This window comes from Zosterops lateralis, assembly GCF_965231275.1.
Source record: "Zosterops lateralis genome assembly, chromosome: 9".
Lineage (NCBI taxonomy): Eukaryota > Metazoa > Chordata > Aves > Passeriformes > Zosteropidae > Zosterops > Zosterops lateralis.
This window is the reverse complement of record NC_139769.1, coordinates 31,174,141-31,318,319: the sequence shown is the minus strand read 5'-3', so window position 1 is coordinate 31,318,319 and position 144,179 is coordinate 31,174,141. Positions and strand designations below refer to the sequence as shown.

The window sequence follows — 144,179 nt, the reverse complement described above, 5'->3', positions numbered from 1 at the left end:
ATTGGCTGTTGGTCTTTACGCTTGTCTGTCTCAGCTCTGTAAACAAGATAAGGAGTGGTGACCGAACCCTGCTGACTACGTGGGCAAGCCGAGCGACAACCTGGCTGCTCCCTCTGCAGCCTAGCCAAGAAAAGGGCCAGAGCAACAGTGCACAGTGTGTGAAAGGATCTGTGGGGAGCTGAGGATGTTTATCCAGCCATAAAGAGAACAGGGGTGTGTGTGTGTGTGTGTGACTCCACAGAAAACCCAGCATCCTGTTTATCAAAGGAAGTCTCTTGGTTTTTCATGGAACCAGCCATCCTTGCATTTGCGTCTTTGGACAAGAGAAATAAGGAGCAAAAGTAAAAACAGCTGCAGTATCAGACTTTCTTCCTGAAAGCTGCTTTGCATGACACGTAGTTGAAAGGCTGGGCTCAGATAGGGAGATGTAATCGTGGAGTCAGGGCCAGGGTGGGAGCTCTGCTTTATCTCTGAACAATAGAATAGTTTCCATCTGCTTGGTTGGAGCAGAAACTTTCTCTATTTCTGACAATACTTGGCATAGTGTTGACACTAACACTACAATTTTCCTTTTTTTTTTTTTTTTTTGACCTTTGGATAACTTAGTTTATGGGCAAAAATTTACTACCTGCATGCTTTGTATTTAATGGGATTGGCATTCTGCCACAAACTGGCTTTTCTGCTGCATTTTCTTTAGGAGGAGGAAGCTGCAAGACAATAGCTGTATGTAGATGGCTTCATTCATTTCTAGTGAAGCCTTGCTGAGTGGCACCGAAGGCTGCTGTCCTGGACACTGGATATGGAGGCCGCAGAGTTCTCTCTTCATATCACTGGTTTCCAGATCCATAATTCAGATGGAAACCTTTGTCACTTTTAGGCCGGTGAAAGTCATCTCAGGATCTCGAGAGTCACAGAGCATTTTTTTCCATCTTGTGTATAATGCCAAACAATAAATATTCCAAAAAGCCCTACCAGGGCTGTAGCAACAGCAACGCAGAGGCTGTGATGCACACATAGAGTTTTGCAAATGGTTTTATTCATGGGCTCCAGGTGGAATAAAGCCACATTGCTTCTTGCTCAAGGGGACTTGTAGTGAAGATTTCTTAAAGAAGAAGTGTGTTTGGGCAGTGGCTTTGCAAAAGAAATTTGCAGGATGAAGTTGGTTTAGCCATGGAGCACTTACCAAAAAAAAAAAAAAATTCTTTAAGGGAAAATCCTCCAAAACGAAAATTTCATAATTTTGCTAGTTTTAGGCATATAGCTACTATTTCTTATGAGAACCCTGGTAGCTTTTTTTTGCCAATTTAATGGCAATGGTAAAGTATCTTGAGAGACCTTACCTACACACTTTTATATATGCTGCAAAGCTGTTTGAACAAAATGCAACCCCTAACATCTTTGAATTGCCTTCTTCTAGAAATACAAGTCAATGCCTTTTTATAATAACATACTGACAAGGATAATTTATGTATTCTACAGTATAGAAAATACTGCAGGCAGTGCTATTTTTAGCCATGTAACCTTTAATCATGTTTAACTATATCATAGGAAATTGGATTTCAACAGGTGGATAACTTAATATAACAAGGCAGATGAATTACAGATGTGGACAATGTCTGTCCAGATCTCTGTTTTTTCCTGGCTCTAAATTATTCATCTGGGATGGCCAGAAGCCAGCTATGGGGATTATTGATAAAAGTGAGTTAAGAATAGATTAGAACATTTCCCTAGTGCAGTATAATATTTCTCTGTTGACTGCGTTATTTTCCATCATCCATTAAGCACTGCAAGCCAGACTTTTTAAACCCAATTTTAAATTATACATGTTCTATACACGTAATATTATTATAAATTGAGTTCCTTGTTTGTATGGCAAGGGGTGTTCTTTTAAAAGACATAATGTTATAAACAAAACACAAATATTTCAGCTTTTCGCTTAGGCATGGATTTTCTGGAGGAAAAGACCTTTTTTTTCCAAAGTCTTGCCAGCTGTCAGAGTTGGGTGGCTGAAATGTGCCATACCCTTTCATTTTAGTTGGTGGTGCCAATGCCATTCTCCTATGACTGTCAAAGTATTAGCCCAGCTGTGAGTTTGTGAATTTTTTCTTGTTCTCTGTCACTTTTTTCACTATTGCTCTTTATTTTTAATAAATCTAGATTACTGAGAAAATTGCAATCTTTGTCCTGTACCAAAAGATGAAGAGATGGAGGTACATATGGGGAATTAGTTTGAAACAAGACAGTGGAAAAAGCATAATTTCTTCTAAAACACAAAATAAATGAGGTTTACTCTGCAGCTGCGCAACACAGCTCTAATAACTATGAAAAGTAAATGAAGACTGTACAGTGGTGTAAGAAATGTGAAATGACTCTGTCTCCATGAAGGTCATAATGGCATTTTCCTGTATTAACCTAGTGCTTTGCTATGTTTGAAATTCATTTGAGGCTAAAAGAGAAAAAAAAATGAAGAAAAAGAAAAAAAGTTTCACTAGTCAGGAAACAAAAAGGTATGCAAATAGAGTCCAAAATCTTGAGGTTTATTTTGGAATTGAAGTATTTTAGTCTTCAGTCACATTTCTCACTTATGTTGTGGTGAATAGCTGTAAGGAAGGAGTGGTAAAAATAGTAGCATTCAATAATTGTGGCGTTCTGAGAAATGTGGAGAAAGCACAGCAGGCAATAGCTAGGTGACCACTAAAGATTGAGCTCTAAACTCCAAGCTTGCCTTTTTGTGTCATCAGTGTAAATTTTTTCAGTCTTTTTCCCCGATGTGTAAAGATCATTTTCTCATCTATATTGACAGAATTATTTTATTTATTTCCATGAATGCTTTTCTGAGTCTCAAGATGAAAGTTTCTTGTGTTCTACATTTCCATGTGGCTTTTAACTGTAAAACAAACTACAGTTCACCAACTTTGCTGATAATTTTAGAGAAATATTGTCTTAAACTTTCATAGCATCCTTCTGGCTCCTGATCTTTCTCCAGCTCTAGATTTCTGAACTATTGCACGTGTTGGATAAATTGATCGTGTAAGAGTTTGACTTTAGATGAGTGGATGCTGAAGTACAGGTTGCATATATGAAGGTGATTTATTAAAAAACTATGGACATTGATCTAATACCAATATCCAACTATGACGGACAAAGACTCTCTAACAGTTTAAAGTTAGAAAGTGTATGTTTATTACAATGCCGGGCAGCGTGCAGGATAGCTCCCAGAAACACACGCGCAATTTACAGATCATCACAGGGTCTTTTATGTACAGGAGTATTGAATCCACAAACTACAAATGCATATCCATAACTCTGGTACCTCCCATTCCCCGCTTCGTATGGTAATTAGCCCAAAAAGCCACCAAGCATGCGTAGTTTGTTCTTTAAAATGGGTCGGTGGTCTTTTTTATAGGGTGGGGTCCCAAAATGATGAAGTAAGATGGGTCTTCCTCCCTTGACTTTTTAACCTTTAGTGTTCGTGACAGCTAAATCCTGTTTTTTCCAGGACTGTTTGATTTATGATTGTATTGTATTCATGGGGTCTATTGATTATTCAGGATGCAAAAGCCTAGTTTGACAGCTTCTCTGATTTATCAGTTCCTTCCAAGATTTATCAGTTCCTTCAGTCTGGCTTCTGTTAGCAAAAGGGAAGTCCTAGCTACATTATCTCAGCACTATCTATTTTGACTACAGTCTTTAATTCTTCTAAATCAGTGCCTCAAAGGTACTGTTTTTAAAATGTCCAACCACTTTATTTTTATTGCTTCTGGCTTTGCACTTGTGTGTAACTGGGATAACTGGAAACACTGATGAGTGGTGGTGCCTCTCACTGAAATGTCATTGCCATTGCAGTAATTGTTTAAATAATAATGACTCCAAGAGAAGGAGGTTTGGTAAGAACAGCAAATGGGGTCTCAGTGGGAAATGGAAACTGGATGACAAACTGATCAAACATGCACAATGTTTGTAAAGACCATGCAATAAATTATCAATATATACAATAAATAGAAATTATTATTTCATTTGCTGATGTGCTAGCTTATGATACAGAATCATATCACTTGTACCTGTGAAGTTTTTAAGATCAGAGGTTTTAAAGATTTTAAGTTGTTATTCCACTTGTTGGAGTGTGCATTTTGGGTTTTCTAAAATGTTTGTAATTTTTGGTATTAAGTTTCTGTAAGTGTTTATCCACCCCCACCCCGTTTCCCTTAATGGCTGTAATCAAGCCACATAATAGGCCCGAGCCATCCCTATTGTATGTCTCTGATAGCTTGGCCTAGGCCATTGTATGTTATCTGTGGACACTCCCTGGTACTTGATGGCTCTGCAAGCTAGGTGGCTCTGCCAGGTCTCGGGTATCACACCCCCTTTTTCCCTTACATGTCAAAGTCCAGCCTCCCTGTACCTAAACCCCTCCCCTTTATTTCCATCTGTAACGCCCATGTTGATAAGGGCAAGCAAGAACTCTGGCAGCCACTCACGCTTTGACCACCTGGGCCTTCACCCTGAATAAACACCCTCCAAAACAACACCAAGTGTGAGTCCGCTCCATTCTTCCACGCAAGGTCACGTCTCTGTCTGAAATCTGGACCCAAAGGATTAACTCGTTTGTATGGTGTCTGAAGAGCAAAGCTAGCTGGACAGCCAAGCTCAGAAGGACCATACCACTAAGTCTGACTATTTCTTATATTCCCTTGTTATTCTTCATCTTCCTACCAGGGTATAACTTGATGGCCAGGATGAAATTTTTCAGGTGTTCAGCGTTCTTTACAGTCTGGCCATTGCAGCAGCTTGTTTTGCTGCCTTTTCTTCATCCCTGCTCTACCTCTTCTTTCCTATGCTCTTTCCTTTGCTTGCTCTTGGCTGGGCAGTCCAGCCCCATCCTTGAAAAAGTTCTGAGCTGTAACTGAGCTAATTTATCTTTCTAATAAAATATAAAATATAGTAAAATGATTTTTCTGGGCCATTTTCTGTCCATCCTTTCAATGAGTTAAAATGGAAGGGCCTGATGAGTGCTGGAGCCCAGCTGGGCAAGCCGGCTGAGAGCAGGAGGAAGGCTGGAAAATGATGGTCTGTGCAGAGGAATTCATCAGTTCTGTCATGAGAGCCAAGTCCTCCTGGCATTGTGGCTGTTTGCATTTGTTGTGCTGAGCAATATGTTCAGTGCAGGTAGTTCGGGGAGGCAGGAGGCCTAGGAGGCCTTGAATTGCTGATCCGTTGGATAAAAAAAAGCCTGGGGACCTGTGACACACCCAGGTGAGGGACACCTGGGGACACAAGGAGCCGATGGCCCCAGACTTAGCCTCATATGGATTTTGAGGATATAAAAGCTCAGGGTCTCATTTGCTCAGAGCCCCTTCTCAGAGACCTCAGCTTAAGCAGTTGATTTCTCACTTATATATTATGCCAAAATTAAACTACTTCAAGGATCAGGATGTCTGAAATGCTGCTATGAGGAGCCTGGGGTAAAGCCAGTGAGGAAACCTGGTGTGGCTGTGTGAGTGTGGGGAGTGTATCTGGGAAGGGACTTCTGTCCCAGCTCAGGTGGTGCAGGTGTGACTTCCAGAGTGGCTCCTGGATGATGAGACAGGGAAGTTTCCTTAACAGGAACTTGTCTAAAACACACCAATTGGGTGAAAATGTAGGGTTCCAAGGATCCATGCCAGGATGAATCAGCCAGAGCCAGGAGCAAGCCCTGTGGGGCACAGTGGAAAGCACTTGCCTGGTTAACCTTGGCACTTTTGTCTCCTTGGCACTGTTGTTTCCTTTCCCCCTGTATGAAAAGTGTTCTCTTCCTGGACTTTGCATTGTGTTTCCCTGAAAAGTTTCAGTCTATCTGTGGAAATTATGCAAATGTCACTGTGCACAGGTAAAAAATCTGACAATGGCACAAAAAGTACAGGATTGAAATAGGTTTTGCTAAGAAAAAAAAAAAAAGGTCTATGTAGCAATGAGAGACCTAATTTCCCTGTTATGTATTTGAATTATTAGGACATAATTCTCTTTATCAGTCTGCCAAAATCTCTTTTAAAAAATGAACTATGCATTTTAAAAGGAAATGTATGTACAAATTTAGTGACGACGAAGTAAAAAAAAACCCTGGTATGTAAAAGCAAATTCATTTGCTGCCCTAGATCTTTAACAAATGAAGGAGTTTGGTTCATGTTGAAAAACAAGCTGACCTTCTAGCAGGGGTCAGGCATGAAGCTTTTTGCCAAAGGTGAATGGTTTGAAAAACTGAGCGTGTGTGAAAAGGGAAACAGTGGAAACTATTCCATGTTTGGAGTGTATCTGGGCTCTGGAAAGCAGCTCTGTAAAAATGTCAGCCTCTGACTGAGTGGGTCCATTTTCTATGCGTGGCAGCAGCCTGAGCCTATTGCCCAGTTCGCATCCTGTATGCAGGTTGTGTGTGCACCACGGTTGATATATTGGTGCTGGGGCTTTGATTGCTTGGTGCTCACAGCCAACAGTGCATGCAGCAGATGCTATCCAAGCCTGGCCATAAGTGGAAGTCCTGCTTTACATACTTTTCACTGTAAATCTCTTCCTGCTTCACACTTGCATGTGTCTGCAATGCCACTGGTCCCAGAAGAGTTCCTTTTAGGGGTGTTTTTGGAAAGCTGGGGCTCTGCAGCACAGACCTAGAGGCCACCCTGCCTTGTGAAGTGTGAGTATCCCTTTGCCAGAGTGTCAGGTTTCTCTTCCATGTCACTCAAAAATTCCAGAAAGGAAGCACTTAGGTCTAGCAAAGTGCAGTAATGCCACTGAATCACTATAGCTTTTCCCAGTATTCTGCTGATGGCTTGAGGACCTAAATTCTGACAGGAGCCACCCACAAACATATGCTTGGATGTAAATATGTGTATTACACATTGCTCTATTTATATGTCAGTTTTCCATCAGACTTTAAGCTCATATAACACCGCCTGAAGTGTAAGAGACAGGTATAAATTACTTGAAATTGACTGTCCCTTGTCTGACAGGGAAAGTTAATGATGTTAGTCTCTGAGGGAACTACTGCAAGAAACATAAATAGGAGCAGAACACTATGTTCCGTCTTTGGTGTCTTGCCCTAATCCTGACACGTGAGCACCTACCAACACAAATAATGTTATCAGGTCAGAATCGCCAGCCAGTAATAAATCAGCCCTGCCACTGGCAAGGCTCTCACTGCTGTACAACAATGTGACCTCCAGTCAGGAAGAGACTTTCTGTTTGGGCAGACATGCTTGCATTTGTTGAGAAGCATCTTGCACCAGTACTTGAGAGATGTGCATGCTGGTCAGAAAAACAGAGACATGGGAAGGTGTAAATTTATATGGAATCCGTGTGGATGATGTCCTCTTCTAGGTCTCCAGAGCAGCTGCAAGGCCTGTAAGGGTTTCCAAACATGGAATAAATGAGCAGACGGCAGATGCTCGGTGGCAAATGGGTTATAGCTCATAGTTGGACTTTACTGGTTACAAATGGTTCACTGCTGGCATACACTGAAAGGGTAAACCTCTCCTTGCAAATGTGCAACACTTGAAAAACTGAACATAAGTAGATAATGAAACCTGCTTTTCGAGTTATTGGCATTTCTGTCAACAGAAAAGATTGTCTTTTCTTCTTAAAAACTGCTTGATAACTCAGTAGAGAAACTTCAGTACAACATGAGGTTAGGATTTGCCTCCTTTGAAATGAGCTGGATGTGAAAGAGACAATTTCAGTATTCTTTTATTTATAGACATCTTGGTGGCAGTTTTACTGCAGCTCTGTTCCTATGTGCTATCTGCATCCATCAATGCATTTCAGATAGATCCCAAGCCAGCAGCTCTAGAGTTTTTCCATTCCCTCCCCTGCATTTTCCAAGCCTTTTTAATCCCAGTCAAAGACTGTACCAAGAGTTGTGACGGGTGGATAAAGCATTATCAGGAGTATCAAGAATTACTATTTCTGTTGGAAAAATAAGAAGTATTTGGTTCAAAATATTGGTTCTACTGGTTATATTTAAACTCCTTTGAGGTCAATAGTGGGAATCTACTTATTCTGCTGCAAGATGAATTATTTCAAGGGATCCAGTACAAACATTCACAGCTACTTATCTAGAAGAAGCAGACTCAAAACCAGAGACAAAATACCACATTTAATGCACATATTTACTCTTTGTGTACTAAGCACAAAGAGAAGGGCATAGGGCCAGGAGAGAGATAAGGTGACTTCTATTTTATGCCACTAAATTGTGTCTGACAACACGTTGTATCTATTTGTGAGCAGTGTAAATTAGTCTGAACTGTCTGGGGAAGTGAGTAAGAAGGGATCTATGCTGTTTGATGTACAGCTGATGGCAGAGGACATCCTCTGTACTTTTTGCACTGTACAGAGGAAGAAGTAAGGGCAGGTTGTACAAAGGTAGTGCCAAGCTGCCAGGATTTCCTCCCTGAGAAATTCTGGTGAAAATGCAGAGCATTGTGTGTTACCCAGATATTGCGTTGGTGCGTAAAAGACACAGGTACATCTGTGACAAAAAAAAAGGTAATCATGGTTGTAAAACTGGGCATACAAAACAATTGCTTGAATTATGGTTGCTTTAAAACTTGGCTCAGTCTTCCATCTAGAATCGAAGTACTGCTTTGATTTCCAGAGACACTTCAAATGCATGCTGCTGTCCTAGTTTGGGCAGAACTGTGGCCAGCTCATACCCCATCCCTGTGCAGATCATTCACAGGTAGGTGACACATGAAATCCGCATGGAACTGGTATTCTTTGGTGCCTTTGTGCATTCTCTAGTTTCTCTATGGCTTTGCTGTTGCACAGAACGTCTATAAACATAACCCACAGTCACCTTTTGTACTTTCTCATTTTCTCCCCAAACAAGAATGGTCTGGTCTGGACTTTGCAGTAATCTCTGATGTACAGGCAATCTATCTCCAGTGATGCAGGAAAGAAGCCGCAACCCCTGTCAGCAATCAGGGCTGGCTGGCAGGAGGAGGTGAGGGTTCTGCCCTATGTTTAAAGGCAAAAGTGCAACTTTGCACAGATCAAAGGGACTCAATTATTCATTTTACACAGGCAGAGGCCTTCTGTGATTTCAGGACAGTGTCAGAGCTAGAGCACCCAAAACAAAACCTGTGTTTCAATCGAGTAGGGGATGGCTGGTGATGGAAATGTTTTTTTACCTTGCAGTGCAGTGGCTTGCAGCACTGCTGTTTGCATGTCCCACAGGAATAAGCTCTTTCAGCTGCTATCAAACTTGTCAATCACTTTGAAATTCATCCATGAAGAAAATCCTCTGTGGAGCCCAGCAGCAAAGGGCAAATCGGCATTGGAGACCTTTCTCATAGTGGTTCGCTAAACTATCTCAGATATTTGTATGTGACACTGGCAGTTTCTCTGAAAGAATAATCAAACTTCTCAAAGTATTTAAGGAAAATATGGCAAGAATTTAAGCCTTGTATTAGAAAAGTTATTTGTATAATTCCTCAGAGAATTTATTTATAAACAATGTTGTCGTACATTAACTTCTTGTGCACCCAGTCCTGTCTGATCCTCCTTCTGTCTCTTGAAATGTTTACAGAGAAGATATAAATATATCTTATAATGCTTACTTATTGTCTGCCTCTTGCATTTACAAAGATGCAACCAGGTTTAGAGTTAAACTACAGCACTTGTTTAAAAATGTGCTGTTTCAGGGACTCTTATGTAAAATGTTTGAGTTCTGGGTTCTGCCTGGACTTTATTTTTTCTTTCTCCAAATTTTGCATTACCCTGTCATCAACATGGAAGAAAGATGTGTGATCAAAAAGAGATGTAGACCCAACATGTTTAGGTCAGTGACATCTGTGTGCTCACATCCTAAATCCACACAGATGCAAGTGTGAGGGCTGGACAGTAGGAAAAAACTACTTCAGGAGAAAGAGCTGTCTTTGCCCTGGGATTGACTCAGCATTTGTGATATCTCCCTGTCCAACTCCAAAGGTTGTCTCTGGAAGCCAGAATAATATGCTACTAAATGTGGGTAATGCTATTTGTATCCAGCTTGTGGTAACAAAACCCACCAAACCAATACTCCAAAAACCCTGAAAGCCTTCAGGCTCTAAAAACATTACACCAAAAAAAAACCCCAAACCCCCCAAATCACCAACTAAACAACCAAAAAAACCAGAAACAACAACAACTAAGAACCAAAAGAAATCCCCAATCGACTGAACAAATAAAACAAAACTAAAAAACAAACAAAACCACCCCCAAACCCTCATTATTGGACCTCACACTGATTGCGCTGAATTAAGTACAAGGTGTTGCTGCTGGGACGCAAAGGCATTGCGACACTCCCTGGAGAGGTGACAAAAGCGGCAGCCTGTTTCGTTTCTGTGCTAATTGAGCAATCCCTCTGCCATCCTCGAGGCAATTCCTGCCTGCGCTTGCAACAGTGTGTGCTGCTCCTCCTTCCCCTCCTGCCCCTGGGAGCTGCTGTCCCCGCTGATGGTGGTACTGCTGGCACGTCTGCCCCCAGTGACAGTGATGGAAACCAGGGGCTCTTTTGCCCCTGGTGCTCACACTCTGGTAGCTGTTGAATGAACACCAACTAGAGTGTGATGATCCAGAATGAATGATCCAGTGCCTGTTTCTGGGTCTGTGCACAGCTCCATGCTTGTACATCCCCTCTGTTGTCTAGGGTTTTTCCATGGTGTGCCTGCATTTTGACAGTTTCATTTGATTCTCGCAGTCTGAAACAAAAAGTTCATACATCAAAAGGGGATCCCACCCCTAGCTGAGAGGTTATAGCCATACATGGTGTTTAGATTTATAAACTGAGTAAAACTGTTGCTATTTTAAGAAGATGCTGCCAGAAGTCTGGCTCTGACCCTCTGGAGCTAAGTCTAAATAATAATTTTTAAATGTTCCACAGTTGTGACTCTATCACTCTCCAGCAGATTCTCTGTGTGGCAGCAGCAAGGGCTCCAGACAAAGGCAATGGCATTGCACCATTTTATGTTAGTCCTAAACACTCAATAAGAATTAAAAAGCTAAGATCTCTCAAATAATAAGAAAAAGGGATTTGTTTTGGGGAGGAAAGAAGGAGTTATTATTAGCCTTGTAGTCTTTTGTGCTTTTGGAAGTCACATTTCAGCCTTGGCTCTGCAACCACAAATGCTATTGATATGTTTTAAAAAGAAAATCTAAATAGTTTTATTTTAAATAACAGCTCAAACAACTTATAGCTCCCATAAAGCAGAAGGGACAGCAGAGAAGTTAAAAATGCTGCCCAAGTGCAATGTGCTTTTGATTTACACCTGGTTCTAAGTCTTAAACTTTTACTTTCCATTTTCCTTGCCCAAACCTTGTTGAATAATCTCTCTACAACGCATTACTAAATAGCCAGTTAATTAGCATGTCTTGATTGCTTTCTGCCACTGCTCTGGTGGCAGCAATGAGTTATTTCCTTGCTGCCCTGCTTTTAGTGCTCCACTCAGGAAGCTGTGTCATGAGGATGTGTCAGTGCCACCACACTGACACCACAGCTGTTCACAATGACATCTCCCAGTGAATCAAAAGGAAAAGGCGAATTTCAACATGCACCTCCACTTTTTTCACTGGTTTACATGAACAGCAAATCAAACAAGCAGGGAGCATCAGGTTTCTATTTTTAAACCAAATATTTCTTTTGGTTTTGTGCAGAATGATGTGTGAGCAGTGAAGGGCGCACCTTTCTACAGTGTGTGTGATGATGGGGACTGGACGTGAGTCCTTGCTCCTGTTGGCTGGAAGCATGGGAATGTGCACAGGCACCACAGTGTATATAGCCCCTCCATGCTTGGGGGAATGTGCAGGTGAAGTGTAAGCACTTGTTAACCACCCCTGGTGTGGATCTCAGCACGAAAGGTTATCAGAACCCACCTGGTGGGTCGGGCTGCTGGAGCAGTGCAAACAGGTCCTGTGGGAACGGTGTCTGCAGGTTAACACCATGTGCCTACAAGTGTGTGACAGCTCTGAGTCACTCCTTAACCTTTCTTTCAACCACATAAGTAGGTGGACAGCTTTGCCACCAAGCCCTGCCAAGCATTCTCACACCAGTCCAACACTGATACTTGCGACACCATCGTGGAAGGAGATGCAGAAGCCTGCTCCTTTTCTATGCTAGGAATGCCAGAGCTGGCATCCTGCTGGGGGTGAGGATCTGTGGGCAAGAGGTTAGCATTGCAACACCCTAAATATAGATGGGAAGTCCCCAGCTATGCTGCTGTGGGACTGCATTCCAGTCTCTGACAATAGTGCATGATTTTCAGACTGCATTTTTGCAGCGTAGTGCTGGGTTTGCTTCTTTCTAAAGTGCCTCGTGCTGTGCTCTTCAAGTCCTGCATGTGCGAGCAACATTGTCATAATATAGAAACACATCCCTGATATAAAGCTGGGCAAGTACTTTCATGTTGGAGTGCATGTCCTTGTCTGTGATGTTAAATAACTTGCCCTGGACTCCTGCAGTGATAATTCAGAAAGAACTTTTAATCACACTGATTTTTTTACCCTTTATAGATGACTATATTTTTGCCCCTTCTTTAGCTGCAGTGTTCGGTAACTGGCACCACCAGCTGTGTGTGCTTATGAGAGTGTACAGGAAGGAGAGAGAAAATATGAAGCTCCTATGTCCTGGTTACAACCTCAGCAAAAGTCTTGAGAAGATTTTCAGCTTTACTTTAACTTGTTCCTAGATCCACATGTCAATTCATCTCTGTAACTCCTAGGGCGCCTCTGCACAGTGGCACAAATCTCTGCTCCTTGTCTTCCTCAGCATACCTGAAAGGAGCAAAGACAAGATGATCCCTCTTTCTTTGTGCTGTGGCAGCAAAGCACTGCTTGGAGATTTGTTGCAAGCAGGCCATCAGCTCTAGTAATCACTCAGCCTAATTCGTTGGGGTGTTGTTGTTTGGTTTTTGGTTTTTGGTGTTGTTTTGTTTTGTTTTGTGCTGTGGGGGTTTTTTTGGTGCTTTTTTAAAAATCTAGCCAGTCATATCTTAAAGCTGTTGTTACTTTTGACCTCTGGATGATCCAGGGAGTAATTACAGAGTGTGCAAGGACGTGTTCCCTCTTGTTTGTTTTAGATCTGCCTCCCAGCAGATGCAGTTGAGTTCCAGACACTTCCCGTATTGTGTGAAGCAGGGAGGGTTTGTTTTGTTGATTTTTTTTAACTCCTCTGCACTATTTGCAAAATTATAAACAGGCCCCTCTGTCACCGTTTTTTCTTGGCTTGAAATATTAAATCCTGTCAAAACTGGCTATTGGGGAACAAAGTGTGAAATCCCTTTTGAAGACGGACCCTCTGCCAGCTCCCAGAGCAGTGTGGAGATGAACGTGGGTCTGATTTCACAATCTGGGGCTTTCTGCTTATCGTCCTGTTCCCATGGGCTTTTCTGTGGGAAACAAATCTCTGAAAGGGAAAGTTGTCCACTGTGATAATGGGATTTCCCTTAAGTGCTGGCTGCTGAGGATAGCAGGACCACAGGGAAGCTAAAATTGCTTTTGAAAGCTGTTCTGATGTTGCCTCAGGATTTTCTACGTCTCTCTAGTTTCCACCTCCTCCCAGTAACATATGGCAATAATATTAAGATAGTGTTAGGAAATTGCTTTGGAGTTAGCTCAGGTTTGTCCAAGATTTAAAGTGATTCCTGAATGTTTGTGTTGCTGGAACCTTACTCCTTATGAAAGTTCATTTTAGCTTAATGTATTTCCCTGAATAGGCTAAACTAAGTAGAGAAATGGCAGCTGGGTGCCAGCACCTGAATATTTCTATCCTGGGCTGAGTAGTCTGGCTTATTGTATTCCACATTAAATATTCCAGCAAATTCTTAGATGAAAAAAATGTTTAGTGGAACTGTGGAAAGAATTAAACCCTTTTTTTTTCTCCAGTAAATCAAGACATCACTGTAACCTCATTGAATTTCTTAATATTTTCCCAGACCAAGGGACTGAAAGGATACTTTGGATAGAAAATTCTGTTATGCTGATGTTTTTAAATGCCAGTCTTTATACCAACTATCTCTTTCTAGCAAAATTGTATGCTCTGTTTCAGAGGTCTCATTTTAGTTTGAGAAGCAAGAAAGATACAGCAATAAGTTCTCTTTTTGTAACAAAAGTGTGCCAGCCTTGTTGTAGGGCAGAGCCAAGTCAAAAGCCAGGGTGTATTTTCTTCTTTCTTTGTATGTGTCCCTAAAATAAGGTTTCTCACCACCATTTCCCACATGCCCACACAGGTGACTGGGCACCTGGGAAGCTGAAAGATTTTCATGTCACTCCCTTTTCCCCAGATGATAATTACTAAACACAGTCAGCAATTTTCAGGCATAACTTCTCAGCAAATACCTTTCTGGAAGCAAACCCACAAATCTGCAGAGCTGGAAAACTGATGTTGGCCAGTAACACTAGGTTGAGTAGAGAGAAAAGCTTTTTGATAACCTGGGGCTACTCCAGGACAGGAAGAAAGATGCCTCTGCTGCCAGAGCTGCTCCATCACCACACCACGCTGGGTGTGAAAATGTGGCAAGCTCTTCTCCAAGAGGTGAAGTTGTAAGTGACAACTTTGACTGCAGTTTCTACATATGCCTAATAAACTCAAAATTAATGGCCCAGAACCTAGTACAACATTTGTGATTTATGTTGCAGAAAAAAACCCCCTCCTTTTTATGTCCAGGGTAATGCTTCCTTTCCCAAAACAGTGTTGGTTAGTCTTGAATATTAAAGGATTGTAAGCATAAGTGTAATGTACACATTTTCATTGGTTTGGTTTCTTGTGCCCTTTGTTGAGCCTTTCCTAACATCCAGTATTGCATTGCTTCATTTTTTTTTTTTTGTCTTTACAGCTTTAGTTTTATAAATAAATAAATAAATAACTCCCTCTTAAATGTGTTTAGCTGCATTCTTACAAAATCCCTATGCAGATGTTCAGATGGAGCAATGAGAAAAGATGAAATTAATGCTTCTATGTCTGATTACTTGATTTGAATTTCAGGCTTTTCTGAAAGGCTAAACATCAGGAGAATCTGTACTTATTCAAAAGGGTTGACATCTTATATATGTTTTATTTTAATATTGATGATCACTTGTATTTTAAACACAGTCTTTACAGATTGTAACTCCTCTCCAAGCAGTAGCTGATAGGTAGATGTATATGATCAGTCATTGAAGTGAGTGTAATGATTTCTCTTGGCACCAGACCTAGCTATTAATTAATAACTTGGATTTACTACATAACACCAGTCAAAATACTTTAAACCATCTCCAGAGTGCTCCGGTATCTTGTAATGTAACTCGTGTTTTATTTTGGATCTAAATCCCTGTTAGCCTTTTGTGTCAGAGACTTTTTACAAGAGCATGTAGTGACAAGGGAAAATGGCTTTGAACTGAAAGAGAATAGGTTTAGATTAGATATTGCTGTGAAGGTGGTGAGGCCCTGGCACAGGATGCCAAGAGAAGCTGTGGCTGCCCCTGGATCCCTGGCAGTGTCCAAAGCCAGGTTGGACAGGGCTTGGAGCAACCTGGGATAGTGGAAGGTGTCACTGCCCAAGGCAGGGGGTGGGAATGAGGTGATCCTTAAGATTCCAACCCAAACCATTCTATGATTTTTTGACAAATGAAGGAAATTTTTGAACCCGAGACTTTTCAGCAGAGCTGTAGGTCTTGATCCTCACCCTGGAAAAAAAGCAAGTGGGCATTACTGCAGGTGTGACGTGACTGAAGTGATGTTGGCTGAGTTTCCAGCACCAGTTTCAGACAAACCCGGGCTTCTTGTGAAAGGTTAATGGGAAATGTAAATGCTGCCTGTCTGAGGACTCTATTTTGGAAAACACCAGATGTTCCCCTAGGGAGGAAGGTGGAGCTGCTGAGGTTAATGGAAGGAAAGTTGTGCTGCAGCTCAAGATGTGCCCATTAGCAACTGCCGTCATTTGGTGATACGGAAATGTTTCATTTCAAAGACATTTCCACCCAGAAACTTGGCTCCAAGGTTATCTCACAGTTATTTTCTGTTCATCAGATCCAGTTCTTAGTGACCAAGGACAGACTGGGTTCTTTCTTCATAAAAGGATGACAGAGGGAAGAAGATTTCTGGTATTGCTGACTTCATTTACTCCTGCCAAGGGGAAAATATGGGTGAAAAGGATGGGGAAAATATGGGTGAAAAGGATTCGCTGAGTTTTGTAATACTGCAGCTATAGAAGTAAATAGAAACAGTAAATAGAAACAGTAGCTGGGGAAGATTGCAAGAGTAGAAATCATCATCATCATCAGTCTTCAGGCTCTGGGAAAGGAAAATAACCTGCTACGTCAGCTTATCCAAGTCATTTGGCATTCCTGAAACTGCATCAGAGATCAATCACAGTGCTGCCTTGTTTCATCCCCATTCTCGAGTAATGCATCCCTGCCTCTTTGGGAGAGACTAAAGTAGGAAATAAAGGGTTACTTAGGAACATGTGCTCTAAATAAAATTTCCTTGAAACTTGAACAAATTTAGGTGCAAGTTGAAGTTAGTCAAGTGAGAGCAGTTAAAGTCCTTGCTTTAATCACAACTGTTTGGCCCCAGTCAAAATGTAACCAGTAACTGCAGTCAATAATAGCATCAGCTTCAGCTGCTGCTGCTGAGCTGTGCCTGCTGCCAGTAAATCTCTTTCTGTGTTACTGGTGGTGCCTGAGAGGGACAGAATATTTATAAACTCCACAGGAAGAAAGATGCAGCAGCACAGTAAGTTAGAACTAACCCTCATCTCAAATATACTGGATCCTTGAGTGAATCAATATGATGTTAACTAGTTTGGAAGGTATCACTGCTTGGTGAAAGCAGGAAAAAATTGCTAGGTACTTTAATCACTTAGAATGGTCTCCTGGTAGCAGATTTGTAGTCAGATATTTTCCTTATAAAAATCAATACACTGTAGGCAATGTATCCTATTCCATAACAGCATGAGTTTTACTTGTTCTGGAAACTGCTCGTCATCAGAAAGCCACTAAATAAATGAAGATGTACTGCTGGAAGATATGAATTTGCATCAGTGCTTTTCCAGATCTGTTTGGAAGCCAAGTAGGCTGCTTTTGGAATAGGATGGTGATGTTCTGAGCAGCTTTGTCCATTAACACTCTTGCCCATTTGCATTATACCAGTGACTCAGATCAGGTCAGATTACAAATGTACTAAAATTATTTCCAGGCCATAATTGAACTTTGTACCTCCCAACCAGACTGTTAAGCATCAGTAGGTGCTCAGGTGATCTGTATCATGAAAGTATTTATTGGTTGTTAAACAAGCCAAGCCTTCTCTTTCTTAATGAATGACCCTAGCTGCCCCTTCCCTGTTTAGACATAACCACATTCACAGCTTTGCTAATGATATCCTCCATTTCAGCTGCTCCCATGGTCTGTAAATATCTCCTGAGGTCCTACCCTGTTACCAGTCTGGCTGGGTTAGCAAGGAAGAAGGGGCAGAAAATCAACAGTGCCATTTCCAGATGGATGGCATTCCTTATGAAGATGTATCAAAGCAAGGTGGAGATGGAGTCTAAAGGGGAAAGTATAACAAAGTGGTGACAAGGGACTGGAACCTCAACATCAGTCAGCCACATCTTCCTGTATTTCAGGCCATGTCTCACCAGTGTGTCCCTCTCTTCCCTGTCACCCTTGTTTAGCATCTGGGTGGCTGCAGGCTAAGTTGGATCAGTGATCTGATTCCGTGGAAAACAAATCCACAAAAAAAAGAACAGTTTCCTGCCTGACCAGCTTGCTCATCCAGCTCCACAGCAGCTGCACAGCAGCTAAATCAGATGCAAGAGCAGGGATAGACAGGCATGGAATGGGGGAGTGTGACAGTGTGACTGTCCCACTTCTCGGGAAAGCAGCTGCTCTTGGTGCATCAGACCACAGCGTAACATGAGGGACACATCCTTCGTTTGTTTGAGCAGAGTTCCTTGAATCCATGCAGCTAGCAACACCCAATGGAAAGCTCACTGAAGAATGCTGACGCTGTCCCAGCACAGGCATATCCTGTCCCCTGTCAGTCCCCTGGTGTGGTAGGACTGGGAAGTATGTGACCAAGCAGCTGTCACCCAGCTGGTGATGTCACTTCAGATCCTTTGATACACATGTTAACAGCATGTTGAGATTTTAAAAAGCTGCCCCAATGTGGCTGGTTTTAGTAAACTGCTATTAAAATAACCCTGTGTATTCATTTGTGGTTATGTCCGTTCTGCAAGTGACTTGTTCCCGGAAAAACAATTTGGGCTGTACTAAGTCCCACAGGCACAAGTTATGCTTTGTTGTCAGCAAAGCAGCAAGGCAGCTGCATTATTTCTACCCTTGGGGGGTATAAGCTGCCCTTGATCTGAAGGAGGGAATATTTCCTATCTGCTGGCAATCTGCTGTCAGCTACACCCATGCTTCCTTAGTGACAGTTCTTCCACGCTCCTCTGGTGTCTGTGGCAGTGAGACCCCATGCAAACCCTGCAGCTGATATGTTCTTTGCTTGTAAATAGTACTTTGTTCCCCTCATGTTAGTTTGTTTCTGGTGGCATTGATTCCTGGTCCTCTGGTTGTCACCAGCAGCACCTGTCTGAGCCCAGTCCCCCTCACTGGGCAGCTGTGGGGCAATGTTCCACCATCCTGTGCTTACTCAGACAGCTGCTGCTGTCTTTGATTGTTATTTTCTCATTTGTTACCTTGTTAATGACTGCCATTATCGTTAGTCACTATTTCCTAGTGGAAAACATGTTCCACAGGAACTCCTCTCCAAGTCCATGCTAATGCTACCTGTTCATGTGGGAACAAGGCATGACTCCTGTCTTGAGCCTGACCTTGAAACCTTCACTCAGTGGTGATTCATGGGGCTGAAGCAAATGCTTGGCAGGTTGTTCCCCTCACTAGTGGCCAGCCATCCTCTGCAACGTCCTGTTTTGACCATGTTGCCAGTCACGTGGCTGGCTTGGCAGGAATGCTCTGTCTTCTCTAGGGAAGCCATTTTCTGTGCCAGGGGTGCTTCTCATCAACCCCAGTGCTCCTGTAATTAGGCTAGGCTAGTGGGCTGGAGTCATACTCCTGTTCTAAAAGCATACCAGGGACTGCTGCAGGGGTGTTTCAGAGAGATTCACAATCCTCTGGGGTTTCTAGGTGCTGTCTTTAGGAGCTGAGCATTACAACCTGATTATGGGTATAATCCCTGCTTTGCTGTTTCAGTTATACTGCATTAACTGAGATTTTCCAGATGCTCTAGATTGGTATAATTGCCCTGCACAAATCTGAGGTTCAATATTTAATATTTCCTAATATATCATTCTAGCTCTTACGTACATTCCTTAACTAACAATCAATGATTTGGTTTTCCTATCTCTATCACAGAGTGAGGCTGTGGGGATGAACCAGGGATGTCCATCCCCTTGGTCAGAGGAGGCTGAAGAGGGGCTCAGGTTGTCCCTGGATGCAGCACTGGTGGTCAGCTGGGCAATGCTGAGCTGGTTGTCCCTCTGCAGACTCTTAACTCTGCACAGGCCAGGAATTCTGTGCTATGCTGGGGTTATTGGGCACCAGATCCAACACTGTTCTCAAATCCGTGATGAACACCATAAAAAATAGACTTTGCTCAAGTAGGCTTTACGTAATAATTAGTCTGGGTTAAATACAGCAGGCATGTTGCAGGACAGGTGCATTAGCGAGGATGTGGGCTTCAAATCAGGTAGTTGCTGCTTGCTGCTCCTTTTGATACTTGACATTGTCATTAGTTTGTTGCCCTGATAAAGGTTTGGTTTTCTCACAGGAATGAAATTACTGAAAGAGATTAATTGTGGTGTCCAATAGAGGTGATAAAGAAACATATTTCTTTCTATTCCAGCCATGAAAAGGGAAGGGAGGTGAAATTCCCTCTCAGGAGGTCCTCCCAAAATCAGCAACCTTGAGAAAAAAACCAAAACAAAACGAAGAGATTTGCTAAAGTTCTTGCATGTGAGGTATAGGTACCTTCTCCAAAAGTTACAGGGCAGGAGCAGACCAAGAGACCTTTCAGTGTGCAAAGGCTGCTTGTTCCAGAGCAAAGTGGGGTTTATACCACTGTGATATTTTTGGTTTTATAAGGAAACATACAAAAGAAGAAATTGTTTACAAGCGTGTTTGTGTTTCAGAACACCACACTTCAGAAAAATTATGGGCTCCCATATTTCCTCAAGACATCTACCCAACCTCTTCTTATAGCCTTCTGCACAGCACTTTGTGTTTCCCTCAAAAAAAAAAAAAAAAAAAAAAAAAAAAAAAAAAAAAAGTAGCAGGAGTCTTTATTGGGAATATTCTGTATATTTGCAATAGTGACCTATGCAACCTATGCATTCACACCAGCATTAGCCTGTTGGAATATGTGTACTCTCCACAGCATCACAGAACTGCAGCCAGTGGGATGGTGTAGCTATGTCACTCCACCCTGACCTACACAGAGCTCTGTGACTCTACTCCTGAAGTCACGGCTGATCGCTCCCTCAGCTCTCAACTGTGACCCATTTACACTGCACGTTTATCTGGCCTTTTCGTCTTGAAGGACTGCTGCTGAGCAAGCTGACCTCTCTTTTTGAAAACAGAAGGATCCTGCTCCTAAAGCCAGCAGCCTGCAGGAGGCACAAGGGACAAAAATTACTTCTCGGTGTGGCGATGGCACCGAAGGCGGCTAAGGAGTGCTGTCCTGCTGACTCCTGGACCCAGCCCACAGCAGGTATAAGGGACAACAAACAGCAGGAACCAAGCATAGGAGACAGCTCAGCTTTGCCAACAGCCGTGCTTGGGCTGGGCAGGTGCCAGGCAGGGCAGCCATACTTGGCGCAGAATCTCCCTGACTCAGTACAGAGCCTGATGAGAGCAGGGAATCCTCCAAGGTCTGCACATGGCACAGCTGCGATGGCCCCGGGACACTAGGGACAGCTCTCCCCCAGTGCCCCTTCGCCTCCTAGACTCATCCCCACCAGCTCTGGTCGGTCCCAGCAAACCCGGTAATCCCAAGGGCCTTTAAAAGCAATAGTCAAATCAAGAGGGCACCAGCACAGCCCCTCTGCCTTGCTCCTGGTATTTCCATTTCCCTTGGATACTCCCAAAGGCAAAGGGACACACCAGCTCATTAAATTGCCAGCTCTGTTCCCGAATGTCTTTTCCATATTGGACAGCCAACTTTCTGAGCCCTGTAAATATCATAATGGTACCGTGTCCCCTGGACGTCCAAAGGCAGGCTCCCATCCAAAAAGCCATCAAGGTGTTCTCTAGTCTAAACCTGTTATGCAGAAACGCAGTTTATTTCATGACATCCTAAGTGGGAAAACAGACTGGGGAACATAAGTACTAATTTATGTCAATTAGATTATCTTAAATGGAATATTTAATATTTTTAATGGAACATTTTTTAATTGCTGCTCATGGGTACTTTGTAGCTGTTGGAAACTCTGATCTAAATTATTATTTTAATGAAAGATTACCAAAGGAAAACTCCTACGTAGGCTAACAGGTCAGGGCATTCAGAGTAATGCCAATTAGCACAGCTACAGAACTCAATGAGGCAAATTACTGAGGGTGTTCACCACAAATCCACCACAAAAATGGGCTCTTACAGACAGTGCAGGAACCTTCAGAAAAGGACATCTCCATATTTGTGTAAGGGCCCTGAAGGCGCTGATGAGTTTAACTGCCCTGACCAGTCCCTTCTGTACCCCTCACCTGCTGCCCACTGGAGGAGGCTCCATTTAAGGTCAGCCTTGAGATACCTCTGTTTCCCCCTGAATGTTGCTGTAGGTGCAGCCTCCCATACAGTTCTTGCAACCAAATGGATCAACACCCTACACTGCAGGTAAGTCTGTCACCAGCTCTGTTTCTGGCCTGTCTCTGGGGTGCACCTTACATTGATGTAGAAGCCTTCCTCCTCCCTGGCACATGTTAGCTGTGCCACCTGAAGGAAGTTGAATTTGGAATGCTGTACCAGCTTCTGACCAGTTTTTCCCTCTTGAATCACAGTAAGTTAAATCTGGACAAAAACAAACAAACAAAAAACCACAAAAAAAACCAAAACCAAACCAAAACAAAACAAAAAGAAACAACCAAAAAAAACCCATGAAGATACTAAAACTATTTCTAAAGGTCATGTTTCTTCTCTGTTCAAGTTGCCAAATCATAAAGTCTCATCCAAGAAACCCTTCTACACACATACATGCATGACTATACAGCCTTTTAAACTATCATTAGTGTCCCCTTTTCTGAAGGGAGAGCTGCAATTTCAAGTAGAGAAGCAGATTGATTGTATATATAGTCTGGTTTTATCTTTCAACCACAATACACAATCCATGAGCAAGATCCCTGCATTGCCATTTGTTTACTCCATGGCATTACTTTCCCATTCTCCTGGAGTGGTGAATCATCCTTGCTGCTGAGCTCGCCCTGCTCTCAGAGGCCCTCTCCAGTCTTTGCGCCACAGAGCATTTGATGAGGGTCAGCAGCCTTGGCGTTGTGCTTTAGAAGGCTGATTTACACATTGCCTCTTGGCAGCATGGAGGACTCTCCTTCAGCTTGCACTGTGCTGTGGTGCCAGGGCAAGCCCTTCAAAACTCAAATTGTTGCTGGATGCAGTCAGTTGAAACTCCTGACCTAGTTTCTCAAAATCATGTGATTAGCCTAAAAAATTAGATTTACTGTTTTTTTTTTAAATAATTGTGTAGTCTTTGCATCAAGTTCTTGTTTGAGGAATTGCTAGAGATACCCCAGTTGCAATTTTGAATTTCTCTTCATTGTCATAAAAGTGAGAGGTATATTTTTCTGTGGTACACCAGTAGGAAAACCGTTCACCTCTAGCAGCTAAGAAAAACACCAACTATTGTAACACTGTGGTTTAAAAACAGTGATATGTGGATAGTCAGAAATTCCTGTTATTCCAGATTTGCTGGAATGTTTCAGCAATTCCAGATCTGTAGACCTATGTGCAGTTATTAGGTGTGTTAGGACAGCATGGGCTGGCACTAACTTGCTTGGGATCAGTCTGGGCTTGCTGTGGGGTGCCCAGATGGCCAAATGCCCATCTCACTCTTCAGCTTTTTGCAACACGTCTGTTCCCTGTCAATGCTAGGCTTGTTTACACATTTGTTCAGGTTCTGTGCTCCTTTGCAGCTATTCATTGAGATTCTTCTTATTTTTCTGCCCGGGCAACTCCAGCCCATATCCCAAATAGTGAATGTGGGCAGGAGCAGTTTTATAATCTGATGGAAGCTAAAAAAGGGACAGTGCTCTGGCCAGCTGCTGAACAGCACCCACACCTTGGCCTGCAGACACTAGTTCTATTAGCCTCCCCTTGTTGTTCCCATTCCAGTCCTATCCCTGGCATCATAGTGTATTTGGATGTGGGCTGCCTGATGTGACTGGGAGTGTGTGAATGGGGATGATCTGTGGGGGAAGGAGCAGTTTATTATTTGTTGCCATTGGATACTAATACTAGAGTACCAATTTTAAGTGCAGATGTAAGGCTGCCAGGGGTACAGCACCAACATCTCTTAAAACAATTGTTGGGGTTTTATTTCCATAGGAAATGTTCATAGCCATATCTTGGGTTGCAGCACTCCCAATGTACTTGTAGTACCTGGTTTTCCAGTGAAGCTTCATTCTAGGAGTTGGGAAAACAGATTAAAAATGGAAAAGCAGCAAGTGGAAGGAAAGTTGTGTGTTGGATTTTCATAAAAAGATGGCTTCTTTTCTTTTCTTTTCTTTTCTTTTCTTTTCTTTTCTTTTCTTTTCTTTTCTTTTCTTTTCTTTTCTTTTCTTTTCTTTTCTTTCTTCTTGTTTTGCTGCACACCTTGGCCTTGGAGCCAGGCCTCTCTCTGCTGCAGACAGACCGTGTCAGGGACTCAGCATGGCTTGGTTGCTTTGCCAGCCCAGTGGCTCGCTCTGTGGCAGCTGCAGAGCTGCCTGCACGGCCTTCCTAATGCTCAATACTCATGAATCAGATTTTAAAAATACCTCAGGGCAGCCTTAGGCAGGGATGCCAGGCCTAAGAGCCTGACTTAATTTCCTCTACATACTGTGCTATAAGTAGTTCAGGCACCTGCTGAAACTAGAAATGTTTCTTTCTTAAAACCAGACACCAGCAGTGGTTAATTACCACATCCCAAATTGGCACAGTTGAATCTTCATGGAATTATTCCTGCCCCAGGTCTGAATCTTCGATAGGTATACTTCTGGCTATTTTTATTATTTTGTTATATTACAGAAGCAATTATCAGCCCAAATCTGTTTTCCCTTGTTAGTAAAAAACTTCTGTTGCAGGAAATAATTGGGATGAATTTTTCTTGTGCTTTTTTTTACGTGGACTTAACTAATAAGCAAATGTAGCTGTATGAGACCCAGCTCTCATGGTCCCAGCCACCTATGGCAAGGTGGGGGCTGTACCAAATTAATTTCTGTGGACAAAGCCAGTATAATAGATGTGTATATCTGTGGCTATATATGTATTCACTCCACTATACATAGAATCCTCCTGTAATCATAGACCACTTTGGGTTGGAAGAAGCCCTAAAGCCCTAAAGTTCCAGCCCCCCTGCCATGGGCAGGGAACCTCCCACCAGACCAGGCTGCTCAAAGCCCTGTCCAACCTGGCCTTGAGGAGTTCTGGGGACGGGGCAGCCACAGCTTCTCTGGGCTATCTGGTCCAGTGCCTCTCCACCCTCACAGCACCCTCCTAATATCTAATCTAATCTACTCTGTTGGCATCAATTCCCCTTTTTCCTGTCACTCCATGCTCTTGTGAAAAGTCCCTCTCCATCTTTCATGAGGCTCCACTCCTACAATACAAAAGTGCAAAAGGCCTGAAGGAGTTCTTTTGAACAGCTTTTGGATGTGCAATGGGAGTAGAAAATACTGTACTTAGGATTTTCTTGATGCTTGGAAAAGTGGAGTGTTATAGAAGTGACTGCTGTGGATAAACATGAAATAAGCAATTAAAGCTGTAAACTGAGCATTGGAGTCAAAATAGCTGGAGCCAGGACCTAAGCAGACCTGAAATGCAGATGCCACAAAGCTTACTAGAGAATGGTTTTGGGAAAAAAAGTACATGGAATAACAAGGACCAGTAACTTTCCCCTGAGCAACTGTCCCAAAGCTGGGAGCCAAATGCCTTTATTGTGCTGCTGCTTCTCCTGACTTTGCACAGGTTTTGTGATACTAAAGTCCTCCTAAACCCTTTCTGAAGCAGAGGTCTTGGGCAGGAACAAGGGCAATACTATGGGTGCCTGTGCTCCCACTGACATCCTGTGAGCTACAGCAGCACTGCTGCTCTGTTTGATCTGGCTTCATGGGTAGCTGAATGTGTGCCCTTCCATGTCTTAGAGATTGGCTTCAAAGATGTGTTGGGACAGAGGATGTTGTTGAACGTCTCCCTGTTAAGCTTTCAAGTCTGAAGGTTTTTATTCTGTTGATCAAACCTAAACAGAAAATTCACTTCATAGATTAGAAACTAACTGCTTTAAAATTAACCCTACTAAATCTCAACCAGGACTCACAGTCCCCATACTCTGGAGTCCAGTGCTAGACAGTATCTGTGCATACAACAAATTAGGCAACAAAAGAAGCTTTGTATCAAAATAGTTTATTAAAAACAATAAAACTTCACTGAAGCTTGCTGTCTTCAAGACAGAATTATGACATTGAAGCATTCAACACAATCATAATCCACATATAAATATAATACTATACAGCTCATGTTCACCTTGGCAAAGTTCTGCCCTCAGTCTGGCCCCACACAGCCCTGCTGACACAAGCCAGCCCTGCATACTTTAGCTGCAGAACCTGTTCCTCTGGGAACAGAGTTATCCTATCCCTTCCCCCCCTCACAGTGCTGTTATTGTGAGGAGGTCGCACAGAAACCCAGCACAGTTCTTGGCAGCTCCAGGCAGTAACAAAACCGGTGTGAGCACACTGAGCCTGACACCAGCAACACTGGGAGATGTTTAGGAAAAATAAATAGGCAGCCAATTACTCAAGTTGCCAGCAGTGCCCAAGTGCAGAGAGCAGCTTCTGTCCACAAGAAGGAAGCTCTGTCTGGACCGGCTGCATCGCTCCTTAGCTGTGACAGAAGGACTCCTGCACAGCCACCTCTTGCTGCAGCCCTGGCAGAGAAGGGCAGTGCTGGCAGCTGGCTGGCACGCTTCTGCCATCTCCCCTGAGCACCCTCCAGCAGCGTCACTGTGGGCCATCAGCTCTGCACCGAAGTCAGTATTTGCTCTTGCACCATGGCAAACAGTGTTCAGTGCCCCAGCCTTTTGGGTCAGGATACTGCTCACAAGCTGTGGCTTGGCTTCCTCACCAGCCCAGAGGCTGCTTCTCCCTCCTCTCCATTGCTCATGTGCCCTGGGTTGCTCTGCTGATAGGTGTTTTCTTGCACAGTTCCTGGTAGAATTCAGATTCCAAAAACCGCGGGTAGGAGTTATTCTCCATTAAGCTGTAAACTCTCTTCTGTGCAGCACTGAAGCAGGTATGGGTGACTTCATGGATGTTCTGTGCGATCATGTTCTTGGTCTGGAAGTCTATGTTTATCTGAAATACAGGAAGAGGAACATTACTCCTGAGAACAGAATTCAAGTGTAATACACAGTACAACTACTGAAGAGGTGAAAAGGGCAAGACCCCATTATTACAGGGTCAAATTACTGGAGAATTTTCTTTAAGAATATTCTTCTTTTGCACAAAACCAAAACTAATTCAGATATATATTTCCTCAGTTAAAACTGAAATTCTCTCCAACACTGCTTGTGCCATTTTCCAGCTTGGTGAAAAGGCAGTTGTATTCAGACCCAGAAATTAATGGTGAGATTATGTACAGCACAGTTTGACATCTGTGTCATGAGTTCAAAGAAATAACAGCTGTAAGAACTCCTAGAGTAGAGCATTTATGTTTAAGCAGCTTTTCTTTACCTCTTTGGGAGCCTCCTTTTCAATGAAGTCATTGTAGATTTTCTTTGCTTTCGATGTCAGCTTTTGGGGTGATTTTGTTTTCTTGAAGTCCTCGCAGGCCAACCAGAACTCAATGTTCTCTTCACAAAATTCAGACTTCAAAAAAGCTCGGAAAGCAGCAAGTCCATCTAAGGAAAGAAAAGAGTACTCACCATCAGTTAACTATTTCAGGAATCTTGATTTTACCTATTGGCCACATTAGTTTCTACCAGAATATTTTGCTGTTGGTCTATTTTTTTTCAGCGATATCATGGCAATAAAAAAAAAAAAATCCATAATTTATGTTCAGAAGCAAGTTAATGCTTTAACAGCTTAGCAAGTTTCACTTTGAATTTGCCGTTTCCTAGGCAAACACAAAAAATGAAACCATTTCTATGGTTATGTTTCCTCCTGTGATCCTGAGTATACATTAAAAAATCTCTCTAGGTAAGCTCTCCTCTGTTAACCTTTACACTGCAGTAAATATGACTGCTACAGTACTCTGGAATATTCTTTCAATGGAAAGGATGACTCAAGCTCAAAGAGCAAACAGCAGTATTAATTCTTAGTCGTTTTGCTTTGCTAGTGAATACTGCTTCTTGTAGAGCTACAGTAAAACCCCAAGATCACTGAACCTGTGTTTTAGAATCCTTTCCACATTACTAGAAAGCATTTGCTTTGGTTATGCAGTGAGCTCAGGGAATAAATGCCCTTCTACCATTTGGCAAAGCCAAGCTGACAGATATGATTTTAGCTACAGGGGTTTCATAAAAAAGACCCCCAAAACTACGGAGTTATTATTTGTTTTATTATTAGTTTACATTAAATTAAAAAAAAAAAAAAAACAACCCACACACACAAAAAAAAAAAAAAAAAAAAAAAAAAAAAAAAAAAAAAAAACCACCAACACTTCTATATATTTTGGCTTTAAATTGTTAAAAGCATTTAACTTACAAGACCAGAATCAAAGCTCTTTACTCGAGAGGTACAATGCTGACATCGAAGGAAGCAAACTCTTACAGACATATAAACGTCTCCATCCCTTTGCTCCCAAATGTTACTTTTTGAAGAAAAACTTACATTTGTTAGCAAGAAGTTCATCAAAAGCTTCTGACCATAGCTGGGCTTCTTCAGGGGAAGGTCTGCAGAAAGAGAGAGAGCATCAGACTACACTAAGTTTTACTGCTTTTGAATAACATTCGAGTTATTTAAACAGAGTCTATTTCTCATAACTTACCTGAAGTAGTTGCAGTGCTTCCCGGCCTTCTTACATTTCCTTTTGCTAGAATTGGAAGAGTTCTGCAGGAAGTAACTCAGTCTTGTTTTCCAATCTTTAATGCTGGAAGAAAGAAGAGGGAGATGCTCGTTAAAAACGGCAGCTCGCAGAGCTTTAGACAGCAGCTCTTTCCTTGGGGCGGCTCCTGCAGCGAGAGTCGCCCACAGCCCCTGAAGACAAGGAAAACGCTTCCCGTCCCTGCGGGCGGAGGGACTCACATCGTTCTCTTCATCCTGCCCTTGTCGGTCTCCTCCGGCTCGCTGCGGCGGCGGCCGCCCCGCTCCATGCGCCCGCCGTGGCGCACCGCCAGGAACACGGCACTCGGCATCCCGAACCGATCCGAGCCACCCCCCCTCACGCCCGCTCTTATGGCCCCGCGGGGGGGTGGGGCCGAGCCGGGCTGGGCCGGGCTGAGGGCGGCACCGAGCCAGCCACGCCTGCCTGTCTTTCCCAGTGTAGAGAACTTTGTCTCTCCTCCGAGTTATATCTGGTTTTCCTCTTCATTTCGTCTTTGCTTACTCCCCCTTTTCCTGAAAATCTTTCGGCGTGTCACACCGCCAAAGAGCTGGCTGTCCTTTCCATCAGTCAAAAGCATACCCTGCTCTTCTGGAGCTGTTTGTTTTAAGGTTATTCAGATTTTTGAGTGTGGCCAGTACGTGAAAAAGGAAGGACTGAGCCGTATTTCTTTAAAAAATGAAGTAGCTCTAAGTTTGAGCATACGGTGCTTTTGGTGTCGCCCCTCTGCTAGCCCAGGCTGCGGATCCCCTTCCACCCCGTGTCTGCACAGGGTTTAGCTCTGGGCAGCGTTGCCACCTACCAGCGAATTGTGTAAATTACTCTCAGCACTGGACGGTGAAGTTGCAGCGCCTTACTCGAGCACTTGGCTTGTTGAAAAGGCCATGTGGTCCTTCTCAGCAGAGTCCAGCTGGAGGATATCATGTCCAAACAATTTGGATTTAGGAACCATGTGAGTTTCTCTTTACCCTCTCTCTGCTTTTCTGCTCTGCTCTTCAGAAAAAATCTTCCTCTCCACAGTACCTTGAGCCTGTCTTTCCTGCTACAAAAAGCAATGTCCAGAGATACTGACTCCCAAAATGCCAGCTGACTTCAACACAATCACATAGCATAAACGTCTGATCCTTTTAGATAATCATTGTGTCCTTACAACCCCCGCTTGCTGAACAAGCTGCGCAAAAGCATTTTGCTTTAAATGAGATGTCTGGGGAGAGGAATGCCATTTAATTTGTGGCAGCATGAAACAACTTTTCAGTGCTTCTGGTTGTACTTTGCAGTGTATATTGATGATGTGATAGGAAAATAAAGTCCAATTCTATAAATTTTACCAAATCACTTTAAATGAGTTTTACAACACGTAGCTCTTCGTCCTGTATATGATATGTAAATAAATGGAAATTATTGTGAGGGTGGTTACCATGGGAGAAAGTATGGAAAGAGGCTCTAAGTGTTGTAAATCATCAGTTCCAGAAACTGTGGGATGAAGTTGCCAAAGCAAAGAGCAGTGCAGGCAGTGCCAGGATGATGGATGGATGTGTGCTGACTGCCTGCCAGTGATTCCATTGTCACTGGTGTGGAGAGCCAGTGCCAGGCGAGCTGAGCTGTGAGTCTGCCAGGGCTGTGGCCCAGCCTGTGACACACGGGAACACCACCCGCACGTGTGGACAGGCTTGGAATAAGACAGGGAAACTCAACCTTGGCCTTCCTCACACTGAAGCCTCTGCAAAGGATCAAATGATCTGCAAAGGAAAACAGCATGTCCCCACCTGCCACCCGACTTGCAGATTTCCCTGGTTTGGATGCTGGTTTCGAGTTTCTTTCACCTGATTCTCAAAGCTGAATGGGGGAAAATGTGCCACCTGTTGGGAAGTGGGAAATTTCAGAGTCTAGCAAGCTACAGTAAAGGTTGGTTAAGCAATTATATTTTGGGAGCTTACCCATAGCACACCAGAGATCCTGCAGATGTTTAAAGCCTGACAAAAGGTTTTCTTGTTGGTCCTAGAGGAGGATTGCAGTGGTAGAGCTGGGATATTCCCAGCATCTGCCAAGTTGCAAAGTTGGCAGTAGTCAGCACATGGAAAATCACAGCATGAATCATGTATTTATCTGATACTTTCTATTTCAAACTTTTAATTGCTTCTTTCAGAAACCCATAAAATGGAAGTGCCAGTTAAGGAAGGCAGTTATAACAAGCGTAATATCTTTGAAGAGTGGAAAAAACAGGTAAAAAATTATGCTGAATATGGAATTGTGAGGTTAGATGACCTTATAAAAAATTCTTATTGTAATATTTGGTTTAAAAATATTTAGATTAAAATTGAATTTTGTCGGCTGCATTAGGTACATTTTGGTTTATATATTTATTACACTTTTAAAACATGGATATTGCTGTTTTCTCCAGTAAAACAGACACTTTATAAAATACTTTCTCACTTCACCATGATGTGTTTTCTGGCTGGGAGAATTACCTTTGCTAGGATGTCAGTTACACGTCTGCATAATGAAACATGTTTGTCATTTATGTTCAAAGACCGAGAAAAAGCATCTGACATCTCACAATGTCACCAGTGTGCTGTGCAAGGACCCAGTCAGGGCTGGGACGGAAGGGAAGGGTCTGCTGGGAGGGGGCCAGCCAAGTTCTCCCCTTGAGAACTTCCCCAGATTTTGTGGGCATGAAGTGGCCCTTGGTGGCTGCACTGCCTGCAAGAGTGTTGGGGCTCATGGAGCAGTTTTAAAGTCACCAAATACAAGCATTACTTCATTTTATGAATTTCTGATATTTTAAAGGAAGATGGCAAAGTGGCCTCGGTCGTTAGCTTGCCTCTCTGAATGGGGGTCTGTTTCACACCAGTGGTGCCATACATTGACTGGGCAAAGGAGATTTGGCATCTCATCCTTGTCCAGCTCTGTGTCTTGCAACAGTATATTGAAAATTCCAGGAAAATTAGGAATTAGGATTGTAAAGAAAAGCCCTGGGTTGCAAGTGCAGCACAAGTTCAGGTGTGTTAGTACAGCACAGTGTGGGGTGCTGCTGGAAAATCAATGTCTCCAACGTGTGATTCCTTTCATTGCGAATGGGGCTGAGTGGCTCCAAGCAGTGCCCAGGGCAGCACTGCATATCTGCCTGTGGGTGTGCCGACCTCTGCTCTTTGGAAACAGAAGCTCTTGGTAGCTGAGGACAAACGCAAACATAGTGCTCAAGCTTTTCCTTTACATCCTCCTTGAAGCTTCCATCTATTTCTGTCCCACTAATCTCATTGGCAAGGGGCAAGGCCGAGGGAAAGTGGTGGGAGGAGAGAGCCCAGAGCCCAAACTTTGCTATTGAAATTGGTGACAAATTTGCCATTGCCTGCAGCAAAATCTGATGTCAGCATTTTATGTCACAAGTGCTCACCCTGGAGATCACACTTCATTTTTCAGAGCCTTTCTTGAGAATATTTTGTTCTTTTTCTGCTTTTATAATTCCTATGGGCACCAGGGATGGCTGGATGTACAGGGCACTGTAAGAGAGGCAATAAACATCCCAGGGAGAAGATTAGGATTTTTCCATCTCGTTACATTCTATGTTGCAATAGCTATGCTGATCACTTGAAGTAGCCAGTGAGTTGTTCTCACTGAATGGTACTTAAATCCGTGTCTGCATTCTGTGAAATGCCAACCCTTGTTTTTTTCTTTTACTTGGCTGGTAGGACACAGGAAAAGTGGTGCAGAGTTTATAGCTGAGTTTAATAAAGCCAGGAGGATTGAACTGCTTTTTGCATTGTAATTCAAACTGTGAATGGGAATTATTTGAGGGATGTCTTATTGAACACTCAGCTACAATTAGCTGAAAAATCATATTCAAAAAAAGGAACAAGATGTTGAACCATGTCTTTTTGTTTTGTAATGCAAATTGCAAACAACACAGGTGAACTTTCCTGTATTTTTTATTGTCTTTGAATGTAGAGCTGTACAGTCCTGTGCTGTGCTGTGAGATGATTCATGTAAGCATCAGAACAGGGGATCAGCAAAGCACACCACACCATGACCCTCTGTTCTTATCTCCCTTTCAGGTTGTGTCTTCTCTGAAGTGCAGGGACTGATCAGTGTAGAGGAGCAGAGAGGTCCCCAGCTATGGTGCCAGTGAAGGCTTTGTGCTGTGCATTGCTAAATAACAGCAGCCAAATCCAGGCTGTGTGGTAAGACACTATTTTCTAAATGAATATTGTGGTTATGAATATTAAAATTGCCACTCTTTCTCATTTTTTTAATAAGTGAAGAAGTTAACTCAAACCCTTAGTCTAATACTGAGATTGCTGAAGTCATGTTGTTGCATTGTCTGACTCTGGCCCTGCAGGCTATGCCTGACAGGCTGTTGTACTTCCCCCAGTATTATTTTCCAGTCATAAAGCTCAAAACGTGCGAATCACCAGAAGCCATTTCTGGATCTAAATTTAGCACTACTATGGATTAACACAACCTGGACCAATTATAATGCTCAATCTTTCCCAAATAAAAATAAAATATATCTCATTACAAATGGATCTTGTTCCACTTAGCAGCAAAACCCTCTGATATAAACTAGACAGAGTTCTCTGAGAACTTTTCAGTCCTAGCCCTCAGTCACCTTGTTTTGCATAAACACTGACATTAGTTTATAAAAGTTCTAAAAATAGAGCTGAAATTTGTCAACTGGACCAGCTGGGACTGTGTGTCTACATACAGGGTTGCTGTTGTGTAGATGTGTATGTCTTCGTCTTAGTGGTGCTGCGAAAAGAATATGAATTTAGGCACTGAGCCTAAATTGTGATTCCCCCTCTGCTCCTGGACATTTGGAAATGTAAGTTTTGAAGGAGATATTGGACAGCAGCAGGCAGGAACTGGAACAGCAGGTTCCCTCGGAAGCAGGGATGGTGTCCTGCTCGTGTCAGATCTGCTTTATCCCTTCTGCAAAAAAAGCTGAAAGGAAACCTGTTAATATAGTCTGCATTCTAAAGGACAGGACATTCTCAAATTCCTTATGCCCTTTGTCAATACAGAAACCAAACAGCTTAGCAAGAAGCAGGGTATTTTTAACAATGAAGTTTTCTTAGCAGATACAACCTGTTATACCATCTCAGGTGAAGAGAGATGATTAATCTTGTTTGTGGTTAGCCAGGTGATGCAGAACTCTGGCTCCATGTCCTGTTCCATTTGCAGCCTATTTTACCCCCCCTCTTCCCAAAGGCTGTATTTGTTAACCTGGGTGTGCAGAGGGACATTAAACAATCAGATATGTTTGTTAAATCTGGATGTGGGCACCATCTTGATCATATTATCTGCATGTAGCACAGTCAGTACACAGTCCTTCTGATGACTCTTTAATCCATGCTAATGAAAGTCTCTGCAAATACCTGAATAGTGTTAGTCAGACATTGATTCAGAAAGTCTCTGTGGCTTGGAGAATCACTCCCTTTTACAACTCCCATGGGTAGACACTGTCAGGACTACAACAGCAAGAAAGCTAGAGATCAGAGTATAGGAGTATAACCATTTGTGCACCACCTTAAAAGTTCAAATTAAAATAAGCATTGAAAATAAAAAGTAAAAACAAGTATTTGTTTTGATATGAGGTAAAATTTCTTTCTTATTTTGCAACAGGCAAAAAGTTTAAAAAGCCCATTTCTTGGGGCACCCTGATCTTCATGCTGGGTAGAAGTAGCAGAGGTTTAATTACACTTTTTTAGTAGAAAACAAAAAAGGTAGCAAAAAACCAAATTTGTCAGGGATTTTTTTTTCATTTTTTAAAAATTATTTTAAGATGATATTTTCTTTTTATCACTTTCAGTGTTGCAGCTTAGGCTTTTTGGTGAAGAGTAGAAAGGTAATGAATGTCTTTGAGATGTGATAAAGGCTGCATGGTAATGGAAAGAAGAGGAAGCACCTTCTGAGCAAATCTGCTTATCAAAGTCAGGAGACATCTCAGAGAGGATGGCCTTACACCCTTTCTAGTCATCATACTGACAAAAATTACTTCAAAATTTGTAGGTTAAACTCTCTGGAGTTAGAAAAGTCTGGAATGAGGGTTCCCTGTACAAGGTTATTAATCCCACAGTGGCACCCTGGACTACTCCCAGAGTGAAGGCTGGGAGAGAAAGAAAGGGCAGGGTGAAATGTGTTCTCATCAAAGTGTGGAAATTCCTTTCTGACTGTTTGAAGAGTACACTAGGGAGGTCAGACCAGGGTGTCATTGGGGCGGTCTGGAAGACAGACATAGCCAAGTACCTTGACAGATTAGTCATTCTCTTAATGACAAATGTTGCAAAATAATGTCCCAATCCTCCAAGCACTGTAGGCAGGTACATGGTTCCCCTAGAACACTTTTTTTATTAGTTCAGCATTCAATCAGGCCTTCAGAGCAGAGAAAATCATAAGTGACTTTAGGCGAATCATTCCATATGGAAAATACAGGTCCAAACCTACAAAAATGTGTGGAGAGAATGATAACGTTATTCTTGTGTCTGAATGAATATTAGGTAAAATTCCACAGAAATTAGTAAAGCTCTCCTTGCTGATATTGCAGTGCTAGATGCAGTCAGAACACTTATTGTCAGAGCAAACAACAGTGACAGGTAATTTTGCATCAAAGAAACATTTTCTGGGCTGCTCACAGTGCTAGGAAGTGTCAGTGCAGGACTGCAAACTACTGCGGGTTCCACTCAGAATTTTGAGAGGCTGAAAATAATTCATTGACTGTTCTGGCAAACTCCTTTTTAAAGGGACTGTAGTCAGTGCCACATTGTGCCACAGCCTCCAGTTAGGATCTGTGATGAGATCTCCACATTAGGCACTTGGTATTTCTCAAGGATGCTCTTTGAGGAATTGCTTGATGCATCATTGAGAAATGAGAGCAAGAAACCTGAACTAACAAAAGAATCAACAAAAATTTACCATTTCTTTACTGGCTATGACTATTAAAATGTACCAAATCGATAATTTAAAGGAAAAAAAAGAAAAATTGCCAGTTGTTAAAGGATGGGGCAGATTAATTGGAGGTGAGAGGAGAGTTGAGAGGAGAGTTGAACATGTCCATTCAGCACTTCTCTCCTGGCAGTGCTCTGTGATGTTGATTGTGATTTCACCTGCTCCTTCCAGGAAGCGTCTCTTAACTCTTTTAAAAATGAAACCAACTGTGTGGTAGTTTGTAAACACACCCTTCAAAACAGGATCCTTCAGTACTTTTTCTGATGTGTGTTGCTCTGACGAGTGACACGTGAGCTGCAGTTCAAGCTCTGGAACAGTGAACTTATTTCACATTTAACATTAAAATGGTGTTTAGTTGCTATGGGTTTTATTATTTTTAAATCAAGTTGTTTACCTAATGTCTTTGTTTTAAGTAAGTTTGTTTTTCTGGTAGTTTTCCAACAGAAACAGTTATTTGAAGACTGGGACGAAATTCCTGGCAAGTTTATAACTGAGAAAGAAAGCGGCGGACAAGAGGGCTTACATCAGCTCTCTGGGATATATGAGAACATATTAGGAATTATAGGATGCATAGGTAAATTGCAAAGGGTAATGAAAAAAAAGAGCAAAAATTATCTGGAGGAAATTACTTTCTGCTGTGTCGTGTACCAATATCCACTGAATAACTAATACCCACTGTATTGATTATGTTCTGCTTGCTTTGCCTACAGGAGAAGTGAAGACAATTTTTTCCGTGTATTATGGAATTATTCCTTATTTGCATGTGTATTTTCTTTATTTCAGACAACTACTCCAATCCATGCACAGTGAGCAGCGAAGAGATTTGGAACTGGACACAGATTAAACACGGGGAAAGCTTCTTGAATGTAGAGGTTATTTTTTCATCGACAGTTTCTCTGCAAGTAAATGGAGAGTAAAGAAGGATGTGGTGAGGTTCTCTGCTGTGCTTTTGGGTCTGCAGCAGGTGTTACATAACTGCCTTGTGTGCATCATACATGCGTAGTACTTTGAATAATATTTACTAAGTCTTCTGTCTGCCAGTATTATTTAATTCGCTTCTATTAAAACAAATTGAAACAAGAGATTGTTACAACTCAAAATGCACTCAAAATGAGCTATTTTTCTTTGCCAGTTTTATTTACATTTATAACGCCTTACCAGCCAGCTCATTTTCTTCTTTGGTATTAAGTATAGCTGAGAAATCAACAGATCTCTATTACACTACATCCCCCTTTTTTTCCCCTCCCACATGGGAGGAAATCTAGCAAAACTGGGTTTTTCTTGTCTGTCTGCTTTCTTTTTAATTTTCTGAGTGAAGAATCAACATATATTTATAATGTTATTACAGTGAATTCTTTCTGAACTGGGGAAAATGGATCAGGAAAGAATAGGTAGAGGCAGACCTGCAACATGTCTGCTGTAGTTTGGACTGGCTGTCTTGTCAATGGAGCTGGGTTACCATGATGGCTGTAGTGATGAAAAGTGGTGTTTCTCAGCTGCAGCACACATGGTGGTGTGGCTTTCTAGCAGGATCTGACCTGGCCAGCTGGCACCTCTGGCAAAATGACTGTTATGGCTGGACCTTCTCTGAGCAGAGCAGCCCTCAGAAGCGGGCAGGTTGTTCCTTGCTGTCCATGAACCTTCACTTTCCCTGGCATGACCAAAAATCTACATTGCAAATGTGTACTCAAGGACAGTTGTGGCAGAAAGGGAAGAGGTTGTACGGAGGGGTGAGAAAGTAGCATTTGCTGCCATAGGTCTGTGCTGCCCACTGTTTACCTGCTCCTGCAGCCGGCCCAGGAGCACCTTTTGTGTGGAACAGGCCAGTGCCAACGTCCCACACAGCTGGGCTGAGTCCCAGCAGCCCTGGCTCCAGCCCTCTCTTGGTCAAAGCTGGCTGTCAGCCTGCAAGGGCTGTGTCACTGTCCGAGGGCAGAGCTGGGCAGTGCCGGCCCTGCGAGGTTGGGAGCTCACTTGGGATGCTGTCGCCTTCCCAGGCAGGTGTGCAGTCACTGCTTCTCTTCTGTAGAGAAATCCATCTCTGGCTTCTTTCTTCCTGTTTATGAACCCCCTGGGCCCAGCAACAGCTTTGAAGTGGTGCTAGCAGCTGGAAAGTGCCTTCTGAATAGCGGGGCTAAATGTTTCTCTCTCTGTATTTTTATTTTTATTATTTTACTTTTCATGTTTCCTCTCTACTCTGAGGACTGTGTGTTCCGTGCTGCTCTGATTGTAATTCTTTTTTTCTTTTTTTCAAACCTTCAATGAAATAGCAATAGTGTCCCAATGTATTAAGCTTTTAAAAGCAGCCAGTTATTCGCATTCACAATTGCTCAAGTTTAAGGGCATATTTATTTATAAATATTTACCTAAAGGGTAATGAGACAAGAAACCAAGAATGTTTTCCCCTGTCCCCTGTACTGACCTGGTCATGTGGTACCATTTAGCAGATTTACACCAATTTCTCATCTCTGTGAGCTCTCCTCACAGAGGTAAGAAAGCTGCCAATGAACAGCTCCATGATTTCCCTTCAGCCTTTAAATATACTGGGCAAAATTGAAAGGTATGAAGCATCCTGAAAATTTCTGGGTGCCTATATTGTTTATTCTAACCTGTGCCATAGGTTTATGCTCACCTACTTTGTTCTGCATAAGCTGCACATAGCTGAAAGTGTGATCTGAGGACTGGATCAGTAAGATTAAATAGTAATTGAGGTTTAAGTGCATTAACAAATTATATGCTGTTTGGCAAGAGTATAAAAAGTAGATAATGTAAATGCCAGCAGACATTCTTTTTGCAAAAATAATGAACTTTAAAAATGTTGTGCTTTACAGACTATGAGTTAAAATAGCCCTGTCTGGAATGTAGCCTCTCCTGGAGTACATAAAGGAGAGTTGATTTAGAATTTTTTTTTTTTTTTCAGAAATCTAAAAGAAATTGTTATCTGCAAAGCATCATGTTATTTGTGCAGCAACAGAGGACTGATAGATTTTGCAATCTCAGAAATGTCTGTATTTGCCTGTATTTTGCCCTGCTGTTTGTCACCCCCTTCCTAGAGGCTAGTTTTAAACTCACTATGAGCAATGCAGAAGAAACTGCATTGTACTAAATCATGCAGCTGCCTTGACCTGCATCACCTTTTGGAGAAGTAGTGGTCATTTTCTGTCTTTTGTCTCATGTCTTTGTCATTAATTAGAAAGGGTTTACATGCTCAGGGACTTCTTTTCCTTAGGCTGCATGGAACCTTTGGATGTTTTCAGCCAGCAATGTAACTACCTGGAACTTCCTGCTTAATCCACTTGAGGGTTTTAAATAGGTATTTTTTAAGCAAATTTTTCACAAAGCAAAGTGAAATGTGTTTGAAATTATCCTCATTTACAGCCAAGTTTGATTTGAACTGGAATGTTCTCAGAGGGTGATAACAGCATTTTGTGCTCTTTGGAATTTAGGGTAGTTTTAAGGAGAGGGAGATTGAGAGCATTGATGATTCTTTTTCTGTAACCATTTTGAGGTGAAACCTCTCTAGGTAGAGATATCCATTTGTGTTGTTTACAGTCATTAACAGACTGGGTTTTCATCAGCTTCTCGATAAATTGAGCTTCTTTTCTGCTAGCTTCTTTGTTACTCCCATGCTATTTTCAGGCCTGTGCAAGGCACTCTCCATTTTCTAGACATGTATTTTGTGAACTTTTGCTCCTGTTGTCTTTTTTCATTTTTCTTAACCAGATTTTAGTCAGTAGTTAAATGTGGATATGCTCAAAAAATGTTGTGAATGCTCAAGATGCAAGACAAAAACCTTACCAGGTAATTAGTGTTTGACACTTAAATTGCTGCCCTTTTTGGAATATCATGTTCAGAGCCGCTAGAAAAATGTGGTGGTGGTAAATCTTCCATGTTTTTTGTTATTTCATAGTTCCTTAGTTCTGTCTGGGAGCAGGCTGGGATGTTCATGGGCAATAGGTCTGTAAATGGGTACTAAAGGAAATTTGTTTTGATTTATCTAACATGATCAAGGAGACAGTGCAAAGAAGGGAAATCACAATGACCAAAGCGGTGAAACTACAATTAAGGGATCACTTGATACAAGCAGTAAGAGACCAGTTAGAGTAGAAGCAAACCTGTTGTCCTGGGTTGACAGTGCCTCCTATCCCATATCGTGGACTACCTTGTTATGTCTAACAGCTGTCCCTGTTTTCCTGTTGGCTGGGCGGGCACTCTCTCTGCTCTCTGCTCGCTGGTTTTCAGGCTGCTGGCTTCGCTCTTTGCTTTGCTGCTTGCTCTCTTGTTTTTTTTGGTTTTTTTTCTCTTTCTGCTGCCTCTGTTTGTTTTTTTTTTTCCTGTCCCTCTTTTCCCTTCCCCCCCTTTAAGATTTTGGACCGGCACCGGACCTGACCTGAGAAGTCCGAGGATCTCCGGAGCCCGCGGAAGAAGCTCTGTGCCCTCCCCCTCACAGTAACCTGAGCCGGGTAACCTTGTAACCTTGTGTCGGGTTTGTCATTTGTCAATAAACCGATTTTTTCCACTTTGTTTGAGAAATTCCTTCCCAAACCCAGGGCTGGGGGAGAGGTGGTTGTAGAGAGCCTGACTAAAGAATGGCTGCATTCCAAAGGACATATACTATGCGGCTAGTAAAAGTTTAAAAGGTCAAAATGTCATTGAGGCAGATCTGGTTTAGTTAACAAAATGCAGAAGCTTCCTGAGGAATGAAGAGTAAGCCATAAAGATAAAGATAACACTAACAGTGGGATTAAGACTTAGCAACGTGTGCGTCATTGGCTGAGAGCCAATAAGGAGTTATACTTTTGCCATATGTATGAGCTAGTTATGAAGTGTATAAAAGTGTAAGACAAATTGTAATAAGACGAGATATGCTGACCATGAAAGCATGAGGCATGTCTACCACGGCTCAATAAATCCCTTACAATTGGCGCCCGAATAGCCAATTCCCCTTTCCCTCTTAAAAGAGCTGTGATGGGTTCGGGTCACTAAGACGGCGGATCTCGGCGCTGCGCCTTGCTTCATCGGAAGAAGTCGTCAGGCCACTCCGCCCAGAGGGGTACATCGGTGCACTCTGCCGATACGCGCTGCCGAAGCCTGAAGGTTGCAACGGTACCGGTTAAGCATGGACAGGCAAGCGGCGTATGAACTTTTTACTACTTTTCTTAGGAAGCGGGATATCAAGGGTGTAGATTTGGATAAAGATCTGCCAGCGCTTTTGGCGCATGCGCTCTCGTATGGGTTCTTTTCAGACCCTCATAGTGTTCATGAGTTAGCTGAGTGGCGCAGATACGGAGATCGTTTGTGGGATTTAGTGTTAGATGATGATAAGCCAGCAAAAAAGATGAGTAAATTTTGGAAAGTAGTGCAGAATGCGTTACTTATGGTTCAGGCGGAAAAACGAGCGGCGGAAAGCGCTCGGTTAGCGCAGGCGCGAAACCGGGACTACGATCCTTCCGCACCTAATCCCCCTATGTTCGCGTCGGTAGAAATCCCAGAGCGCCCCCCGCCAGCTCCCCCTTTTCCTGCCGCTCCCCCGCCAGCTCCCCCTTTTCCTGATAATCCTGCCGCTTCTCCGTCAGCCCCCCCCTTTCCTCATAGTCCTGTCGCTCCCGCGCCGGTCCCACCGTCAGCCTTGTCCGGCTTGCCGCCGGTACTCCCATCTGCCGTTCCGGTTCCGCTCGGACCACCCCCCCCTCCCAGTAATGCCACGGAGCCGTTCCCCGGTGCCCTGTCGGATATCGCGGAGGCTATGGCAAAAAAGAGAAGGGAGGCATGGGCAGCGTTGGCTAAGCAAGGCATTAATGACGGCGACTTAGATCTGGCAGCGGCGGCCCAGGAGCAAGTTCCGGCAATGTCGCTGGCATTCCCTGTTATTTTTCACCAGCGTCAAGGGGCGCCCCCGAGAGCGGACGTGACACAGTTAGATTGGAAACTGCTAGCACAGCTCCGTGCCACTGTAGCTCAGTTTGGGGTCACCAGCGAGCCCGCAAAACAGATGTTAGATTATCTTTTTAACTCCACAGTCTTGTTGCCCGGAGATATTAAAGGCATAGCTCGTTTAATATATACCCCCCACCAGAAAATACTTTTCGAGGCGCGCTGGAAAGAGGAAGCAGCCGCTTCTGTGGCTTTGCCGCGCCCTGCGGGAGATCCTCTTCAGGGAATTACATTAGATGAGCTCATGGGCGATGGTAACCACATTCCTTTAGAACAGCAGGCTGCGTTAGGACCGGAAAAGCTTAGAGAGGCTATGACGGTTGCAAAAAGAGCCATGGATAAAGTTCGGGATCCGGGAGGTCTCCCCATCTATATGGGAATTAAACAAGGTCGTGAGGAACCTCTTGGTGCATTTGTAGATAAGATTATGACTGCTTTATCCAAAGCAGGCGTTGCTGATCACATGCGTGATGCAATCCTGAAACAATGTGTTATTCAGAACGGAAATTCATCCACCCGGTCTCTTATCTCGACTGCACCAGGAGATTGGTCGGTTCGTGACTTGTTAGACAAGGCTGCAGCACTCCCGGCTGGCAGTCAAGTTTTTATGATACAGGCATTAGAAAAAATACGGGAAAGGATAAGTGAAGGTCTGAATAATCAGGCACAGACTCAGCAACAGGTATTAGCTGCCCTTGCACCCCTTCAGGCCCCGGCAGTGCAGCGCCGTCCAGCTCCCACAGGAGCTCGGATGAAGTATTTTCGATGTGGACGTACCGAACACATACGTCGTGAGTGCACCGCAACACAAGGCGACAATGGACTGGTATCTTCTTAACTCTTCAGAACTTGCGGAAGCCCTGCTTAATGCCCCTAGCCACATCACCTCAGCACCGCTGGCCCCGAAGCATTTGCAATAGTTAGGACAATGGCAGTGGATTGTTAAACCCCTTCAGGAGAATAAGCCTATCCCGAATGCGCTTAATGTTTTCACTGACGATCACGAAAAGCAGCTGTCACATGGAAAATCAAAGAACAGTGGCATCATCACATTATTCAGGCCACTCCACAAGACAACCTGCAAACCTTGGAATTAGTGGCGGTCATTTGAGCCTTTCAAACTTTTGCACAGCCCGTAAATGTTATCTCAGATTCAATGTATACTGTTGGAGTTGCGTCAAAAATAGAAGATGCGAGCATCAAGGAAGTCAACAACCCACGGCTAGGAAAACTCTTCATGCAGCTACAGAGAACACTACAGAATCGACAGCACCCATACTCCATACTACACATCCGAAGCCATAAACTGGAAGAAGGTTTAAGAGAAGGCAATGCCAGGGCAGATAAACTAGTAGCAATACAACAACCAGCTCCTCTCCCGCGCACGACGGCAGCACGAGAAAGTCACAGCATTTTTCATCAGAATGCCAAAGGACTTGCTCACGAGTTTAAAATTTCACTTAACGAAGCTCGAGCAATAGTAAAAGCATGTCCCACTTGTAGTTTCCACAATGGAGGCCAAGGAATTGGCCTAGGAGTCAACCCCAGAGGTTTGGAGTCTAATCAATTATGGCAGATGGATGTAACTCATTTTGCAGCATTTGGGAAACTGAAGTATATTCATGTTACAATTGATACCTATAGTCATTACATTTGGGCAACCGCACAGGCAGGAGAACAAGCAAAGCACGTTGAGAGACACCTGCACAGCTGTATTGCAGTTATGGGTGTTCCTAAGGAAATCAAAACAGACAATGGGCCTGCCTATGCCAGTCAGAGATTTGCAAAATTAGTTAGTTTTTGGAACATTAAACATGTTAGGGGAATCCCTAATGTCCCTACAGGTCAGGCAGTAGTAGAACGAGCCAATGGCACCCTGAAGCGGTATTTAAAAAAATATACCGATCTACACATTCCAGCAGAAAGATTGCTTAAGGCTTTGTTTGTATTAAATCATCTTTGCCTGTTTGCTGACAGGGATGTGCCCCCTGTCATGATGCATTTTCAGAAGGACCCCGCACCCGTCCCTCCTGTATATGTTACCTATAGAGACCCTAAAACTGGTGTGTGGCAAAGCCCTGCTCAGGTTCTTTACTGGGGAAGAGGTTATGTATGTGTTTCCACCCCTACAGGCTCTCAATGGATTCCTGCTAGATGGACACGTCCTACAAATCCACAACAGCAGTCCGGAGGAAAGAAAGCGTCACAGGCTTCAGACAACACTTGCACCATTGCTGCTAACAATACAGAAGCAGTTTGGGATTTCCTTCCACATCGAATCTGAGGAGGACGTGCAGCTCCACGTCATTCCTCTGTTGCAGGAATTGCGCGTTCGGCATATCCTACCCGTGTGGTGTTTTGTCTGTTGTGGGGACTACCATTTTGCTTGGGTTAAATTAAAATGTGGGAGTTCCAGTCATGTGGCAAGTTGAACCCCGTAATTGGGATTTTACTTGTCGTCATTTTAAGCAGCAGCGACGCCACCACAAATAAAATCCCTTCGATAGCTAAACAATTCCCTAAGCAAAACATGTGGGTTACCCTAGCAAAGTCTTTAAACCGCACAGATTTTTGTGTATCACTTGCTAGGCCGGAATCTCCATTTCATACCTGTTTAATTGGAGTTCCCTTGGGTGACAATGAAACATCAGTTCTAGACCCCCGCTCGAGACCTTGGCAGTGCAAAAATTACAACTCCTCTAACCATAATAGAACAGGAATATTATATTGCTTAGAGAATTATGATAGCTGGGATGATAGACACCCCATAGGCGGAGCCCCTAATGAGCTTGAAATTCTGGGAACCTTAAACGCGACAGCTTGTTTGTTTGTGAATAGCTCATTGTTTAAATGTAATGAAGGCTCCAACTTGCAGTGTAATTTGACACTTACCACTGATGTGTCCCCTAATGAGAAATTTTGGAAAAACAGCAGTAATTGGTGTAGAAACCTAGCCTGGGATAAGACACATCCTGCCCCGGGGACCACCTTCCCTAGAAAACTGCCCCCGGGCATATTTTTGCTTTGTGGCGATCGTGCCTTTTCTGGTATACCGCAGAAACCTATAGGAGGACCCTGTACGTTTGGGAAATTGGTGATTGCTCTCCCTTCTAAAGAAATGCTAAAAGCTGTACGCTCGAATATTACACAGGTCACAGTCCGTCGGAGAAGAGCGGTCGTCGACTCCTCCTGTAATGATAACGTTAACCTTTTTAACAGGGGAGAGCAGATAGCAGCCTCGCTCTTTCTTCCACATCTGGCTGTAGGACATGCTCTTTTTGAATTAGAAAAAATGCAATGCTGGATTGCTAAGCAGGCTAATACTACCTCGGAAATTTTGTCTGCACTAGCCAGTGATGTAGACGGTATTAGACACGCAACTTTGGAGAACAGAGCAGCTATAGACTTCCTTCTTCTATCCCATGGCCATGGGTGTGAAGATTTTGAAGGAATGTGTTGTATGAACTTAAATAATAGCTCTGAGTCCATCCATGCCAAGATAAAACAATTGCAGCAGCACACTGCACTGTTACGCAGGGATGATACATTCTTTGGACTTAATCTTGGGGACTGGGGACTTACAGGATGGCTTAAGGGTTTGGTTCAATTTATACTTGTAGGAATAGTTATTCTGTTTATGTTATTGTTACTTTTGCCTTGTATTTTGCAATGCTTGCAGCGCATGTTAATGTCAGCATTTACATCAAAAAATGTTGCCTTACTTGCTGTAAAAGAAAACGGGGGAGATGTAGAGAGCCTGACTAAAGAATGGCTGCATTCCAAAGGACATATACTATGCGGCTAGTAAAAGTTTAAAAGGTCAAAATGTCATTGAGGCAGATCTGGTTTAGTTAACAAAATGCAGAAGCTTCCTGAGGAATGAAGAGTAAGCCATAAAGATAAAGATAACACTAACAGTGGGATTAAGACTTAGCAACGTGTGCGTCATTGGCTGAGAGCCAATAAGGAGTTATACTTTTGCCATATGTATGAGCTAGTTATGAAGTGTATAAAAGTGTAAGACAAATTGTAATAAGACGAGATATGCTGACCATGAAAGCATGAGGCATGTCTACCACGGCTCAATAAATCCCTTACAGGTGGTAGAGGTTTTGTTATTAGGGGATTCCTTTGGAGGTTCTTACCTAATTCATCCTAAACCAGGACACCTGTCTTCAACCAGCAGGTAGTGACCACCTGGAACTTGCTTCTACGGGAGGCTGTGGTGATGGGCCAATCACTGGGTTCAAGTAAATTTGTGGACAACAGATCCAGAAAAAGATGATAAAAGGATGGGGATGCTCTAAAATCCTTATTGTAATAGCGGTGAATGCAGAACCACTGTGAGGGGAACAGAGCAAGAAAACAGTTGGATTTTTGTGCTTTCCCTACCTGCTTACTTCACCACCACTGGAAATTGATTGCAGGGCTAGAGAAGGCAGTGCTCTGCCCCGTTGTGGCATTTCTTGTGCCTTTTATAAGTTTTATTTATTGCTCAGACCACCACAATATTAGCACTTAAAGCACTTCCCCCTGAAAACTCTACAAGTAAGGACCTTGTATGTGTGCAAGATTTTGCTAGGCTCAGACCCTATACTTTATTTGGTTAACTAGGACCACGAACATTCACACAGCTGAACAAATAATCACATCCAGTTAGTCCTGGCAGCTGAGCCAAGAGAGGTTTCAAGTGCCAAGGACTTAGAACATCTCTTTCTAATTTTACCCTGGCTCAATGTATGTTTAGAAGATGAGGTATAGATAAAATCAGATAAGCAAAATTATTTAGTATCCTGTCACTTGTAAAATGTTTATCAGTTAAAAATAAAAGAGGTGAGAAAAAATAAGTTAATCTTTTACAAGAAACAAAAACACATCTAATGGCTGGGTTAAGAGCCTGTGTTTAATAAGCAGCAGGGGATGATTGCAAACAGTCCACAGTGGCTGCTGACAGACATCCTGTTTTTGGCAGCTTGTGCACAGCTCATCAGGAGAAGCTACCTGCAGAGGTAGCAAATCTCCATGGTTGTCTTAGTTGGAGCCAATTAGCTGAAAGATAGGTAGAAAAACATGAATGACTCAGCTGGCTATTGCAGCTGTTTGAAGGTGTTCCAGCTGATTGGTTTTCTGGTAGGAAAAGCTGGTTCTTTCAAAGGATAACATCTCACTACGATATAAGAATGTCTTTTGTGCTCTGCCCAGACTATTTCCCAACTTTGCCAGGCTCTCTGGTAGTCACCAGGCAGGTGGTACAGAGGTGAGCTTTTCCCATCTTCCTCTGCTGGATTTGCAGTGGCTCCTGGCTGGTCTTGCAGCCATGTCAGATGACTCTGTTGGCTGTCCAAGTCTACCATTGTAGATGATAATTTTTCATATGTTTGAAATATTTTGCAAGCTGCATAGAAAATCTTTGAGGCAGCTGCATTCATATACAAAGAGCCTGGAGGCAGCAGAAGCCCTTGGAGAAAATACAGCAGATGCTTTTTTTCTCCTGCAAGAAAAATGTTAGTAGGTTCTTGTTTATTGATTTGGACACCAAGAGGGATTTTCAGTATTTTTCTGAAATATTGCCAACTGACATTGGATTCTTCCTGCCCTTAGCAGTGCACTAATACCTAATGGCATATGCTAAGCTTCTCCCTTATTTTGTTTATGAAACAGGGCTTGTGGCACAGAGGGAAGCTGAGGAAGGTGCCTATGCAAAAAAATATATTAGTGGGTTTCATAGCTTATGGCATACATCAAATCTAATGGTTCATGCTACTTGTGGGGAGATGGGCAAAAAAGAGAAAAGAAAAAGCCTAAGCAGCCGTTTGAGAAGAGGAAAAAGCATTGCCATGGCACCTCAGGGGGGGAGGAGGTGATGTTCCAAGGGCAAACAGAGATCTGCCAGGAAGGCACCTTGCAACACCAGGTGGCTGTATCTCCCCTTTGCTGAGTCTGTTTATCTCTTTCAATACGTACTTCATTTTTTATAAAACATTTCTTTTAAAAAATCACGGGATCATGCCTAAAGGCACGTCATAAGTTTGGATGATTTTGAGAGTTTTCTCAACCTAAAATATCGCTTTAGCTCAGTTTTTTCCTGCTTTTACAACCATGAGTATTCCTGGAATGACAAGGCAAGAACAACCAACCATGTGTTCCTCTTCACTGAGAAACAGTTCCTTATTTCAGTTATAATATTTGTAAATTTTTTGGCTCAGAAGTGTACAGGCTGTCCATCATAGAGATTTATTTCGTGCTTGTTAATTTATTTCTTTGTGGATGTCAAAGCTTTGCAATGTATGAGGCAATGAAAAGGTTGAGCTCAGCAAGTCATATTCCAGGGAAAAGACTGGAAGAAATGCCAGCCATGGACTTGCCCTTCCTGGAAGGCAAGACAAGATTTTACCTCCAGGAGAAATAGAGAAGTTATTTGTGTTTGTTTATCACAGAGTAGGAAGTAATTTATCCTGAGGATGGGAAGTCTGGATTAACCTTTGTCTTTTTCATATGAAAACCACTGTATTAATAAGGAAGGGAGGAAGGAAGAAGAAAAATGAGGCAATTGCTTGACAATTAATTCTTGGAAAAGAGGAAAAATATGTTTACAGAACCATGTTTATATTATAGGATGGAACAACCATTAGTGACTTTAAACATGAGCCATTTCTCCCTCTATAACTCCCAGATGTTCCTTCTGGAAGAGGCCAGCTGTCTCTCAGCCTTACTCCCTGTGCACCTGAAAAAGGAATGTGGAGGGCTGGGCTTTCACCTGACAGCTAAATGCACCAAATGGTGATTTGCTTCTGCAGGGGGTGGTCTTGCTGCTCTGGGTCTGACCCTCATGTAGCCTCTGGGTGTGATCCAGCTGGCTACTTCAGTGCCAAACTGGTGCTCGTCCCTTTCCCCGTCACTGGATCTGACCTGAGAGGAATAATGGGAAGAGGGTTCAGGACAAAGCTCCTGTCAGTGCATCTTTATGTCCTGCACTGCCTTTGCTGGATGACATTATACCCTAAGAAATGTGGAGATTACTCCTGTGCAAATTCCTTGCCTGGAGTTTTGGACACCTACAAATGATATTCTGAGGGGCAGACATTTAGAAAGAAAAATAGGTATTTTGTTGATCAAGGGACTTCTCCTTTTTGGTGATAATCAATGCAATAATAATGAAGCCAGTTTTCAGAAGTGTGTGTTGCAACAATGAAAAACAGTGCTGGGTTGAAAGATTGGAAGTGGTCCCATGGCACAATGTTTAGTCTGCATCTAGAACCATGACTTTTTCCCTTGTTTTCCTCAGGACTCTGTAATTATTAAAAGAAAAAAATGTTCAACACAGCAGCTAGATTAAGGAAAACATTTCAAAAACTTCCCTGTCCTGTGAAACATTTCCTTTTAACCCTTAACTGATGGACACTGGAGAAGCCAGTTATTATTTCTTTCCTTTACAAGCAGAAAGCACTTAGCTTTTCCATACTTCTGATCAGCAGATTTCACCATGGATACAGATGACATCAAATACTCTTTTTCCTTCTCATTATGTGCACCATTAAAATACACTTGGCAGAGTTCAGAGAACTTGCAAGATGGCCAGGTTTTAACCTTCAAATAAAAAAATGCCTGTGCTTCTGATTTATTTTTCCTATTTATTGACTTATTTTTCTTTTTTTTTCCCAAGAAAGCAAACTAGCTCTTGGGAATAAAGCGACACGTGTGAAGTGCTATGACAGGAATCCCAATGCAGTGCAGCCTATACAGATGTTCCAAGAGCAATTGTCAGCCTCAGCTGGGGCTGAGCAGAGGGCTCAGCACAGACAGGTGACAGCACTGCTTAGATGGATCCTGGCTGGCCAGCAAAGCTGCCAGCAAAGCTTCCAGAGCCGGGGGTGGTGGTGGTACCTCGGTTGCATTCTATTGAGAGATGGAGCTGGGGACAGGGGCTGTAAATATTATTGAAGGACTTGGCATGGCCCAAAGGTTTGGCTAACAGGGTCCAATAAGAAAGGAATGTTTTTGTGTGTGTGTTATATGGGCTAAGTACTGCAGACAGGATTGCAGGTACATTTGAGAAAGCAGGGGCTTCAACAGCACATCCCATCTCTGGTCCGGGGTTTGAGCTTGTCATGGGTCCTGCTGTGGTCAGGCTGCAGTGTCAGTGGCTTAGTTTTAGTGCTGGTTTATTATAATGTTCATTATACACAGGGCACAGTGAGTTGTATCTGGGGTGCTTGTTAAAAATAAAAGCAATCTGCTTGTGCAGTGAAGATTACAGTTCTGAACTTCTCACATTCCTGCAGTCCCTGGGAAGGAACAGGAGAGGCCCAAGTTCCAAGGAGCATGAACATCTTACATTTTTAGAAGGTACTTTGGAGAACATTAGTATTATTTTGATCTCATGAATTCCAAAATCAAGAGGAGATAAGGAGTCTCACTGCAAGAAGATGCAAAAATAATCCAATTGCATATTTTAAAAGTGGAAAACAAACTTCCCAGTATGTTATTTTAAGACTCTTAAGGCTGCTTGAATTAAATGTTCCTATCTCTTGCAGTGCAGTATCTAAAGAGTCGATCACAGGTAGACTTAAAATAGCAGAGAAAGGAAAGCTGCCAGAGCTCCTTTTCCAGCAAAGTTCCTTCTTGCAAGTTTGCTGGGAACAAAGCAAGAAATAATAACAAGGGTGTTGTTTTAAATCCATTTCTCCAAATATATTCTAACAATGACCTGGAAAATATTCCTTCTCTAACCAGTGCTTATGATTCTCAAGGCTCACTCTAACAATATGAGAATTGCTACAACAGGAATAAGGTCGACTCCTTGTCTGGGTTTTTTTTTAAACTAGAAATTCATTGTTAAAAGAAAAACTTGACACCGAATTCGCTACACAGTATTATGTGGAAGTACGAGCTTTGTGAGATATGTGTGAAAGTTGCAAGAATATGACCAGTCCTCTAGAAATATTGCTTCCTAATTTTAATAAGGCAGCAAGTGCCTCAGAAGGTCTTAACAATTACTACTGATCTCAACAATCTACTGATTATGTATTTTAGCTTGGCTTTGGTGGTATAAACATGGCCGTTTTGGTTGGTTTGCTATAAATGGATGTTATGGGGATGCTGAAAATTCAAAAGTATGCTGTATCTGTCATGTGTCATTTTCTTCTCATTGTGTAGGATTGCTAACACTCGAATCTATTTTGCTGTAAAGCTTTGCTGCTTAGAGTTATTACATACTAGTGGCAAAGTTGCTTACGGAGTCCGGGAGGACTCCACTTCTCCTAACAGGAGCCAACCTCAAGGATCAGATTTCTAATTCTCAGGAAAAGATATCTATTGTCTCATTGCCAAAACCTTTGTCTTCCATTTCCCATATGATTGTGTGGTACTTCTAGGAGACATTCTGTGTCCTGAATCTCATCTCTTCTTGTAACCAGACAGAAGAGGCTTATAAAACCCTCTTCCACTGAGATATTTTTTGAATAACAGCCCTCTGATACTGGAGTTAAATTAAAGATAAAAGGCATTATTTAGTTTAGTTTATTTTCGAAGAGTTGTTGAAGATGGGAAGTTAATGCACTTTTGTGCAAAATCACTGTGTTGACCAGAAGATTGAAGATGATCCCACTTAACATCTGTACAGTTTATCTGTAAACAGGGGAAGCAAAGGAAGGATTATGAGGAGTCATTGACTTGTTTTCTTCATGCAGCTCTAAGCTCAGTGCCAGAGACAGCTTCCTTTCTGAAACCCAGGGAAGGCTTTTTGGACATGAAGATCATCATGGTGACTGTTCGGAGAGAAGAAAATTCTTTAATGTAAGCTCAGAAAACCAGAAGTGCCAGGTAAGCAAGAGAAGATGACACACTTGGACTGCATTAAAAAACCAAAAAGCCAAAAACCCCCACACCAGCAGTAAGCAAGATTCGAGGAACTGACCATCAAGAGATTTTTAAAAACTAAACAAAAAACCCTACCAAGGCCTACAAAAATCCCCACACATATAAAAAAACACCCCTAAACCCCAAACCCCCAAAAACAACCAAGGAAAGGACAGGATGGTTTGAAGGCAGGAGTTGCTCTTCTGTTCTGGAGGAGGGTGGAAAGGGTGGGTGTAATTGAAATTTTTCTTCTGTCTTCATGACAGTAAACATCCACAATTTATCATTGTGTAGGGGGAGAACTGTACACCTAGTGACAAATAAAGATATTTAAAGATAATAATAATAATAACAATAATAATAATCAAAGTGGGCTTTGTTATTTTGGCAAGAACATCCTCTCAGGCATGACCCCACCATGCTGAGCAGGGCTGGCTGGTGATTTAAAGCCATTTCAAAACTTCTACAGTCCAGAGACCCAGAGGCAGCAGCTCCCAAGCTGGAGGAGCAACTCCCCTGCTGGAGGGTCTTCAGGGAGATTCTCTTTTCTGACAATATTTATTAACATTTCCTTACTCCCTGTGGATTGAATATAGAGCCCTCATGAATAATAATTGCTATAGAGATACTGAGTCAAGAAATGCAACCTGTTTACAGATATTGTTGATGACTGTAAGGAACAGTCCTGGAATTCCAGGAACACCATCTTGTTATAGACCTCTGCTTATTGTCTAATTGCAGTAACATAATCCTGTAGCCAGACAAGCAATGTGCTACTCTTTTAACTCTCAGAGAATGAGTCAGAGGACTTTCTTAACCCATAAAATATAACAATTTTTTCCTGTTTGTGATCTCCTGGCTTTATCTTGGTAATCACGGTGTAAACATTGGCCATTATTTCCAGGTAAACTTATCTGATAAATGTTACATTGCATAAAATTAATATTTTACATTATTAACAAAAAATGTTTATTTAATCCTCAGTTCACAGGGATGAGACTAGGAATCTTACACAGAAGGATGCATTCATGTCTGAGTGACTTCTGCTAGCTTTACTAACAAACTCATGACAAAAATGTGGAACTGCTGCAGTCCTGTCAGTCTGAAAAAAAGTCCTTAAACTGCATGCAGCTGAAGAGCAGAGACTTCATTCTCTGAGCAGTTCCTGCCTTCAGCTGTCTGCAGTGACGAGAACTGCCAGCACCCAAGAACCTATCAAGATGTGCAGCATATCAGGTCAAGATAAACTAAAATTGCTGTGAGGTTTTAGCAGTTGTATTATTATCAGCTGAGTTATCCCTCCAGTAGGAAAGGAAAGCTGAAAGAGTAAGTTATGTAGCAGGACACAAACTGGTCCTTCTTCTAACAGGGGAAAGATAAAATCTGGAGGTAATTTATTTTGAAAGCATAACTGCAAGACAGCAGAATGGTAGCAGTGAAATGTAAGGGATAGAAAAAGGAGAACAGACACTGAGAAGATCCGGAAGGATACTGGTTAAGATGTGTGCTGCAGAGTGCCATAGTTTCTTGTTTTCAAGGATGTGCCTGTTTAGAGTGGAATAGGAAATGGGAGGTCAGTTTTGGACTAATAAACTTGGTAGGCAGTTCTTTTGAGGATGAATTGGTTAGTTTTATAATGCCCCTGCTTACAGCCAGGGTTTGCTGCATAGTTTTGAGCTGTACATATAAAAGGAGAACTGTAGTGCTTAGTGTGCTCTTGCAAAGAAATTTATTTTTTCTCAACAGAAACATTTTCCCTTCTTTCTGTGAGTGAAAAGGGAACTTAAGGAATAGGGGACAGTATTTGTGGATTGCACCAAACACTAAATGTTACAAATACTGAAGACTGGACTAAGTGAAAGATAAGCAGGAGAAAGTATACAGAATTCTGTTTGTCCATCTCCATGAGCTTGGAGAGCTCAGACTGTAGGTGAAACAGTTCCTTTGTGTAGGACACTCTTGAGCTGAGCAGAAATTGCAATAAATCTGAAAAAGCTGGAGTACAAACTGAATGTACTGAACCACAAAATTAGTGAGAATTAGTCTTATCTCGTGTTCTCTTGTAAGGTCAGACAGTTTCTTAGCCTGATGCCAGAATTTAGTCATCAAGGCATATTTTAGAGACTAATTGGATTTGGAAAGCATATATTTTCATGGGCATCAGATATGCTTTTTGTTCCATCCTCTTTCTTAAACTGATATTGAGGATGTTCTACTACTACTGGAAATTAACACACCAGTTTTAGACAAAACTATATTATTATTTGGTAAGACATACTGTAGCAGTCACATGTGATGTGAAAATCACAGCAGCTCTTTAAAATTGCTTTATTGCTAGCCAGTATTGACTCAACCATGTACACGCTTGTCCGTTGCTTGCTAAATTTCAGTTTTTTGGTAAAGGGCTGCTCCTGCTGAAATGAATTCTTATGCTACCTTGAGGGCTTAGTTATCTCTTGTTAGCTTGGGGAGGTTTATGTTTCACTCTGCCTACCTAAAAGTTTCCAACTTTTTGTGTATGAGCATGCAAGGAAATTGCTGGAATTCAGGAAAGGGCAGAGTGACCAAATATCTAATTAAAACCTTGCGCAGTTTGATTCCTGCCTCTAAACCAAAACCCGTTGAAGCTAATCAAATATGGGTCATACAACTATAAACACAGACAAGAATCTAACTTTTGGTGGCTGGTTTTTGGAGAAGTTTGGTGCAGTTTTCTTGAAGTGAAGTGTGTAAGCCATTGCTACTTGATGGATTCTCCAGACAGGAATTGTGATGGCTGTCCTCTGATGAAATCTGTATAAAGAAAACAAGGACAGGCTCAGATCATCGCATGTTAATCTCTTGCTCTTTATTCTCTCTGAACTGAGAAGGAATTTGGCAAGGGCTTTCCACCAATCCATCTCTACTGGAAATTTGCGTTGAATTAATTGGCAGGCTCTGTAATGCTTTTCTACTTTTGCTGATAGTGATAACAAATCAGGAGAGAAGTGACTACAAATCATTGCAATAGTACCCTAAAGATTAGAATTGTTCAGCTGCTTTACAAGAAGAGCAGAGAGCTGTTCTCCTGGAGAGAGAGAGACTGCAAGCAGGAAGTTCTCCTTTAGTTAATGGTCCATATGGGAAGGGCTGGTTCAGGTTTCTCTAGTATTCCAAGTACATTGTTTATGTCAAGGGGTCTTGCAAACCAAAATTTAACACCATGTTTTCTTTGCACACTAAGGATATGTACTTGTAAATGGAATGCAGTTCTTCAAACTAGACAGAAATATATTTTGGAGAGCACCATAGACAGGAAATACCGCAAAAAATATGCCATAATTTTGTGTGGATGTACTGACATCCAAAATTAGCTGTATATGTTGTTTGAGTAAATTAAAGTATCCTAATTTGGAAAAAGTAGCAGTTCCTACCCCACAGCAGTTTATGCACAGTGGTTTATGAATATGCAATAGGCTGATGCAATAGGAAAAGTATTTAAAGGGTGTCTCCAGAATAGCAGGTGTGCTCTTGGCTGAATGCCAAGCATCCCGTTGTTAAAACTTTGCTGTATTATCTTTGTCTCCTATTGTCCTTTATTAAAGTTTTCAATTTTACCAGGAGACTGAACTTTGTTTTCCACAGTTATTGTTGTTTATTTGCCTTGTTACACATGCTAGTAAAGAACTATTATTCCTACCCCTCATAGCCTTGCCTGAGAGCCCCTTAATTTAAAAATTATAATCATTTGGAGGGGGGAGGTTTACATTCTCCCTTCCAAGGGAGGCTTCTGCTCTTCCCTAGAAAACACCTGTCTTTCAAACTAAGACAGTTGAGAAGAAAAAACAACCTGGTTTTTGTTTCCTACATTCTGGGTGGATGTCATTTGCTTCAGCCCTGAGGGAAACTGTTCTTAAAGCAAAGCTTGTGAGCTCAGTTCAGCCTATTGGAGGTTCAGAGCAGCAAAGTATAAGGAGCACTGAGGTGACATTGGTGTGGGTATTTCAGTGCCTGGGAAAGTGGCACTGGTGGCAGGCAAAAACCACCTGGGTCTGCCAAAGTGCTGAGCTAGTGGCAAAGGGCCTTACACAGACCTCTTGAGTTCAGTAGGTCTGGACCTGCTGCAGGGCCATGAGTCTGTGTTTAGTTTTTGCTTTACAACTTGTACATCTTCTAGCATAGGCAAGAACTTGTGTCTGCTTTGGTCATGAACCAGTCAAGCTTATTTCTGCTTGCAAAGTACTCTAAGGTTCAATACTTCAGGCTCAGTACTGTAGGTTCAATAGAAGGCTAAGGTATGTCCAACCAGAGCATGCAAAAGATATCTCTTATCAGTTCTATGTCCTTTCTGCATTTTAATTCTCTTTTAATAAAGCTTTACTTGTAATACTTCCCATAACCACTGAGAAATTTACTTGGTAGGTAGGGGTATTGATTTGAGCTACTACCAGACAGACAGGAGGTACTCACTGCTCAGTAACTTATTAAAGATAGTTAATAAATTAATTCATTAGTTAATTGAGCTCAGCAGGGTTTATAAAGATGATGCTTTGCATCTGACTAGCAGCATTTTCCAGCACTACACAGGCCCATTTTAGACTTGTCTTTGTAATGTTTCTGGGGAAAGAGCTCTTAGCTAAGTTCTTCATGTGCTGCCTTCTGCTGTGTGCCCTGCACCCAAGAATGGCCAGCAGAAGACAGTGACACCAGATCTGAGCCCAGATCTGCTCCGGAAGTTCCCAGAAATGTCCCTTTGCTCTTTGGCACTTAGTGAGCTGCACTGGCTGCTTACCTGTGAAAGGCCTTATGTTCCTGAAACTGTTTACCTGGACCCTGTCAAAAACAGAAAGAAAACAAAAGCAGAGAAAATGTTGGTTCTTCACTTTTATGATCTAATATTCTTTCAAAATCCAATCCAGAATCTGGAAGGGTCTCACTTAAGAGCTGCAGCATTTTGATTGCATTATAGTCTGTATGCAATGATGCCTGACATAAAATGCAACACCTGCTTTAGACTGAAGTGGGGATGAGTTTGCTTCAGAAACCACTAAAATCATCACGAGGCAATGGGAATGTTATGTCATTGTGTGATCTGTTATTTCTGCAACTACTTTGCACAGTAGGAGCATCTGCCTTTGGGAAGAATGCCATTAATATTCTTCTTTCTTATATTTGCAGCTCTGCTTTCCAGGCTTTGTTGTCTTCAAATTTGTGCATCACAACAGGTAAGTCAGATTTTCAACTGAGATAAGTCATACTTATACAAAAAGTGCACCACCTGCAATGTAAGCAAGCCATCTCATGCGTTCTTTTTTGTCCTCCTTTGTGTTTAGTGTTTGCATTTTGTGGCCATAAAGAAGGAGATGGGAGAAGGAAAAGAGAGCAGGTTGCAACATGTTTTCTTGCATAAAAATTAGGTTTTGAATGACTTTAAAAATCCTTTTACAGATTACATGGTTAAACATTGGGATATGCTATTCAGAAGTATGAGTCTTTTAGTTGTGAAAAATCAATGATGAAAATGCTGCGATTTTTTCACTAGGTTTTTTCTTGAAGAAAATTAATGTTGGCACATGTTTCTGTGCTTTAATCTGAAACGTCTTGGAAAGAATTATAGAAAAGGCATGTAGAATAAATGTTTTTTGCAAATGTACTGCAAATAAATAGAAAAGGAGGTTATGTATTGGTTTTATGTCACAGAAACCTAGCTGGGCATAATCAATTACCTCTTCTCGTTAATCTTCCTTGAGGTAATTTGGCACTTGTTTCATTAGTTAAGGTTTTGCATAATTATGTTTTTTGATATATTGCCTTTTTTTAAATATATCTGCCATTGCAGAAGATAATATCTATAAAGAAAAATGGAGGAAAAAAGTAAGTAAGAGGATTAATGTCCCAGTCTTAAATCTGCAAGCAAATTTGAACAGTCTGTTCTAAACTATTTTTTACTTCTGGCATTGACGGAAAAGGAGTGTTGGTAAGCTGGAGCAAGTTTTGTGTTTGTGAGATTTTTTTGTGTTTTAAGTGTGGCAAGATCTCTGTGGCCTGTTGTCAGTACAGCTTTGCTTGTCAGGACCAGGTTACTGAGATTCCAATTGCTGGATTTATCAATCTCCTGCTGGAGACCAGGCTTGGTATTCCCATCTTGTCCTCTATGTGTGGATTTGTATGAAAATTTTCTCATAGACTGTCTTAGATTTCTTTGTTTACAACATAAAACCAAAGTATCCTTAATCTGAGAGGAGTCTGGAAGGATTTAGATCAGATGGGGCTGTTAGTACTGTGTCCTGGGTCAAGGTCACTAAAACCTATTTCTCTCTTTATTATGTTTTTCTGAATGGCATGACTCACCCTTTCAAACAAATCTTCCTTTTCTAAAATACTTTCAATATATTTTTTTCAGTCTTTCTTTTCAGAGGCTAGAAAGAAAATATGGTTTAAAGTGTAAGCAAAATCAATTGATTGTAGGGGGAAACCCTAGCACGTGCCTTATTTCAATATTCAGTGGTTTTGGTGTCTTATATCTGGCAGACATTGTAGCTTGAGCAGAGCAGTCTAGGTCCTGTCTTTTCTAGCTCCAGCTCCTCCTGGGGTATTTCTGGGCAGGAACATGAGGTGGATGTCTCTCATTCGGGGAGCTTTTTCTGCCTTAGGCCCACGAGCTGCAGCTGGGCTGCTGGGATCTTTCACAGGGGAAAATAGGCAAAATATTACACAGCAGAGTTTTGCCTGAGGATGCAGTGTTGGTGTAGAGTCGGGTGTGATTTTTACATCATTACTCCTGCATTATTTTACATCTTATTGCGGAAGCTGTCACCCTCTGGTTCCTTTCCCTGGTAAGAGATTTTTCAGTATGGCCAAGCCTGTTGGGTCTCATCAGGTAGCAAGTGATCTTTCTCCTGCAATCCAGGCTTCAGGAGACGCAAAAAAAAAAAAAAAGCCAAACAGAAAACCTGAGAGGGATCACATGGATGGTGTTCTGAAGACACCACTAAATAAATGTTTGTGACAGAGAGAGTTCTCTAAATGTGCACTGCTTTTCCAAGTACCCAGGGAGGAAGCATGCCTCATTGACTGGGGACATTCATGGCTCTATTGAAAGATGGGAGAATGAATAAGCAAGACTTCATTTAAGCAAACAAAACAAGAGAAAAGCAAAACCCACCTCCTGGGAACCAAAAGCAATGGTATTTGCTTTGATCCTTTATTTGCACAGTGGGTAGACATTTTAATCTCTCTTATTTCAATTACAGTGGCAAGTACATGTTGCCCATTTCACTTTTTTTGTTGGATTTTTTGTTCCAAGTACTGTAATTCACGTAGGATTGCCTGGAAATGTGAAGTTTGCTCTTGATTTAACTAACTTTGCTCTCAGTTGCTTTTGGATAGGGCTTTGGCCCATATCTGATGGAAGGGACAGAACAGCCCTGTGGTGTGCTGTGCATGATGAGGTGATAACTGGTATAATCTTTATATCTCATTTAAGCTTCTGGCTGAGTATACTAATAGTTCAGCTTCCCAGACTTTAAACTTGTGAAGATGGATTTATTTCAATTACACCTGTAATTTGATCTGTGCTTCTAAACGAGTGTGATGATTCCATGTAGCAATGGTGCTCTTCTTTTCCCCAGTTTGGGGGGACTCGATGATATAAAGGAGTTGAAGCTTGGTGTGAGACTGTTCAACAGATCCACATGATAAGTAATAGAACAATTTACTGCAGGCAAATATCACTTGGAGATATGTGGCAATTAGAGATGTACCTGATGAACCTCAGCTTTCTTGCCTTTCCTTCCCTCCTTGGTCTCTAACCCTGCTAATAAGCAAGATCAGTAAGTTTGGTTTCCTGTGTTATTCCAATTCTCTGGCATAAACATATCCACAAAGCAAAGGCAACATTTATATGGATGTCTTCGTTACTACTCACATTCTTATCAGAAATGAATGTCTTTGCTCAGCTGAGCCCTTCAGTTGCCCTGGCTACAGGCACTTTGTATATGAATATTTGCTCCTTATCAGAAGCTTTCAGTAGTTTTTTTTTTTGAAAGAAGAAAATGGCAATTTCACTAGTCTTTTTGGTTTTGATAAAAATACATGGTCTCTGAGCTGCTGCTGGTGAAGATTTCCTAGCTCTTGTGGTGAAATTCGTTTTCCAGACTTGAAAGGAAAACACTTTTAAAACCTGTTGCCTGGACACTGAAGTGGCTTGAATCCCCAAAGTCCTCCATTTGTTTTTCAGAGGCCTGTCTAAAATAACAGATTTCCGGCTGTCCCAGGTTTAACAGGGGCTTTTTCTTCCACACAGCAGTTGAAGGTGCTGATCTAACCATCATTTCACCAAAGTTTTGTTGGGGATGTGGAAGCTCCCTGTGACATAACCCAAAGCTGTGTATTGCAGGGCTTTAAGCCGTCAACGTCTGGCTTTGAATGAGCACAGGATGGACTGGTTACTTGTTATTTCATGTGGTTGGTTCCTGGAAACATAAGTGGGCATCCAAAACTGATGGATGTCATTTCCAGCCTCAGTATTCAGCCTCAGTTAACTGTTGCAATATTTTTAAACACTTTCTTAATGAAATTTGGCTATTAGTGATGGTGCCTCATGAGATCACATGGAGAGCTCATGCCTACAGGAGAAATCTTTCTGCCACTGACAAGGGGATTACAGAGCTCATCATGAAAGAAATGCGGGGTGTTTCCATCAGCCTGGGGATTGGGAGAGGCTGAAGAAAATTTCTGGAGACTTTTTGAGGGCCTTCCAGAGGAGAGCCTTGGAAATAATGCAGCTGAAACTAAGCACAGCTCAGCCACTGCCAGTGTCCAAGCAACCTGTATTTTATATGATTCAAAAAGCTGATTATTGCTGGGGGGTTACAGGAAACTCTGGTTGTAAATGCTAACTTGTTTGTCTGATGCTAATAATCCCAGGATCTATCTTGGGTTATTGCCTGATAGATCACAGCTTTAGAGCCAGTGTATCATAACAAATTAATCAAGACATCTGCTTTGTAATAGTCACACTTTCTTTCTTGGATTGATGAGCCAGTACTATGCACTTTCGATTTATTTGAGGATATATGACTTTTTAGTACTTTGACAACTTGCCAAGGGTTAGGTGACTATGTTTTCCAGCAGCATTAGGACGTGAAACTCTGAATTCCCTGGTTTTGTTCCTTTGAACTGTTACTCCATGTCACCTGCACACTGAGTCAGCAGACACACTGAAGCTATTTGGTAATATTCCTGGAACACGCTGTAAAACAGTTTATTCTGAGGTGTTACATACTAATAGTGACATATTTTTACTCAGCAGTCCTCTTATTCATTACAGCCTATTCCGGATGGCACCAGAGGCCATATGCTTCGTGCTCCTTTTTTTCCTGGGAAGTTTTTGGTCAAATATGTCACTTCTCCAACATGTGGTACTGGCACATCTCTCAGGAGATGCTGTCAAGAGCCCCTGCACAGTTTCATGAGGAAAAACTGCACTGTTCAGACACCTGCACGAGGAAAAGAAGCTTTGATGACAGTGGAGAAAAGGTTAGCCTTCTCGAAAATGGCACACAATAGAGGCGGGATGAAAAGTGAGATTTACAAGATTGTGGGTGCATTAGAAGAAAAGTGAAACATTTCAAATATAGATAAGTCCACTGTATTTACTGACAGATCCCAGCAATGTGTGGAGACACCAATAAGGAATGCTTTTAGTTCTAGAAAGCAGATTTTGGCTTTTTTTTTTTATCATGTCCTTGCTTCCTGTGAGCAATACAAGAATGACTGACTATGTAAAAAGGTATGGAGTGGGAATTTTTGGATGAAAATTGTTTGCCAAATTAGACTCCTGAGTTTTATATATCCTCCAAAGGGATATTTAAATGTCTCTCTTTATAGTGTAACTAGCATATTGTTGCAGTGAAAGGCATTTTTTTAGCATCAGCTAGTTCTAGGCCTGTGTGCTTTTTGAAAGACATGTAACCTCTGGGAAACAAAGGATTACTTCTGAAAATACCTCCAAGACTGCTATCAGGACAGAAATATGCTTCCAATCTCCTTGCCAAGCCCCGGCATTTGCATCTGTCCTTTTAGAGTATGCTTTGTTAATGCTAGGGAGATGGTGTGCTCTTGTATGTGTTGCCTCTTCTAACTGGAGTAAGAGAAGTGATCTTTCAAAGGATGATTAATTGCACTTTTCTTCCTATTTTGTTTGTTGATTTCCTACTGAACCTAAGCTGTAAGTGCAGGGATCTGCTGGCTCTGTCAAACTGTACCTTCATCTCCTCAAGGCAGCAAATTACAAAGCTCTAATATCCATTGATAATGAATGAGGGGCTCAATGGGAAGTTATTTTTCCAAAATACCTAGGTATTATGCACTTGTGGAGAAGTTCTGAGTAGTAAACAAACTTATAATTGCAGAATTTCTGTACCCAGTATATAATCAGGCAATAGCAAAATCTGAGGGCCCATTTTCAGGTCACTTTGATGTGGTGTGTTTTTTTTTTTTTTTTTTTTTTTTTTTTTTTTTTTTTTTTTTTTTTTTGTTTTTTCTTGTTTATTCTGTCAGCAATGGATGGGATTGGGGAGAGGCCAGGAATTCAGGTTCCATTCCAGACACTAAAATATGCTTTCCCATATGATGGTGGAGCAAGCTGGTTTTTGTAGTGGGTGATTGGAGCACTTAGGAGAGCATCCAATCAGTGCTGTGAGTACCCTGAGGAGGTGGGAATTCAGCTCTGGTGCCGCTGTTTGCAGTAGCAGTGGCCTGATGAGAAAAGCTAGAATAGCCAGGTCAGAAACACAGCGGAACTTCATGGAGGAGGAAATGGGCACAACAGCCATGCAAGGAATAACTGGAAGAAAAATCCACAGAGTATTCAGCTGACAAAGTGATCTAAATGAAAATGACAAAGATCATGGAAAGAAGGTCCTAAACATTTAGGGAACTTGCATGGGAACTTTGAAAATTTTGCTTCCAAGTTCCTCCCTTAAGATATGGGCCCTAAATTACCTTAATATGCTCATCAGTTTGAGGTGTTATTTCTTTTTGATCCCGCCATTTTCTGTGTGATTTTTCAATTTCTTCAGAGAGTCAAGGAAATAATTCAATACTCCTTGGAGGAGGAGAATTTCAGTCTGTGTTTATAGACAATTTCTATATACACCATCTAGACACAACAGTACTCTTACTTGAGCTTCTTTCATGTTTGAACTTAAAAGTTTTTCCCTTTTGCACATATATATCAGTATTAATACATTCATTTATGAGTCATAGCTGGCAAGTTTCTAGCATGTAGAAGTGTCTGAAGAAACCTTATGCAGAGCCACATTTCCTACAGCAGTAGGAAGGCAGAGATAAGCTGCACTTCTGATAACAGCAGCTTTTCAAGAAATTACTAAAAGAGAACACAAGTGTCACATCTTTGTATTTGTTGATGTTAGAACTGAATGAGGTGCTTGGCTGCTGAGCATTCTGCAGTGTGTACCCATTAGGGCTTTGGCAATGTCAGCTGTGAGCTATTTCACCTTCCTCTAGCTGAACAGCCTCACTGTAATCTTCTCGAAGTTACGGTAAACACAAGTTTCATTACAAACAGGTTGGTCTGGCTGCCTTATATGGATTAAACTGTGGCAAAACCAAGGATAAGCAGAGCTTTGGGCAGTATTACAATCTAAGTAGGAATGAGGAAAAAAAAAGAAATTGGCTTATAAGAGTTTTAAGTTTTTAAGTTTTAAGTTTCAATTACTGGAAGGAGTTCCTATAAGGAAGTTATGGAGGTTTAACAAATTCTAGGTGTTCAATGAGAATCTATGGGCAAGTCTAAGCATTAGACTCAGATAATTGCTTGGAGAGTACCTCCAAACCTTTTTTGCTTGGTTCATTAACTGAGCCCTGCACAATCCTCCAACTTCGATTAAAAGCAGAGACATCAAACATGCCTATAATACTTGAAGACTTCTGCCATGCAGAATATTATGTAGTTGTTACAAATGCTGATCACTCCATGTGCTTTTCTTGCTTAACATAAATATTTGTGTGGTCACTGTATATTACATGTGTATAAATATTAAGCATATTAAAAATCAGTCTTACTAACAATGCCTAACAGCTCTTATTCATGCTTTGAAGACTGACAGTTAGTTGCCTATTACTGAAGCAGCAGTTGCACCATCTTAGTGTGCTAAGGCCTTCTTATGTGCTACATACTTGTAATAACAAATAAAACGGCACTGATCTTCAAACTGGATGGCAGAGACAAATGGTTTCTCTTGAAATTGAAACACTGTATAAAGTATAAGATTTTTCTCCAGGTAGGTAAAAGTGACTTAAAAAATAAGGCAAAGTATGTGACTACTCGTGTTGAGAATCTAGAGGGGCATGCACAGAAACAAACCAGTGTAAATTAGCTTGAATTAACTGAACTATTGAGAACTTTTTCTGAAGACAGATGCTTCTAGTGGTGGGGACTAGAAAAATCAAACCAGAAAACAAAAACCTTCCCCTAGATCCTTGAGAATATACTGGTGGATAGAGAAGTTGATGTGGTAAGTATTTGAAAGGTAAAGGAAGTGTGTGGAGTTGCTGCTTTTCTTTTTGGTTTTATTTTGATTTTTTTCCTTGTCCACACACTACCTATTATACATTTCCATTCTGGACACAGTTCTGGGAATGCTTTGACGTCATCTCCATTAGATGGAATTGTTTTCTTGCTTTATTGTGTTAATCACAGGAGGAAGAAAAAGGGTTACAGTAGCAGGTTGTGCAAGTGTGGTGTGGTTGTAAAGATACAACTATACTTGAAGTAAAACTTCTCCCATGGAGGATGCTGGATTTGAGAACTAAATTAGGGAGCTGTAATTAAACAAGGAATGTTGCATATTTTTAAATGTGTTCATCAACAAGGAATAAGAGGAGAAACAAGAAAATTGAGTTGAAACAAGTACAGAAGCAAGTAACGGTCTAAGAAACAAATAACTGTTTATCTAAGCTAACTACATCTTTTTATACGCAAAAAAGGCTGTGATTTTTGTCAATGATTGCAGTGAAATTACAGATTTTAGGAGTCCAGTTGGGATTTTTGTGTGTGTGAGATTAGCCACGTGTTCCCTGGGAACTGCTATTACAGCTGTAGTCTTGCTTTAAGCAGTTCTGGGTAATTACTTTCTTTCCAGGGGCTGATGAGGCCTTCCACATACCTTTGCGGGTGTTCAAACAGATCTCTGACATCAGTGTTATTTCAAAAGCATGAATTAGAAAGGGAGGGAAGCACAAGAACCAGAGGTCCATGACAGAAATCAAGAGCTGTGTCCAGCTGTTGGCTTCTCCTTCTCTCTGGGCAGTTTGGGCTGAACAGCAGTGACTGCAATTGCTTCCAACTGGACTTAATATTAAAGTAGCTGAGAGACATAACTGGTTCTTTTTGCATGTTGCAATCAATGCAGATTTGCAGAGGCTGGAAAGGAGAAGTGGGAAAGGTATAACTTGCCTGCTTCCTGATCTTTTCCCTAAATGTCCTTTTCTTTTGGAAACTACCTTTGAAATCTCACTTCTGTATCACAGGGAAAGTCTCCTTTCGCTCCCCCATTCCATGTCCCGTTGCAACTTCTTGTTCATCGGCTTTCCTGATCGGTATGGATCAGTACCAGTGCAGGACTGATACAAGAATAAAATAGATGTATGAACTGTAAAATTGCTACAATATATAAAATATAAATTATATTTAAAAAAAAAAATACTTTCATTTAAAGTTATAAGCTTTGTCTTTTTCTTTTAAAGGACCACTTTGTTTGGGCTTTTCATTCTTTTTTTGTTTGATGTTATAGGTATAGCCACATCCCTCTTGTGAGGCTGCACTTCTTGTTTCTCACTTATCTGATAATCTATCTGGGATTAATTCTACACTGGATAGTGTGGTTACATCTGCCATCTCATTTGTCATGCTGCAGTGAAGCAGAGTACGCCTTGTGCTTTTAGCTTCAGTGAGGTTTCTCGCTTATTAATTGTCACAGACCTTAATAATTTACTGGTGTAAATTCTTCTCAAATCTTGCACTTCTCATTAGAATTGTGAAGCAAGCAACTGAATTTAAGTGACAAACCTAATGATGCAATTGTTTCCTGATAGGGTTCTTTAGACAAGGGGCGGTAACAATTTCATTCTTCTGAATGGCTTTGGGGACCATATGTAGTAATGCACCCCACAACCAAACAAGTGTTTCCAGATAAGGAAAAGGGGCTCCAGTTTCATTCCCGACTTCTGAAAAGAGGCCGCAGAACTTTCTGTTCTTCCCTTATCGTAATTGGCTCAATGCCAGCAGAGGAGCACTGATTAGGCTTTGAGAGTATTTCTCATTGCTTATAGCTGCTTCTATTGTCAGTGGACCAATTTGTCCCACCTGAACCATCAAGTACTTTAAAAACTGCACAGAACTGCTCAATCACTTTTTTGGACTGACTTAGTGCAAGAGTGTTCTCTACACTGTGGTTGACTTATATTTCTTTTATTTGATAATATTAGTTATTTTTGTCATTATTAAAACCTTTCCTTTTTTAAAGCATGTCCAGAGAAGTTGTCTTGCTATTATTATAAGCCATTTTCTCTGAAGTGCTGGACACCCTCAGAGGTATTGAACCCTTGCAGAGCTAAATACATCTGGCTCTTTGAGAAATTCAATAACCATATTTTTGTTATCACCTCAGACAAGGCTCTGCTCTGCCTGTCCAGGCAGGTCTGCTTTGTACTTCCATCACAGAGCTGTTTGCCCAAAGGAATGAAAGAGAAATTATGCTCCAAACAGACTAAAAATAGCAACAGTGAAAAACAGACCAAAAGCAATTTTAATTCATTGAGAATCAATGGAATGCTGAGTTTCTATAATGGTATTTCCCACTAGATTCAAATTGTCCCCTTTACAGCATTAGTCATAAATACTTCTTTCATTGCTTCAGTAATATTATTGCACATCTGGACTAAATGTGATTGGTTATTACTGGTGCAATGTATGCTGGTGCATTTGCAGAAATGGACTGTGCACAAGTTGGGAGGAAGAAGCAAACTTCTGATATCCTCCACATATGGTAGTTTTTAAATTGTTTGTGAGGGCTTGAGAAAGTTTTGTGTTAGGCTAAATGGGAAGCCAGGTCTTTTTATAGTTTTGTTTCTCTGCTTTCGTAGCTCTTGTTATTTCTGGTCTTGCAGGAGTGGTGTCCTAATTAAAACATTCTGCCTTCTGAAGCCTGTTGAACAGATGTCAATTATGTTTTTAAATGAAAAAAAGGTCAAATAAAATGGAATGAGAAAAGTCTGTTGGAAACTTTAATTTTCTGCTTTATGTTTAGATGTTTGGTGCAGTTTACTTCTCTAAATGAGTCTGTATAATTAAATGATTAAGAGGAACTGTTTTGTGGGTTCTTAAGCTGTACACATCAAAAAATAATTTTCTAGTATAGAAATACAGAATTATGCACTCTTACTGAAATAGAAACTGTAATTTAAGACAGCTTGATGTGGTATTGTGGATATTCTGTCTTTAGATGGAAATCTTAGAAGAATCTGTCTTAATAAGAGCTGAGGTTTGTGTCCTAATTTTTAACCCTGTTTCTTTGAACATTAACAATTACCATTTAAGTCATGGTAGTAACCCCTCAAGCTTTCCTGTAGCTGATGGATTCACTAAGTATAACACTTGGTTGCCTTTTCTTGAGGGTGCAGTGTTTGGTTGATTGTAGCAGGTGAAGGAGCCTCAGACTGCTGTGGTGGCTTTTACATTTCCGTTGCCTTGTGAGTGCTGATGACGGCTCATCCAGGTGTCCTGCAGCTCCTGGGGTATCTGGAGGGGCTCAAGTGTTTGAGTGTGCTGTCTAAAAGTGTGGCCTTGGCCAAAAAGAAAGGTGGAGGGGAGGAGGTCAGGTTGGGGTGAGCTGGCCCTCACCTCGACTTCTGCTGTTTGTTTTATTTGGGGCAATGTTCCCCTAGGAAACCTTAAATGCTCCTGTCTCATTGTTTCTTACCTCTTTGGACTCCTCCACCTGTTTTTATTTGAAACAGCATGTGCTGATGCCCCGGGGCTTTCCATGAGGACTATCAGCATTAACATAATGTAGATGCATGACAGTGAAGTCCTCTCTGTCCAGAAATCCTTTCAAGTTACATCGCTTCTAAAGCCTGACAGCCTCAGAGTCATGAGTGCTTTAATCAAAGCAGCTTCTCAGCAATGGTTATAAACTTGTGCTTGTGGGGTCAGGTAGCTCTAAGCACTGGAAATTATCTTTCTTCTGCTTATGTGAAGTGCAGGTGGAGTAGATTAACACCTTTCTACAAGTGTGAGTGTACTCCGGCTGGCCGTCTTTGCTTTGTAGACCACTGGATGCTGGGTAGAAAAGCTCTTTTTATAGCCAAAATGGCTGGCAGACCCAGTGCAGGTACTAAAATTGGAAGAATTCTTTCAAAATCTGTGAAAGAACTACTATCTGGATAATTTAGACAGTGAGCTTCATGCACCACTGCACAATAATCAGTAATTTCAGGCTAAAATGCTAAAGGCGAAATTATTAGCATAATCTGTTAAATATTTACCTATTAAAACAGATAAAATCTTTGCTAGATTTCATCTTCACTGTTTGATCTCCTAAAAAACCTCCCTGAAGATTTTGCAATGCTGTACTTTGCAAGTTTATTAGAGAAGCAGGGCTAGACAGAGTATAATTATCTTGGTACTCTGTTTTTTGCAATTTACCACTTCTGTAATTGACACTAGATGTAGACTTCTCCCACTTTTCCATACTTACCAATGTAAAACTATCAGGTTTAAATGTCAGTGAACTGACTATCCAGTGTTCTGCAATTGCAAAGAGAATACAGGTTTATTATCCTTTGAGGAATTTTATCCTGCTTTAGCACAAATTGTGCTGCAGGGAAGTAATTGCCATGCTGAAGTAGCAGCAACAGGAGTTTCACCAGAGTTACCCCATTTGGTTGTAGGAACTGTGGAACTGAGAGCTTTGCTGTGCACTGTTTCAGTGGTGCTTTGGGACGTTACCCAGCCCGATTATGAGGAGAATGTGGTGATCTGCAAAGATCTGTAGGGATTGAGAGGAGAGAGGTCCTCAAAGTAGCATCAGGTTACTCCTGAGAGAGTATGAACTCCTCCAAAAGAGCTGTCATAGATGTTAATCTGGAATCAATGCCATGTGCACAATCTTGAGTTTTTTAAAAGAACCATCAAACCCTTTAAACTCCTGAAATATGTGACCGTTAAATATACTTTTAAAATAATTCAGTATTGAATATAAAAAATATAGAAGGCAGATAGGAAGGGAAGGATTTTTGCAGAAATACCAATATAAATATATAAATAAAATATGGACTAGGAAGCGAGAGCAGGCCTCCCACCAGCAGAAACTGTTGCAAAGATACAGCTAAAACAAAAAGTAATGAGAGTGTGAAGAAGGTAATGAGGAATAAACAAGTAATGTTTGCACTGATATCTGAACTGAAATGAGATTCCATGTATTAATTATAAAATTCTCTTTCATTATTAAAAAGATAATTTCAGCAACAGACACAATTATGAGTAAGGAAAACATGGGCAATGTTTCACAGGCTAGGTATTTCCTCCTTTTGAAGTGTTGTCATTAAATGCAGATTTTTAAAAATTATTTTATTAAATTATTTATTAAAGTATTAAAAACTAAGTATGTATTAATTGGTAAAGTAATTTTTAGAAAACGTGAATGGTTACTGCTGTTGAGAATTAATGTAATCTGCAATGGTCCTGAAAGACTCATTAATAACTGACTGGGTCATGTATTGTGAATCATAAATCTTTAAGAATTGCAAATGTCTGAAAACTGCTTCTACGAATTTTGGGAGTTCTTTCCTTAAAATTTATGCAGGTAACATTATAGCCCTGTTCCCTTTTTCTTTTCAAAGGCAAAGTAGATCATGGCAGGAAGGAAATAACTCCATGAAATAATTAAGTATGTAACAATTTCTTCAGAGGGGAAAAGATCTTGTTCTTATTTACTCACCTGTTTGTTTCTGAGGTGATTACTGGAATCAACACTTGCATGTGAGGAGTGTGGGAGAAAAGACTATTTGCCTTGGCCGGTGCTGTGTGTAGTGACAGCCCTCATGATGGATATTCTGGGCGAGTTTTGATATAACACCCTGCGACTTGAGAGATAGACAAGCCAAGAAACAAGATGGGGTAGAAAACTCATTCTGTGAAGAGCTGAAGGCCATGTTCCTTCAGGAGCTGGCAGGTGCAGAGGCAGTTTGCATTTCACAAGCACCAGGAATGTCAGCAATCAGAAATGCAATCTCCAGCTGTGGTTTGTTGTTGTACCTCTGCCTGACACCAGCCTGGTGGAGCATGCTCTCATCACCAAAGCAGAGCTGCTGCTCTCAGCAGCTGGGTAAGGAGGCAATCCTCACATCAAGGCTTTAATAGGAGTTTTAGGGTTTGGTTTCTGAGTTGTTTCCTGCTGAGAAGTACAGGCTATGGATCTGTGGAGTCCTGCAGCTTACAGGGTTTGTGGAAGAGGAACTGCATCCTGGTTCCTAGCCTTAAGTAAAGCCTCAGGATTTCCCCCTTATCCTCAGGTCTGTGCACCTAATGCAGAAATCCAGAGAGACTACCTGGCATTGGAGAGCTGTGGTTGGGAAGGAAGGCTATAGCTCATCGCTGGAGATTTGCCATGATGAAACCCCCTATTTGTGTGATCAGCTCCGTGTGGACCTACCTCTTTTCCCGATTTTGTGAGGCGCATATCCTTGCAGTGAGGAGTGGCTCTTAGTCCCTGGATAGTTGCATCACATTTTGAGTTGAGCAAAATCTGTGGTACAGGACTCTTGAGATAATTGTCATAGCAGTTTGGGAGACAAAAAGTTTGTAGATAAATCATTTATTGAAAGGCTGTTTTAAAATGCCAGTGGTGGGTAAAGGCTGGCAAAGGTGAAACCTCCAGGTGATATATTTAAGAAGCAGGCTTGATTCAGTTGTGTAAGCACAGGCTTCTGGACCTACAGAGATGCTCTAGGATCCCCTGTGTCATCCAGTTGTCAGCAGGGAATGGACAGGATGTCCAGTGACCTCTGAAAGATGTCCTGGACCCAGGAGGAATCCCACATATCCCAAGGGGCACTACACACTTTATTAATGTTTGTGCAGCTCAGGCAAGGCAGAATGTGTGTGCTCATAATGCTGAGCAGCTGCAGAACACTTGATGACATCCCATTCCATGTCACAGCTCTCAGAAGGATGTTCATGTAGCAGTGTGACCTGCCGCTGCCTTGGGACCAGGTTGGCCAAGGGTGTGTTGGTGTAAAAAGAAGGACAGGTCAGTGGAGTAAGAATTTTTGAAAGACAAAAGATTTTAATAACTAAATTTTTAATAACTAAAATAACAAATGAGGGAAACCAAACAGATTGTAGAACAAGTCTAAATCCCCAAAGTGGGGTTGACAGGGTACATATATAAGGTAGGTTGAGGGCGGAGCTGAGGGTAAGGATCCGGTAGGGAGTGGGGATCAGAAATATGCAAAATACTGCAGAGGAAATCTAACCAATGGGAGAAACAAGAATGATGAACTTTCTAGAACTATAGTCTTATAGGGAGAACTCAATTAACATCTCTTCTCCTATGAGCATGAGTGGTGGAAGCCTTGCCCATCCTAAGGTAAATATGGTCTGGCCAGCTACAGGCCAGTTTCCCATGGCCTAAGATTAATATCTCTGAGCAGCTTGACTCCCCTACATACAGACATGTGAAAGTCAACAGAAAGGCACTGTCAGAATATGGCATGATCGTGCTCTTAAAAATTTTCATTCCTGAACAACCCCTTGCAAAATTCAGCTGCAGTGGCTGAGATCTCGTTTCAGGCGTAATGAGAATTCACAGTTCTTAGAATCTGTATACATATGATGTATAATATCTCGAAGAGTGCTGGACTGCATGATTTGCTTCCTCAATACATAATTTGCTCCTCTTGCATATTTTTATCTTTCTTTCTACATTGTTTCGCCCATTTCTTTTTTCCTTTTTGATTAAAAAAAAGTTAGAATCTTTTGTGTATTCTAATCAGACCCTGAGTTGGGTCTGCTGTTTCAAATTTGATTTTTTTGAAGTTTATATTTTCTAAAGCCTTTTTAAAATTTGATATTTAATATTTTAATAACAAATCTTCTTAAAAATACTGACAAATTAAATGGGTAATTCTACTGAGATGACTGCCTCTGTGCAGCTGAATTGTAGGAGGCTGTAGGTATACCTGTGTCAGGATGCAGTCTTTGCCCAAAACCAGATGTGTTATGTAGCCATGGGTTCCAGCTAATCAGCACATGCAACAAAATGTTGTTTTTGAAGGACTTCTTCCATTGCTCTCTGTTTAGTGAACGTTAGATCAAATACCAATTTCTGAAGGGCCCTGTGATTGCAACAGTACTGCACATTTGGTAATACTTCAAAATGCTGCAGTCATTTCCCTTTCCTGTGAGGCTGTAAGCTCCCAAACATCCTCATCTGGCCTGTGATTGGTGATAAACATCTCTTGCTCACAATTTGCTTAAATCACTTTTCTACTGTACCAAGTTCTGTATAATGACTCATTGCTGCACTTAGGGTGAGACTGCCTAACATCCATTTCTTGGGACTTGGAGGAAGGAATATCTAGGGTTAGTATGGAAGTACAAAAATAATGAGGAGAACTTGACAGAAAAGCCTACTAACAACTTATTCTCTGAAGTCTTTGGAATGCACAGTGAAGAGACATTTTATGTTCTCATTTACTACCCATCTGTGCCAAAAAAATAGGCTAGCTTATTTTTAAAGTAATTTTTGTGTGACTCTAATTATAAGCAGATTTTTATTTTGTTTTATAGATCTGATCTACAATCTGAGTTTTTTTATTCTACACTTACCATCTCTACACAGAGAGTTGAAGTAAAATTCATGGAAAATAGCAGTATAACAGTAGAGCATAAATTTCACAGCTGTTATTTAGTAGGACAACATAGCTCATATTTTGTAAATATAGAAGAAAAAAGAGAACTAATTGTCAACTCTTTTAAAAACAAAACCAAAAAAGTCCTAGACCATCTGTCCAGTATTGTCAGGAGGTTTGCATGTCCTCATTGAAGACTAGAAGCTGGGTAGTTGTAAGAGCAAGTCCTTTACTGCATTGTTAAATCAGTCCCATGAAGCCAAAATTATTCGAGCCCCCAGCACTATGCAGAAGCCTTCTAACGTAAAGTTTCTAAGTCCCAAGCAGAAGCAGCAGCCACAGCAGCAGTAGAGGCCTCAGTAGTCTGTGTCCCGTGAGCATCTTTATCAGTAGCAGTCGCAGCAGTAGTGTGTCCGCTATTTTGCAGCACACAGAGGACAAGCAGGCAGCAGCAGGTCAGACATGGAAAGCTCCTCTTTATTTTCTGACTCCATCAACTTACATACACTTTGTACAAAAGCCAAAGATTGGCTAAAAAGGTTGCAACTTCATGGACTTTGTTGGTCATCATCACCATCAATCAAGTTCCTCCTCCCAGAGGAGAACTATGTAAACACATTGATAAATTCTAAAAATACATATCATTCACGTGAAGCTGTGTGAGAATCATGCTGCAAAGATTCAAAGACTTGAAAGCAAGAAAATGCAGGGCAACACAGTAGCAACTGCAAGTGAGTCCTGCTTGTGTGTGTTTTCTCAGAGTAGTGCATTTTTATTCTATTTTTAGCCAATTAGGTACTTACACGAATTTTCTTACGATAGTGTTGGACCTATCCTAGTCCAAAATTGATGTGCGAAGGCAAACCCAAATTCTTACACAAATTCTACGTGTATAGTTCTATCTGTTCTATCTAGCAAGGCTACATTATTTTTCTTATGAGTAGAATTTAACTAACTTTGCAAACGGCAATGCTACCTGAACTTTAAACTAGGCTTTAGGGCTTTTCTTACTAGCTTATACAGGCACTTAAAATCCTCTATTTCTTTAAAACTAAACTTGCATTTCTACTTCATGTGTGTGTGGATTTATATATTTTAGTTCCTCTGAAGGTTCTAATTCAATCCTCACATTTCTGGGCACCCCTGGGCCTGTATGGATTTGGTCCAGGGAGATTCACACTCATACAGTATGGGTTGATATTTTGGTTTTTTAAGGGACCCTCCATAGGTCAACAGTTTCCAGAGTTGAATACAGTTAATTGCTATAGTGGTTTTATTAATCTGCACTTAAATCTTGCCAAACTTAATGTTTGAATAATCACCTCTTTGATTTTTTTTTCTTCTTCTTCTTAAATAAGTGAAGGAAGAAGGAGAATTCTGCCAATTTAGCTATTTTCAAATTTTTTATCTCTTTTAATAGTATCTTTGGATGATTAATGTGAGCAAATGCCTTTTAGGCTTGTCTGCCAGTGGAAAAGTGTACCTCAGCTTATTCAAGTGCTTCTAATGAAAATGATAAAAGCAGTGATTTATTATTGCTGCTGCTATTAGTTACTGTTTTATAAATCATATGATTTGATGAAATACTGTGTTATTGCCCTGCATCTGATAACCCAAAATAAAAGTCAAGCAAGCGAAAGATCTCTAGCAGTTAACAACAAATCTATTTTGGGAAAAGGGCCCTCTTTTTTTTCCAACTGGAGAGTGTAGGATAGACATAGGGGAGAGGAAACCAAGCCCCAAACTCCAACATTTTATTTATTTCTATAAGGAAATATAAAATTAATAAACCCACCATGAATAAGGATTGGTAGACTTATGATCTGTAAAATACTAACTAAACATTTCATGCCATAAAAATGTGTTTGTGAGTCCCTCCGTGATTTCCCTCACTATTCTCTGTGGGTGGGTTTTCTCCTTCTGGATAATCTCCTTTCTGCAGGGAAGGGTCTTTCTATCAGTCCAGTACCTGAGCAACCCTCTGCATAGCCCCTTTGGAAGGCTTTGCATGCTGACTCTGTTTGGGTATACAGTTATTATTGTTGGTCACCAGAAGGCTCTTCCACTTAGACACAGATATTGAGGTCTTTTCAATTTCTAATTCAAACAGAAATGGAAAGACTTTTCTTAAAGTGATTCTTGGTTTATTTATTGTGTGTATTTTGGTGGGGTTTTTTTAACTTCTGCTCAGGCTGGCTTTTGTCACCGATTTGCTTCCCTGCAGGAACTGCTTTTTTAAGAGATCCTATAATTTTTTCTTTGCTGTGGCCTAATCAAACTAAAGTCCAATACTCTGTACACCCATCTGGAGTTAACAGCAGCAAAAACTATGCTATCCCTAGCTGCATTTCCTGGGGAGTCCTTTCTTGATGAGTGGTTTTATGAGCTGTATAATCACATACTTGTATGACCATCCCTTTATATGAGGACACTGCAAGAGGAAAGAATTATCTGCTATTGTAGCACTCATTTTTCTTACAACACTGAATTCCCTTAAAGCTTTCTGTTCTGGTGGAGTTTATGCTCAGACTTGCTTTGTATTCTGCTATGGACATATACATGAATCCTAGATTGAGAATTCAATAAAAAATGATTAATGAAAAGAATTTTTGAGGCCTTAGATAACTGATAAGTTAAACATGTTCACTTGCATCACGTGTTGACGTTGCCATGTTGTCATTAGGGCCCACATAGAGTTAAAATTTACTGATATAACTTCCCACAAAGCCAGACATCATATTGTACATTTGATATTGGCTGATCAACACACTTATCTGTCATCAGTAAATCACCATGTCTCTCTGCAGGAGTAGCCTGTGCTATGCTCCTTAGATTCCAGTTTTAATGAGGTTTGAGAAGGTCAGATTAGTTATTGATGTAAACCAGAGTACTGTAATAATTGATTAACAAATCAACAAGTTGTCTTTGACAGTTTATGAATGAGAGAGACCAGTCTGTGCTGCGGGGGGTGTTCAAGGGTCAGGCTTGCTTGTATCCAATTCTCAGGGTGTCTGAAGGGAGAGTAATGTGTTTGTGTGTCCCTACCCAGAAAAACAAGCCTAAATACCAAAGTATTTTATCACTGAAAAAACCCCCAAAGACACTGGTAATATTTTAGTATACTGTAGATCAAGTGCCTTCATAGCACATTTTACATGATTATCAGCATAAACTTGACCCTACACCAATGAATACACGTGAATACTATACTCCATAGTTTAAACAAACATCTGTATTTCAGATTTATCTTTTTACTTTGAAACACAATGAGACTAGAACAACAGCAAATGCAGCAATGCAGGTGTTTTGTTCTCCTGTAATGCACAGTCAAGTAAACATTTACTTCCTAGCAGTAAAATGCTTTTTAAAAATCACTTTTAGTTTTCCATAGTTTTAGGGTTTTATTGTGGAGAGAGGAAAACAAAACAAGAACTCTTCCTTGGGGAGGGTGAAGATAGTGCCTTGTGAATTCTAACATCAACAGAACAGTTAAACAGGTTAATAATAGTATTCCTCTGCTGCCTGATTTCTCCTGTCTTCTTTAAATCTTAAACACTTGTGTCCCAGAAGAAACCTTTTTACATTTTCAACCATTCTCTCCAGTTTCCCACTGAATTGCCGCCCTTGGTTTGAAGACTGTGTTCGAGCTTTTGATAGAACTGTGATTCAAGAAATCCTGGGTAGGAATCTCTTTCCATGTACCTGTAGATTATTCTCTGTACTTCATCAAAACAGGACTGTGTTAGTTCTTGAATATTCCTTATAATTGCTTTCCTTGCAGGACTTCAATGTTTATCTGAAACAAAAAGGGAAAAGCCAGTTCAGTTCTGACTACTGTGATTAGTGGAGGTCAAGAGCAGCAGTAAAGTCTCTGTTGCTGGGCCTGTATGCAGAATATGGGCCCAAGGCTCCAAATGTGAGGGAGTTTAGCAAGAATGAGTTTGGTTTGCTCACTATTTCTAGGAAGAGTAAGAAAACAGGGACAATTCAGGCAGGAGTTGTCCTGTGGACATGGTTTGGATGGAGTAGCTACAGAGGAAGGAGTAGCTGAAAGTTGCTGGTATCCAACCCTCCTTTCCACTGCTAAGAATTGTTCTTAGAGCTACAGTTAGATTCCAGAATAAACATGAATTCTGAAGAGTCCAAGGGCATGGAGGTGCACAATACCAGTGGGAAAAAAATTACACAAAAAGTGTTATGGCCTGAGATAAAATTAAACCTATATATCAACCTTGTTCAGGAAAAGTTTTCCTGCTGCAATTCATGGTTTATAGCAGATAAACTGAAGCTCTGCAGGTGTGTAACAGCAGAAAGGTCTGGTGGCCAGCAAAAACACCAGATAAAAGGAACCCTTTGATAATCCATCAGGCTCATGATGAGTTCCATTGGTTGTTTTCAGCTTGATCTTGCCTGTTGGTGTGGAGAGGAGACCTCTAAAGATTTCGTAGATGCTGGTGTCTTTCATGGGTTGAAATCTTCCTCTTCCAGAGGAGTCATTTGAATGGCCCCTTTTTAAATGCTGCTGTAATTTGAATATAAACTGCGTTTCATATTCTCATGAGCATGTAGTTTTTTAGAGTGGTACATAGTTCTTGTGTTAATAGTGAACATCAAAAACATGTGAAATTGGAGTGTCCTGAAGCTCCAGAAACTGGACAGCCAATAACAAGATTCAAATACACACTATTTTAAAAAAGAAAAAAAAAAAGCACAGATTATTTATAATTGTGCTGATTTAAGCCCTTACATTTGGTTAATGATTTTGTGGTTGGCAATACTGACTTTTTTTTTTTTTTTTTTTTTGGAAGTGCAAATGTCTTGCTGAGTTCCCTATAGCTGTACATACTAAAAATAAAAACCTAGAAAAAAGGACAAGAATGGATTGTTGTGCCAACTGACATTTAAAACCAACAGAGGGAACTTTAAAATTTGCTCAAGATTTGGATTAGAGGGAGTGGTTTAGTCATTTGAAGTAGCAACTGCTCTCAGCCAACATTTGGAAATCCAGCTAGTTTGGGTTTGGCTTCTTCTCCAGTGCTAGCAGGGAGGATGCATTTTGAGACTATAATAATTTCATTGGTACACATAAACCAGAAAATAAAGTAGTATGATTCTTTAATTATGTCAGCCTTCCAGAATCAGTGGCAGTAAAAGCCAGCATTGGCTTAGTTTTGCAAGGAGAGTAATAAGCAGGAATGTTTAAAGGTCATAAACCATGTCTGGCTGAGCAGGAATGATTTTTTTTCTATAGCCGTTTCTCAGGGAAAAAAAAAATCAGATACTTTACATACAAAATCACTGTTTTCCTTAGAAAAAATAAAATATATATATCTATATATATCTATCTTGGACTCTTTTCACCCATTTTAAAAAGGGGACAGCACTGGATAGAGTTTTTATTTTGCTCAGTATTATTTACTCTTGCAAAAACCAGACTGCAGTAGGCAGATAGATATAAATATATGTAGCAACAGCATAATCCAAAATATAGTGAAGTGATATGACTGGCCACTGGATCTGATGTTAAAAGAAAGAAGATGATAACAGATCCAAGAACTTGGTTCCTAATTGAGTTGTGCATTTTGTGTTCTTGGTGGATATATTTGAAAGATTTGCCTATAGATGAGATGCAGATTCAAATATTAAAATTTGAAAAATTAAAAAGAAAAAAGTTTGCGGGGAGGATGAATAAGAAGTTTTTACTCCCTTCGGTACAAGAGGAGCCAGGCATTTGTTCTTGGTCTGCTGTGTGACACTTCAGGCATTTCTAAAAAATAAAGAGCTCGTGATCTTATAGTCATCTCATTGGGAGCCTGGGATTGGATGTAACTTGTAAAGAGCTTCTTGGCCATAGAAATCCTTTTCCTCTTCGATGTTATCTTCTTATAGGCTTCGCAGGCAAGCCAGAATTCTGTGTTTTCATCACTGTGTTCTGTCTTCAAGTAGGTCTTGTAGATCATAGGCCCATCTGTAAATATTTCAGAAGCCAAATTTATATTGCCTGTCTATATCCATTACCTTTAGAGCGCTTTCCAGGCAATAGGGACATTTATAAAGCAGCCTAATTCTTGATTGTACCTTGTAAATATTATTAGATTATGTCAAAATAGGGAATTGATTTCAGTATCTTTCCCCTACTCTTCAACCTTCCATTTTCCTGCGCATGCAGGGCTCCCTAGTGAATCTAATTCCAGAGTAGATTTACTAAAATATCTAATCCTAAGGTAGGCAACACTTTGCCCACCTTCCTAAAGAGCTGCAAATCCACTGGGTTTATAGTCTCTAGCTTTTTATGTGAGTACACCTTTCCGTTTTTGCGTATCATAAAGCTTTTAAATTAACTAAAATTCAATTAGTGGTGTTTTTAAGTGCAGTGAAGGAGGCATTTTAAGGAGGGCATCATTCTGACTACTGCTGGAAGCTAGAAGTGTTTTATTTAAAGCAAACTTTCTTGCTGGTGCAGCATTCTCACCTTTCATAATTCTGAAGATGCTGCGCACAGCCTGTCATCGGGCAGGGGTGGTGATCACATGTGTATCTGCTGCTTCTGCTGTAATTATGTCTCTTTGAACAGTTTTCTGTTGAGGAGTTTCTCGCTGTGCTGTAACATACTAGGTTGTTTCCAGTTTAAGATTTTAATGGCAAAATCTTTAGAGTTACAAATGGTGTTAATCTTCTTGCTCTTTGTAATTTTTCTGCAGTTTGAAAATAGTGCCAGTCCTCAGGAGTAATTTTTAGATGTTTTTGCTGTGGTGTGACTTTTTCATTACTATTTAAGAAAAATCCAATTCAGCAGTGATGTTCTGGACTGCTGCCCATGTAAGAAATTCGGGAGAGCTCTGAGCCCTGTATGATGCAGAAGGGGATGGAGTGGGAAAGTTCAGAATTGCTGTTGCCTCTACAATTCTTCCTATCCCTGAGTATTGGAGCTGCCTTCCATGGCATTCCCCTGCATGGATATTCCATTATATGGTGTCTTTGGTGTATGAAGGATTTCCCAAGTGAATTTTGTCACTTTTCTGCTAATATAAGGTCCTATTCAGTGCTCTGAGTGGGGATGGGGCAGATAAACTGTGCCCTCATCACATGTTTGTAAAGGAATTATGTGTGATTGCAGAAAGGGCAAGTTTGGGAAAGCATTTGCAGCAAGCTACATTTATATCCAGTGTGCTGCATGCTAGGCATGTCACAAAGTTGTTTTTCATTAGTTGTGTATAAGGCACCATTTATTACACAGCATGAGTTATTGATTTTGCTTTCTGGGAACTTTCCTCAGCACAAACACACAATTACTTACATTTGCGTGTTACCAGATTAGAAAAAAAGATGTCATTATTGCAGGATTAGCTGTGCCTCAAAGTATCAAAAAATTAGTTACCGTGTTGAAAATCTGTCCCTTAATTTAAATACGACCTGTATGAAACTCACATTTTAAAAGGCTATTCTGTGGCTCCCTGTGCTTACTATGCTGAGACAAATATTTTTCTTGCTGTAATGAATGCAGTTCCATTTCAAGGTGCTCCATGTAATTCCTCTAGAAATGGCATTCACTTGTTCAAACTGTGCTTAGGAGAAACACAAGAAAACTACTGCCTTTCTAGACAGCAACTTCTTTGGTGACAGAAATCATCATAAAATTTAGAATATATTGATGTTTGTATTTAGTGGCAAAGTCTTTGGGGCACAAGATCTTATTGTAATATTTAAAGACCTTTAACTTTTAACTTGACTTATCATCTGAGAGCTGAATATAAGCTCCAAGCATAAGGTAAATAATGAGAGGTTAATGCAATCTTAGTTGGAAGAGACTTCCATCTCTCACCAGTTGTTTACAATCCAGCGTGACACATTATTACTAATCTACACAGCCCTTGCAAGTGGCTAAAATCAGATTTTACTTCCATGTTTGCTATTCTTCAGTAGTAAGTTCATAAGCTTGTAGGAGTCTCCTGCCTGATTCTGGGAAAGAGCATGGAAGTAGTGAGGTGAGAAACTAAACAATTTAAGGAAAAACAAATGTTTGTGGGCAGTAGCTCCATTTAAGTGTGCATAGCTCCATTTACACTAACTGATTTTCAAGCATTGTAGTTATAGGACAGCAATGCAGGTAACTTGGAAAAAAATCCTGATGCTTATGTTAGTAAAAGAAAGGACAGGGGATGTATTCCAGTGGGTGCTTTCCATTATGCATCAGCCAAATTTGGAGTAAGATCCCCTCTCATTGAGTATTTGTTTTTCATGGCAGCTATAATTTTGTCAACAGCTACTTAGTATCACTGGGCTTTTAAAAATTTAAATTAAAATCAAAATTGGCTTTAATATGAGTGCTGCGTGATGCTTTATAGATTTCTGCTGTAGAACAGCCATTACCTGCTCTGTGGCTTTTTAAATTGGTAATGATTTAAAATTTATTTATAGCTTGACACAATTCCCTCTTTCTCTGAAAGAGTACATGGTGTGACTAGGTGATTATTTTCTCAGGCTTCCCTGATCAGTCTGACATAGTGAAAGAAATACAGAGTAAAAGAAATGCTACCACTGTTGAACTGTGATGTCAGTAACTCTCTAGTTACTCTTGCCACTAAAAGATTTTTTTTTGTCCTTCTTGTGAGCTATTAGCCTTCTCTTTGGAAGAACTCATGAAGCATGTGGTTATAGGGAGTGAGAATCTCTAGTTCTTTGAATGACTTTTTTTCTCTTTATAAGCTACTTCTGAGTCATATTTGCTGTTCCTGATGCAGATAATTTTTCACCTCTCTCAGCAATAGCACTTGTACAGAACGAGTGACAATCGCATCTGTCTCACTGAACATCATCAGCCATCTTATTTCCGTTTCTGATTATTTGTCTTTAGCATTCCATTTCTGATTATTTGTCTTTAGCATTAATCTGTGAAGCAGAAAGAACCCTGCCTGATCGGGCAGCTGACACAGAGAAAAAATTTTATACCTTTTACTTTCCTTTAAAAATCAGAAAAATAAGAAGGGCAGTAAGGGAATAGGCGACTATGATTTGTATTAATGCCTCTTTAATAGCCATTGTGCTGTTAGTAAATGTCTTGCTGCACTAATTTGCAACATGATTGGATTTGCTGACGTACATATATTACACTGAAAAAAATTCCTCCAAAAATAACTAAAGATTTATAGCTGGGACTCAAAAATTTAAATTGCAGTGTCCTGTGGGGGCTATTTTTCACTTACCATACACCCTCTGCTGTGAGTGGCTCCTCTCCACCATGGTGCAGAAATCCTCATGCAGTAGTTGGAAACAGTGTCTGGATTTCTGCCCCTGACTTCACCAAAATGGCAGTTTCAGGGGTCATCAGGTGCTCCTCAGTATTTCTGTGGAGGATGTGTCTCAATAAATCAGTTCTGTGTCTGATCTGGTACCAGCTGATGGCATTTTGTGTGGAAGCACTGCCCCACCCCAATGGGACACGTCCCACAAATTCCTGGCAGTGCTTGGCCCCCACAGTGCCTGCAGGGACCTGAGCACTTGCAGGAGCCACTTGGCCATGTCTCTTACACACCACATGAATATTCAGCACTTGCCAGCAGCCTGAATTCTTTTAAAAGATGGACCCAAAATATCCAGCTTTCTGATTCCTCTCAGGCCCAAATCTGGACCTAATCCAGGCGTGAGTTTGGGCCTATGCCTGTGTAACATTGAAGGTATGGGATGTGTCAGTGTATGTCCATGTGCTGTTGAGGAAGGGGCTGCAGGCAGGTGCTTGGCTGGGGCAGCTGTGAAGGTGTTGCCCTCTTTTGCACGATCTTTAGCTTACAATGAAAACCTCCACTGTGAATTTTGAGGGGTTTGTTTCTCCTCCTCCGCTGCATGGACTGCAGAACATAAGATTCTTACCCTTACTTACTTAGAACTGATACCATTTTCTTCTGCTCTGAATATCTTGCAAAGCCAACAAGTATTTGGACTCATTCTCCTAAACATGGAAAATATGTGAGTTTTGAATCTGCTGTGCTGACATCTGGCTTTCTTAAATAAAAACCTATAATTTATACATGTAGCAGTGCAGTCAGTTGTAACAGTATTCTTATTTTGTACATCTGATCTTTGAGTCATTTCTGAAGCATTTGACAAAAAATATATTTTGTAACATATGAGAACTTAAAAAAACCCCAAAACCAAATTACCAGGCAATTCCAGTGGAAGTCTCTTGGGGAAGAATAGAAATGTTAATAATTTTCCCTCTTTGCTTCTCCAATTATGAAAGGAGATTGAAGGTTGAATGAAAGCAGAGTGAAACTAGAAGTCTTTTTTTCCCTGAAAGCTCAGGGTTATTATAATAAGTTAGTTGAGGCTGTATTATTTTCATACACTAAAAGCTAGTTCTTGATTATCACAGCTTATTTTATACAGTTTTTATAAACGTCGTGCAACTTTAATTGGTTAATAGCTTTCTTGCCAATTACTCTATTAGTTAATAAAAGGTATTCTACATCAAATCTCTCTATTTCTGGATTGTTTACATATTTTCTTTACTTAGTTTCATAAAACAAATCCCTTTTTATTACAGGTGTATTTGTTTTTCAACCAAGGAATAAGTTATTATACTTACGAATTTTCATACCAAGATTGTTTTCACATAGGAACTTATAAATTACTTAGAAGAAGTAACAGGCTAACTTTAGCAATTTAGCAGAGCAGGTCTGATATTATAAGACCTTTATTTTATAATTCTTTTACCTGTCACAGCACAGGATGACCAGGATCAGAGATCTGAGCTTGATGTAAACTGGACAATGCTGAGTAAGTTGTTAAATGTCTGAGATTAACGTTGATATTTGTCCAGCATGTATCTCAAAGTCAATAGAAGTTATATAAAACTTGCCTTTATATAGCTATGATAACCATAAGAGAAGGTGTAGTATATTAGGATGAGGCAGTTAAAAATGTTTGTCTACAAACGACAAAATTTTAAAAATTTCTTGTGACATGGGGTATGTTTAGTGCTTCTCCTCTGGCTTTCAAGCAATGCCAAATGCTGAGTTTACATTGGATTGTAAGTTTGTATAGACCTTCCTGAAATCAAAATAGCCTTATTTATTTAAACTTGGAATTTCTCTCAGATTTGGGGTTGACTGGCACATATTATTCCTATGACCAATTTTTTCCTTCCAACTGAAGCACACAGTAAAACACAGGACAAAGTTTCATCTCTCAGCTTTCTGAAGCTGTGAAATGTTTCCTTTGCCTTCAGTGTTGTTTGCTTTGTTTCCTTGAGGTCTATATTCAATTTTGTATTATATGAGGATCTTACTCAGGACATTTTCTGCAGGGTATTGAAACTTCGTAACTTTGCCCAACTGCTACACTCCAACTCCTGCTCACATTCCCTTCAGCCCTGTGGGACTACCAGTGGCCACTGCCTGCTGCCTGCTTTAGAATTCTCTCGACTATGTTCCCTGCTAGGTCTCTGTGACTTTTGAATCATTCCATTATAATTTAGTCATCTCACCCTCTGCCTAAAACTAACCTTTTAAAACTACACCAAATTCCATATTTAAGATGAAATTATGTATTAAATTGTGGCATATGGTTATTATTTATCAGTTTATTTTAGGCTGTGTTGCCCAATGCCTTCTATTTTGTTTTCATGTTGCAATCATTCATCTTCTATCCACTGAAGTGTAAATGAAATGCAGCCTTTGTGTCTTTTTTGAAACGTGGAGAAATTCATGTAGGTTTCTTACTATACAGAGATGCTCAAGAAATATTAGATGAAGCGATATTAAGTACTCTAGTTCAGCTACTTCTATCTGAATTCAAAGTGTCAATTATTAATTTTTTCTTCAGATGATGGCTGCAAGAAGTGACTTTTGTGTAAGGAAATGTTATTGTTCTGAGGAGGCATTTTAATTTAAGTTAGAAGCTTTAAACTTGTTGAACACACATTTTCCAAGCATACACATCCAGGTTTTATGGTTCTCTCTTTTTAAGTCAGACTCAGTTCTTAATAGACCATGGAACAGTGCATGCTGATTTTATCTTTACCAGTGCTGATTTGGACCATCTTTCCACTGAGATCATGGAACTCTTCTCACCTGATATTTATGAAGTGTAGTGTACTTTCTCTTTCTTTGTTCTAAGATATTATTGCCACAAGGCCACAAGTTCTTTAAGGTGAAGGAGCCATGTGCTTCCTGCAGTAATCCAACAAAAAGCCACATGGCTACAACTCTTTTGCAGAAGGAATTGCCTGACAGACGATAAATTAATCTGAGTGCTGGAGTTATTCATGTCTGTAAAAGATATAAGAGTATTAATCTTGAAATGACTGTTTAACTGTTTTTATATTTTATATTGGAGAAATACCAGGAAAATACCATGATTTGGTACATCAAAGAACATTATCTATTTACCTTTCAATTTACAACATGCATTTTGATTTTTCAACATCCTTATTCTGTGCCAATGAATTTGTAAACTCCCAAATGTCACAGCTTTTAGTGCATGTCACAGCATAACTTTCAGCAGAGAGAAACTTTGATATAAAAGTTCTGATTGCCCATGTCATATTATTCAGATTATTTTGCACTGACTATTATACAAAATTTTTACATATATAGGGCTAATGCTGGGTACACACCAGAAATATTTCTAACATAAATACCTTTGCAATGCTGAGACCTTTACATGCCAAGAGAAAAAAAAAACAGGTGTTTCCCCACCTATTACACATTTTCCTGATAATATTTCAAAGTGCAAAATCTCATTCTTACAGAAACTTCTTTTGAGTTGTTTCCCTTGATTAAAAAGCTTCATTTAGTACTAGCATTTGCCAGGGTAGCTTTCCAAATTTCTTGACCTGCTTTTTTGTTTTATTTTCTCTTAGTGTGGATGGTCTTAGTACCCACCGTCTGTGCCTATGCTGCTCATACTAGTGTCTGACTCTTCCTTTATACATATCACAGGCAAACAGTGGTCATGGTTTCCATCAGAAAAAGCTCCTTTGGGCTCTGATGCTTCCCTGATGGAGCCTGTTTGCACTGAAATTATCTTGACATCTCTATTGATCAACTGTGATGACATGAAGCTGTACTTTACTTCATTGAAATCTTGCATGTATTGTCCTAGTCCTGTGACTAATATTTTCCATCCCTTTTATCAAAGTTCTATGAAATCTGAAGTCCATGTTGAAATGAGACAAAAAGCTTGACTATCCTTGAGCTGAAACCAACTTTCTTTTTACAGGCAGCATTATGAAGCACTTTGGAGTGTTCTGGGAGAAACTTTTTCTGCTCTGACCCATCAGTGTGCTCCTACCAGGCCAACCCACTACTGCACAGCATCTGAGGAATGTTAAAACTTTTTAAACTTGTGTGAGGTCATTTTTCTTAGAGCTGTTGCCCAGCTTCATTTTCAGTTGAGACACATCTATGTTTCACTCATTCTTCTCTAGCCAAGTAATTGAAAGGAGCCATGCAGTGCAACAGCACTGAAGTTGCTGTTTGTCCGTGAAAGACTGACAATACTGACTGACAAGATTTGGGGTGATGCTGGGGCTTTGGGAGTAAGCACTGGCTCAGCTGCTAGCTGCAAACTAGTCACAGGAGGGGATCTTTCTGGAGGGCTTTCTGTCCTTCCTGGGGTGGTTGTGACTTGAGATCTCTGTGAATTTGCCATTACCTACAAGGCACACAGTGACCCTGTTGGAAGGGAAAGGTTGGTCATGTCCCTGCTCCCTCTGGCAGCCCAGCTTTGTGCTGTGATATTTCTTTCAGTCTTATCTCTCTGCTCTGACTCATCTTCTTTTCCTCCTACAGAGCCTACCAGGCAGAGCATGAACTGTATAGTATTGGAACTTAAATTAAGGTTTGAGCCTCCAACAATGCAATGCAATCATTTATTTTATTGCAGCTCACCCTACTGGTACAGAGGCTTCGTGTATGAAGTATGCATCCCTTTTCCCACTGCTCTGGTCCTGCCGGAGAGGAAATGTGTGTAGTGTGCTCATCTCTAGCAGAACCTGGTGTCAGAGCAAGGAAGCATCATGAGACATTGGCCTGTGTTTAGGGAAGGGCAAATATTGCTATGATCTATTTTCTATTGCTTACTATTTCATTAAGTCTCCTTCTGTATTCATTATAACCTTACACAGTATTTTGGAGTAGTTTGTTCCATTTCTCTAATGGGAATGGGCAGGAGCAAATGAACTTGAATTGATTGTTCAAATAATCACAACAGTGAGAGGTTTCAAGTTTGTCCCATGCCTCCTCATACTTCTAACACTTCATATATGGGCAATTATTTACTAAAGTACCTGAGGGCCAGAACTTGACATGATAAAACATGTCTATAAAGAATCTTATTTGTAGAACTCCTTAAATTTAAACTAAGAAAAGAGCACCTTATTAATAACTGTTGATATAATTAACCCTCTGCCCACCTCCCAGGGAGCTTTGGCTGGCTCAGTCCTTGGGAGGCTTTGGAGGGAAATATACCAGGGACAAGGCAAAAGATAGCAAAAGAGGCTCTCTTCCCGAGACCTTTGTCCAAGGCATTTATTCTTCAAGGAATCCAGGGGGAAAGAGACAGAACAAGGAGAAGCGAGGCATTATGTAGCCTCCTGCTCAGGAAGAAGATAGCTGGACCTCAGCCAATCAGGGAGAAAAAGGAAGGAAGGGTTAAACTATATGGTATGAGGTTCCAGGGGGTCGGGAGGGGAAAAACCATTCCCCAGAGAAATACAACAAACTGTGACTCTGAAAAAGTTACAGAATAAAAACCCCAATTATGTTGATAGTCTCTAGTGATTTGTACCAGAATTTAACTGTTTGATCTACATGGAAAAACCTTATATATGCTTATGCACATTCTTTTCCAAAAGCCTAAATATATAGTATTTTTTACTCTACACCTTGTTTGTATTAAAGGAAAACTCATCTAAAATCTCATTATTAAGATCAGCAATTGTTGGAAAGAGGGAGACTGACTCAACCGATGTTGATCAATCAGGCTCAATTTTATTTGTTTCCTCACTTACATTTATATTCTAAGTAATCACCTCATACATATTGCAAAAGTCAAGCTCCTGATTGGTGGTGACTAAACAATAGCTTACTTCATGCTATATGAGCATATTGCAAAAGCCATATCCCCTTGTAGTATTCAGTTCTTCTTTTCTCATGATCTCAGTTTCTCTCCCTCATTCTGTTGTTTTCTAACAGTTCTGCCAGGAACATGCTGGCCTTGTCCTAGCTTCTAATTACAAGATTAATCTGAGAGCTATTGTGTCCCTTATACTTTAACCATTCCTCAGCCATCTTCACGACAAACAATAATGAACTATTTAGGGTTTGTTTTTTTCTCTCAGCTGATGTTCAGGGGATCACATGTAAGATCATATCTTTGTAAAGTTAAGTTGTGCAATGACTGAGAATCAGTAACCAATGACTTTGTGTTCAAACATATTTTTTCCTGTATTACAGGCATTGAAAAGTACTGTAATATTGCTTACAATTGAACTAAACTCTTCCTGGGGTTTCTCCCTAAGTTTGTTTTTACTATTAAACTGAAGAAAATATATCTGCAAACCTCTCCTGCCTTGTACAGTGCGGGGGATTTAGGTGCAGGATTTGTCGCTAATTTCATGTTTTGTTGTATCTTTGACCATGCTCTGAAGAAAAATTTGAAATTTAATGGGTTGCGAAAACGATTTTACAGTGTGTTTCTCTGCGTCAGCTCTTTCCACTACCATCACTTACAGCTCGATACTCAGAAACTTAACTATCTACTTCCCTTTCCAGAATATTTAAAGTCCATACAAGTGGATAGTTCACTGTTAACCGGGTGTGCTGCTGTGCTGTGAAATGACTCGATTTAAACTACATCCCACCCTTCCTCGTATTGCATACAAATTCCACTAGATGTCATCTGGTGTCACCCTGAAGGATAGTGTTTGAACCGCCGTGTCCATCAGCTCAGCCTGGCCTTGGGAGGGTGGGCGTGGGTGCAGGCTCTGGGTGGGGACACTGCGGTGCCACCTTTACAAATGGTCCACTCTAGGCTGAAAGACTCCTGGTGAGACTCTGACACCTGCACTAACTTCTGATGGGGCTTTTTCCTTTGGATTCCTTGTGCTGCCAGGTATAGGGCACAGAACAGCCCTAGGATCATCAAGGGATGTTCTATACAGGAATCAATTATTGCTTGGTTTATTCAGTGGTCGAGCTGGATGTGCTTTCCAGAAAGAAAATAAGGGAAAGGGAGAAGTATCAAAACTGAGAAAGTGGAGGTATCATATCAGAGCTGCTGAATTTATCAATTGTCACACCTGTTCTTTTTCTAGGGATTAACCCTCAACTGCCAGTTTAGACAATGTATGTTGACCATGTTGATTGCAACCATTTTTTCTTATCATGGAGAATAATTCTCCCAGAGAAATTCTTGCTCAGTCTTCCATTTCCTTTCCTGTACTCACTCCTCTAGCATCAGCTTCCTTAATTTTTTTGTTCTCTTCAGGTTTTTTCCCCTCCCACCCTTATATTAATTATCTCAATGCTGTTATGCTCAGTAAACATCTTGCCCACCTGCATCTGTCCCACAGTAGTGAGTGTGGAAGTACTGTCTGTCTCATTCTGTGTTGCACCCATTCCTTCCATCCACCCACATGCTGCCCTGCCTGCACATTGTTCCCTGTCCCTCTTCAATGCTCCCACATCCTGGCATTTAGGGATGTGGGAACATTGCTTCCTGGGGCTTGCCTGGTGCTTGTGTTCCTGACACAGTGTCCTACAAGAGTGTGTTAAATATGAGCACTGAAGATGTGCCTGCAGATCCAGGCCCAAACACAGGGAGAGCAGTAAAATATTAAGAGGTCTTTGTTAACCTTGGGGAGAGCACAGAGTGGTCCTGCTACTCATCCTCATTGCTGCTTGAGTGTGTTTAGTACAGAAATATGGATCAATGGTCTTGCTTCTCGCTTAGTTTAGCCATAGGTGTTTCCAGAGAAGAGTCTTGTTTCTCTAATCACATCTTACTTGGTTGTTTTGACAAATTCTTTTGGGAACTTTCTTGCTATGTGTTTGAAAATAACCTCATAAAAGGTTAGGTTCTCTGTGCAACAAAATTCTGCTCACAGGGATACAGGGAACAGTGTTCACAGCTTCCTTCTTTACAGTAGGTCAAAACAACCAAATGGTTTTTGTTTCTGGGTAGAAGTTGGCATTGCCTGCTAATAGTCACTGCCTGAAGAATTTGAATAATTTCTATATTCATGGCTTTAGGTTTTATCAATAAGGCTGGAAAAATCTTACATTGACCCATTTCTGTATATTCTAATAACCATTGTCCTGCTGAGTGAGAACAGACTGGCGTATAGATAGCACTTCTGGAAGCCTGACCTCAGTTGTACTCTGTGACCTTTCTGTTCCTTTTTTATTCCTAAAAACTGTGATGTCATTGTATGAGCCTGATGTTCTGTGGCCATCTCAGTAGGAGAAGAAATCATGCCATGAGAAGCTTGGACTAGTTTTTACAGGAACTTCCACCTTACCCCTTCAGTTAAGCTTCCCAGATGTGTGCTGTGGTTTGGATGAAAAGCACTGTGTACCCTGAGCTCACTGTGAGATTCTGCATCCACACTTCCACCAAAGCTTAGCAGTGAACAGGGCTTTTTACAGCCCATACAGGTGTACCTTCCTTTGGAAGATACCAGTTCTTCATCTTATAGTTCAGTGTCAAATTATTGATTATAGTGTGGGCCAAGTCAGAATGTTTGACTGTTAGTCTAGGGATCCCCTTTTCTCCAGATGTTTGTTCCAGCACCTGGAGAGTTCCTGGCTGGAGTTTGAGCTTTGTTTGAACATCCAGAGTGTGTCCAAGGTTTCCTCAGACTGGAGTAAACAACAAGCATGATTGCAAACTCATGGCTGGTAAAATTCTGTTCAATATTGAGTCTCTTCTCTGTATCTAAAGCAGCCTTCTTGACCTTCATGGTTGACAAACCATTTACCACAGTAAATATATTACATACTTTTTCCATAGGTAGTACGGAAATCATGGGTTATTGAATTATTAGTGTTATGCAGAGAGTGTTTATCTTGTTTCATTTTTAAGGTTAGCCCTCTAATAGCAGAAGCCTTCTGGCCACAGTGACTTAAAAAGAACCCCAAAAACCCTTGTGACTCCAACGATCGAGTTTTTAGGCAGCTCTTGGTGCCACTTTAGTACTTCAGCTGTGTCACAGACTTTGAAGAGAAGCATTGCTAATCTGGTCTCTCTGAACACAAGACTAGAGTGGTCCTGAAAGGTTGTCAGAGTCTGTCCAAGGATGTGATATGCCTCACAACTGTCTCCAATGGTTGGAGCCCGGGACCCCGAACTCTGAAGGGAGCCCCTGGCCTGGCTGAGGTGGGACGTTTACCGAGTCTTGGAGGACTGATATGCATCTCCACGAGAACGGAATGCAAGAACAATGGAATTGGTTATGGTGGACTGAACCGAGACTGCTTGTCCTAACTGGTCTGTCCATACCTGGAGAATGTGGTTAGCAGCTTGTTCCTGAGCATCCAACCTCGACATAGGTGTTTCCTGCCTTGGCTCTTTGCCACTCACTTTGGTCCCTGCCTTAACTAACCTATAAAGACTCTGGAGACCCTGCTCACTTTTGTGATCACCCCACTGGAGAAGATCATGTCTATAGGCATCTCTACGCCTCGAGGACTTGTCCCTCCACGTTGGTAGCTATAATCCCCTTCCCCTCTTTCTCTACCTTTCTCACTATTCTCTATTTTCTCTCCCCACTATCGCATTTGTTGGCACTAAATAAAAGTGCATTTTTTTTGTTTAAGTAAACTGAGTTGTCCCCTGCTGTGTCTTTTGCACTCTGAGATCCGTAAAATGAACCATCAGGTTCCCCACATATGTTTGTGGACCCTTACAAAGGTTTACATTTTTTTTTATTTCATGCTCTACTCAAGCTATTTTTAATTTTATTAGTGAAAGGGACCATGTGACAGCAGGTCACCGAACTAGTTTTGATAAGTGCTTTAAGGCTGTGTGGTGCTTGAAGAATTTGAAGGGAAATGCTCAGTAGAATGTAAATGTTGATCGTCTTCGGGGTCTTTCAAGAGGATAATTTCTGAGGATGTTTTGAGAAATGAGAGGAAATGTGTATATTTCCAAAATAGGCACATTGGCTCATGATTGATGTAAACTCCCTTTTAGTGACTAAACCTTTGAGGATTTATCTACCCAAATCAAGCCAGGGGATTACCTTAAGTCCCCTCTGACTTTGTTTCTGAGCATCCAAGACAAGTTTTAATCATCCAATTAATATTAAGAACTTGTTTTAGAATTTCTGCCTCTGTTTCATAACTAAAGATTTCATTTCAAAAAGCTTTATCTGTAGACATTATACACTGATGCAACCAACTCATGTCTATGAATGGAAGATGAGACCATCTAATTTTACCACATTCTACTATCTATTTTTTGTTTTCAAACTCATTTCACAACCATAAAGAAGGTGACGTGAAAAGCCTGCTGCTTCAGAGTGTGGGCAGGGATGGGTGGCGCTGAGGAGTCTGTGGTGGTGAATTTGAACTGTTCATCACTATCTCAGCTTTAATTTCCTTCCTGTTTCACTGTTCATAATAATGCAATGTTTCCATGGGTGGCCAGTTCAATATATGGGAGAGACTTATACTATGTTATACCATATTTTTATTTAGGATAATATTAAAATTATCTGGTTTGGGTAATTAAGTTTTCCAAATCAGAGATGTCAAAGCTAATCTTCTAAATACATATTCAGAGTCTGCTAGACTCTTGAGTCCTTCCATAAAGAAAACTGCAAAAGAGAGAAGTTAATTCATTTCAAAAGTATACCTGAAGATGGTACAGTGGTTGATTTTTCCACTGGAACTTCAACAAACAATGAAAATGGTTTTTTTGGGAGTAAGTTAGAACACTTAAAGACAAGTATGAGGCACTACTGTCAAATCTTAAAGATTTTCCATGTACTATACATCCTGTTTTCCTGCACTGTTCTGTAGCTGATGGCCAACCTGATTCAACTGTTTCTTTTAGAGACTGAACGGAACAGCAAATTTCCATTCTCTCATGGTATATCTTTTCCAAAGAGGGAAAGTGAAATCTAATTTTAAAAAAAGGCCCAACCCACAGCCGTGAAACTAATGTGTGATGTTGGGGCTGTTCCTGAACATGAGTGGAGGGAGATGAGTGCACCCACCTTGTACATGAACCAAGGATGACAGAAAGCTCTGAGTGCTTTGATCTGTGTGTTCTGAGTCATCCAGATCCCTTAGTCCTTGTTAAAACAACCACTTTGGACAGGCCTGCTATAGCAATACACATATTATCCTGGGATTGTAGCATCCCAGAGCCAGGCCTGGATTTCTGCTATACTGTTATTTGCTTGGTGAAATGTGGTCATATTGTCAGGGATGCTTGAGTGGACTGGAATATCTCTGGAGTTAACAATCTGGGAAATTGACCTTTGCTGTTGATATCAGGTTTGTATTGCAAATAAGGTGAAAGACTTGAAAATAGGCAAGGTTCTTGGATTGTGAAGAGTGAAATTGTCCCTCTTCAAAGAAGAAAAATACCTTTCTGCTCTCTCACTCTATCAAATTATGAAGTAAGGATAGATGCTTGTGGAAGAAAGTCAAAAGTCTGTTCTTCCTTCCTCAGAAACTCTGGTCTATTGTAACTGTGTAATACAAGTTGGTGAAATGGCTAAGACAGTCTCCTCTGCTAGCAACAAGCCATTCAAAAAGAAATAAAAATCCCAACTGTCCATGCTATGAAATATGATTTTAGTCAGAAATTTCATATGTGTCTTTGGCTAACTCATAGCAAAATTGTGAAACTGCAGGGGGAGCAAAGAAAGATTGGGGCCACAATAATTTAAGGAATTTACAGTCAAAAGAATAATGTTACTTGAATGCAGTATCTGTTTAGAGAGTAGCTGGTATTTCTAAGTTCTCTTTTATCTTCTGTAAGCTTGGAGTTCTGCAAACAGGGACATTTTGTCCATGTAAACTGTATCAGGGCAAACATGGTGGTGCACCTTGTGTGGGACGCACTGTTGTTACTCCTACTTCACAGCAATTAGATCTATTCCTAGTGATCCTGGAAAATTATTTCATGTAAGAACGCTAACTGGAGACTGGTTTATGTTATTCCAGTAGCATTCAAATTTTGAAGTCAGACTTTCTCAGGAACACATAACTTAAAAATAATACTGCAAGATCGTGGTGTTTTCTTCTGCATTTATTAACCTTGAAATGAAAGGTTAATTTCATTAATTGCAATTGTAATTTGCAATGGATTCCAGCTACTCCAGTAGGTGATAGTGGAGACTGGCACTTTTCTATGTTCCTTCCAGCTCGTTTGCTCCTGATACAGGTTTTGGTTCTCCCCTGGAGGTCTCAGAGCTCCCAAAGGATGGCAATCAGAACATGGTCTATCCTTGTCAAGAGGTGATGTCTCTGAATTTATAGCTTCTCCCTTTGGTAAAGAACAGAGAGAGGGGCTGACAGAGCTCAAGTTATTCTGGAAAAATGGAAAATTTGCAAGGGTGAGATAAAATCTTACATTGCCACTCATGTGATACCAGTGTCTCATGATGGAAACTCATAAAACCAAGGCATTCTTCGACTTATTTTTGTTATAAGCTCTCAAGTCACAAGGTTTGGAAAGTGAGTTTTGGGAGTACTCTTGTTCTTAGTTACATATTTCAAGCATAATCACAACTGTTGGGGGTTAGGTTTGTTCCTTTTTTACTTATAGAATTTTTCCCCATAAATTGCTAGGAGACTAAGTACTGGGTATTTATGGGTGCTTGACCAAAACAAAGAGGAGGCTAAAAGTTGGGAGGGGGAAGATCAGGTGGAGTTTTGGGGCAGGTAAAGGACAGAGCTGGAGGCAGCTTCACCCTCTTGCTCTCAGCATTCAGAGAGAGAGGATGGCCAGGCTGTTGCTTGCTGCAGGAGGAGTTCACTGTCACCAGAAAGTCCAGTCCTGGGAAATCTACCATCATCTGCTCGCGTGCCCTGGAATTCTGAGCTCCTCTGCCTGCCCTGCTGGAGCTGGGCCAGCCCTGCCCCACTGTCGCAGCTTTTTCAGCACCGCTCTTTTTACTACAGTGTGACCCCGCACCCCCCTGCCCTGCCGTGACATCCTGCCCCTGCCTGCTGGGGACATCCTGCCGCTCCAGCCACCAGCCCGGGACTCTCCACTGTTCCAGTCTGGTGCTCTGAGGGTCCTGAAGGGGACTGAGACCAAACTGCCCTGGGTTTTGTGAAGCAAAGCCCTCGAGGTTCCTGGTTCTGTTTTGTTGTTAATGCTGTAGTTGTTGTTTGTTTTGCTTTTTTATACATACTAGTGAAGAGCTGCTATTCCTATTCCCATATCTTTGCCTGAAAGCCCCCAATTGCAAAACTATAATAATTTGGAGGGAGGGGATTTATATCCTCCATTCCAAGAGAAGCTCCAGCTTTCATGGTGGACGCCTATTGTGATAAATTTTGGGTAAAAATTCGGGTATAAAATAATAACCTGATGTGTAATAAGGAATAAGGTTAATAAAATTGTGAAATCCAGTATAGGGCTAATCATTTCCCCCCCCAGCCTGCCAGTCTCAGTTGCAAAGACAGGATGAACATCATCAAGCTAGACAAAGACACTGGCCAACCTCGATAAGAATCACTTCCTTGCCAATGCAAGGAAGAAATTCCTTCGTGACAACGATGCCAATCTCATCAACCCGCTGGTGATCTCATCAACTCTCCGGGCGAAACAAGCAAAATGAAATCAGCATAAGACTAACACATGAAATTGACATAAGAAAGAGTTTTTCCCGAAATGAGACAATGAGACCTGACAAGATCCGGGAAGGCCATCGAAAAGAAATTCGGACTATTCAGCCCATTCTGAACACCTGGACTGCCTAAGGGCAGAAAAACCCTATAAAACGCTGGACTGAAAGCTGCATCGGCGTGGATTTGGGGGTCTTGTACCCCGGTGCGGACCCCTATCCACCCAGCACGGTGCTGACCATTTCCTATTTTTGTGGCTTTCTCATTTTTCTTGTGCTCGATATTTTGTTATTAATAAATTGTCTTTTATTTATCCGATATTTGCCATTGCATTTATAACACTATCTTTCAAACCAAGACAACAACTATCTTTTTTGTGGTCTGTGTAAGTCAATATCACCTCCTCCAGGTAACTCAAATTATGGTTGTTCAAAATGGTCAAAAAGAGAGAGAAGTGGTGGAGGTATAATTAGTATTTGAATATGGAGATGAGAAGTAATAGCACAGTGAGACTGAAAGGAATTGTGTGTTTCAATATTTCAGTAACTACAGTGGAAAAATCACTTCAAATAAGATGTAAAACCATTATAAAACTTTATTTTAAACTATATTTTAATGAAGACTTATTGTTTTTCAATAAATTAAACAGCAAAGATGCTGCATACTCACTTATTGAATACAAACGTAATAAAAAACAGCCTATATAATTTAAACAATATGCATTTTAGGACATGTCAATTTAGAATATATTTACATAGCACAACAGCATTGTGGAACTCACACTTATTATTGTGACTCACACTCACACTCCATATATTTTTAAAAGAGTTTTCAGTGTTGTCTAGGCATTTTCTTGTCATGCCCAAAATTGTCAGTCATTCTAGTTTTCCCTTTGAACTTGATAATCTTTTCCCAATGCTCAGCTTGTGAGTGTTGCACTTCCTAACATTCAGCAGTTCTTTGGGATGTGAGACATGGTTCAGTGTTCATAGTGCAGGTCAAACATTGTTTTCCACATCCTGCCTTGACTCCGTGGCATGTGGGAGGAGGGGATTTTCTCCCTGTGTTGTTCTCACCCTTATGACAGCCTCACCAGCTTTTATCCTGCATCCTGTTGGCTGTGGAGCTGTGTGCATCTCCCTCATACTCCTCCTCCCAAGATAGGGATTTTCCTTGTAAAGATCCAACCACCATGGAGGATTTCCTCGCAAGATATTTGACAGAGTTTACTTGGCTCTTCGCATTTCAGACACTTTATTTTGAAGTGTTTGTTTGCAGATGGTTCAAAAGGTTCAGATAGGATTTGGATTTTAAAAATCTGGGATACGAATCCCTTTCCATGAGGATGTACACTGTTTTCTGGGCTTCATCAAAACTTGTGTGAGTTGGGTCTTGAGCCTTTTTGGCAGTTGCTTCCCTCATCTGATAGTCAATATTGATCTGGAATAGAAAAAAAAAAATGCCGTTAAAAACTTACCTTTAAATGTAGTTTATTTCTATATCTTTTTGTCAATACATGCATTTGCAGCCTTAGAACTCTATGATAGTTCAATATCAGAACTGTAAATTGGGGGAAATCAAATACCTGTGTCCTAGTTAGGCACAAAAATTGTTGTTCACTATAGAAATGTAGTTTGTTCTGGAGTCAGAATTAGTACAGCTCAACTTGGAGAAATAGCCTCCAGTTACTAAGAGAAATCCTGTGTTGAGTGTCTCCAGTTTAAATATGATCAACATACAGAACTTTAACTTATCCAGAAGGTTGACATATTTTAAAAGGCAAGAAATGTTCTGTGGTGCTTCTACTTGCAAGCATCAAGACTTTCCAGACACCGTCAGCAATTCAAGCTGAGCTGGCTCAGTGAAGAGCATCATGTGCTGAGCTCCTGAGGCCTTTGCTGAGCTCTTCCGGGGACTCTCCCAGTACTGGCCTGCTCCCAGTGACTATTTGTGAGATCTGATAATGTCACACTGCAATCAGCTGTGATGCAAGAAGGGACCTGAAAGCGTGTCTGTGTCTTCTTCTTATGCCACAAGAGTGAGTGTGTAAGCATCTCAGTGGAGCCACATTTCTCCCTTCTAACTCTGCACAGGTTGGCTTTATACATACCTGCCTAATGGCATCTGACTGAACAAATTCCTCGTAAATCCTCTCTGCTTTGCCATGTAAATGATCAGACTTGGTTTTCTTGTAATCCTCACAAGCCAACCAGAACTCGATGTTTTCCTCACTGAACTCTGACTTCAGGAACTCCCGAAAGACACCTTGACCACCTAAAGCCAACACAAATAAATAATCTTTTACTATATGATACTTGTGACCATGGAGGACAAAGAAAGTAGCAGGAGTTGTATTGAAATCTGATGTAAAATGCCAAAATACACTGTTCTTCTCTTCTTCAACATACTACAGATATTCGAAAATATTAAGACTGATAAAAGTCTTCCTAATTATGTTCAGTGTTTTTAGATGCAGACTCTGGGTCCTGATCCTATAACAATGGATCCTAGTCCTTCCTAAATTGATTGTCTTAGAATATAAGTGGAGAGAAAACTCCAGATTAAGCTATGCACTCTCCAAGGACTGAAGACTGGTCAAAATGAGCTATTTGGTGGTTAATTTCTATACTGAAAATGGAAAAAGACCTCAAAACCCAACTTGGAAGCCAAACTGTAGCACTGTTCATGTTACACTAGAGCTGTAAAAACCTGAAGTGTAGCTGCCCATTGTCTGACAGTATTTATACAATGCTACAGCTTTGCTTGTTTGGTGAGATTTGATAAAACTATGTCCTCAGAGTAAGAACAAAGTCATGCTGAAGCAAAAGACTTACTTTGGCTGGCCAAGAGCTTTTCCAAAGACTGTGACCACTGAATAACTTCCTCTGCAGAAAGCCTAAGGTGACAAGTAAAAGAAAAGACTCTAGGTAAGAAACCATGGGGGGGGGGTTGTATGTCTGAAGGAGACAAATTTTATAATTTATTATTATATTCCAGAAATATATGCCAGGTATTTTACTAATTTATGGCTTTGTCATAATCTGAGATCCTGGAGACAGCCCACATTGAGAAAAATAATCAGAGATGGAAAAAATATAGAACTATGATATTATCTTGAATTCCGTTCTCAGGAAAATAGCCATTTACTGTAACTATGATAAAATTATTTTATACCTGTACTTCTGTTTCCATATTTTTGCAATAGGAATGATAATACCCCTACTCCTCATTTAAGTGAGAAGTATTTTTTCTTGTAAATTTTAGAGAATAGTTACAATGTCCCTCTGATAAAAATGGATTTAACTGAAGTATCTTCTCCCTCACTGTTTGATGCAAACATATCAAATCACTAATTCAAAATTCTTAACTCCATGTGTAGTTTCTAATTACTAATGTTCTCTGCTCTTGCATTTTGGAAATTCTAGATCTTTTTATAATATTTGTTCTAGAAGCAGTTTAGAAATGAAGTAACTTACTATACAGTAATCTATGATTGTATTGTATAACTTGTGCGTTTCTGTACTTACATGACATTTCTAGAGTTGGAAGTCTTGATCCCAGATTCAATATGTGGCACCATGCATTTCAAATAACTTTTGAGATCTGTACCACTGAAACAAAGAATAAACATTTTTTAATCCATTGGAAATGCAATTGCACTTAATTTACATTTATATTTTCTTCAAACTTTCAGAAACAGCTCCATCCTATGAATGAATTCTGAGAACTTACATGTCCAAGTAATTTTTTTAAAAAAGACTGAGACCCCCACTGTATCCAGAATCTACTTCTGATTACTTAAAGTAATGAATTAATTAATATGTTTCAGCCCAAGCTTTTTTTAATGATGTTGCAGTCCTGGGCTTTGAGCAGTTTTTGTTCATTTAGCCTGAACTACAGTGCTAATTCTTAATGTCCAAGATTAGTAGAGTGTTATTTTCACTTCTAATGCATTAAATTTTATACTAAGTTGTATATACTTACAAAGCCTTCTGCTTCTTTTTATGGACTTTGCCTTCTGCAAGCTTGCAATCTTCTTTTCCATTTAATTCAGTCATGTTGTTGTGGGAGAAAAAGAATCCTGGCATTTTCCTTGGCTTTAATGTGAAGCACCCTTGGCCACAATGATCCTCCAGCCCCAACTGACAGCTCACAGCCTCTGCAGCTGCCTTTTATTGACGCAGGCAGCCCTGCGAGCTGGTGTGAGCAGAGTTGTTTATCGTGTATCTTCATCACAAACTCTGGAAGTTCCCCTTTCAGTGCTCAGTGACGTGAGTATTTTTTGAGAAAAAAAAAAAAAACAGACAGCAGTGTCTCGTGGTTGAGGTTAAACCAGATGAGGCTGAATTGCTTTGGGGTTGTTATGTGTCACTGTGTATGTCTGTTACCAAAAAAAAACCCAAACCAAAACCCTCTAGAACTTTGAATTCTTGTCTCTTTCTGATAGGTACTTGCAAGTCAGAAGTATTTTTTAGTTTGATCAACAGAGCTGCAAATACTGCAGCTTTTTCTTGACTTGTTCAAAATTTACTTGTTGCATGCCTGTGTCCTGCAATTTCATACTTCTCAGCTGGTTAGGTGGGCTCAGTGGAAGATATGAAAAAGGTACTTTAAGATACTCCAGTAGTAAAGTTCCATATGCAACAACCTATTTGCAAGTCCCCTGTTAATCTTCAAACTAGAACATTACCTTAGACAGGTTTGTTTAGACACGTTATGTGAAAATATTTAGAAGTGGTTTCCTCAGGAAAAGGTTTTGAAACAGCAAGAACTTATTTAATTTGGTTTAATTTTTGGAAATCAGGTTCTTTGGAAGCACAATGCCATATTTCAGGAACACCTCCCTAATTTTGAGTGAGTTGGTATGTATAAATATTAATTAGGTTACAGCTGTTGTTATAAACACTGTGAATATTACAAACTGTTTGAAGGAAGTGTGAGTTGTTTGTACATACTCAGGTTCCACTGCAAAAAAGCAGTCGTGGATATAAAGCAAGATAAAAAATTAAGTGTAAATATTTACTTGTCCAAGATGGTGATTTGGATGTTGAAATATTCCTCTGGCCCCTAAGCATCCCAATTTCTGCTTGTTTACTTGGGTTCTTTGTTTCTGTGATGTTTCAAAGTTGGTGTGTTTGGGTTTCTATACTAAATAACACGCAACTTTGATTACTTATAAATAGCTTGTGAATGATGTGTGCAAGGCTGGATATGATGGGTTGATAACTGCTGACATATCCCCGCCTTCCTTGGGAACTATGGTGCGAAGGGCTGGGAGCCTTCAGAGCTGGCTGCAGACAGATGTGCAAGGACAGACCGTCAGCATCAGGGTGGTTTTAACCACGGCAGGCTGCCGGTCCCCTGAGTGCTGACAGTGACACAAATGTGTCCGCAGGAAATATTTATCTCCACGCTATCAGGTGAACATTGCCCTTTGTGCAGAGGCAGAGGTATTTACTGACTGTTTTTACCCCCCTGAACAGGGCGCAAAAGGAAGGAAGAGATGTTATCAGTGTCGGATTTGTTTTTGTATCTAACATCCTGGGTTTTGACATTCTGCCCCCCATCAGCGTCTCATTGCGTTCCCTCAGTTAGGAGCTGTCCTCGCTGGGAGGTTCCATTGCTGGGAAGGTCACAGAGATGCTGTATCCAAACCCTTCTCAGAGGAGGGCAACAAAAGGGTAAAAAAATCTCATCTCCCAGAACTCTGTAGCCTCAGGCAAAAAGTGGGGCAACGTCTTGAACTTATAGCAGCTGGTAATCATAAGTAATCCACCAGTGAGGTTCTGTGAGTGTGAGGGACAGTGTTGAAGAATAGGATGGTTTACCTTTTTGGTACCGTTTGGTTATCAATGATGGGCTGTTGATGGTTCATTTACAAGATGAGGAATGCCTTTTCCCCATTTAAAATGAAATTACTGCCTTACCTTTCAGATTTGTTAAATGTATCAATGCATGTAACAGGTGTTGAGTCAGACCTTCTTGTAGAAAGGAATTCTCAAGCTACTGAATCTGATTGTACTTCACCTTCTTGCAATAAATATTCTCTTGACTAAAGAATAAATAACATTTTTGTCATTTACATCAGGGTAATACTGCTGTCCCACAGCATTTGAATTGTTTTCCAGGTCACACAGTACTTGGATTACTTTCCAAGTACTTTATTTGGTGGAGGAGACCAGTGGTGATTCACTCTTTCTATGCAAGCCTACTCATCTTTAAGATTTTACTTGTTGAGGGATTCTGCTTTATGAAAGAGTTGGACTAGGTCCCACAGGTGGATTAAATGTTGGTTCCCTGCAGTTTTCATGATTCTATTGTCCTAAATACTCAGACTTGACATTGCTAGAGACGAAAGTGCTACTTATTTTCAACTTTAAAAATATGATGCTTCAAACCCATATGCATTAATCCATATTCAGGATCACTATCCTTGTTTCCTGTAGACAGAAATGTCTGGTGGGATTTTACACGATGCCATGAGAAATAGTCATGTCCTGACCCAGTAGAAAGCTTTTCATATAACTTCTTCCCTCCTAATTTTCTGGTTTTCTTTCCGTTTCATCATGGGATGATTGGATGGCTTTTTCATCTCCCACAACCTTAATCTACCAATATGATACTTTTCTCCATTTCATGCATGATGGCCAATTGCTGCTTGAAATACTTTCTCACTTAATAACTATTTTTTTTCCTATTATTACAGGAAATTGCAAAAAATCTATTTTAAACCTTACAGTTTTAGGTCTTATTAGAATAATCCCATTATTTGATACCAAACCATCTTTGTCCTAATATTGGCATTGTCTCAGTTCGTTCTATCCAGTACAAGGACAGAGGAAAACTTTTTGGAGGAACAGCAGCATAGCTGGCTGTCACCAGCTGGTTTCTACTCTTTTCCAGATCTCTAGTCCATTTATGATGAGTGATTAATCCAATTTTATGTGCACAGAAGATGCTCACAAATATTTGCCAATATTCAACCTGTTTCTGTGCATCGTTTTCTCTTCTTTCTGGGGACCATTTGGTAGAGTATAAGAGAAAAAAAAGTGAGAAAATTTCCAAGGTTACAACACTGGACAAGTTTGGTTAAAGCAAAGAGGACAAAAACTTCTGTGAACTCCAAGTCTCATTTGCTGGTCAAAATTATTTCAAGCTTCTCCTTCTGACTTCTTCTTTTTTGTTTCTTTTTGGTCACTCTTGTCTGGCCTTGCCCTCACTCATTCTCCATTTCAGGCACACTTTATTTCTGAATGTTCTTTTTTGACTTAGGCAAGTTGTTGTCTTCCACATGCGGCAAATTTTCAGCTTTGCTGCTGTTGGGCATAAACTTCCCTGGAGTTAGTCTGGCCACATCTGTGCTGAGCTCAAGTGCCCAGTCAGGCAGAGCTGCCTCACTGCAGCACTCCCCTTGCCCGTCACATAGCTGAGTGTTAGCTTAGTTGTGAAAACAAGTGATTTCTTTGAAATGCATCTGTCTCTTATGTGACCTAAAGAAGTCAACTACTGATAATCCATCTCTCTAGCACTTAAGGGAAATAGAAACTAGTTTCTGCGGGAGAGGAAACAGTGTGCATGAAAAAAAAAAGCGATGCATGATTTTGAGCTGCACAGATATTATTTATTTTGAAATGTTAATATTTTCTCTCATATTACATAGTCAGTCCATAACAGAGTAATGGTAGCCATCATAAATTATTTTTGAATTAATTTCTGTTACAAGCAAAAGTTTTCTTGAAAAAAATTGTGAAGCCACCAAAACAAAAATCTTGCCACTGGTTTTAGTGTACTCATTTTTTATGTTGGACTGATTTGATTGAGAATTGGATCTTTTTGAGGGATATTTGGTTTTTTTCGAAGTTAAGATGTTCCCCATGTTAGCTTTTGTTCCTAATTAATTCAATGTGTTCTAATTTTGCAACCAGTAAGGCATGAGTAGGGCTGAATGGCATCAGACTCCTCAAAATACAGGAGGAATTCTAGATTTGAGAATTAAGTGGAACCTAATGCCAGCCTGCATCAAGGAATGCCACAAGCTAAACTTTGAGCAATGATCCACCACCTGAGAGTCTTGTGGCATTGGGTCTGTGAGAGACCTGACTCTGAAGGACAAGGGACCAGAGCTTTCCTGTCTGTTTTTAGCTCTTTCAATTCCTCACTATAAAATGGCAACTCAGGAACATTCCTGCAAAATTCCATTCCAAAATTCCTGCAAAGTTACAGCCCAAAGTTGCCCTGTCTTTGAAGTATCTGCAGAATTCTTTTAGGGGATTTTTTTTTTTTTTTTTTTTTTTTTTTGGTAGGGTTTCCCCTAGCTTCTGAAGGAAACTTGGGGGGGTTTGGGGGGTTTTCTGTACCATGGCAGTGAAGGAGAAACCTAGAAACCTGGCAGGAGCACTTGAAGTCACTGTGGAAAGCACACAATGATGTTTTCTGTGCATTTATGAATCATATGGCGATTAAAATACAGCCCCAATCCTGCATCCATTCTCGGAGGCCTACTCTAAAGGGATGACAACACATCTTTCCTTTGTCTGTCTCAACCTCTAAATGTCTCCATGGGTGCTGTGCTCTCTGCTTTTGTGACTTTAGATGTGTCCCTAACCTCTCTGGCTGCTTCACATTGCTTTTGTGGGTCATCATTACCTACTCCATACCTACTCCAAGCCTTTGATTTGAAACTTTGCTGAATAAAATTGTTCCTCTGGTTATTATTTTCACTCTGGCATATTTTCAAACTTTCATGACTTGACTTTATAGAAAAAATATTATCAATATTTTATGGTAAATGTTGTTGGCATTAAGGGTTGTGTGTATATGACAGTCAGTGCAAGGAATTAGATGGGTATTTCCTCACCATACTAAAGCACATTTCACTGACATGCATATCCAGTAATTCCCTCTTTCTTATGACCATTTTTTAATTAGACTGTAAAAGGCTTATACAGTTTATCAGAAAACTGATCCTTTTCTTTCTGGGGCATTCTGTCAGAAATGAATAAACTGTTGAATTTCTGTGAAATCAGGGGACTTGGAGTTTTCAGCGAGACTGGCTGACACTTGGATGAAGAAGAAAGAAAAAAAAGGAGAAAAATCTGCAGTACAGTGACTTCTGGGTGCTGAGGGTGATGCTTCCTGTGTCTGCTGTTGGGTAGGGCAGGAAGCGTTGATCACTCATCATCTGGGAAATGCACATATTTCTCATTACCTCCTCACATTTTCATGAGTCCCACACTGCACTGAACCAGCACCTTGTCTCTCATGTGTCATTAAGCAAAACAGAGTGAGAGCAGGGCCTGTGGCACTGGGGTGTGAAGCAGAGTATGCTGAGTTTCCACTGTCAGCATGGAAATGTGATATGTGAGCACAATACAAGCTTAACTTTCAAAGCCTGAAGGTTTCAGTTTCGTCTGAATCTCAATGGAGAAAAATCAGATGCTCTTTCTCTCTCAGAGATGGTAAAATTCTGTATCCTTCAGTACTATAATAACAAATGGTTTGATTGAACACAGCAAGCTAAAATTCATGGTATCCCTTTAAAAAATGTTTCTAAGAACTTTTTAACGGTAGAAATATTACTGAAGCTTTTAATGGAGTTATGCTGATAAAGACTTCTCTGAAGAACTGCACTTTTAGGTGCCTGTTTTATACTTAGTGTTATGAATTCCCTGATTGAATTTTTACTTCAGTGCCAGCCCAGATATGGCTCTCTTTAGCAAAAAAAGCCCTCAGAAGGATGTGTTCATCCAAAGATTGCCTTGCTACTGGAAACCGCTCCAGACAAAAGGAGGATCTGTCCTGACTCTCAGGAGAACAAGCAGATATATCAGGAGACTATCTTAGCTAAGCAAGGAACTCATTATGGTGCTCAGATTAAAAAAACCAAACAACAAAAAACCCCAAACAAACAAACAAACAAACAAACAACAAAAACCACACCCAAAATGAACAAACAAGAACCCAAAACAAAACAACAAAGAAAACCACCCAACAACACCCGCAAAAACCCTTCCCCCTAAAAAAAAATCCAAACCCAACAGCATACAGGGAGTGGAAGAATGGATGTGCTAAATAGAAGGGAATTAGAAGCATAATGCAGATTATGGATATACAGAAAATCATCTTCCCTCTTCAGGGAAGTGGAGCAGGCAACCTGCCATTCTGGATCATCTGGATCATATCTATTCTTGAAGATTTTCCAGACTAGACTGGATAAAGCTGCGAGCAATATGGTCTGAGCTCATAGCTGATCCTATTAGACTAGAAACCTCCTCAGTTTGTTCCCAACATGATTTTTCCTGAGATTCTGTGTATAACTAATGAATAATGAGTGGAATATAGGAGCGTAATTCAGTTAGAAGAGTACTACTTGGGAAAGAATGGTAATTGTAGAAATTAATACAGGTTTCCAGCTTGACTATTTTGAATGAGAACTACACACTGGAAGTGCAACATTCAAATAACCATTTCTTCCATCTCCCTCTGAAAATACCTGCCTGGTATATAGGTGAAGTAGCAGAAAGTTACTTCAAAAATTAGGAAAATTGAAGATAGCTATGAGGTCTCAATTTAAATCTATGAAGATTTAAATGTTACATGTTTTCCATTATGATCTTTGAGAACCAGCTCTTGTGATGAACCAGGAAAGGAATAGAGTTTAGTTGTATTTCCTGTCATTTACTTTGATTCTTACTTGCTGTCTAATTTCAGTTCTCAGGAACTGGAATGTTTGCAACAGAAAGACTTGAATTTCCTTACATTGATGGTGTTTTGCATTTTTCTCTTATGTCACAGGGACAGACCCCATCCATCCTATTGGTGAACCTCCCTCCCTTCCATATGACTCGCACCTGACACCCCCTGAAACACTGGAACATCTGGAAGTGCTTGGGCTCAGGCTGGGCAGGGCTCTGAGGTACCTGATCTGGTTGAGGGTGTCCCTGCTTATGGCAGGGAGGTGGACCATGTGGCCTTTCAAGGCTACTTCCAACCCAAAACCACTTTAGGATTTTATGCAATGCCTGCACTGGACTGGCTGCTGCTGGTGAGCTGCTGGCACCTCTGTGCATTTGAGGACATTCCAGCAGCTAGCTTATCATTCCCGGGAAGAATGGGGGCAAAGGCTTGTTATTAAAATGCAAATCTACTGTAGTTCTTTGAAAACTGAACTCTTCTTGGGTCATACACCGTTTAGTTAAAGACAGTTATTAGTAAGAAACAAGTGGCTTCATATTTGACAAGACAATGTTCCTAAATCTATTCACTCATGTCACTGGTGCCTGTGCTTGGCACCCGTGTTTAAGAATGGATGCTTAACAAAGCCTTTGGTGTCTGAGTTTGATTGAGAACAGCCTGATCCTTCACACACCTTCTTCTGGCAGAGTTAGGAACAGAGTTTATGTACATACCCACAGTTTTGCTAAAATGAATATATGCCTCTTTGTGTCCCTGCATATCTGTCTCTTCTCTAAAATATGTGGAAAATTACACTGCTCTAATTTACATCTAAATTACAGGACATGGGCCCTTGTAATTCAGAACCGCTCCTCATTAATTATCTATCTGGAAGCCCACAGACCTTGGCTGACAAGAGTACTGAATATAACCTTTGTGCAAAAGAGTAGTTGCCATATTCTCAGAATGGATTTTTCTAACACGTGTCATTATGAAAAACCAAACTCCCATTTCCCACCAGTTCCCCACCTGTGGTGAAAACTCCTTATTTCAGCCTCGTTTCTCTGACCTCCATAGAAAATTAAAACTGTCATTCCTGCAGTGTGGGCTGCCTGGTTTGGAATTCCCCACCAACTGTGTGCTGTACATGTCAGTAAACCAGGTGAGCTTTGATAGATGTGACCACTTCCCTTTAATTTTGAAATGAATTTTAAGATGAACACAAAAAAATTCAGCGTGCAAAGCAAGATAACCAAATCTGGAGGGAAGGTTTCATATGAGCAGCAGGAAATGGAACCCACTGAGTTTCATGACAATAATAGTTCTGCTCTTAACTGCTGAGCTTTCTTGTGCTGCTCTGAGTTACTCTGAAAGAGTCATCAAACATAGATGTACATGTTCTTCTAACCTCAACCATGGGGCCTGGAAACTACAGGCTAACAAACTTTAGACACATACCTGTTACACTGGCTGTCACTGCCCAGGCAAGTGCTGAAAGGAAGCAAAAAAAGACTCCAAAAAATCTTTTTATTTTTTTAAGAGCATAGATATTTGTAAAAACATATGTGGGTATTGATATGTGTATATAGAATTTGACATTATCTCCAACATGCCTTTAAACATAACATTAGAATGGCTTTTCTCTTTCCAAATGTGATACATAACACCAGAATGCTTGCAGAAAATGTGATTAATAAATACCTGTTAGGAAATATCTGTACATATTTACATGTGTTTTATCAATACTTAAAAGCCACTTTACTTAAAAGCCACTTTGTAATATCCAAGTGACAAAGTTTCCTCTCAAACACAATTTATTCTTTGTTTTCATTTAAACCATGTCATGTTTTACACTTGAGCACTGAATTGGAACACCCTGTGTTAAGTGACAGACAGAAGGACAAAACCTGTTGGTGTTAGAAAACAAAATGTAATAAAATTATTATTGTTCTGTATAGAAACATGGGTGTAATTTTCTTAGAATTGTTTAGAATTTGATTTCACTCTTCAGTTTTACCATGAACTCACATAATGTAGGAATAGTCACAGCAAGTGAAGGAAAGAGAAGGTGACTTAGGTTTTCCAGTGTCATATTCTCATTTCCACATGTGTGTTAATGCTTTGAAGTCATAATGCTCTCTGTATTTGGTTGGGATTTTTTTTAAACTGAAGAATAACGCCTCCAGCTATTTACTCCTAATGAAAAATCAAGTTGGGTAATGATGCAGTTTGAATTAAAGTCAGAGGAGCTGGACTGATCGCTGCCAAATTCCCCCCTTAATTGTGATGGTAAGAGACACTTCCCTCAGTTTGGAAGCGCTTTCTTTTTACTTGTTACTTCCTTCCTCTCACTGCTATTATTCAAACAGAGAAAACTCAAATTTACAGTGCATTTTTTTTCTCTGTTAAAATTTGTGTTTTAAAAGATGTGTTCTAGACTTTTTTATTATACAGGTTGTGACCTATGACCAAAATAAGTAAAGACAATGGTTCGACAAATAAGAAAGCTCCTTTCTAAACTGAGTAAGAAAATAAGACTTCTCTTGCCCCAGGACACAGATAAATAGTGGAAAATTAATTATGAAATTTCTCCTATCAATACAAAATGGGTTTTACCTGCTTTGTCTTCTTCTAGTGAATTGGCATGCCCTGCCACTTATTTCTCATGTAATAAACAGTTACGAATTATTAGGTTATTTCCAATGGGAAATTTTTTCCTATGGTAATGTTTTTGTTTGGTAGCATTTTGCTTAGAATCTCACATAAACAAATACTGCTGCTTGGAAAATGACAAAATAAGGATGTTTTATGACTACTGGGCAGGGTTGAAATGGTATAAAATGACATTCTGCATGACAGGGCCACTCTGATTTTGGCACTCCAAAATAATATAAGCAGAATACATTAAAGAGAAAGCTACAATGAACCTTGATGAGCATTTAAAACATCATTTCTGTGTTCTCATGCCTCATGCAAATAACCCTGTAAAGTCATGTCATAATAAAAGAGAGACATGACAACACTAACTTATGTCATTTGAAGCTCAGAATACTGTTTGCATATTGTTCTATTCTTATAACTTGCTTTGTCTGCTATTGTAGCAAGATTTGCATTTTATAAGCCAACATCTTTTTGACTCCTTTTACATTAATTGAATAACCAGCACCACTTTCACTTGTCATCTGGTTTAGTCTCTCTGTGGGTTGCTATGGAACATTTCAAATATTAGGGAACTGCGGAACTGCACACCCCAAAGCTCCATGTGGTTTCTAGTCACAGAGGAAAACAACTGAAAAATGTGATCCCTGAACCCAAGAGCCTAAAATAAGCCTCAGAACACTACAACACATGGAATACATATTTTATGAAACTTATGGTTTATGATGGAATGAGGATACTGTTTACCTGACCTGCCCATTGATAGGTTCAAGTCAAGACCAAACACGTTTTCAGACTATTCTGCTACTTCTGCAAATGTAATTTCTGCAAATTTTGCTTTCTTGCTTTCAGTGGCTATTACTGACATCTGTTTCTTTTTTGCCTAACTTGTGTTGTGCCTTAGACTCACAAAGAAGTAGGGAATTCTTTTTGCCTGATTTCCCAGTACTGTATATGCTGCTTGCGTTTTCAAGGAAAAAAAGTGAGGTCTGATGTGAAGACAAAGCAGCATAATTGCCTAAAAATGATATATTTTTAGGTATCACCTTGGACATGTAGCTTATCTGGATTCTTGTCCCCTTTGATGATGAACTTTTGCTTTTCATTCTCTTCTATTTATGAAGCATCTCTTCAGTGCTTATGACCTTTCAGCTCAGCCTCTCTTTCCAGGAGTATTATATGTAAATGTCAAGATGGTGGCAGTGTTCAGAAGGGCTGTAGAGGAGGTATGGCTGAGAGGGACTGAAACATTTGAGCCGATAAGAAAGAAAAAAGCAAAGGATTTAAGGAGTGAGAGGGCACTTTTCCCTTACAATCTGCTACTGTGCTGTAGAATGAGTCCCAACCCTGTACTTTCTCAAGGCAATAAAAAAAAAAAGCTCTCACATTGATTTTCTCCCTAAATTTGATAGTAGATTTCAGCTTGAAGATTCATGTTCTGTGAAAATAGCAATGAAAGCTCAGTACTATCCCAAATGCAAAACTTACCAAGCATGTGTGAAGTTTTAGAATATAGAAAAACCTCCCAGTTTTAAACTCCTCAGTCTCTTGGGCAGGGCAGTGAGGTCTCATTCCTGTTCCTTGGCTCCAGGAGTGGCACAGAAACCTCAGCCTGCAGAAAGTTGTTCGTTCCACAATTCATGCCAGAGCTTTAAGGCGTTCCTCTCATGCATGGTGCTGATTCTCAGAAACACTTGGAGCAGCTGTAGCCACCAGAGCATCTGAGTTGCTCTCCCCAGGGGTTGGCAAAAGGAAACCACTTCAGAATGAGTGGTTTTCCTCTGTCTGGGCAATGTTTATCAGCCTTTCTCAAAGGTAGCTGATTTCATTGTTACAGTGGCTGTCAAGATGTGGTAGGGAGGGCATACCTGATATTTATGACAAACCCAGTGCCAGGATTCTTTGGAATAAACTTGAGAATCTGTCACATACACACAGCACCTTTCTAGCAGTGTTACATTCCCCTTCTTTACTTCCTTCCCCATAAATGAGTCTGCCTGCCTTTGGTGGGGTCTCTGCTGCATATTCGTTTATTGCAGAATATACTGCAGAGGCAGATGAGGAAATTTTATGCAGCATTCACAGAACTGTAGGATGCTCTGTAAGTACAAATAACTGACTGTTGTGAGCTTACCCTGACAGTGAAAAGAACTGATCTTAATTTTAAGGCAGATAAAAGGATCTCTAAGAAATCTGTGATACAGATTTAGAATGCAGGAGTAGAATTAGGAAGTTTATTCATCATTCTTAGTAGAAAGACTTGGAGTTTTCCAGTGTACTTAATTTAAAAGCTCTAATTTAAAAATAATACTTGAGTTGCACCTATATTAATGAGAAAACTTCCTCAACATAATTTGAGATAAATTTTCTGGTTCATTATCAAAAATCCAGTCCAGTAATTTCCTAATCACTGTTAAACCTGACTAATGGTGGTTTTTCTCTTAAACATGAGCAATTTGGTGTAAATATCATGCAAGCATTCTTATTTTGACATGCTATCCAGCCTGTTTGCCAAGGGTGTAACTTGTCTAACACAGAGATCTGTTTAATTGTTGGCTATTTATATAGAGGTCTACATAATAAAGTTTTGTTTTCTTTTGTTTTTCTGAAGTTTTACTAAAAAAAAAAAAAAAAAACCAAAACCCAACACTAGCAAAATTACAGCAAAGAAGTTCAGATGCTATGCTCTGGAGTGTATTGATCTTAAGTCCCAACATGTATACCAGTCTACATTTGCAATGCAAAATGTGCTTTGTGTATTCCTGGGACAACTGTTGAGTGTAACACAGAACACGCCTGGTGCCACTGATACAGGTCTAAAAAAAACAACAAAGGAAACAAACTAAAAATGGTAGATGATGCTATATTCTTTGGGCCTTGAGCCTGCAAAAGTTGAACCCATGTGCTTTTTCATGGAATTTCTCTTTAAATTGTAAGTTTACAACTCTTTGAAGTTTTGTGAAGAAACAAGTATCCAAAAGTGGAGATTCTTACACAAACTGCCTTGTGAACCTGCCTGAATACCAAAGCACATTAAAGACATTTGTAGTTGGTGACAAAGCGGCCTTGTGCAGACATGAGGGAAGAAAGAAGACCAGCTTGCTCCCTCAAAATAATTAAAGGATGGGAAATTTGTTTATTTTGAATTCAAATGCATATTGTCTGCTTTTATTTGTAAGCTAAGGTTTCCTGATATCTGCTGGCCCCAGTTTCCCTGCCAGAAAACACATTGCTGCAGAATCAGATTGGCAAATATGAAACTTTGAGCTTCAGAGGAGCTTAAGCAGTCTGCTGGTCACACATCAGCATTATTTACTGATACAACAGTGAGAACAGGACATGACAGAGAACAGAACGAGAACAGAAGGAGAAGGAAATAGATAACTGTTGGATACAAAAATAGCTGAAAAGTGGTGAAGTGATTGGAAGATAGAGTGTGGGTTTTTTTGGTGTTAAAGCATGTGTAAAACAAAGTTTCATTGCATTCATCACAAAGTTTCTTAAACAAGTTTCATTGCAGCAGTACCAGAGGTCACATAGTTCTGGCCTGAAACTTGAGTAAATTGGGTCTAATTCCTCTGCCTGCCATGGATTTCCTGTGTGAGTTAGAGCAAAACTTGCTCTTGCTGGGTTCACATCAGTCACTGGGGCAGGCCTCTGCTCCCACATGAGGCAGAGCAGTGTGTCTGGAAAGTCTAGGCAGCACAGGCAGGTGTGACCCAGCACCTGTGGCAGCCCTACAGTCTCCCTGAAGTGCTGAATGAAGATCCTGCACTACATATAAAGGGACTGTGTGACCTGAATATTCCAGCAGTCTTTTTCTGAGCATTCTCAAAAATAATTCAGTCTTTTCAGTAATAGTAGAGAGGGAAAAAAACCCAACCAGCCAACACTGTCATTGTTAGTAGAGGTTTGAAAACCAGAATAGCAATGTTATATTGAGGAAAAATTAAATTTAAAGTAGCAGGGTGCAAGCATGGCCACTTTGTTCACTTACAGCAGAGATGACTTTAAGTTCTTCAACAACTATAAATTTTTATTGGTGGCATAAAAAGGAACCAATTTTTTCTCTAACTTAGGAGGTAACAATTTGCTATCCTTGGCCAGTACAGAGAGAAGTTTGGCCCTGTTTTCATCTACCTTAGACACTGGAGAGCTCCTTGTACAAGCATGGAATGTTTCTCCTGTGAATCATGGAGGAACTTGTCTTCCCACCTTGTGTCTGGGAATGGAGGTGCACCCCTACATTCTGTATACCACTGCAAGGAAGGCAGAACCCGGCATCATTTTTAGACAGGAATGAAAAGCTAGAAAGCACTTACACCTGTACTGACTATCCATAAGCAAAGGGGCAAGAACAGAAGTTGGAGGAAAAGGATTTGAGTGGGATTTAGCAGATGTGCTGCAGTTAGTAGAACAATACAGATCCAACAAAGCCTTGTACAGGAAAAAAATGTAAAATGAACCTCACCATCATTTCATGTAAGCAAAGACCAATTTTGAGTTTTACTATCAGAATATTTGAAAGTCTGCATTTCATACAACCCCTAGGCTCTGAGCTGCTTTTGTTCAGGAGTAGATGTCTACCCTGAGACAGGAATGCTGAGCTCAAAAGGCTATTAATTCAACTTAATGTGGATCTGAAGTGAATTAATGTTTTATGAGGTTGTCGAAGGTACTTGGCCTGGGTTGGACTGGATTTTTTGAAGTGGTTTGCTCAGAATGTGAAGAGCCAAAGGACACGGACTTCTGGCAGCCACAGGCGGACTCTGCATCACAGCTCACAATACACTCCTATACCTTGATTTTGGGGAATACCTTCTAGAGTGTGTTTCCTGTCTTTACTTTATTGCTCCTTAGATAATTTAAACCACAAAAGTACTATTTTTTTCCTTTCTTGTTTCCTTTTCTAACTTTTAGATACATACAACATGACTACAGCTGTTGCTTTCTTTAATTTACACCCTCTCCTGCCTTATTTAAGAGGTGAATGTGGGGTCCTATGCTTCCCCCATGCTGTTGCCATCTCCCATCAGTAAAGCAGACCATTAGAGATCTCCTGGAGCTCTTCTGCCTGCAGAGCTTTTTTTACAAATCTCACCACAAGGTTACAAACATTGAGTGCAATGAGTAAAAACGCTCCCTGGCTGATTAGTCAGCATTTTAAAACAAAAGCCGACAGCTTCCACCCAGCCCCATTTCAGGGCACAGGAAAAAGGAAATTGGGGACCAGAAGTCTGAGGCTGTGCATTGGAGACACGCGTCCCGCAGAACCACAGACCCAGCCTGCTCTTACGCACCATCCCCTCATTGACCAAACCAGGGTTTACTTATCCAAACTATTTGTTTATCTAACTGAATGCATCAAAAAAATCTGTTTATTTCTTAAATCAATATTTATAAACCCCTCCTCTTTATATCAATAAAGTGACAGCACATGTCCACACCACTTAATAGACCTTCATTAGACCAAAAAGATGTAGTCTTTTCTTCAATTACGCTCCAAGTCATTTTCCACAGGGAAAAAAAAATATTCTTAGGTTTAATAATAGTGTGGTGGACTGTAGTTCATGCTAAACCAATAAGAGTGTGTATTTTCTGTATGTGTAATTCAATTTTTAATTACTGACTTTAACATATATTATAGTGGTTAATCCTGAGAAAAAAGGGTTCTAACATACCTTAAAGGCCTGGTGAAATTATTCTAGTATTTCAATCTGAGGATGAAGTAGGTGTTAAGCCTGACACTGAAAGAAAGATCTTTAATATATTTAAATTACATTTCTTTAAAATGCATCAATTATGGTATTATGACTATGAGCCCAAGCTCAATCATGTAATTGTGATTCATAAACACAAAAGACAATTTATCATAGAAAGTAGGACTGATCAATTTTTTGATTTAAACTTCTGTGATTCCAATGTATGTGACATTTAGTTGTGCAGTGAGATGTAGCTTGTGTCTGTTTAGACTGTGGAGAGGGTGAGGAGGGTTGTGTTTGTTTGGTTGGTTTTTTACCCTGACTAATTGCCAAAAAAAAAAATCATGAAGTCCCCTTAATACCACTCAGTGTGGGAAAAAATGTTTTTGAAAGTAAAGCATTTTAATAAAAATAGTTAAATAAAAACCAAAGAAAATCTGTAGACAAAAGAGATATTACTCCTATCACAAAATGAAGCAAATACTTGCTGCTGCCCCACCAAGGCTTTCATCTACAGAGCCCCATCTACTTCCACCTACACTTTTTTCTGGAAAAAGTGACATCCCTTGGAGAGTATACAAGACTATAAAAGGAAATATTTTAGACTGATCAATACATTTTGAGTGTCCACACAAACCAATAATTTCAAGAAAAAGATAATTAGACCAAAACACTGCAGAATCAGATCTTGGACTTTGAAAGCTAATGCCTCCCTCCTAGGTTTTTCATGTCTCCCTCTCCACAGAAGTATGGAAAGGTTTAAAAAATACATATTCACAAAGTCACAGAGGCCTTGGAATTTCTCTGCTTTCCCTTGCTGTAATGTTTGTCACGCACCAAACCCTGGGGAAGGGAATAAAGCATTTCCTATGGGCAGACTTGCAAAAGAACCCTTGAAGTACTGTGAAACATCTACCTCTGGTAATACCAGTGGCTGAGAAAAGAGAAAAGATGCTTAGCACACTAAACTGACACAGGTTTTAGTCTTATGAATATGTGTAGACACAAACAGGTTTATTAAATTTTGCCTTGGACAAGACCATATAAATGTTTAAAAGAAATGCTAGTCATTATTGATTTTTGTGGCTCGTTTTTTTTTACATTATTTTTTAATTAGACACAACAGGGACAAGACTGTTCTGGTTCAGAGAGCTATAACTCCAATTGTAAGTGAACTAGTAAAATTTAGATGCAGTCATATGCATTCCCTTCCATTTTAAATGCACCATAACCCGGTCATCATTCTGTACTTTTATATTAATGCCATAGTTAAATTTCACACTTCTGATAATAAGGGCAAGATAAGATGAAGTCTCTAAGAAATAAAATCCCCTGGTTCTGTGTCTAGTTGTTCAGCCCTCAGGCCTTCAACTGACTTCACTAGAATCTGCAAAAATGTAACTCGAGGAATGCTCCCTAACCAGTCCATTAATCATTGGCATTTTTTCCTTGTTCTTACAAATCCTGTTGATAATGAAACAATACAACTGCTAGAAGCTTAAGATGTTTCTGGCTGTTAATAGCAACCAGTGTGTGTATCATAAAATAAATGTCAAGCAGCCAGAGTGTTCTGTGTTCTCTCTTCTTGAACATTATTTGATTAATGTTGGTACACTCAGCTTTCATGAAGAAAGATTTATGGAAGGGAAAACAGATGACAGGCACAATGCTAGAATTTATTGTACCTTGCAAATAGCAATAAACTGGCAACTGGTTCTGCTGATTCTGAAGTCCATGTGAGGAGTTCTGAGGATCATGGGGTTTATAGTAGACTCTACAGTGAGTCTAGATGTCAGATCACAAAATCGTTGGGAAGATTAAAGGGCTAAAAAATACTTGTAAAATAAATTCATATAGTAAATTCAAAGGTTTTTAAACCCCTAAAAGACCTAGATGACCTAGTTGGATGTGGTGTAAAATAAAAGCTTTGCAACTATATGCAAGTAAAACATTTTTAGAATGCTATCCAGTTTGGATTTAGAGCTTAGTACCAGTCTATTGTGTCTTAACATGGTCTTGTCATTAAACAGTGTCTCATTCTAGTTTGAACTGGTCCTGCTTTTGTATTTCTATTTCTGTTATAGGCTGTGATGATGTTTTTTGTTGATCTGTTTCATGACAAATTAAATAGATTTAATTTCTTTGTTTCTTTATTGGCAAGGAGATTACTGGGACCCAATCCTGATTCTTTCTGTAATCCTTTTAAATTTGAAAGTGGTGGTTTTAACACATGAAGATCAAAACTAGGTATGGGATGGTATTTATGTCCCACTTGATATGCAAGGATGTTAATGCCTCTCTGCATGAATAATCAAAGTACAAAGATGAACTCCTTAATCATATTTGGAATGCACATGCATATGTTGTATTGCATTTGGGGGTGGTGTAATTAATTTTTCCATATTTTGAGATTTTTACAGAGTAGTTCATGTTTTTGGAAACATGAACAGAGTAGAACATGTTTTCTCTTATTGAGAGTATTTCAAAAAGGACACTCCTTATTTGCCAAGGTTGAAAAGAAGAATCCTTCATTTTCCCTAGTCTTTTAAAGAAGAAATCTCTTGTCCTGATTTTTAAAGACACAGTAGTGGAGGTTTTTCTTAATTTGTGATGGGGCACTGTGTAAATGTTGTCATTCCTTGGTGATAAAGTGTCATTAAGTCTTGTGGAATATGAAGTTGTGGAAGAGGACAGCTATGATCAGAAAGTACGGCATGCATTTCAAAATTTCTTCCGCATCCCAAAAGCCAGAAAGTGTGAGGCAGCTGCCTAAATATAGGTGCATACTGTCACTGCAGATGCTCTAAAATTTTGAAGGTACAGCTGTGACATTGAACTTGCAGTTTCTGCCCTTCTAAAATAACAACTAAGGGCAAGTAGGAACCCATTCAGAATGTAAAATAGCACTAAATAGCTTTATTAAATAAAAATTAAATCTCCTCCTGGATACTTTCAGTGAAATAAAATAGGGTGTTGTGTTTCTAATCCAAGATTGAGCCTTGTGATCTGTACTTCGGGTGTTTGCTATTGTTATCCCACACTTCTGGCTGAAGTTGAGCCTGGTGCTGAAGGCAAACAGAATTAAGAACCGAGGACTTCAGTATGCAGATGATGTAATAGCTGTGCCAAGTGGACAGCTCAGTCATTTCTCAAGAGGGTTTTGCTCCTGGAGCACATTTATGTGCAGTATTAACTTGTTCTCTTTGGAAGCTTTTGCCCAAGGATATCTAAACAACTGACCAGTCTCTTCTCCCAGAGCAGAGAAGCAAATCAGTCTTTCTGCATGTATAGAGCCTTGTTGTCCTCTGCTGATAAATAATACAAATTTTTCATTTTTTGAAAAAACCTTTGAACTTGTCTGAACCCACTTTTCCGCAAACTACTATTCTTTGTGACCCTTTAAATCTTGGTAAACTTGGTGTTTGTTTTGTTTGGTTTTTTTTTTTTTTTTTTTTTTTTTTTTTCCTGCCTGTGCTTGAGTGACTTGGGTCAATGAGGCCCCAGTATGTCTTTGACTCCCCTGCTGCCAGAAGTCTGCAGGCATTGGGGAGAGAAGGTGTGAAACAGAAGGGTTGTGGGTGCAAGGAATGGAACCTTATGTAGGGCTGAGGTGGTGGGTGGAAGCAGGGTGAGACTTTGTCATGCTAAGAATAGAAGACACAAGTTTCTATAGAGAAAAGAGGCTGCCCTGGCCTCTCACAACGGCTTCTTAAAAAGGGTCTTGCAAATGCTCTAGTTAGAGATTTACTCCTACACTGGGAAGAGGATGTCTTTGAGCAGCAAAGGGGACTGTGCACCAGCCTGGGCCAGGATGGGCAGGCCAGGAGTGGCAAGGAGTGGAGCACTCCAGGATGACTCAGGCATGCAGAACAACTGGGCACATTGGCAGAATCTTTCCATGCAAGTCACCACCTTCTTTCTGGTTTTTTTGAGATAGCCCTTAAACCTGACAGTTGTGGAAATACCACGAGTATACATCTATATATAGATGAAGAGGCTCAAGTGTGAGCCAGAGTGCTATCTCCATCACCCTCCCACAAGGCAGACAAACCAAAAAAAGCAAATGAGGCCAAAAGTCCACCTCCACGCTGAGTAACATTCACCCTCTGTGGGCAGAGACAGGCATGGTATCGCATCACCAGGACCTCAAAAACCAAAGTGCTCCAAATCAAGGAAAAATGCAAGAGGGGGCAATGCGAAGTTGGGGAACAAAGGGTTTGGCGTAAAAGAAACCCCAAAACAGAACTGAAAGTGTGTTCACAGAGGAACCCACACCAGTCAGACAGACACCCCTTAGTCACAAGATAAGCAGTAGCTGGAGTGAGGGAGACTTGAGATAGCTGTCTTGGACTCTTTTGCACCTCCCTGCATCCCAACTTAGCTTGTAAATCACTGGTTATTTCCAAATGAGGGAGGAAATATTGCAGTCATTAAGAAAATAGTTTTTATTCCTGTTCTTTCCTCTCCAACCTTATCCTGTCTCATGACAACCCTTTTGAAGCATGCTTCCTTTTTTTTTTTTTTTTTTTGGTAGTCTGGGGGTTCACTCATCGTTTTCCCATCAAAAAACTTAAAACTTTTGTTGAAAAATCCTGGCCTTGACATACAGAGACACTTTTTTTTTCAGAGTGTTCATTTATATTGCAGGATCTGAACTTATAAGGGCCTTGCTGATGAATGAGGTACAAATAAATTGAGAGGAAAAATGTTCTCTATTACAGCAATATCTGATGAAAACCTCCTCAAGCTCTGGATCCCTGCCACCTTTCTATGCCCCACTTTGCAGATGGTTTGTGCATGGTGTTCTACAGCTTCCTTATCCAACCTACCAATACAATATTCAGCCCAGTCTGTAGCTTGGAAAAAACAACCAAAAGTGCTGTGTTTTATCAAAATGTTCTCTCTCTTCCTCAGGCTTTGACAGTGAGGACTTGATTTTCTGCTCAGCAGCTGGGAGGTGAGCACATGTTTAAACACTTTCTGAATTGGCCTTCTTTCCTGAGGAGAGGACATGTGATGTGGTCTGTTGCAAGCACAGAGTGATAAATGGGTGCTTAGTGTGTAGAGGTTAAAGAAACTGTTTAAGAAATCTTCCTTTAATTAGCTCGATATATCTTCCCGTTCTGCTCCCTCTCTTGCCATAAATTATGAGTCACTTAATGTAGCATCAAGGCACGGGCTTATAGCTCTCATAAATGATGGATATTTGGGGAGGTTATTTGACAGGTCACAATCAACATTGCCTTATAGAGTACGCAGGAGAGTTTGGAAAACACATGTCCCAGGTACATAAGTGCCCACTTAGTGGAAAAATGTTTTACTGTTGTAACAGGCTGGGACACTCTGGTAAACACAGTGCTGTGAGCCTTTAAAGGGCAGCTTCTAAAAGTGAGAGAAATACTGAAAAGTACACATTGTTCTCGCAGGATCCAGTATCCATCTGGCTGCTTCAGGTGAAAGGGGGTTTACTCCTCTAATGGCCACCTTGGCCCTCTTTTGTGATCTCTTTAAATGTATGGTAGAGAGGTAACACAGGCATGGGGTTGGAGAGATTAGAAACTGTGACAGGAAGGTACATATACAGAGAATGTTCTTGAGAAGGTGTAAGAGCTTTTGTTCACCACTTCTCTTGCTTTGTATTTTAGCCTCATGCTGTACCCAAACCCATAATCATTTTGCATTTTCATATTTCATTGCTAACCTTAATCAATAGATGCAATGCACAATCCCCAAGGCTTTTTCCTTAGGAGTTCAGCAGGGAACTGAAAAACAGGATGCTGGAGAACCAGCCCTCACAGAGACAATAGCCTTTGCTTCAAATTTGGTCATTCATGCCTGATTTCTGTGCCAGATTTAGTCTTTTTTACACTAAACTGGTGTTTATTGTTGTGAATGAAACAGAAGCACACCTGAGTTTAAACTGTGGTGTGGCAAGCTGCTTCATATTTGAAGCATTAATTTGAAAAGACATAGAATTTCCTTGTACACATAATAAAAAACCTGTGAACTCCTCTGTTTTCAAACACAAGAAGTTCTCCTTCCTGCTCTGTGTTTTCAAATCAGTCAAAGCTATAAGAGACGAATTTGTCACTAAACTTCAATACCCTGAGACAGTCTTCAGCTGACTAAAGCACACAGTGTAAACAGATGGTTCATCTTGTTTAAGGGAAGAAATCTCATTTCCTGCAGTGATGTGTAAACAAAGGCTGAAGATGGCTGTGGGAGGGGCAACGTAAAAGCTCGTGGAAACAGTATTGTTTGTTATATTTCGGAGTCTCTAAAAGGATTCAAAAGAAGAGTACAGAGGAGCTAATTAGCTTCTGGCCCAGCCAGGCCAGCTAAAATAAATGCTTTTTCAGTCTGGTGCCTCCAGTTCACTTAGCAGTATCTGCATTTCTGTGTTTTTATTTCCAAAAGATCTCATTTACCACGGAAGCTCAGTTACACACCTGTTCACCTTCCAGAGCTTTCCATAGCATCCTCTAATCTTCATCATGAGAGCAGAAGCTGCTGTCTTGCCTGTGTTCTCCCTCTGTACCTCATACTGGCTTCCTTCTTCTTGAAAATCTGTGAGACAACAGGAGCAACCTGGGCTCCTCTGTTGGTTGCCTCTTGTGTTGCTGATACCTGCAGGCTGCCAGCAGCTCCCTGAGCTGTCAGTCCTACCTGACAGACAAGCCTGGTGGCTTCTCCCACCGTGGTGCCTCAGAAAGAGGCTTGTATGTGTCTATAAAAATGTTTTTAAAGAGTTTTAGAATATTGATATTCGACATAAATAAATATATTTAAATATATTTTAAATATATTTAAAAATTGCTTCAAATGTCAGATGTTCTACTTAATAGAAGGATGTAGATGGTTTAGAACACATCTCAAACTCTAATGAGAGCAAATGCTAGATGTTCTAACTTAATTTTAAAAAGTCATTCAGAGTCTTAATGCCAGCAGAGCTGTCTGTAAAGCTGCCACAAGGTGGTACCACAGTATTTTATAAGATTTTTATGTTTTTGTATTAAAACAACAATTTTCTTAGTAGAGGTGCAATGTAGAAAAGATGAGGATGCAAAAAGATGCCTTTATTTGAAGATAATGCTTTACTGCTGCAGAGGGTTTCTTGAAGAACTTGGCACTGCTCCTGCAGAGGCACAGGAGCTGGGTCTGTCTGACAGCCCCAATTTAACTAGGCACCAGTGTTCGCAATTTGCTCTCCTGCCATAATTATGCAAGATGGATTGTTTAGATGTTGAAATTTAAGCAGATTAATGTTTTCCTAACAATCACATCTGCCTAAAGAAGTAAATTAATTTTGATGTCTGTCCTGATTTTTCCCCTTCCTTCTCCCACATTAGCCACTCTAAGGTTCTCCAGTTCTTCAGTTAAAGAGAGATCATGCCTGGATTGTGCCTGGATTGTGCAAAGACATTCCCCTGAAAATGCCAGGATGTTTAAGTGCCAAAGGAACAAGAAGCCTGGACAATTCTGCTGTCTGGGAATTAAGCAACAGCTTGGTGCACGTGTCAGGTGGGATCAGCATCCATTAGAAGTATGGACAGAAGGGAATTCTTTAGTGGTGGAAATCCAGCTGCTGTGCCAGTGAGGATTACTCCTCTGGTCCATATCTGAGTGTCCAGTCTCATGGGAATTCTGTCCTTTCTGTTGGAACCAACACTACCAATCTTTATGAAGCCTCAGTCTGTATCATGTAGCTGTGGTCCCATCCCTCCAGTCCCTTGAATCACTCTCCATGTGACAAGACACATCCTGTCCTTTGGTTTTAAGCTACTTTAAAATTCATACTTCACATCTCCTTGACTGAGACACTGTATTTATGCTCTTCTCTTTAATGTTTCTTCATAAATCAAACCTCTGTAGCCCTAATTATCCAGTGATCACTTTCCTGCGTCTCCCAGATAACTGAGTTGCCTCGAGTTTCAAAATGCCAATGTATGGAAATTTTAGATAGGAACAGTTCTCTGCCTGTTGCATGCTAATAAGATTTTTAAAAAGAAATGAGCCCTAAATAGTTCCAGACTGCAGCATTCTAGACATGTGTTGACTTCTAGGACTCTCTGTGGATCTGTATGTTCAGATCCATCTGAACTGCTTTTTATTCTTGAAGCAAAGCTCAGTGGGTTGTTCTCAATGCAAGGCTATGCCCCTCTAATTCGATTTCTGGACTCTGTGCTCTCATTAAAACCAGAAGGGCCATTGTATAAATGTTATCTATGGGCTCATATTGATGGCTTTTGGGGAGTTATTATAAATATGTGAATAAACAGGTTCCTGCACCAAGGCACAACATCTTTCAAGAACATTGCTACAAACGATCACCCAAGGGGCTGCATTCCAAGCTGTCTTCCTTCACTTATATTGGCTTAACATTTATAAAGCATTATAAAACATTTTTATTCCTCTGTTATTATCCTGCTGCCTCTGTGCAACTTCTCTGCAATTGCATTGTACTCACCTCCTTTTTTAATGCCAGTAGATTCAATTTGCATATTCATTTCCCTCGCTTTTGTATAATTGAAGAATTGAAGAGATCTCTAGTGGGCTGTAATTCCTTTTGTCATTTCTCTTTGTTCATATGGACTGCCAACAAAAGATTAATCCCTCAGTTAGTTTTAAATACACAATTTTTTTTAAATGGGTATTAATACAAAATAATATTTGTGAAAAATGAGTTCCACTCTCTTATAAAAAATTATAAGTTAAATGAAAATTAAAAATAGACAATTAGGGGATATAAGAGCAAATGTTCCAGCTGGGGTGCCTCGCCAGAAAGCACACACTTCTTTTTCAGTTATGGCGTTTCAAGGATTGCTGTTTTACATATTCAATAGATATGATCTGTTTCAAGTATTCCCAATCAGCTTATGTGATAGATTTATTTGTGGGTGGCTCCACTCTGTCTGGTAACATTGGTCTTATAAATCTTTTTTTTTTTGAGGTTTTTGGTTGTTTTCTTTTTGATACAAAACCCAGAAAGTTAGCAGTTTTTTATGCAGGGTTACAAAGTGACAACCCTTCCCCCATAGCTTCTGGCTTGGTCAGTTTAGATGTTACGAAGAAGAAAAAGCCTAGTCTTTTTACTATTTACACTATGTCACAATCAAAAAAGGCATTCTTCACTTCTCTAAACTCTATTAATAAAACATAATACAGTACAATTATACATATAGTATTCATTCTAATATTTGTAAAAAGCCAACTTTATAATATGAATTTATAACATATTGAAATATATTACAAAAATAAGACGTGAGACGCAATTTTCTTGTACAATAAAACCAGGCAATTTTGTAGCACAGACTGCAATGTTTTGTAACGCTTTGTGAACCCTTTGTGAACACTTTGTCCCCTGTAAACACTTTGATGATAAACAGCCCTTTGGAAATTGAAGTTCATCAGAAAATTCCCATGCAAAACACCCTGCTTATCCAGAGGATAGCAAAGTGTGAATTAATTCATATATCCACCCATTGTAAAAGGAAACAAACCAAGCCACTCCCTCTAAGAAAGAAGCAAAAGGGTTTATTTTTGTAATTATTAAATCTATAGATACCATTGCCCTGTAAAATGCATTTTTAGATTATAAAATAATAATGGTGATAGACATGTGTTTTTATTAATTCACTTCTGTTGGGGATTAGGTTTGTTCCTTTTTTACTTATAGAATTTTTCCCCATAAATTGCTAGGAGACTAAGTACTGGGTATTTATGGGTGCTTGACCAAAACAGGCAGCTGAAAATTCAGGGGGGGAAATAACGCGAGTTTTGGGGCAGGTAAAGGACAGAGCTGGAGGCAGCTTCACCTTCTTACTCTCAGCATTCAGAGAGAGAGGATGGCCAGGCTGTTGCTTGCTGCAGGAGGAGTTCACTGTCACCAGAAAGTCCAGTCCTGGGAAATCTACCATCATCTGCTCGCGTGCCCTGGAATTCTGAGCTCCTCTGCCTGCCCTGCTGGAGCTGGGCCAGCCCTGCCCCACTGTCGCGGCTTTTTCAGCACCGCTCTTTTTACTACAGTGTGACCCCGCACCCCCCTGCCCTGCCGGGACATCCTGCCCCTGCCTGCTGGGGACATCCTGCCGTTCCAGCCACCAGCCTGGGACTCTCCACTGTTCCAGTCTGGTGCTCTGAGGGTCCTGAAGGGGACTGAGACCAAACTGCCCTGGGTTTTGTGAAGCAAAGCCCTCGAGGTTCTTGGTACTGTTTTGTTATTAATGCTGTAGTTGTTGCTTTTTTTTTCTTTTTTTTTTCTTTTTTTTTTTTCTTTTTTTTTTTCTTTTTTTTTTTTTTTTCTTTCTTATACATACTAGTAAAGAACAGTTATTCCTAATCCCCATACCTCTGCCTGGAAGCCCCTAATTTTCTAAATTATAATAATTTGGAGGGAGGGGATTTGAATTCTCCGTTTCAAAGGGAGGTCCTGCCCCTCCCTAGCAGATACCTGTCTTTCAAACCAAGACAACTTCACAGAAACCTGGGGAGATTTTTATGAGCCATTTTTTAGAACAACAATCTTCCATGTGTGCCCTCCTTTACCATTCCTCTAATTCTAATTTCAGTCCAGTATAGAGACATTACCTCACTATGCACGGGAAGAAAAAAACAGTGTTAGTACTAATAAAAATAAGAGAAAAGCTTGGAGCATTACCATTAACAGGCAACTGCAACCAGGAAGCATATTTTAAAAACATCAAATTATCTGGTATTTAAAATTTATGCCAAAATGCAATCTTGCTATGAAAACCAATATCTGTGGTAAGCAGCATTGTTACTGCAGTGGGATCTGCCCAAAGGGTGAGAAAAGCTGGAAAAAAGGATAAATATCAGGAAGTATAAAGTATGATCCAAGGACAGTTTGTTCTGGTAATTCCTGCTTCAGAAGATATAATTTCCAATACTGAATCACTATCAACAGTGAAAAACATTTGGGGCTGTAAAAGGTGTCAACATTAATGAGTCTGTCTAGTTTGGAATATGTTGTACTTGCCATTTGACATGAAAAGATATCATGTCACAAAACCCCCTTTTATGCCATTTATCAAGCTGCACTTCTCATTTTATTGCTCTAAAAAGCTTGACTGGCAGGAAATTCAGTAAGTACAAGAGCTTTTCACTACTGACATTTTATTTCATTACAACGGGCAAAATGATTGCATGGAGATCAAAATCCAGTCCATTTGTTCTGGAAATTAAATTCAAATCAATTTGAAGCTATTCCCATTGTACAGTTGCTGATGGCACTTCAAGACAAAGTGGTAGCACTGTGCAAATTCAAAATGGGCTTGAAGCAAGATCAGTCCCTTTGTGGTGAGGAGCCTGGGCAAGAGACCTGGAAAACAGCATAGAACTTAGGAAAATGCTGGTGTTACAAGCAGCAGTGTCCTACTACCAGGCAAAATGCCATGGGCTGACATTTCCTTGTTTATGTGATGTCACTTATAGTGTCAAGAGCATTTCTGGGGTTTTCTGTTGTCAGCCCACTCAGCCTGCATTTGCCTATGCATCTTCTTTCTTGAATATAATGTTTTAAATAACAAACTAGTTCAGCCTTTCAAAGGAGCTACCCCTATCCTGTGGCGTGAAGAGTGAGCTTTCTTGAATTTGTGGCATTTACACTTCTTCGCATTCTTTCTATTTTATATGATCAATCTAAAAGTAAGTGCTCTTTGAGTCCTGGGTATTTCTCAAGGTTAGTGGCAGAAATCTCTATAAGCAGATGAGAATAACTATTAATAACATTGTTTATGTGTGGCGGTGGCCTCAAGACCAAGGACTCTGTAGCCTGTAGTTAATGCAGGGCAGTTATTCTATATCACGGACGGATAAATATAATGCACTTTTATAAAAGTATTTTTGCTGCTGGAATTTGGTTAAAAATTGAAAGATGAATCCACTGCAGCTCAGCCTTGAGGTGATTGATCAGTGTGGGAGACTGGGCTGGGAAATCTCCCTGTATTCTGTCTTGCTGTATTTCCTATGCAGTTGGAGTCATGGAGGGGTTTCTGCGAAACATTTTTTTGTCCAAAATACAAAATAATTTAAATTCTTTATTTCTTCTTTTCTCCTCATGAAAACATGACTTTTAGAAGCATAGCATATTTGAAATTATTCAGTAAACAATTTATTTATGGATTCTCCTTCTCCTCTTCTTCCCTGGTTTATGAGCCTGTAAGTTGTAACCACTGTATTAGGAAAAAAAATGTTTTCCCTACAGTTTCACTGTGTACTTGCTTTTGTTTGTCTTTCCAGGACTGTTATGCATAGTAGGGAAACTATTCATAGAAGTAAAAATAACCTCCATGCAAACCTAAATGGAAACAGATATGGATTGAGAGACAAATCCAGCTCTACTCATTTTATATGCAAATAACCAAACCCATGCAATATAGGGAAAAAAATTAAAAGACAATGTCTCTTTTAGTACAGAGAAATTATGACACTGCATCTAGAAACCATAGCAACAATATAAAAAAAGAGTAGGGAAGCATTTGATCTAGTATTGACTAATTTTTCTTACTAAAGATCAAAGCATCCAGGGACTCTTTTGAAATATGTAATAATACATCAAGTCCAGTTTCCAGGGCCTAATATTATAGAAGTTGAAAAGCTGGGAAAAATGGAAAAGAAGCGTTGCTGGGAGGTGTTTCTTCTCAAACTGAACAGCTTCAGAATACTTAATATAGAGCTTTTAGCGATAATTTAAGTGCCACTTGTCAGTTCGCCATAACATTTTCTGTTACTAAATAAGTATTTCAAATTATTTCAAAATTACCATATCAATTACCGTTCCTAGGCAGTACACTATTTGCTGAATGTGAATGAATATGCATGAGGATCTCCTTTTCATGACTCAATTCCATTTTTTCTTAACGAGTACAGGCTGCTTCTTTGAGTTACATGAGACCTTTAATTGGTGTCAACAACTGTGACAACAACCCTCTTCATGGTTTTCTCCCTGCCTTGTTTTTCAGTAAACCAAAAGGCAGAAAATATGTTTCAATTCCAGGTCCATAATGTGGTTTAAAATTTCACCAGCATTACAGAGTGTAATTATCATCCAGAAATAAAGATATTACAGTGATTTAATTAATTTAATTTCCCTGCCTTGTCTTTGATGGAGTCAAATTATAAATTCTAGGCTTTCCTTTCTAAGACAAAGCAGCAAAGCCTAGATATAGCAGCTGCTCTCTTCCAAAATCCAGAAAGATTTTTTAGTCAAAAATGGTTAATTTTGGTATGTAGTCTTGAGAATTCCTGGAAGATTTAAATGTCTAGTTCAGGCTGGATTTTATCGTCTTGTGTCTGATCTAACCCCCACAGAGGTGAGCAGGGGGCCTTTGGCTCATGGACCATAGCTCACATGATTTCTCACAAGCTAGAGCATCCCTAAAGGTGTGTGATGCAGAGAGAAGATAAAAACCAGGAAGTCATGAGCTGGCTTTGACACGCTCGTGTAGGAAAGTTGTCGAACTGGACTTTTGTGACTGCTGCTCACTGGAATGGTTTGGCTACATCGGTGTCATTCATGTTTGGATAAATTGCAGCAGTTGCTGAAGGTGTTTCTGCCTCTTTCCATGACTGAAGTTCATTTCAAAAGATGTATCCTCTAAATGAGCTGGACTGGGTCAAGAATCACCCACAGACATCTCTCTAAGAGTGAGCTTTATCTACAGAAAATAAGAGCAGTGTGAGAAGGGCCTTGTTTCCCCAGTGGAGAGCTCAGGGAGGAAGAGGATGAGCAGGGTGTGGGTGAGCTATGGGAGCAGGGCCCTGGGCTCTGACATCAGTCCCAACATCTCAGGAGAGCCTTGCACTGAAAATGGCTCACTGAAAATCCTCCTCACGCATTAGATGGGTTCTTAGAGTGATGGTTGTCTTACTTAGCAGCAGACACTGTTCCAGGAATTCCACCTACTAACCCTTCTTGTTTTTTTGGATCAAGATCCAAACAAAAGCCTAAGAGGTTCTCATTCAAAGCCTGTAATTATGTGTGTCTGTTCAAGTATGCTTTTGTATTACAGTGTTGACAGAGAATTTTTTGGCAAAAGAGGAAATACTGTGTTATCATCTCCAACATTTACAGAAATGTGTTGAATTTAACTAACCTTTGATAAGACATAGAGAAGAGTGTGACATAATCCTATCTGCAGCTAAAAACATACCTGCCTCCATTTAATTAGTGGTTCTGAGCTTCAGAGCAATCCTGATATCAGTCATTTGCATTTATTTTCTTTATGTACACCCCTATTATTTTTCTATGCATATTTTATAAATATAAAATGCATGAATAGAATGAAAACATAGACTATATGCTTTAATTGTAAACCTGGGATGGTCCTGTCCTGATGTAAGCATGATGGATGTGGGGCGATCTCTGAGTCTAGATGGTGTTGGAGCTTTAGGACTGGCACTCCATGAAGAAATTGGGATTTTTTTAATTGTTTTTTTTTAATATGTGGTATTCACTTTGCATTTTTTACTCTCATTTCTATTTGGTAGGATTTTTTGGTACATCTGACTTTTTGTGCTGAACAAGATTGAGACTTTTTGGCAAAGTTCAATCTAAATCTTCTAAATCACGCTTCAGTTCTTCGCCTTTCCTAAGTCAAACTATCAGCACTTAGATGCTAAGCTGTGACCTTTTTTTGGTGATGTAGAAATATGAAGTAGCAGTTTTACACCTAGGAAGTAAAGAGAAATAAAGACTATTGTTTCCTGTTTTTCATACCTGAGTATTTTCAAACACTCTCTGAAATAGATCTTTTATAATGCGTAAATGATAAGTTACATTACAGAAGTTTTCAGAAATTTGATTGCTAAAATCGAAACCATTTCAATATGGTGTAGATGCTTTTGTGCAATTGGATATGATATAGGCAGATAGTGCTCTGAGGGTTTGAAAAATTACTTGTGAATGGCAATCAAATTGCCTTTGGATATATATGAATTTTTAGTGATCATTTATTTAAATTCTGCCAAGTTCACCTCATGTTTAGCATCTGAAACAGATTAATAAAAATGTTGTGAGGCTTGATCAACAGTAAAAGTTTAATTAACTTTTTCAATTAGAAGTACCAAAGTTTTCATTAAGAGGTTATGAAAGAATCAGTACTGTTAACTCACCCTTGAGTCAGGGATACTCCATAGAAGTGCCATTCCTGTACATTTCTCTTAAAAATATTCTTAATTAATTGAAAATATGTTAAAATTATTCATGGTTCTTCACTGTGTAATTATTAAAATTAATGTCATATGTGAAAATGTCAAAAACTATCACCTCTTTTGACAATAATGGTGCTTTTGATAACAGAGGATCAGTCAGACATCATGTGGACCCGATGCTTCCTGATATTGTTTTTATGCAGTTATCAGAGTAATTGCACACATTATTTTTTATAATGTTTGACTATTTTATATATGCTTGTGAAAGAAATAAAGTTAAAAAGACTCCTGGTTATATGTTGAAAGTTTAAAGTGTTAAAATCTTCTTAATTTTTGTGTCGTAAGTGTATTTATGTTCCGAATGTTTTTAATTGTAAGCCCCTGTGGTGTGGGCCACCTCTGTGGTCTCCCTGCAGGGGCAGGGGGCACATTTGCATTTTGGGCACCGACAGCCCCACTCTGCCGCGGGGCCACCGCCACCACGGGGCCACCCGAGTCACTGCCGCCGGTGCCAATACCACTGCTACCGGCGCGGCCCCGCGCCCCCAGCAGCATGGGTCCCCCACCACTGCCGGCACCGCGCGCCCCCCACCACTGGCACGGCCACCGCGTGCGCCCCGTCAGCATTTCCTGCTGGCGTTTGCTATGGAAATCAGTGAAAGACCCATGGAGCCCTGCTGTGAGCCAGAACATAATCAGCACCAAAAGTCCCCAGCTGAGACAAACCAATGCAAGATCTGGAGCCACAAAAAGCAGTACTGAACTGGCTATGCCCTAAAGTGTTGATAAACATTTTTTTTGTATCTCGCTGTAACTTAAAGGTGCCCGGGAGGGGGGGGCGGGGGGGGGGGGGGGAGTGGGGGGTGGAGAATATCCATGGATCGGGCCAGCCTGAATGAGCCCCGGGAACAGGTGCGAGGGCGGACTCCCAGCTCTGCAGTGACCGAAGCTGCAAGGCCGAATTGCCCCTCCTCCTCAACGGTGGACCGGGAAGAGCAATGACGGCTCAGACCATCCCTCGAGCTACCCCCTTGAGAGTTGATCAATAAAGGCATTTTAAGGAGAAAACATTGTCTCCTGCCCACTTTTAACACTTGTAACTTGTCTTTAAGCTGTGTTTTCAAATGGCCATGAGCTGGAGTTCCCTGGCAGCCATCATTCTGGCACTTTCTATCTCTCTGATGGGGTAGGGCCAGAAGTGGGAAAGTTTATAGGAACACAGAGAATTGTGAGATTTCATTACCACCCATTTGTTTTCAAGGCACTTTTTTATCCTTACGTCCCAAAAGATCAGTAGCACAGAAATTTCGAGTTTCTACTTGCTTCACCTTGCCCTACTACGAAAAGTGGTGTGATCCTGTTAAAAATGGGCGGAGATAATATTTTTCTCCTTAAAATGCCTTTATTAATCAGCTTTTACAAGGGTGGCTTAAGGGACGGGCAGCCCTTCCGGGTTTACCCTGAGGAGGAGGATCTTGTTCAGCTTTGCAGTCTGAAGTTCCTGCAGAGCTGGGAACTCTTCCTCATCGGGGGTCCGAGGAGTTCTAATTTTCGTTGGGTTGGTTTGGGGTCCTGCTTTTTCTTGGGTACTTTTTAGGTTACAGTGAGTTACAAAAAATTGTTCATTAATACTTTAGGGTATACGCGGTTTAGTACTGTCTTTTGTGGGTTTAAATTTTACATTGATTTGTTTTTGTAGGAGTTTTTTGGTTTTAAAAAGAGTCCCAAGTTACCTTGAGGTTTTTAATTTGCATGTTGGTACGGGGTCACCCAGGGGGGGTCATCTCGCAATCGGCACCGTGCGGCCTCATGGCAGTGGGAGGTCCTGTGGCGGGAGCCGTGGTTGGGGTTTTGCGGCGGGAGCTGCAAGCTGTTTTGCGGCAGGGGAATGGGGATGGGATGGCCGCACCGCAGCGCAGGAGCGGGCTCCGGGAGTGGGCCAGGCCGGGAGCACAGGGTTTCCCCGTGCCGCTGCAGCGGTGGTGGGAGTTGGGCTGGACCCACGCCGGCAGCCGCTTTTGTGGCGGGGGAGCAGGGAGCTCAGGCTGGCACCCCGGGGGGGTGGGGGGGAGGGGCAGCAGCGTCGGTGGTTGCTGCGCGGGCTCTTTCGTGGGCTTGGTGGTGGGGGCGCAGGTCCGCCGGCGGCGGCGGGCGGCCCCCTCCTCCCCTTGGCTCTGATGGCGGGCAAGCCGGCTCTGGCGTCGGCGGGGGGGGGGGCTGTGGGCGGCCTCTAGCGACCAAACAGTCCCCCCACCCACCTTTACAGGGGGACTACGGAGGTGGCTCTTCACTGTTACATTACAATTTAAAATTATAAACATTTAAAATATTAATACACTTATTATACAATAACCAAGGGTTTTAACACTCTAAATTTTAGGAGTTCTTTCATTTTCATTCTTTTCAATCCCACCTCTTCCTTTCAGTGGAAATTTTCTGTTCTGAAAACCAGGATTTGGTTTGTAGGAATGGAGGATGACTTGCTACACCTTTGAGTAAATGCCATACTTTGGGCATTTACTCGTGGCTGCTGCCTGCGCTGGGCCTTCAGGCAGCAGAGAGGCGCCAAGGCTGTGGCGCAGGCAGGAGTGGCAATTTCCGCCCCCCCCCCCTCCGCCCCCCTCCCCCCCCCCCCCCCTCCCGAGATGGGGACATTATCACCTCGAGATGAGAGGCAGCTGTGGCGCAGCAAGAGGAGCCCACATCTTCTTTGTTACTTAACCCCAGCCTTTGTGTTAATTTCTCTGCTAACCACCAGTATTGGGGGAGAAAGAAAAGACAAGAAAAAGAAATGATGACAGCAAAAATTAAAACTAGGTGATAGACTACAAGTTTAGTATCAAAAAATAGGTATTTTTAACTCTGCCTGCTTAAGATGTGGCAGGATTTTAATCTCAGTGCACAACTTGAGGCAGTGTATTCAGGCTTTCAGGCTACTTATATCCTTTATGGTCTGAATTAATTGATTCCTAAATGTAGTTTGATAAAATAAAAAGGATATTTTGCACAGGGGATGTGGTGGTGTGTAGAGGGTATGAGGAGAGCTCCAAACAGGGCAAGTTTCCTGGAGATTCTTGATCCTCAAAAGCATGAAATTAAAATTAATGATTTTTTTTCTTCTTCTTCAAAAATCTTGTTGCTGTCTCTTGTATTTAGAATTTTTTTCCATAGCTAAGATTATTTCTTCCTTATATCGTTTAAAGTATTCTTTCTTTGATACCATTACATAGCTCCTCTCTTCATCTAAATATGTGCAATAAATCCTCCAAGACCAGTGAATTTGATCAGTATGTACATCTGTAGACACCTAAAGATTGCAGGTTCCAATCATAACTTGCTGGTTTGAAAGACAACACCACGACTAAATCCTCATTTACATGTTTAGTGTACAGCCTAAAACTCTTTCTTATGCCTACTTTTCTGCTTATCTGTATTTTAGTAAATGAATTTCATTGGTAGCAATTAGTGAAATTGTATCTTCATGAATTCGTGGCGGGACAGCATCACCAATATATTTGGAAAAGCAAAGAAAGTTAATTAAGTGAAAATGTACAAAGAAAGATATACTCAGTGGTGGTATTCATCCCTAATGCCTTTGCAATTAATAAATGAGAATTTTCAATTAAAAATTAAATTGACACAAAGAAACTTGAAGACCTTCCTATGGAAGACAGCTGTATTATGAAACATTAACTTGCTCTGAATGCCAAGAACATTTGTTATAAAGCAGCTGCCTATTTTGACCATATTTCTACGTCTCCTGTTTTGAATCAGTATAAAACATGTTTAAAAGAGGATTTAAAAATTTTGCAAGCTACAAATAAAATGACAAATGAAGGAGTAAATGTATTCAAGTCTCCTGAAAGGGATTTATTTTGGAGGCCATACTTCTAAAGAGGAATCAACAGCAAACAAGAAAATGAAAACATTCTGCTTTAAAACCTCAAATCTCTTTGAAAAATGAATCAAACACTGGAAAAAAAAAGGCAAACTTTTTTATTAGGAAGGTAGCTCAAGTGTCTAGCGTATTACATCCTGCTGCTTGAATATTTATCTACTGTTATTAGAAAGCATCATGTGCAGTTTGTACTTAAACACAAGCTGGCACATGTGAAAGTGGCTTCTGCAATCACTAAATAATGAGTAATTATCTGTACTGAATTGCAGTGGAAGATGTCATCAATTCCTAAAGCCTCAGTGTTTTTCCTCACAGAAACGGGAGCCATCTCTTCTGATTTTTGTCCTGGTGCTTCTTCACCAGTTCCTTGTACACTTCTGATCTCAGAAACCTGGGAAAAGAGTCCTTTGCCATGAGACAGTAGATTGAGCTCTGAGCAGCATCAAAGCAGCTGAGGGTGGGCTCAGAGATATTCTGGGAGATATCATTTTTGGTGTGGAAATCAATATTAATCTGTAGGAAGAAAGGAGCATGAAAGCGGTGTCAGTTTGCTCAGAAAGCTGAGGTCTGTTTGTGTCCAGGACACAGGCTATAACTGAATTTCCTCCCAAATAATCCGACTGATGCAAATAAACAGGAAGATCATCCCTTCCTTTTCTAGCAGACTGAATTCTTAATTTTATTTGGCTCTTAAAAAGATGGCATCGCTGAAAAAAGAAGGGAAAAATTTGCTTTTCCTTCTCAACTTTTTGCCAAACCAAATCCTATGAAGTACTGATTATCAAAGAGTAAATTAAAAGTGAAGGTACACAGCATCATTTTAGATTTTGGCCCTATGTATTTTTGAGGATTTTTTGGCTTTTAATAATAATAATTGTTTCCAATCATATGTAAGACATGGGGACATTTAAAGCCCTCTTGCTAGCAAAGGCAAAAACATCCATTTAAGGTGCAGAAAGTGAATAATGGTTAGTAAGCAATTCCTTCTTTCACAGTAAGCCTTCTTGAAATAATGATAAAATTGAATTCTGTGATGGAAATTTTTGCATTCTCATCATGTCAACAATATCTATACAAAAGAACAAATGCAGTCATAAACCTATTAATACTCTGGTATCTTAAATATGGAAGAAATTGTGCTTACTGTATTATGAAAAATGGTTAGAGAAAACAAATTATACTGAGCATAAACTTCCTTGAAAATTCAGGCAGAAATTTCAGCAGGTGAGGTAAATTTATACCCTGTGTGAAGAATGTAAAGTGTAATGTAACATCTTTGCTTCAGAGTTGCACAAGGTGTTTACCTGAAACATGAAAATGGGAGTTACAGCCAGGTTGAATTGTTTTTTCTGTCATTCCGGGAGGTCTGGATCCAAACTTTCCACATCATCCCTATCCTCAGTACCCAAAGCACACAGAGAAAAAACTCTTTACCTCCTTTGGAGCATCAGCTTGTATAAAGTCAGAATAAATCTTTTGAGCTTTCGAGGCGATCTTGGTGGAGGATTTGGTTTTCTTGAAGTCCTCACAGGCCAGCCAGAACTCCACATTCTCCTCACTGAACTCGGACTTCAAAAATGTCCGAAAAGCTGCTAGGCCCTCTGGGGAAAATGCATCAGATAGTGGATGGAGGAAAATTGAAAGGCTGGTGCAATTTACATGTGTGTATACTCACACATGTGTATATATACATATATATAGGTATAATATATATATATTTACAGTATGTGTATAGTGTAACCTATGTATCTGCTGCTCTTTTATATGTCAGCCAGCAGTCAGGTTTGAGAAGCTGCTGCTGAGGAAATAAATAGGAGATTAAATTATAGTGCTCATGAGGGGGGTACTGAGAGAGTTTTTCAGTGAGTTGCCAAGCGAGGATTGCTCCCAACAGCTGCCTGCTGTGGTTTGGTCTCTTTGGCACTGGTGCATTTGTTAAAAGGGGAGCCTGAAGGTTTTGGTCTTCAAAAGGATTTGTAGTGGCTGGGAAATCAGAGATTTGAGGCTGACCCCTGGGTTGAGGAGCAAATATAAATGTAGGTCACACTGTGCTAGTGTGTTCCCCCCACAACTGAGGTTCCCCACAACTAATGGGAACACAAATCATCTCATTGCAAGGAAAGATTAAGGTTTGGATAAAAAATGGACTCTTTGTTACTTCTTCATTCTTCTTTTCATATTTTTTTCACTTTGAAGGGGAAAAAATGAAACAAATAAGGCTTTGTTTGGAAGAAACTGTTTTAAAAGGAACCAGATCACAAGCTCTGAGTAAAGAAAGTTGACGGTACCCAAATTTAATTATGCTGGTCAAGTTAATGCTATCCAGGAACAGTGTGGAGGCACCCCAGGTTCCAGGCCACAACATTAATGCAGTGAAATGGGGCAGGGGCAAGGAAATTTCCAAGTTGTATGTGGTTTGTGGTGTCAGGTTTGTAGAAATGACATTTCTAGGAGAAGTGACTTTAGAGATGTCATTTTTTTGTTTGATTGGAAGTCACTGCACAACACGCATATTTCTCAGGAATACCTAAGAATGCTATTGTAATACCTAAACTTGTGGGGGTTTTGTGTAAAAAATAATGAAAAATTAAAGCATTGCAAGGGGAATTTAGCAGTTCCTGTAATAAAAACTATATGTTTCATAGCATTTATGCCTGCCCTTGAGCACTGAACAGAAGGTATATTGTGTTTGCAGCTTGGACAAACCTCTCAGGACAGCAGCTCACCCACCTCCAGCAGCAGCTCTGGTCAGTTCAGTGCTCTTAGGGAGCTGAACTTCAGAGCAGTGCGAAAACCTGGCAGAAATGTATGGCAATTGGGATAACAAATGTTTTAAAAATGCATATATTTTTCTATCACTTCTTACCTTTATTGGCAAGTACTGTATCCACAGACTCAGACCAGGCCATGGTTTCCCCAGTGTTTGACCTGTGGAAACAACATCTACCCTTGAAAATAGCATTGTGGTCTTTGCCCTGTGCAGCCTGGGGTGGCTGAGAGCCTGGGGTGTGGCTGGCTGCTTGGGAGAGGGGCTCAGCCACTCATCCTACCCTACACACAGAAAAACAGGGATATTGGCACTGCTGACTTGATTATTCATCCTGGAAATGTTTGCAGTTGGTGGAGCTCTAATAAAGCATGGGAGAGGTAGGAATGTTCTAGAGAGCGTACTGAATTTCTTCTTGAATTCAAATGATTAGGCATTAATTTATATGGCACTTTTTGCTTGGAATGATTGGAATTATCTAAAATATTACCAAGCTAACACTAGTAGGAAATATGGACCTCATATGAGCTTCTCAGTGACATAAATAATAGAGTGAATTCATAGTTTTGGCTCTTCCCCTGCAACTTGCTGTAAGCTTCTGCTAGACATAAGGGCAAACACTTTGTTCTGTATAAAATATTGCTAATTTTCTTTAAAAATATCAAACCAAACCAAACCAACAAAAACCCAAAAACTCAGCAGAAAAAATCCCAGGCACTCTCAAGTTCTGTAAAAAAACATGTGATGTTCCAAAGGGGGCTCTGAGAACTCAGCTGTCAAAACCCTGCTCTCTGAATTAGAGGTTGGTTCAAGATTTGTGTTCTGCAACCACTTCTCAGCATCACCAGTAATGGTATTTTCTAATTAAAAATTTATAAAGAGATCATATAAGTGTCAGGTTATTACGTGGCTGTAGTTATAATTATTACAAGGCATGGTGGCAGTGACACCTCAAACAAGCAAGCTTTTTTGTAGCTCTCCATTTACTTGCATCCAGAGTGCAAAAATTTAATTTTAGCAAGAAAAAAATTGTGCATATTTATAAGTATATATAAATACATACATTAGGGAAGCTGGAATGCAAATATAATAAGTCTGTGAAAACACAGAGGAAAACGAAACATAGCATGATATTGTACTTTTTGAGACATCATGTGATGATGGAATTAACTGGGAAAGAATTTATTTTAGCAACAATAAGAAATTTTATCAAATATATAACAAATTTTCAGGATTTTTATTAAATGTTTATCAGCTTGCTTGTCAAGCAAAAAAGCAAAATTAAAGACCTGGATAAACCAGATGGTTTTGCTGCTTGTTCTTATGGGTAATATTAGTTGTTTTAATATTTACTCACCGCTCACAGAGAGATCTCACTGACTATGTGGGATTTACTTGAATGGGAATGGCAAGCAGAATTGACAACAAGGAATCAAAATAGTCATATCCCCTTCAAAAAGGGGAGGAAAATAAAAGTGTACAGATTATTCAAACTTGGATCCCATCATGTAAATCTCCTACAATTAAAATAGCCATAAACAACAACTCACTTTACTGGCATTTTTTGTTCCACTGTTTGTATGTCTGACTGTCTCAGGGAAGGCAGAGTTCCTTTTTCTGACTGATCTTCAAGCTGAAGGTAATATGACAGCAAGCACAATACAGTTAGCATGTGAATAACCAAACAGGACAATGCACATTGACAAATCATTTTCAACATTTTCTTTAAAATTATTTCTTTCAGGAACATGGCCCATTTTTAAGCAGTGCCATTCTCGCTGTGTTATGGCATAACAGTGGCCATAATACAAAAGGACTAGGGGCAATGGCCCAGGGTCACATGTGGTGGAGCAAGCCCTGGGAAGGGCAGCAGGTGGTGAAGGGGCTGGAGCACAGGTCTGATGAGGAGCAGCTGAGGGAGCTGGTGTTGTTTAGCCTGAAGAAAAGCCCCAGAGGGGACCTTATTGCTCCCTTGAACTGCCTGAGAAGGGATTGTAGCCAGCTGCTGGTCTATGTAATTTGTCTCTTGCTCTTGATAATTATTCTTTCTTCCCCAGCTCTTTGCTTCGTCTGTGTAATCCTGGCTGTCCCTCACTCTCCTGAACAAGCAAGCTTACTGATTGATTTCTTGCCTCCCTCCAAATCTTGTCCTGAGGCCAAATCCTTTACTCAGATTAGCCAGATTCCTGGTTCTCAATGTTTCCACTTGGCATAACCTTCCAGGGGTTCAGGAACTGGGATACCAGTTGTGCCAGCTTGCAGAGTTAGGGGGTTTTGTCTTCTCAGTTGAAATACTTTACACCTAGTAGAGCAGTCTTAGGAGTTTAGGTCCCATTTGATTTTCCTCTATGGTACAGTCATGAGCAAAGCTGCCTCCTGCCTCCCAGAGAACGTCTTTCTTATTTTAGCCATGTCCATCTTCTAAGGTCAGAAAGAAAACCCCAAGCACATGCCATGTTTCACCCTTAGCAATGTTAAGAGGTTATTCCTAATCCTTACCTTCTGTAGATCTGTAAAACAAATTTCAGGCCAATCTGTTTGACGGGACAAAAAAAAACAGTGAATCTGGTCAATTGAGCTCCAGGAAGATTAAATCAGATGGAAATAGATATGGAGAGGTGCATTCCTGGGACGAGCAGGAGAACTGAACTGTCTTGCAGGAGAGGAATGAAAGACCAGTTTGTCTCTAAGATGAAAGCAGAGAGGAGCTATGACTGCCCTCTGAATACACAGAGGTAACCTGGTGGAAAAAAAAATAAATTAGCATAGTGGTTATATTGACAAAAGAAAAAATGTCTATAATCAGTGAACAAAGTCAGATTGAAAACCAAATTAAGGCTTCACAAATTGTTGTTTTTTACAATCTTCCAGTAGAATTTTTTCCCTCACTATTACTCTGTACTTTGAAGATAGAGCTTCATATATTTATGAGTTATTTTAAGTTGTTGTCTTCATTAATAGAATCTAGAAATTATTACCTAAGATGCCCTTTTAGTCCTACACATCACTAAAAAAGATTCCTGGCAGCAAGATACAAATCCTTTCTGTAATTCCTTAGCTTTGCATCTGCTTGCTTCTAAACATTATACCGGAAGAACAGAAATGTTAATTATCATGCTGATTTTCTGCCATGATTCTTATCTTGCTTAGTTGATTATTTTCTATTATTTCCAGAGCACATCTTGTGTGCCAGAGAGAACCAAAGCCTTTCATGCATTGTGCTAGCGAGACTAACTCCAGCATCTTATAGCTGGGGAGAAAACCTTCAGTATCTGCATTGACATCAAATCCTTTGTGCCTGATTCAGTCCCAGATTTGAGCTTTGGTAAAAGGGAATAAACATAATACAAAATCCAACTGATATTTATCTGGGGAGCTTCTGGCTGGGCAGAGTGTAAACAGCTACAATTTGAATTTTTTAACAGTGTCATGCCAGAAAAATCAGTCTAGTTTTAAGGACAGAGGTGACACTAAATTAGGCAACTCATAATTCTTGGCTGGCTCTATTAATTTCTCAGTGTTTACCCTGTGTCTAATCCCAGTGGTTCTACTATTTACCCATCTTAGAACTGTGGCCATAAATTGATTGATTTTGCTTCTTTTCAAGGAGTATTATCATTGTTATAGTTCCATTAACTCCTGTGAAACTATGAGAGGGAAGGTTGGGGATCTGTGCCTCTTTTTTCTTAATATCATCAAATGATATACATTTCTTTCAAAACAAAATTCCAGATAGTGTCACACATTCATTTTTAAAATTTCTACCTAATAGCTTGTTACCTGAATGAAGCAGACATGAACATCTCTTCAAGATTTTTCAGGACTGATGGATATTTTTCAAGTCAGTCTTAGCAGCCACAGAACTATGCTAAAACTGAGGAATATTCTAGCACACACAATAACTGGACGGATGCAGTCAGATTGCTTTTGTGTTTTATGGAGTATTGCTCACAATTCACAAAAGCACAAAGAGGCTGCGAGGGACTCTCACCACTGTACAACATTCTGTCAATGACTGCTCAGTCTACGCAAGCTGAAAATATTTCAGGTGCACAGCAGGTTAATAGACTTGTGATATTTGTGCTGGGGTGATGAAAATAAGTTCACTAACCAAAGTCAGGCGCAGCCAGTTCTTCCCATAGAAACTAGCTGGTTGTATTTCTATGTACTTCCTCTGCTTGGAACTTACTAGTGTCTGGAAAGAAACTAATATTTCACTGAAATGTCATAAGGAGAAAAAGTGATCTTAATATTAAAACAAATGCATCAGCTGCTTGTGCAAGTGTGTTGGCTATTCATAATAAACAGCTTCAAGCAAACTAAATGAAATATGAATATGTAGTAGAGATGAGTTGGAAATTGCACATAGAATTAGTGCTAAACCTTTTGTGAATCTGGACTTAGCTGACACACAGAGTTATAGCTTCAGTTGATTCATATCTGGGACTGGACCTGCAGAGTCACTCAGGCCCTTACCTGCTCAGCTAATTACAGGGTATTTATCTGTCAGGCCTGTGACTTAACCTTTCAGTAACTCTGAGGACTGGTCTATGGATTTCTGAGTCCTCTGCCTTTGATGTGGGAGAGCTGAAACTCTAGGAAAGGGAATGGGGATCTGACTGAACATTCCCAACTTTGTCAATATTACTTGCTAAGGACCCCTGATTTATTAAATATTTAAATCTCCAGAATTTTTAGGCTCACAACTTGACTTTTACTGATGCTCACCTTTTATTCTTTAACTATCTTTAGGCATTAGTTTTGCCGAATTATCTTCCTTTATGAAAAGCTATTGGCTGTTGAGGGGCATAGGACCTGTTTTTGTTCCTCTGACCTGGATACTAATCACGATACACAGTGTAAAACAATGCTACATATTCAAACCATTGGTTTATTAACCTAAGAAATCATTTCCACTTACATATGTTCCTAAAAGGTCTGCCTTGTACTCACCTGAGCACAAAGTGAGAAAAGCTCACACTCTCCAATGGATGTGCTGCTGTTTCCCTGGATCAGGTTCAGTGGTTCATGCTCCTCAGCACCTGGCCTCTGTTAATTCCATTCCATGCAGAGCTTTGCTTGAGTAGTGCTGGCTTGTACAAGGTAACTTCAGCAGAATAAAAAATTAATGTTCTGTTGCCCCAAGCAGCCAAAGCCCACAGGGACTTGGGCACATCCCTTATGCTGGGAGAAGCCAACATGATCCAAGCACTGCTGGCATCCCAAGATCATGGAGATGCCTGTCCCACAGGGATGCAAATACACCCTAATCACAGCACTATGTAAATGCCCACCTTCCCAGAGCACTGCACAGCCTGGGCAACTCACAAAATAATTAATTCTTTTTCCATGTGAATAACTCTGTGTGCATTCAGTATGCCACAGAGTTGTTTTACATAAGAAAATGAGCTGTTATTTTCCACCCAAGCAAACTATGCCCTTCAGATCAAATGTTTGGATTTCAAGAACAATATGTCAAAATATTCTACCATGCTCTGGGCTCCTCATATTCAGGATTTCCAAGTGCTGTGTAATCACAAACCTCCAATGGAAAAGATCTGGAAAAATTCTCAAGAAAATATGCAACCAGAAAAACTTGGAATAGCATTAGCTGCAGAGATTTAAAATGAAGCCACAAAGCTGTGAAGAAACACGAGTGTCTTAATTATGTGCAAATTTTATGGTGAAGAAATGAGAGTTCAGAGCTGTCCTTTTTATTAGGCTTCAGCCTTATCTTCTGTCCTGCTTGAAAACTCTCAAACGGCTGCTTTAGGATTGTGTTTCTTGCTAGTTTATTTTTGTTACCTTTCGTGGAGAAGGCAATGGTAGAGCCTAGATTGTAAATCTGGGGGTCCCGATAATTTCCTGTAAAGCACAAGGGAGAATTAGGAGGAGGTTACACGAACAGATTCTATTTAGGAAAGAGAGAGAAAAGCTTTGGTATGAAACCAGAGGGAGCTTTTATGAGACCAGCCCTAGGTGATCAGGGCACAACAAATGGAAGATAGCAATACATTAACAAGGAAAAAAAGTAAAAATGGAAGCAAGCTTGGGTGGTAGATAGAGGAAATACATTTTTATTTTTGGCACAGAGCCACACAGGAGCTTAAAGGGCATTTGATTGAGGCATTTGACTAAAATGCAAAGAACAGAATGGGATCTGGGACAGGCAGCTGAACAAGGCGTAAGTGCATGAGCATATGAATCACTGATGAAAGGAAGATGATTTTCTGTAATTTTTTTCTCAGTTGAGGTTTTTGGCAGCATGTGTGGAAAGAAGAGGGAACTGCATTCAAAGTAGTAGCTAATTAAGGCAGGCTGAGCAGCTGGGGACAAAAGGAGAGAAAAATGATCTTCTGTGAGTCACTTAAAAGTTGTAGCATGTACAAGCATATAAGAGCCATGTTATTGATTGCCTGCTTCACTGGAAGATGGAAATTGGTCTTCTTTGAGATTCTTTATCTTAGATTTCATTCTTGCTTCTTGTCAGTTGAAAAATCAGTCAAGTTGTCTTTTGTTCAATAACAAATCCACAACCCAAAGATATTTGGTCCTATGTATTTTCGCCTCCCCCAAGTTAAACAAGAACAGCAGATCATAATTCAGCCAATTTAAAACATCTGATTAGATTGAAGTGTTGAAACAGGAGACATAGGCAGATTGTTTCCCTCATGCTTTGTGTCTTGAGATTTCACCTATGTAAGGAGCAAAGTGCAGTGTTTGGGTAGGGAAAATTATTGTGTTGACAGGAGGAATATTTTGAGAGCGCTTACTGAACCCTGAATGGCACATATAAATATAAAAAGCCGCTTCATAAAACAATCCAATAAAAGCACTTGCCCAACAGGCTTCCTGTGTGTATTATTTACATTAGGGCAGCTCAACTAGAAGATTTACGTAACTGTGGCATGGATTCTGCACAAACCAGAGAAGCCTGACTCTGCCCTAAGATTTGTGCTGTACATACATCTGTGCCGGGCCAGTCCTGAGTCTGATCAGTCCTGGAACAGCATCACAGACTTGTACTAAATCCATGCCTAGCTCATCTTCAGGACTGCAGTACAGCACTAAATAGTACAGTGTTCACTTTCTCTCACTAAAAGGAGCCTCTTCTAGGAAAAAAAAAAAAAACAACCTTTGCCAGATAATTATGGCAATTGTGGCCATTTTGGTTTATCTTTGTGCCCTTTGCCTTCCTTTCTCTGAGTTTATCTTGACTTTCTTTTTACAGTAGTTCCCATGGCATTAGTCTGCTGTAAATTCAGCTAGGGTTCATCATTATCTTTGGAAAACACACATGCATAAATAGCTACCAGGAATATTTTATTTGGTTTTTTTCATTATAAAACTCATGAGAGGAACCAGCACTGTCAGTACTGCAGACTGATGGGTTTGAGGAAGGCCTCCCTGGAGATAAGCAAATTTTTCCATGTGTCTGTGAAATGAAGAACACCTGCTGAACTTCTGTTTATCATTGCAGACCCTTCTGACTAACAACTGGGCTTTTGCTAACAAGAAAACATCTTACTAAGGGCACTATATTTGTCATTTGGTTGGATTTTGGAACAGTATTAAATATATGTATTTTTTTCATTTCTTTCCTTCATGGTACCTCCAAGATATGGATTCTCCACTGAAACGAAGGGAAATAATCACACCAGGGCAGAATTTAGCTGCAAGTGTGTAGGTCTTATGTCTGTGTGGCAACAAACCCAGTGCCAACACTCAGGTGAGTCTGTTCTCAAATCAGTTCCCTTCCTCCAACAAGGATCTTAGAACATGACACAGGAACATGCATATTTTAAATATCTGAGAACTGGCATTCAGACGTTGTTGGTGATGCTAGAGAGTCCTTCATCACAGAATCCTCGAGGATGGAAGAGACCTTAAAGATCTAGTCCAACCATTAACCTTCCTCAACCTCAGTCACCCCTAAGCTGTAGCCCCAGCGCCACAGCCAGAGGCCTCTTGAACACTTCCAGAGACTGTGGCCCCGGGCAGCTAACCACCTCCCTGGGCAGCTCATTCCAATGCCTGGCCATTCTTTCAGTGAAAAAGACCAGTGCCCAGGTCCTGACTGCTTTCATTCTCAGAAAGAGCCTGTGCCTGGTGTTTTGAGATCAGGGGAGGGTGATGAATAAACCAGCATGGATCATCATTATAAATGTGTTTCCTCTCTGTTCCCCATGCAAACGTAAGACTTGGAGATGGCTCCTGGGTCGCTGTGGATCTGCAGCATTTACAGGTGAGTTTGGATCTCTGTGCACTGTAACAATTTGATTAACATGGCAGTGATAACAGCTAGAATTGAACCCTAGGTGAAGTCTTCACATCTTCCTCGTCAATGTACTGATGAGAAATCAAATCCTGACAACTCTTTAAGCAGATCAGATTTATTGGAAGTTTATAAAGCAGACAGGAAAACCTACAGATCCAGCAGTTCATATACACCCCAAATTGACAATGAACACAAAGTCCCATCCTCGGGAACTGCACCTCTTCTCCTTCACCACTTACAGAAAGGGGAGGGAAAGGAAGAAAGCTCAAATTGCACAAGAAGCAACTTAATATACAGGTCATAGTTACAGATAAATCCTGCAGCCCCTTCCTAAAT

General features: G+C 40.5%; 4 protein-coding genes across 4 annotated transcripts in view; all 4 read right to left on the bottom strand.

Annotated features, from left to right (window-relative positions):
* Positions 1-25,581: 25,581 nt before the first annotated feature.
* Positions 25,582-28,544, bottom strand: RGS2 (regulator of G protein signaling 2; the record flags this gene model as incomplete). The annotated part of the gene is made up of 5 exons (XM_083867841.1): positions 25,582-26,544; positions 26,923-27,089; positions 28,021-28,082; positions 28,178-28,279; positions 28,435-28,544. 5 exons carry the CDS (start codon positions 28,542-28,544, stop codon positions 26,350-26,352), a joined length of 636 nt encoding a protein of 211 aa, XP_083723967.1. The 3' UTR covers positions 25,582-26,349.
* An 11,583-nt stretch (positions 28,545-40,127) lies between these two features.
* On the bottom strand, positions 40,128-81,124 carry LOC310912739 (regulator of G-protein signaling 13-like; the record flags this gene model as incomplete). The annotated part of the gene is given in 5 exon segments (XM_083867525.1): positions 40,128-40,264; positions 75,504-75,671; positions 75,674-75,680; positions 77,686-77,852; positions 81,088-81,124. Coding segments are annotated over 5 exon segments (516 nt in total).
* Positions 81,125-95,323: 14,199 nt separating this feature from the next.
* Positions 95,324-98,921, bottom strand: LOC310912726 (regulator of G-protein signaling 1-like). The gene is made up of 5 exons (XM_083867513.1): positions 98,680-98,921; positions 98,223-98,306; positions 97,530-97,591; positions 96,806-96,969; positions 95,324-96,135 (listed from the first exon to the last, which is right to left on the bottom strand). The coding sequence occupies exons 1-5, from the start codon at positions 98,781-98,783 to the stop codon at positions 95,950-95,952; spliced, it is 600 nt and encodes a 199-aa protein (XP_083723639.1). The 5' UTR covers positions 98,784-98,921; the 3' UTR covers positions 95,324-95,949.
* Positions 98,922-130,666: 31,745 nt separating this feature from the next.
* Positions 130,667-144,179, bottom strand: part of LOC310912738 (uncharacterized protein) — a gene marked incomplete at its 3' end in the record, with an annotated part of 21,963 nt that continues 8,450 nt past the window's right edge. Inside the window, exons 5-9 of the mRNA XM_083867524.1 lie at positions 137,116-137,198; positions 135,665-135,726; positions 134,233-134,399; positions 133,112-133,311; positions 130,667-131,171 (exon numbers count right to left, since the gene is read on the bottom strand). Coding sequence (XP_083723650.1) covers positions 130,667-131,171; positions 133,112-133,311; positions 134,233-134,399; positions 135,665-135,726; positions 137,116-137,198 — 1,017 coding nt within the window. The remainder of the gene's footprint in view (positions 131,172-133,111; positions 133,312-134,232; positions 134,400-135,664; positions 135,727-137,115; positions 137,199-144,179) is intronic.

Coding starts and splice junctions, on each gene's coding strand:
- LOC310912726 (XM_083867513.1), bottom strand. CDS start 98,783: ATGCCAGGATTCTTTTTCTCCCACAACAACATGACTGAATTAAATGGA. Junction 98,307..98,679: donor AAAAAGAAGCAGAAGGCTTT/GTAAGTATATAC, acceptor TCTTTGTTTCAG/TGGTACAGATCTCAAAAGTT. Junction 96,136..96,805: donor AGTCAGATGCCATTAGGCAG/GTATGTATAAAG, acceptor TTTCTATTCCAG/ATCAATATTGACTATCAGAT.